A 144179-nucleotide genomic window follows, 5' to 3' on the forward strand; every position below is an offset into this window, starting at 1 on the left:
GACACTACTAACAGGCGGCACAGGAGGTCCCCTACCAAAAGAAAGTGCACTTCTTAATGTTTTGGGTGGCAAAATATCAGTTCTAGATTGGGAGAAATCCTTTCACCTCATGTGTGTTCTCTCAGTGCTTTTCTTCTAGACAGTCGGGCCGTTTCGCCCTTCAGGCCCATGTCATGCATGTCACTTTGAGCGTCGCAATCTATTTTGGGGCAAATTTTTAAATGTTAGAAACAAAACTACAAGTCCCAGAATGCAATGGTCTGGTGGCTTAAAATGCACAAGCTTCAGAAAGAGGCAGATGACATATAGCCAGTTAGCAGCACTGCTAATAAGGCGTCACGGTTGTTTCCCAGCACTAGCAGGACTGCTCAAAAGTGTAGCATCGTACCACAAGAAGTACTTAAGTAACAGAAAGTGTATGGACAAAAAGTGTCTGTAGGGTGAGTTTTGAGATGATTTTTGTTTTTCATTACGAGATCAGTGTCACTTTTCTTGCTAGATTTTTGGGGTAACCGTTAATACCCGCCATGTTATGCGCAGTGTATGCAAACCTAAAACGAAATAAGGTACAGCAAAATATGTACTCACAACATTGTACAGCAATGCATAGTGCGACCAGCAAAATCATGGCCAGCTGTACAAAAGGCAGCAAGCTGAACATTTTTCTACTCTCACAATTAGGCTATTCCATCCAGTCATATACTACAAGACTGGTCAATGATACGAGGCGGCCACAAGGCAACGCATTAGTACTTTTTAAAATTAGCAATGCTTGTACGGAAACAGATATTAACCTCTGGGGAACGACCAATAGAGAGAACAATAATAGCTGGAGATATGAATCAGGAGCTGAGAAAGGAATACAAATATATGTAGTCGTATAAAAGGATATACCTATTTGAGCAGCAAGAAACTCTAGAGATCCTGAAACTGCTGCAGAACACCGAATGGAAGGGCACCAACTTCGCAGGAGGACCTCCTCATTATAAATGAATGCCAAACTGCTGGTAAAGTTTAGCCCATTTTGAAGTAAAAGAGCTTGTGAAGACGTGGACCACAGCTGCAGATCTCGGACTCAAACTAACTAATAGCCAAAGTTCTAGAATGCTGAGCACAGTCTGGTACATAGGAAAATACAGTGATATTTAAGTTAGGACTTTCTGCCGGCTGTATAATACATAGCTAAATCAGCATAGCCTAACTTGTACCAAGAGCTGGCTTTTAACTTTGCTTGTAACACTTACGTCTTAAAACCTGAGCATTGAGGTTATACCTAGAATGGAGAGACAGAAAAGAAAACTGGTGGTAATGAGGCGTACCAGGGGACTTAGACTGGCCGTACAGCGGTGTCACTCCAGGCGGAGCTTTAGGATGCTGGACCACACCAAAGTGCAAAGGGGAAAGAGACGTCACCAGCACAGCCGACCAGGAGATCGAAGCGCGTCAAATGCGCTTTGGTGGGAGAGAAATAGGAAGTCCTTCTTTCATGTCTGTTTCTTTGTGCTGCATTTCCTCTTCTGTCTTTCACCTCAATATCCTCGTAATTGTACATTGTTTAGACCCTATGGGGCATATGTATGAAAATACTTTTTTGCGAATCGCTATTAAGGACTCGCAAACTGCTATGTAGGTAGGAATCGCAATAATAATTGCGATTCCTACGCATTCCTTAATTGCGACTCGCAATTAAGGAATCCCTTCCCATTCATCCCTATGGGCCAATAGGTACTCGCAAATTGCGCACGTAATTTCAAGGGTTCCAAAACGACACCCTGTTGCCCCCCGTGAAATGTGCATGTGTGGACATGTGGCGCACATACATGCCCTAAGGGCATTTATGTGCCACATGGCACTTTGAAAAAAGCATAAAAAGTGCTTTTTTCAAAGAATTCGCAAATTTAGGTGCTTTCTACATCACATTTAAGGAATCGCAATTTGTGATTCCTTAAATGCAAATCGCAAAATAGGGAATCGCAAATTTTGCGATTACCTATTTTGCGATGGCCTTTTAGGATGATACATCCCAAAAGGCCTTTTCCCGTTCACAAACAGGCCGAGTTTGCAAACGGGAATTGGGCTTCATACATTTGCCCTCTAGCGCCCATTACACAGAGGCTGCTAGAAAGTCAATTGTGCAGGTATAGCTTGGTGTTAAAGGTAGCCCACAGCTTTAACGCAGTATCTCACATTTTAAAGTAAAATTGCACATTTCTTAAAATTGTAATTGTAGTTATATACCTTTTACTACCACTGACGAGGAGTTCAATCGCAACATTTAATGCTGATCATTCAGTAAGCTCCCGCCGTGATTCCCTTTCGCTGCTCAAGCTTTTAAACTCTGTTCTGTTGGAAACTTACCGCGAGGCGTAGCGTCTAGATTTTGCGCAGATAAATTTATGTTCTTAAATTGCGTGCTCTAGAAGTTAACTCTGATGATTGTTTCTTCGAGGCAGCCGGCACGGCGGTATGCATATTTAAGCACAGAATAGCTACAAATGCAATGAGGCCGGTGTAAAGAAAACAGTAAACACCCAGGCACAACACTTTCCGGAAACAGGCAATGTGATTGTGGCACAGACAGTAAGAAGACTATATACAGTTAGAGAATCGCTGTATGTAAATGTAAAAGACAGTGCAAGTGAATCGGAACAGTCGGCAGTAATAATGCACCAGACTGTCCATAGGGACTGCATGCGCGTCCCTGCTCGTTCCAGTAGCAACACTCCTTGGGAGTGAACTTGCCAGAAAAAGTGGGACATGCATCCACCAGTAGCCATTTGCAGGCTACAATTTTTAAAGGACAGGACGTCCACGAAAGCCAATCCAAAGTGTGGGAGGAGTCAGACCGCACAAACTACAGACAACAGATCGCCTAACGGCGCAAGCGCTGTAGGCTCGACCTAAAAAGTGCTGGTTACCCCCGCCTGTGCCATATACTGTTTTTATCTTTCAACTCATCAGGAAGACAAAAAACCCTGTATTTAGCACCGGCGAGGGCTATACGTGCTTGCTAATTTCGTACCTCGGCGCCACGGCCACAGACCATGGGCCTTCCTACTGTGTTGGCTCCAGAGATGCAGCCTAGTAACCCTCGAATAAGATTTCAAGCCCAGGCCAGGTATCCAACCAGTGGTTGTGTTCCAACAACACACAGTGTGACTCTAGGCACTTCACTGTGAGTCTCGTTCCTAAACTATGCAATGCACATTTGAACAGAGCAACTGCACTGTATTCTGTCCCAGTTACATGCCCCCTCCTTTACGCCCTGATTTCTCTAATCCTGTCTCAACTATATCCACACCCACCACAAAAACATATTGTTTCTGTCTCCTGTTTGCAAAGCCCTTGCTACAATAAAAATTTTCTTTTTAAAATACTTTGTTAATCTTTGAGATAGGTTGTAGCTATATAAAATACACTGAACTAAAGACATGCCCCCTGGCTTAATAATACCAGTCTTTTCAGTGAAGAGGGGCCTTATGACAAATCTTCATCCTGTCACATAGTAGACTGCAGGCAAAAGGAGTCTTAATGTGTGTGTAAGTAAGTTGAGCATGTCTTCAAAAGTGCATTTCTAAGTCAGCAAATCCAGTTCTGACTGGCTCAGTGAGCTGACTGCACACTCCTGAAACAGGTCAACCTTTCATTCTTCTGAGGTCAGTACCTCTAAATAGGGTAATATGTATCACCTATTGTTTACAGTGCTTAGAAACATTGGAAGTTTGATAGAAAGCGCCATATCAAACAACAACTTCTGACTACAGGAGTCATTAAAGAGAAATCATTAAAGAGAAATCAATGTTGGTTAGTACTTGCAATTTTTTTAAGTTATTTTCATCATACACTACACACTGGCAATGCAGGGAATGAAACCCAGACTTTAATGTTCAAGCCATTGAGAGGTTTGCAGCTATTAAATACAGACATGCTGATTTTGTCTACAAAAAGTGAACAATGTTTTAATTCTAACATTTCTTGAATGCTGCTAGTTTGTGACCTGCTCAGGTATCCCTCATCTACTGTACAGATATTTGAGACTCAGAAATCACTGGTGTATGCCTGACATCTGTCTAATGTTTACTTTAGGTTGGTTGCTCTCAATGAGACGTACAGTGCCTTGTAGGGCGCCCTAACACCTTTTAATGTATATTCCTTGCTGTCTTACTGCATCCTGTCCAACAAATCACAATAGCTTGTATTTCCTCAGTAGGTTTAATTTCTAAAGGTATATCAATAGATAAAGAAATCTGTGAGGTACTCAGCATTGTTATTTTGACGTCTGTTATAAAGTTCTATGGTTATACTGAATAAGCAGCTCCCTACGTCATTATCATATGAAATTTCTCTATTGATGTCATAATTACCCTTTCACAATTGCTTTATTCACCTTATTTTTTACCCAAATTAACTTGAAAATGCATAATTTGCTGATTCTTTTGTCACAATATTCTCTGGGTGAGGGTGGGGTGGGCGGTAACACACCCGAGTCCCCCTTATGCCCGTCAGGCGTGCAAGCTACGCTTGCTTGCCACAGTGCACTCTACTGCAACTTTGACAACTCACCACTTTCAAATGTCACCAGCCACCACTGTGCTTATCTGACCGAACTGGGCATGTACTGAATTTAAAGGACAGGCTCATTAGAAATAGATACTAGGGCAGAAGTTTTCATCACATGCAGTACTCTCTCCGTGATTGCCTCAAAGCTGATTGTGATACTGTTTCCTCAAGCCAAGGAGTGTGAGTAGGCGCGTGCAGTCATTTTCAAAAAGGAAAAGCTCATAGCAAAGGAGAGACACTGTCAACAGCACAGTACTATGTAAATCACCACCAGAGCATTGATTGACATGGCACTGTGATTCAGGTTATTCTCTAATAGCGGTATTTATGAAGCTGGTAGCTTTTGTGGAGAGTGGTCCCAACAGATGTAGAGTATACTCCCAAGGTCTGAGACTGAGCTAGCACAAAGTTGCATTCAGTTGTTCTTGCGTAGCTGAAAGATTAAACCAACAGTGAATTCCTGTCAGGTATGACAGATAAAAGGTCCTGCAGAATTAGAATCACCGAAATCACTACAAGCACTGTAGGTAAATCTCCACACTAGGGACCTCATTCATGGGGTTTTAGTGTTGCTGTGCTGCCCTACGTCAAAGTGAAAGGCCAGGAATGCACTGCATTTATCGAAAAAGGTGCATTCCTGTCCTTTCCTCCTACACTGGTGCCACTTTGGCAGCCTAGCACCAGTACAGGCACCCTTGCCCATGGCCCAAGGGTGCCTTTCTTGTCAGCAAGCTAATTTTTGTGCAGAACGGTGCACCTTCACGCACAAAAACAATCATGGGAGGGTTTTTCCTCTTTCTATGTGTGCTGCAGAATCCTCTCCCCTGGGAAAGCATAAGGTTATTGTGCATCCTCAGATTTACTTTGGTGTTGCATGAGATCACCCACCGCAACGCCCATGGAATGCCTCCCTAGCACAAACTAAGGCAATGCAGCGATTTGTGCTGCCTTTCCTTACCCCATATCTATGAGGCAATTCAAAGACAAGCAAAGTGGCTTTGCGTAAACTCATAAATATGATTTTGTAGTTTGCACTGCCAGAGCATCACAAACATTTACGCTCCGTGGTGCAAGGGCCTCATAAATATCCCCTGGGGTGAATAAAGAATGTGTTTTTTTTCAAGGCAAAATGGGTTATTTTTTATTATTAGGGGCACACTAGTGCACATAAAAACTCCTGATTTTTGACCAGGGATTCAGTGAGCCTTTCTCCAAAAATGCTACAATGTTGCTATTTGCTCCTTGTACTTTATATGGGAAACCACTGTGTATGTACCGATGTTGATTGAATGCATAAACTTTCTCTGTGTTTGCCTTTAAATCCTATTACTCTAATTGTTTGTGAATCTTAAAGGTTGAAGCACGTTTTGCTGTCTGTGAGTTTGCTGCTAGGTGCAGGTGGCAGTGTGCCAAGAAGTGAATCCATCATTTGTCACATGTCACAGTGACTGCTTCAAAATTTGGTTTGCATCCAAAATGTGTTTTTACTCAATTATAATGATTTCATACTTCTGTCGCCTGAAAGCATTAGCATGTTTTGCTTTGTATTAACATTATAGAAGCATTAGGGTGAATACCGGAAATTTGTCAACATGAGCAGGACAGGGCAACTATAATAGGAGTAAACTACAGTAATACAAGAATTCATAACCTGCAGTCTCGACTAAATCAGCATCGCTCAATTTGCTTGATAGTTTGTTGTCACCAACAGTTAAAGTATCTGCCAGAGAAGCTGCTCTTCTAGAACTGAATCAAAGGGAGATAAGCATTCCAAAGGTCATTTAGGTGAATTGAGACTGTTAGGTAATTCTATAAAGACTACTAAAAATTCATCAGTTTTCCAATAAAACATCTGTCCAAATTACTGTAGCATGGCCCTTCAAATGTCAAATTAGTTCATAAGTAATCATCTGCTTAATTTCTCCATAATATTAAGAAAAGGCGCTATTGAATGCGAATTTGAATTAAAGGTTTAGAAAGATGGTGAGAAAATTAAACACAAATTATACTAATGTATGTGTTATAGTTAATCAAACAGAATATTAGATGAATTCATATGTGCATGTTCCAACACCATCATGGGTTATAATAAACAATCCAAAACCAGGAATTATCGGCATTTCAACCAAATTGGCAATAACTTGGAAAAGTCTTCATAAGCTCAGATGCCAAAGAAATTCCAGTATTGTAATTCTAGCAAAACGGTAATAGATCTGCTTGTGAAGCTTTTGACATAATGTAATTTAAGAAGTCACATAGGGACATATTTACAAGGAGTTAACGCCGCTGCAGCGCCACTTTTTTGATACTGCAGCGTTTTTTTAAAATTCATATTTACAAAGTGGCACTAGAGCCCTTTAGCTTCACTTTCCCACTTCTGGCCCCCGTATTTTTTCAACAGCAGTTCTGCTAGCAGCATTTTCCAGTAGGTGTGCCCTCGGAAAAATGCTTCCAAAACTGACGTCACCATATGTACAAGGGTTTTCAGAGGCGCCGTTACTGTTCCAAAAATGCAGCTAAGTCCCTTTAGCTGCAGTTTTTTTTTACCACTAAGAAAAAGCTGATCTTAAAAAAGATGCTAGCACACGGGTAGAAAATAAGAACAGGCCCAAAGCAAATTGTCAAGCTTAACTGTGCCATGAAGCTACTGCTATTGCAGCTAAGAGCACCAAGGAGACCACCACTACCATCAAGACAGCATAGGAGAAGGGAGTGGACATATCGCCAGAGGATAACCCTCATTGACTTCAGGAAGGAGGAGGTCATTGCCCATTACAGGCTCAGGAGGGAGGCCATTGCTGGTCTCCTGTATCACATTGCTCCTAAGGCTGCAGCAAAGATCACAGCGCTGCACCAACATATCTCCACAGGCCAAGCTGCTGGCTGTACTGCACATGCAGGCATGTGGAACTTTTCAACCTGCTAGTGTGGCAGGATACCTGGGAGAGTATTCAAGGCACCCTTCTCCAGGTTCCTCCCCACCATCTTGGATACCATAATAAGCCTCAAGGCTCAGTACCTTTACTTCCCCAAAAGAGCACAACAACAACAGAACAACAAGCAAGGCTTTTATGCCATTACAGGATTCCCACTTGTGTTTAGGGCAATGGACTGCACACATATGCAACTTGTGCCTCCTGCGGCTGCATCTCATATCTACTGCAACAGGAAGCACACACATTCCATGAACGTGCAGGCAATTTTGGACCATCTGGGCCTTTTCGTCAACATCCTTGCAAAGTACCCAGGCAGTGCACATGACTCATTCATCTTCCGGCTTTCTGCAGTTAACGAGCTTTTCCAGATTGGGACCTAGGGGATTAACCTACTTGTTGGTAAGTACATCTCAAGCACACAACAGACCACAATGCACTGAATGAAACAGTGCATACGTATTTGGTATGGGCCTGTATACTTGTGCCATACCACATGGCATACAGGGTTACTCCTCCATTAGGGTGGAGGAGCGTCGCCCCACTGCTTTCTCGCAGTGCAAGAAGCAGAAACATAAAACAGTATTTTAAATACCATTTTATGTTTCTGCTTCTCGCACTGCGAGAAAGCAGAAGGCAGAGTATGCCTGGTGGGGGGCAGAGGGAAGGGTATGCCTGGATGGTGTCGGGAAGTAGTTGCTTGCACACTGTTTTGGGCCCTGTCTGTTTGGTTTGTCTGACTGATGGCATATGCGCAACACAACCGTACAAGTCACACATGTCATCACCGCTTACACCACTGTGGGCCACAAGTATAAGAGAACTGTGCTGATAGACTATCACTATTTATGGTGGTCTGATGGAGCAGCTTCCCAAATCACATCAATGTGGTAATGCAAAGTCTGCCAGCATGACATTGTACGGTCTCATTGTTAAGCAGTAAAGCCAGCCACACCAAAGTGCAGCATTAAGTAGCCCTACGTTAAGGATATCTACTATGGGCCTTATGTTGGCCTCTTCCATCCAACACCAATGATTAACTCACACATTTACACATAACCCTGGGACAGTGTGCAAATAGTGTGCTTCCCAAGGGGAAGTGAAATGAGGATACAGAATCACAAGCTTTTCTATCATGTCCAATAACCATGTGTCCAGCATTCCTCATGACACATAAAAGGAGAGAATAGCATAGTTGGTGTGTCATTGGTGCTGGAATGTGTTCCTTAAAGCATTACCTCATGTGAAGGGACTAAGCTCACACACATGCACTATGGTGCAAGGGGGGCTGGTGGTAGCAGTAGTCACTATCATGTGACGTTGCAGATGTGGAAAAACTGTGGATGCGCTGTATGTCAACTGAAAGGCACAATCCACAAATTCACTTTGGACACAGGTCAGTTCAGCCAGTTCACATGCATTGCTACCCAGTGGCAACAAATGCTACATGAGGGCCGAGTGTGCATTCTTTATTTATTTTATTTTATTTTGACGGTTTTGTATAGCGCGAACCCTTTGCGGGTATCAGAGCGCTTTACAGGGCAAATACAGGTGATTGACATATACTTATAGATTACAATGATTTATGTGAATACAGTACTGGTAACTATTAGAGACTAGCACATATCTACAAGAGTGTATAAGAAAGTTCAGGTAAATTTGGACAAGAGAATCGATTTCACTTCTTTTAAAAAAAAAGCAGCGGACAGATTAAGTCTCGTTTCTGGGGGCAAGACGTTCCAAATCCTGGGAGCCATTCCTGAGAAGGTATGATTGTATGTTTAGTTTCTTCTTGGAGAAACGTTGTGGTTTAGTTAGAAGATTATCAGAACTCCTAGTAGATCTGTTACCACCCAATAGTACTAGTTTCTCCGCTAGGTATCTCAGGGTTTTGTGGTGCAATGCCTTATGTGTCATACAGGCAATTTTCAAATGGATTCTGGCTTCAAAAGGTAACCAGTTGAGGGCACGAAGGTGAGGGGAATTGTGGCAGTTTCTTTTGGAGCCTATGATGAGTCTAGCGGCTGTATTGATTGAGTCTCTTGGCGGAGCGGTCATTGATCTGGGAAGGCCGCCAAGAGCAACACTTCCATAGTCCACTCTGGGAATTACTAGAATTTGAACTGCCTGTTTAAAGTCATTTGCGGGTATGAAGGGTTTCAGTTTTCTCAGGGTGTTCATCTGAAAATGTGCTCCTTCAGTTGCAGCGCTGATATGCTTCTGCATATATAGCTTATTGTCCAGGGTTATTCCTAGAGATTTAGCGGAATCAATGATGAGAGGTTGACTGTCGAGTGTAGTTAGGTACCTCATCCACTTGCGGATGATGGTTGTTTGGTTGGGGGGAGCGATTAAGAGGAATTCTGTTTTTAGTGTGTTTAGTTTTAAATTATTCTTTGCCAGCCAGGTCTGTGTTTTTGGGAGCGTTGAGTTAAGGGACTTGATGTCTTCAAGAGAGTGGACCTTAATGTAGAGTTGTCAGTCGTCAGCGTACATGTGATATTGGATATTTGAAGAGTTGAGAAGCTCAGTGAGTGGTTCCATAAATAGATTGAAGAGTGTTGGGGAGAGGGAAGATCCCTGGGGTACTCCCAAAGTGCCAGTTTAACACCGTTCCAGATATACCCATTCTATGTTTCAAGAGGTCTAGTAGGTTGTCGTGCTTGACTGTATCAAAGGCTGAGGATAAGTCAAGTAGGATTAGCAAACATGCTTTGTTTTGTAGTGCGTCATCTATTATGTGTGTCATGGCTGATTCTGTACTGTGCCCTGATCTAAAGCCTGATTGGAATTGATCGAGCAGGTTGAAGTGGTCTATGTGGTTACTAAGCTGCATGTGGACACATTTTTTGAATAGTTTGGCCAGGGTCGAGATGTTGGATATTGGGTAATAGTTATTCAGGTCTGACGGGTCTGCTGATGCTTTCTTTAGGTTGGGGGATGCCTGATCAGCTTTGAGGGTGTCCGGGATGGTTCCTTGCAGAAGAGAGGTATTTATAATCCTGGACCATAGGGTCACTAGCAGTGGAATGAAGGCCTTTAAAGGGGTTGCTGAGAGAGGGTCTGTGAAATGATTGGGGGGATTCAGAGCCGTGAGTGTGTTTAAGATAGTTTCTTCGCTGTAGAAGTTGAAGGCAGGTCGAGGAGGCGTTGTTCTTGAGGTCGAGCTTTGCAGAGCAGTTAAGCAGGGTCCCTTTTGTGGTCAGTGAAGAGTTCATGTGTGGGTCGGTATGGAATAATAGGTCGTTAAGTAGGTCTGTCTTTAAGTTTTCAGTCTTTGTTGTGAAAAAGGAGGCAAGTTCCTCGCAATTGGGGCGTGTTTCAGGATTAGCTTGGGGGGAGTGGGAGACACCCTTAGATTGAGCTTTGATTATTTCGAATAGCTTTTTGGGGTGATTCTTAAGTTGGTCTAATTGTTTACATATGAAGTCAGGTTTTGAACGTCTAATCTTTCTGTAATAGGAATTTCTGGTGCTTCTTAGCAATTTGAGGTGGGCAGCGGATGGAGCGGCTCTCCATTGTCTTTCAATTGCTCTCAATGATGTTCTGTCTTCATTTAGCCTACCATCATACCAGGGGTTTGAGTCTTTTGTGGTGACTCTTTTCAATTGTAGGGCAGCTAAGTTGTTAAGTACCCTGCTCATAGAGTGGAAGTAGTGATTGGTCAGATCATGTATATCCTTTAATCCATCTTGTGGGGGCGTGCGGATGTGGCTAGCGTTTGCGAGTGCGGCTGGATTGACGTTTTCTAGGTTCCGCTCCCAGATTTCCGTTCTCGTAGGTTGGACAGAGAGTAGTTTAACTGCTTCCTTGATATGGAAAGTGATTATGTGATGGTTGGACCAGTCGCAAGGGAGAATCGATTCCAGTTGGGTAGAGTCTGCTTTGGAAATTACTAGATCAAGGGTTGAGCCTTTTTCGTGGGTGGGGCTATCACAGATTTGGGCCAAGTTGAGGTTGGACAGGAAAGCTTTGAGGCTATTGACCTCTGGGTCATCAGGATTGTTCCATTGGAGGTTGAAGTCCCCCAGGAAGATCTGAGTATTCTGTTGACCGACATTTGTGGCTAGAATATCCATTATGTGTTCGATGAAGGTAAAGTTGTTACCAGGAGGATGGCAAAATGAATGAAGTGAGCAAATTGGCTTGTTATTCCTCGTGATGTCTAGGCAAAGGTATTCACAGGAAGACAACACCGGGGAGTTGGAGCGGTTCAAAGAGAGGTTGTTCCTATGAATGCAGGCAATACCACCCCCTAGCCTATCGAGTCTATATAGTCTTGTGATGTAATAGTTTCGGGGAACTAATATGTCTAAGATGTGCGTGGATGATTTGTTTAGCCAAGTTTCAGTTAAAATTATAAGGTCGGGTTCATTGGTTATAATGAGGTCAGCTATATCAGCGGCATGACGTGCTGCTGATCCACAGTTTAGTAGGATATATTTTAGCTGGGCCTTGGTTGGAGTGGTGTTCTAGTCGTGGGAGATGGGTACTCTCTTGAGGTTATTTTCAACAATACCTCTGGGAGTGTGCCTTGTAATTCTAGAGGCATTGGAATGGATGGGTTGGATTAAGGACAGTTTCTGTGTGTCACCCCTGTGCGCAGGTTTAGCGGGTAGGGAAGGGAGTTCGTTGGAATGAAGTAGGAAAGTAAGATCATTCGGTGATAGGGTTTTCTATTCCCTGATCGGACGGAATGAGGAATTGGGGTAAGGTACTGTTTTCCATCTGCGGAGCAACTGAGGCGGGGACTAGTGCATGGCCGATTATTGGGTTTCGCTTGTGGCTTGGGTTGTTGCCGGATCAGGTCATGAAGAGTTTGGATGTCCTCTTTTAGTTGTTGCAAGGATAGTAGTATCTCAATGAGTCTGGGGTTAGGTGTAGGAGTTATCATATTGATAGCCTGGACTGTGGTTAAGTGAGGATTCTGTACTGTCAAACATCCTGATAAATGCAATAAATATTAAAAAGTTGCTTCCAAATACCCAGTTGAAGCAAGTCAATCCCTGTGTCTAGTCTTATTTTCACATGTAAATCCCATGGTCAGGATGCAAGAAGTTGTATCCCACACCTGTGAAAGTGCGATATATGGTCATATATGAACCTCACAGGATCACCTCTAGCATGCAACATCATAGCACTCATCATATACACACATCACATACTATGTGCACCAGATATTTATTTTTGCAGAATACACTACAGCCTAATTACGCAGCACGGTGCAGCCTCCTGCACAATATACATCTCCCATGATAGCCAACAAAAAAGCAGTTCTCATGGAAATATTTTTTACTGTCTTGGAGCAATGCTGCACTGGTTGTGCCTTCGTAGGCACACAACCCTGGACACAGAATCATGTTGATAGAGCCTACACTGTTCACATGACATCCACCAGTTGCACTGTACAGTGAGAAATCGACTCTTATCCATAACCCATTGTTTACTTTCAGCAACATGGACACTGCGCACTGCCATGTGCATACCACTAAGTCCCACATATACATCCACACACTATCCTTCCCATGGCGGAGTACATTGAACAATAATTACTCCTATTCGTAATGCAGCATATGTGTCTAAAATAAAACACATCACCTGCTACATGTTGTCATACAGACAAATATCTGTTCAGGAATTACATTAATAGCCATTAATAGACACACTTGATGAATGTGAGACGTGTCTACTCAATGGCATAATGACCCTTCTTACTGGAAAGAATTCATCATTTGCATGGCTTTTGCACTCATCAGATTGCCAAATAGCAAGTGAATCACAGAGGGCAGCACATCTGTATGTGTAGCTCATTGTCACCCATTTCCAATTCCTACTTGCGTGTTTGTCATTCTATATTATAGCAAATCAATTACTGTAACCAAGATGTATGAGTCAAGCAGGACACAGAACACATTGGAAACTAATGTCAGCCTATCCCTTGTCATGACTCTTGACTAATAAGACACCTCTTTTCTTTGTTGCTGACCAAGGTTACACTCTGATGCCGTGGGTCATTACTGTAGTAAGGATCCCACAAACTGAAGCACACCAAACATACAACCATACCCGATGCCGCACCAGGTCACTTACCTGAAAGCTGCTTTCAGGTAAGTGTATCTTTTGTTTTCTTCACTTAGCGGTACACAAAAGTGATGCTAGGCCAGCTAGCGTGTTATTTTTCGTTGTTAATTGTCCGAACCTCACTTTTTGTACTGTAGCGTGTTGTTTAGGTCAAGCCTAGGTAGCGCGCAAGCGCTGTCGGCAAGACCTGTAGTATTGAGTAAACAAGGTAGCTCCCGCCTGTTGCTCACCATTTGTTAAGTGCAGTGACGGTCTTCTTTGCTGCCCTGTAATTGGTTTAGGCAGCCAACGTCACTTGCATTTTTTTCTCAGTGTAGCACCGACCAACTACAGGTTTATTACGCTTAGATATCGTAACTGTTATTTGGGGAACTCTTTTTTGCTTCATTCTTGTGTCAGTGCTCCATGCATGTGTGTGTATGTGTCATCCCCCCACCGCCACCTACCCTCGGTGTCATCACCCCTCACCACCACCTGCCTCTCGCTCCTTGTTTGTTCTTCGAATGGTGTTTACTTACCTTTCTCAGAACGCATGTCTCGCAGCTCCTCGTCCAAGTCCCGCCCCCGGGGGCTGTGCTTAATATTGCAGCTCAAGCCCGCTTTTACTTTTAAAACACGGGCACGCACATTTAACAATGGCGCCCATGGCTTGCAGTAATTTGTGTGGCAAGAAAAAGCAAATAATGCTGATAATGCTGCACATTTTAGAATATTACTCTATTATTTTGTGATTTTCAAACATTCTCTCGGATCCCGTCATCCCCAGCTACAGTCGCTTTGCTTTACACCATCGAGGTTAGTGAAATATGATATTTTTTTACAAACCTATCCTATTGCGGGGAGGGGCGTTGTTGCTTCATGTGCATTCCTGCTGTTGCAGCTGGAATGAGTGAAGTGGCAGCTGTACAGCCACTGAACTCGCTGCTCTCTTGTTTAGATTGAATACTACGAAGAATGCATGCATGATTTTACGTAACCGTTGCAAAGTGTTTTTTTTATTTTGGGGCAGCGCGGTGGGAAAGATAAAGAATGCTGCTCAAATGATTCGTAATAAAATGGGGGGTGCCGGACTTCAGCTGCAGCGCTTTGCTTTATGCCCGTTGTAGTCAGTGTAATCCGATTATTTTTTTTGATAACCAATGTTATTGCTTTTTGGAGAAAAAACAACCAAAAAGGAAATAGAAGACCAGCAGCAAGGAAAGACATCAGCGCACAGCAGAAACGTGGTATCGTTATGGCATTGAATACGTCTTGGATAGTCATAGAACATGAAGGAGAACAGAGTAATGCCCACCGCGTAGCCTCAGCTGCCCAAGAGGGGTGTCAGTCTTCTATCACCCCCACCCATTTGCCCCACATTTTGCGATACTTCTTTGGGCATCCCCTGGCTTCGTACAAGGGCTTTTCCCGTGACACGCACCAACCCACCCCCCTGTGGCATCGTGCCATGGTTGGCACTGCCCGCTTCAGCCAGTTTGCCTCAATGTCCCTCTTGGCCACCATCATGGCTGTGTTCAGTAAGAGTTTGTCCACTCTGGATCCCTCCAACCCCTCGGTAACCCCCAGGACTACATAAAGTGGGTCAAGGGGAACCTCACAGCCCAGGACCTCAGTGAGTTTCCCCACCACAGATTCCCAAAAGCGTGTAACCACCTGGCAAAGCCATACCATGTGGAAAAAATCAGCTTGTGGTTGGCTACAACGGAAGCATGAACCGTCAGGCCCCACCGACACCGCTGCACGCAACTTCAGACAGTGGATTGACGACTGCGCCAACACCCTCGTCCCGATCAAGAAACCCTCCAACAGACGCACCAACAAGAATGCCAGCTGGTTCACCGCGGACATCCAGGCCTCCAAGCAATCCGGCCAAAAACTAGAGGAGAAATGGCACCGCGAACAGACACCGGACAGCTACGCAGCCCACAAGAATGTCATCCGCAGACACCATCGCCTCATCGGATCCGCCAAAAGGGCCTTCTTCAAGGGCCGCCTAGAGAACAACGCGCACAACAGCAAAGAGCTCTTCAACATCGTGAAGGAACTCTCCAACCCCAGCTCCAACATCAACGACATCCCACCATCACAAGACCTGTGCAACTCCCTTGCCACCTTCTTCCATCGCAAGATCGCAGACATCCACGACAGCTTCAACAACCTGACCGCCCCGACAGCCACCGAGACCTCTGACCCCACGGCCACCACCCACATCGACCCCCTGCTCACCTAGACCAACATAAATGACGATGACACCATCAAAATCATGAACACCATCCACTTCGGCTCTCTGTCAGACCCATGCCCACACCACATCTTCAACAAAGCCAGCACCACCATTGCACCCCATCTCCGCAAGGCCACCAACATCTCCTTCGAGACCGCAACTTGCCCGGAGAGCTGGAAGCACACCGAGATCAACGCCTTACTCCAAAAACCCAAAGCAGATCCGAGGGACCTCAAGAACTTCCGGGCCATCTCCCTGCTCCCGTTCCTGGCGAAGGTCATCGAGAAGACTGTCAATAGACAACTGACCCGCTACTCTGAGGAGAACAGCATCTTGGACCCATCCCAGTCCGGGTTCCGCAGCAACCACAGTACCTAAACTGCCCTCATCGCCGCCACCAATGACATCAGGGCCCTGCTGGACAACGTGAAACCGCGGCCCTCATCCTCCTTGACCTATCAGCCGCCTTCGACACTGCCTGCCACAGCACCCTATGCACGCGCCTCCACAACACAGGGATCTGAGAAAAGGCTCTGGAATGGACCACCTCCTTCCTCTCCGGCAGAACCCAGAGCGTCTGCCTCCCCCCTTTCCATTCCGAAGCCACCGAGATCATCTGCGGCGTACCCCAAGGATCATCCCTCAGCCTGAGATTGTTCAACGTCTACATAGCACCGCTCGCCCACATCGTCCAACTGCACAACCTCAACATCATTTCTTACACCGATGACACCCAGCTGATCCTCTCCCTCACTAAGGACCCCCTCACCGCCAAAACCAAACTCCACGAAGGAATAAAAGCCATCACTGAGTGGATGAACAACAGCCACCTGAAGCTGAACTCGGACAAGACGGACGTCTTCATCCATGGCTCCATCCCCTCGGCCTGGGATGACTCATGGTGGTCCCAGCCGCACTGGGAGCAGCACCAACACCCACCGACCACGCACGCAACCTGGGGTTCATCTTCGACTCAACACTCTCCATGACCAAGCAAGCCAACGCCGTCTCATCCTCCTGCTTCAACACCCTCCGCATGCTCCGCAAGATCTACAGGTGGATCCCCACCGAAACAAGAAGAACAGTCACCCAGGCCCTCGTAAGCAGCAGGCTAGACTACGGAAACGCCCTCTACTCAGGAGCCTCGGCCACACTCCTAAAACGACTACAACGCATACAGAGCGCCTCTTCATGCTTGATCCTTGACATCCCTCGCCACAGCCACATCACACCTCACCTGAGAGACCTGCACTGGCTTCCCGTCAACAAGAGGATCACCTTCAAGCTCCTCACCCACGCACGCAAGGCACTCCACAACACCGGACCGGCATACCTCAACAGACGACTCACCTTCTACACCCCGAACCGCCAGCTCTGCTCCACCGACCTCGCCCTCGCCACCGTCCCCTGCATCCAAAGAGCGACCACCGGCGGAAGATTGCTCTCCCACCTCGCTGCTACAACATGGAACACCATCCCCATCCTCCTACAGCAGACCCAGGACCTACTAACCTTCAGGAGGCTACTCAAGACCTGGCTATTCGAGCAGTAGCAGAACCCCTCCCCCCCCAGCGCCTTGAGACCCTCACGGGTGAGTAGTGGGCTTTACAAATGTTCTGTTTGATTGAGTGGTCAGGTCAGAGCCCTGCGTGGTGGAGGCGCAGTGGTGTAAGGTAGGCGACATGTAGGTAGTATATTTGGACTAAACAGAGCCTCGCAGAGGCTGTGATTGTTTTGGGTGTCATTAGTGCATCTTTCCAATCGTCATCCTCCAGGGCCAGAGCCTTCCCTTCCATTGGTCTCTAAGCCGGTGTAGTGTGGTGGGGGTGTTGTTCGTGAGGGAGCAATAGACGCGGGAAATCCCCCCTTTTTCCCAGGTTGCCGGTCATGATTTGAGCTTCGGGTTGGCTGTATTCAGGTAAAGAGATGCCCTCTGAGATGTGGGAACAGAGGGCATGACGCAATTGCAAGTAACAGTAAAACTGTGAAGGGTGCAGGGAATACAGGGTTTGTAGGTCCTGAAAGGTACGTAGATGGTCACCTCCCCATATTTCTCCCAACTGCAAGATACCAATGAGATCCCACGCTCTAAAGCCAGATAAGTTGGCGACCTCCTGGAGTCAGGTGTCCTGTCAAAGTGGGGTATATTGAGTCAGGTTGCCCGATCAGTGGGTGTGGTGCAGAGAGGCCCTCCAGGCCAGAAGCACTTCCCGAGTGACTGCGGGTAGGGTTCTGGGAATGGTGTCTCTGTACAGCATCCCCTGGATGCTAGACAAGCCCAAGCCATGTAGTTCCACTCTGTATGCTGGGTCTGACCAACCGCCTTTGAACCAGTCGTGTATAGTGAGAAGCTGGGTTGCTAAATAAGGTACAGGTTTGTCATTCCCAAACCTCCATCGAAGGGTGGGATCTGGCATTGGGTGAGGGCCAAACGGGGTCTTCGACCCCCCCAAAGGAACTTGGTGGCTAGAATGTGAATTTCCTTGAACCACGTCCGCGAGAAGAATAAGGGTATATTCTGAAGTACATATAAGAACCTGGGTAAAATCATCATTTTGAAAAAGGCTATTCTGCCCATGGGGTTCAGCGGCAATGCTTGCCATCGGAGGAGGTCACTGCGGCCTCTCTTCACTTATGGGGTTACATTAAGCGACCAGGTAAGGTCTGGGAGGAGGGCGATCCAGATCCCAAGGTACTTGAAGGACTGTCTCCGGAGAGGTATCGTGGTCTGACAGTCAAAGCAATCTCTCGAGATATGAAGGGGGACCAGGACAGACGTAGCGGAGTTCAGTCGGAGGCCGGATGCCTGCTCAAAGTGACTCAACGCTCGAAGACACCGGGGTCCTGACTGCGCTGGCTTGGCCAGAGAGAGCAGACTATCGTCTGCGTAGAGAGCAATTTTGTCCTCTCCCAGCCCAGTCTATTCCCACCCCTAATTTGGTTATCCGACCGTATGAGGCAAGCAAAGGGTTTCCTTGCCAAAGCAAAGAGGAGGGGCGAGAGGGGACATCTCTGCCTCGTACCACTCCTGATGGGGAAGTTCTGAGACAGTGCTCCATTTACCACCACTCGAGCCCGCGGCCTACTGTATCGAATCTTATCCAGGTTACAGAAGTATTTCCCAAATCCCAGTTCCGCCAACACCTCCTCAAGGTACCGAGAGTCTACGGAATCAAAGGCTTTCTCGAAGTGAACGAGAAGGAGCGACAAGTATGGGGTCAACAGCTGGCAGTTTGCTAGAGCGAGGTGGAGGCACCTGAGGCAGTTTCTGGTGCCCCAAGAGGGCATGAAGCCGCACTGGTCGGGATGGACCAGCTTGGTCAAATGCGGTCACAGGCGGTTGGCTAAGATGGAGGTGAACACCTTAACTTCTGAGTTAATGAGAGAGATGGGGCAGTAGTCTGAGCAGTGCTTCAAGGGGGGCTGAGACTTAGGAATCACCACGATGGTGGCAATATCGGTTTCCGTGCGGAACGAGTCCCTGTCAGCTGCCTCAGCGTACACCTCCAGAAGGTGGGGAACAAGTGTGTCTCGATAGGCCGCATAAAACTCCTGCAGGAATCCGTCCGGACCCGGGATCTTGCCAGAGGCCATGTGAAATATAGCATTATTGACCTCCTTCAAAGTAATAGGGAGGTCCAGCGCCTCCGCCTCAGGCTCACTGAGCCACGGAAGGGAGATCTGCTCCCAATGAAGCAGCTCCAAGAGTGAAAGACTGTGAGGTTGTGCGGAGTAGAATGCAGCATAGTAAGTGGCAAAACATTGGGCCATCGCCACTGAAGAGTGCTGGGCTGTGCTGTCCAAAGCTATCATTTCGGAAATATGTGGTTGGCCATTGGGTACGTGGCCAGTTGATGAAGGAGCTTCCCATTTTTGTCTCCCCATCTATAAACTCTGGCTACCAAGGACCTCCACAACAGCTTGGCGGCCTCCAAGGAAGTCTGCCTAATCTGAGCCCTCAGAAATGGCAATCTTCTGTCTTGGGACTTGGATCTCTTCTCAGGCGATTTAATTTCGATGATGGTGGCTTCAGCTTCCAGGAGTGTAATCCGGCAATCTTGTGCAAGTCATTTGAGCTTGAGCTGGCCCTTAGCGAAGCCACGAATGGTGGCTTTACCAGCTTCCCACAGGGTACCAGGGGAGGAGATAGCGTCTCGATTGGTGGTGTTTGACCTCATCGTCTACCGATTTCCTAAAGTCCTTATCTTAGAGAAACCAGGCGTTCAGTCTCCGAACCGGACATAAAGATTTCAAGAGGTCGCCCAACTCCATCGCTATAGGTGAGTGGTCGGATATACCTCTGGGGAGAATGCAATGTCTTTAATTACCCGACAGTCCATGGCCGGCATAAAAATGTAGTCCAGTCGCGCGTTCGTGTGGTGGGACGCCGAGGTGTGTGTGTGTGTGTGTACTGTCGGACCAGTGGATGCCAGAGTCTCCAGGCGTCGCAGACCCCAGGTTGGCCACCCAGTTCGTCAAAAGATTAGCGTGGGTGATTCTGGTAGTCGAAGGGGCCCTGGCGGTGTCAAAGGCTGGATTCATGACTGCATTAAAATCCCCCCAATGTTCGTCATCCCAGAGGGCAAAGCGGCAACCAGTTCACATTAGGGTGGAGGCCAGCGATGGTGGGGAGTAAATGGACAGTAAGCTAAGGGCCCGATCCCCTATGGTCCCTTCCAAGGCCACAAAGCTACCCAGAGGATCATTAGTAACTTTGCGTAGCACGAACTGAAAAGCGCAACACACGAGAACAGCTACGCCTCTCGACCCTCGATTAAAGCCGGAGTGCCAGACCCTGGCATAGCTGTACCTTGCCAGGAAGGGGCAGTTGTTGCCTACGAGGTGGGTTTCTTGGGCCAGCAGTATGTCAACTGCGTGGCATTGTGCATACCGCAGGATCGCTGTTCGCTTGACTCTGTCTAGCAGCCCATTAACATTCCAGAACACTATGTGAAGCTTCCCCCTACCACTATGATTGTCAGTCATGGGGGATATTAGTGCGTGAGAAGACTCGTGGAATGGATGTCAAACACGGGTGGAGTTCTCTGCTGGCATGAATTGGTGCACCACTGTGTTGCGGGTTTTGCATGCGCTCGCCGTGCTGCTGATTAGAGATGCTGGTGTAATGAACAAGGTGTGTTAACGAAAAACTGGGACAACGGTCACTTTCTCCTACCCTATCCCCTCCCCCCTCCCTATACGTCGGGAACAGAAGCATCTGTCGAGCCTAACAGGTGAAAGCTGAAAGAGAAACTAAACTGAAACGCTTGGTAATGGGGATTCGTGGAGGACCCCTCCTCATAGCAGGATGTTCTGTGGTAATATCCACAGAGAGAGATAAGTGGCAGCAAGCATGATTTCTGTATCATGGGCAGCAGAGCTGCTTGTGGCCAGCAGTCTATTGTGGACTTAGGGTAGCACCTTGAGGAGGGCTGGACTCCGGGAGAGATCTGTGTTAGATCAAGTAGAAAAGGACGAGGCGGAGTTCCTCCTGGATCCGAGTGGTTTGAGGAGCCAGTGCGTCGTAATGTTAGGAGGTCGCTCAGGGGTTCTCCGGGCGCATGACGCGGACAGGGACCCATCGGAGATTCTGATCTGGCTCATCTCGGGCCCCGCCTCCTGCGCAAGTGAGTGTGTTTAGGGCATGGTTCAGGTAAACCCCCTTGGGCACCCTCAGTGCGGCTCTTGAGGGACTGGCTCCGGGTGCTGATTCTTAAAGGGAGTTCCTCCGTCAGCCACGTCGAGGCTTCTTCAGGGAAGTCAAAGAAGAGGGTTCTGTTTTGGAACTCCACACGGAGGCGGGCCGAAAAAGAGAAGCTTACACTGTATGTTTAAGGTGCAAAGCTTTTGCTTAACTTGTCCGAAGGAGCGTCTTTGGCATTGAACCTCCCGTGTATAGTCGGGAAAAATCATGATCGTCTGGCCTTGATATTTGAGCTGTTGTTGCTTGCGAGCTTCAGCCCGGATGGAGTCCCGGTGCTTGAAGATAAGGATCCGCACTATTATTGGCCGGAGAGGTGCTCCCGGTGGCGGCTTTGGGGCGAGAGAGCGGTGAGCCCACTCAATTGCAAACCATGGGGAGAGGGAGCCCTAAGGCAGCCACGGGCACAGCAACATTCAATGAAGGCAAATGTTTGTCCCTGTTCCGAGCCCTCCGGAAACCCCACCAGGCGGAGGTTGTTTCGTCTTGACCTGTTCTCGTCGTCCTCAGTACGCCTGTGTAATTCTTGAGTTTGAGTATGGAGGCGGGCGAGCTGGGTTTTGAGCTGTTGGACGTCGTCCTCCACCATGGAGATGCGGGACTCTGTTTGTTTGATCCAGGCTGTGGAATTGCGAATGTCTTTTTTTTTTTTTTTTTTTTTTTTGGAAAACCTTTATTTAACAGTATGTGCAGACAAATACGGGCCTACAACCCTCAGGCCGGCCTCGACAATAAAGGGCACATCAGCAAGCAATTATACAACTCAGCAGCATATCAGTACAAGCACGAATAGACCCGGTCACGTTACACACAATTGTGCCGCCGAGCGCCAGGATGATGAGGTTTAATTTTTATAAAGTTTTGAAATAAGTCCATAGCAACTGGTCTGGAAGGATCCGAATCAAAGCAATGCAGTTAGGACTATAGTGGGCAACGATCATCAGAAGAGTCAGCAAGCATTATCCGTAAGGTAATCAATCGCACTCAATGAAATCAGGATAGAAAAGAAACATATCACATGACGATCCCCAAGCACTACCCACGCGTTCCCAATCCTCCCATCGACCCAAGAAAGAAGAAAGGAAAGAGCAAGCGAGAAAGGTAAAGAGTAGAAAGGGAGAAGAGAAAAAGAGAAAAGAAAGAAAGAAAAAGGAGGCCCATAGAAAAAAAACCCAACAAGGAACTATACCCCCCACCCTACACGCATGCAGAGGCTACGGCCTACCCCCCCTAGCAGTGTGTCTGTCGCCCCGAAAGAGTACCCGAAATGTAGGAGAAGAGAAAGAGAAGAAAAAGAAAAAGAATGTCACGGTTGATCGGAGGAGGGCCAAGGATCTATTCAATGCAAGCAAAATCGATTATCCGCGGTCACCCAACCCCAGGCCCCGACCTGACACCCATGCTACATGTACCTCCAACAGTCACAAGTCCCAGTCCCAGCCATATACGTATCAATGTGCAACAAGAAAAACCCCCTTCCTCAGCCTTGGCCCCTTCGAATCTGCAGTCCAACAGAATCCAATTGCAGTACAGCCAACCTGGACGGGATGGGCCACCATGGAGTCCGTTGCAGAAGTCGAGGTGTAAAAGACAAGTCAAACTGGAGTGAAGCTCGATAGTAAAGGACCACAGAATGCGCCACTGCCATGCCGTGGCTAGTACAACAGGGAGCAGGACGATGCATAAGTTCCAGAGTAGCGGCCGGCCGATGTACAGGAAGCAAGTCCAGGAGGACGCTCAGAGACGTGGCACCAAAGGACAAAAGAGATGGGCAAAACGGCGTCTGAGACACAAGCTCCGGCCATACCAAGGGAGCAGTATTGTCAGACTCCTCCAGGGCAGAGCCGAAGAGTACCGCAGCGGGCACTGGGACACGTCCCCCCGTCACTGCCACATACCTCAACTCGGGTGATCCACCGACAGTCGACTGAAGATGTGGCTTAGCATGCCGCACTGGAGAATCCTCATGGCCAGCTGAAAAAGTCCAATCAAACCGGTCCTCCAAACCAGTGGCAGAGTCGTGGAAGGCCAACCGCAGGTCCTCCAGTGCTGCCATGATGTCGCGAAGCCCCAGCGGTGGATCAAGGATGGAGGGTGCTGTTGCGTCCGCCATCTTAGGCAAGCAACCATCGAGCGCCCCGGGAAGCAAGCCCCCTTCACCAGCCATCGGTATCTGGAAAGTGATGAGCTCTCTGCGGGGCCCTGGTGGTGCCGGAAACGTGGAGGCAGCCGGTCGTGGAGAGGCTTCAAGGACAGGGGAATCTGTGGTGCAGGGAAACCCACCGGCAAGACCAGGGTTTCCGATACGGAAGATGGCGTCCGCTGCTGTAGGCTGCAACAAAGAAGCGATCCCGGCCCTCTCCCAGCTGGGCCGGGATACAGTATACGAGAGCCGGATACAATGTTGCGAGCGGGGCGCGCTGGGCAGCCGAGCCTGGAAAAGGCTGCTGTGAGAATCCCAGCGCCGCGCTCCAGGTCCGGTGCACTGGCTCCTCCCTCTCCACAGCGGCCGCTGCTATCGTTGTCGCCGCCGGCCGTCCCCACTAAACAATGGCCCGGCTGCGACCGCTTGGAAGGCCGGAATGGAAACCGGGGCTCAACTCCGCCGGGGCAGCTCCGTTCTCGACCGGAGTCACAGTAACGTGGTCAGGAACGTGGCGCAGGTAAGCGTAGGGCTCGGAGGCGCAGGATTCTTGCCAGGATATCGACGAAGGGCGCAAGGGTCGGCGGAGCCGAAGAGCTAGGCAGCCATCTCGGCTGCAGGCTAGGCTCCTCCCCCCAATTGCGAATGTCTTGACTGTCTAGTCATGTCAATCCGGACTTCTTCGATCTTGCCCTCCACCGAGGATTGGGAGGTGCGAATGGCTTGGAGGATAGTGGTGAGGTCCGTTGCGGCGGGGGCATTTTTCTCCATGGGACCCCCTATTGCCCCGGACTGTGTGGTTGTATATTGATCCATCTTGGTCTGTGTGGCGGGAGGTTTCAGTCCCCGGTCTCTACCCATGATCACTGCCCAACAGGTGGAACCGGGACTCCAAGTACATCCAGTGCGGACAGGGAGGAAAGGGGGAGTGTTCGGATCAGCAGCCTCAAGATCTCCCCTACATGGCTCCAAGTGGTGGGGGGGTACGCAGGCTGCAGGTAGATGCTCCCGTCCGCAGCTCAGGGACAGCTCCAATAGGTCCCACCAAGTCAGATCACCGAGCAGTTAAGTGGTCGAATCTCGAGGCGCCTGCAGCAGATCCTGTTGAGAGGGCGCGGGTTGGGAGGTGGGGACCAGTCAGCCAGCACCCATTCTCATGTTATGACTCACCACCGCTGAACCAGGAGAGTACCAAGGATCAAGGGAGTTTCTGGGGCAGAAACAGTATCAGGGCGTGCTCCGTTGGCACCAGCTCTCAGGAGCGGGAGAGGGGGATGGATCTCCGTCGATCAGAAGGGCAGGTGACCCTTTGGTGCGGCTGCCACCAGCCTCCGAAGGCAAGAGTGAGACCAGGTGGGCAGTCCAGGAGGTCCAGTGGTCAGGCGCTCAGTTCTAAGCGGCAGGGAGGGAGGTGGGGGGCCCAGCGAGGAACCCCTACTGTCCTAAAGACAGCTGATCCGCTCCATTGCGGTCAAGCCCTCTCAGGGGGCACTCACCAGATCAGGCACACCGCTGCGGGCTGTTATATCATGCGCCTCGAGTTAGCAGGAGGCCACAAGGAGGACCGTCGAGCCTGCCTGCAGCCCCTTAGGATGTGGTCTGGTGCCCAGATATTCATGCAGGTCAGTTGAGGGAGGAGGACGAGTCCAAGCAAGCTTCCCTCCCACTGCCCAGGGCGAAAGCCGGCCCCCTGTGCTCCTTCTCCACAGCTCAGGGCTCCAGGTTAGGTGGGCATCAGCCAGGCAGGGGAAGGGGAAGGAAGAAAAGGCCCTTGAGGTCTAGGAGCGTCTCTGTGCCCACAACAGTGTGGCGGGGGGGAAGAGGAAAGCGGATCAGCAAACGCCCCGCTGACCGGAATGTCAGCCGATACACCCCCAGCATCCCTCATCACACTTCCAGCTGGTCCAGGGCCAAAACATGCAGGTCGAGCTTCGCCGTGGGCACAGGCATAGGGCCTAGAGTACAAGGCCCAGTTCCCAGTTAAGCCGGAGGATGCCACACCAGTGTGCGATGGCAGGGTTCAGGTCCGCAGAGGCCGAGCGCGGCCTCCAGGGTCATGGCAATGTGGCGGGGGGAAGAAACACAGTTCATCAGATCCCCACTGCCTAAACTGACAGCCGATGCCCCCTTGATGCCTTGCTGCCGCAGGCCCACCAGGTCCAGGAATGAGGTGGATAGGACTCGAAGTGGGCACTGGGGCTGTCTCAAAGCATAGGTCCCGCTCCTCAAGCAGGGCTAAGGGTGCAGCACTCGTGGGCAATGTCGAGGCCCAGGCCACCAGAGGGAGGGGGGAGGAAGGGAGACCCCAGTCTCCTCGCCGGCCGAAATTACGGCAGGACTCCTCCGCAGCCCGCCCGCCCGCTCTGCAACCCACTGCCGAGAACGACTGACGGGCCCCACCTCGGGCGTTCCTGGCGTCTCTCACCTCTGTATTGAGAGCAGCTGCAGATGTATGAGCAATCCTCTGCTCTGGGCACCAGACGACCCAGACAGCTCCACAGGGCTCCCTTGCTCCACGCAGCAGACGGGGCGACAGGAGATCACAGCACAGCTGTGGGGAGTCAGATGCTTTCACCGGTGGGGCCCACCATTTTGGGCCAGATCGGCCCGGAGTATCACAGCAGGGCTAGATTCGGGTCCCAGAGAGTGCTGAGTCCGCACCTCAGCGCAGGTCCTGAGTTAAGGGCAGCTTCGGCAGCAGGATAGCGGGCCGAGCAGTCTCTGATGGTGGCGGATGAAGGAGCGGATGACGGAGGGGTCCGGAGCACTACTAAAGTGCAACTGCCATCTTGACGTTCCTGGCCACACCCACATCAGATTTTTTTTACAAACCTTTTCTATCGCGGGGAGGGACGCGGCTGCTTCGTGTGCATTGCTCCTCCTGCTGCTGCGAGGTGGAGTGGGTGAAGCAGCAGCTCCGCCATGCGCTGCTCTGTTGTTTAGATGGCAAATAATGCATTCTTTCACGGTAACCGTTGCAAAGTAGTGATGTCTTTTGGGGCGGCATAGTGGGAAAGGCAAAGAATGCCACTCAACTGATTTGTTATACAGTAGTGATGAAATAGAGGGTGCGACAGCAAAACCAGTGGCGTAACGAAACTTGAGGGGGCCCCCCTGCAAAGAATATGGAGGGGGCCCCCCACGCTCACGGATTCAGTCAGGAGCTCTCAGGTCAGGGGCCTGCTGCGCATGCACCAGTGGCGGCTGGTGAATCCTAAAAGTGGTGTAACGAAAAGCTGAGAACCAAGTTGAAGGAGCAAGTGAGTACAGCAAGCACACCAAAGTGAAAGAGGTGTGTTCGGGGTTGGCCTTCCCAAGTGGGCCCTTTAACCACTCAAATTTCAGCTTTAAATAAATTCAGTCATTTGTCTCCAAAATATCAGCTTGTCAGTTTATGAAAGCAGACTCGTTTTGCTATTAAATACCAGCTTTGCCTTGAAAAATAAAGAAGTTATCTTTTTTGTGAAAACGTTCAATTATTGTCATGAACCACTAAAACACATGATAGATTCCGCCTTGAATATCTATGTGTCATAGTTGCATGTCATATGCGCCAATCTTATGCCAAGAATTACCGCCATTATGCCGAAGCAAGCATGAGGGCTGTGCACCATGCAATCAGACAGGAATTACCACTATTATGCCAGTGCCCGCATTTTACTCGGTTTGGGCTCCATTATACCATGGGTGAGCACATTGGGGTTGGCATTCCCAAGTGGGCCCTTTAACCACTCAAATTTCAGCTTTAAATAAATTCAGTCATTTGTCTCCAAAATATCAGCTTGTCAGTTTATGAAAGCAGACTCGTTTTGCTATTAAATACCAGCTTTGCCTTGAAAAATAATTAAAATTCCCTAAATAAAGAAGTTATCTTTTTTGTGAAAACGTTCAATTATTGTCATGAACCACTAAAACACATGATAGATTCCGCCTTGAATATCTATGTGTCATAGTTGCATGTCATATGCGCCAATCTTATGCCAAGAATTACCGCCATTATGCCGAAGCAAGCATGAGGGCTGTGCACCATGCAATCAGACAGGAATTACCACTATTATGCCAGTGCCCGCATTTTACTCGGTTTGGGCTCCATTATACCATGGGTGAGCACATTGGGCCAATATGTGCCACCATTATAGCAGGGCCAACATTATGTCAGGTTATTTTATTTATTAAGTACACAATCATGGAACATTGTTGGTGTTGAAATGGGGTAGCTCTGTAGAATCTCACTAGTGGCCGTGACAAGCTCCCCTCTTTACCTAGTGATTGTTTTTTCTACACAAAGGCAACTATGGAAAAGAGAGAACAAGATATGAACGGCTTCCTTGTTTGTCTCTTTAACAGTCCACCCACTCTCGTCACAGCCTTTCCCACAGTACACAAGGACACCCATCTGTCCCGTGTACCCTTCCACAGGTCAAATGCATATCAACCATCCTGGAATGGTTACTTATTTAGGAAAGTATGGGGAGAAATTTTAGAGAATAAAAATAGCTTGACCTTTATGCGTGATGCGGGGTCTGTAATTGGCTATGGGGCACTGGCGTACAGTTCTCTGCAGGACAGCTGCGGGTCACGACTTCAGAGCCCACTGTGTTTACTCCCTGCTCTGTCTTCATTCATGGTCTATGTCGTGCAACATTATTTACACCCTGTAGTATTTCATTGTCTCTCATTCACCACTGTCCCCCTACTGTATTTACACCCTATAGTATTTCATTGTCTCTCATACACAACTGTCCACCCGCTGTATTTACACCCTTTCGTATTTCATTGTCTCTCATTCACCACTGTCCACCTACTGTATTTACGCCCTGTAGTATTTCATTGTCTTATTCACCACTGTCCACCTTCTGTATTTACACCCAGTATTTCATTGTCTCTTATTCACCGCTGTCCAGCTACTGTATTTACACCCTGTAGTATTTCATTGTCTCTCATTCACCACTGTCCACCTACTGTATTTACACCCTTTAGTATTTATTTGTCTCTCATTCACCACTGTCCACCTACTGTATTTACACCCTGTAGTATTTCATTGTCTCTCATTCACCACTGTCCACCTACTGTATTTACACCCTGTAGAATTTCATTGTCTCTCATACACAACTGTCCACCCGCTGTATTTACACCCTTTCGTATTTCATTGTCTCTCATTCACCACTGTCCACCTACCTACTGTATTTACGCCCTGTAGTATTCCATTGTCTTATTCACCACTGTCCACCTTCTGTATTTACACCCAGTATTTCATTGTCTCTTATTCACCGCTGTCCAGCTACTGTATTTACACCCTGTAGTATTTCATTCTCTCATTCACCACTGTCCACCCACTGTATTTACATCCTTTAGTATTTCATTGTCTCTCATACACCACTGTCCACCTGCAGTATTTACACCCTGTATTTCATTGTCTCTCATACACCGCTGTCCACCCACTGTATTTACACCCTGTAGTATTTCATTGTCTCTCATACACCACTGTCCACCTGCAGTATTTACACCCTGTATTTCATTGTCTCTCATACACCACTGTCCACCCACTGTATTTACACCCTTTCGTATTTCAATGATTTCTTCATGTCTTTCTTCTCTCAGCATCCATTAGCCATCTTGGAACAATAAAGTCATAATAAACTACAGCAAAAGAAACATACATTGGTACAGCCAATAGTCCTGCAACCAACGTCAGACCTATTGGCTTTGCCAATACTTATTAGATATGACATCTGACATGGATTCTCCCCTTCCGACCCATAATGTCCTTCCCTTCTTATGTGTGTCCTACTCTCTCCCATATGACTGGTGATTGTTTGCTACACTCCAGACCCATTTATTTACCCGAATATATCTCTATTATTTTTAGCATTTCGTTGCTGTTTGGGCTCTTTCTATGTTTCATTAGACTTTAAGTACCAATTTATAACCTGCTATTTATTGGATTCTTCAATAAAAAATATTACCAATGTGAATAGCAAGAAATAGAATTCATAGGAAAACAAACCTAAAATAAAAAGTGCACAGCATGGGCGGAAACTGAATACCTAAAATGTATTTAAAAAAAAGAAAATGAAGGGTCTGTGCTGTGGAACCTGGGAATGACTTTCCCCAACTCTATAGTACTCCGGAGGCCCCTAAAATGTGAGTTTTTCAGTGAAGCTGGAGTCAGTGGCGTAGCACGAGCCTCACGCGCCCTCATTTAAGGAGGTGAAAATGCCCCCTGGCTCCTGGTTGGGTAGTGAATGACAGCTGTAGTCAGTGTGCCCCTCCCATTCCTAGGCCCGATGCCACTGCACATGCGGCACCATTGCTACGTACGCCCATGGCCAGAGTCTAAAAGTAAATAAAGGGCTGATGATAAAGCGAGTCAATAATACTAGGCAGGTGCCGAGGGTGCCAGCACCAGACAGTGCAAAATTGACACCAAAAGCATCAAATATTACCAGTTTGTTCCAAGGAGGGAGCAAAAAATAAAAAATAGAATTTTGCTGAAGGCTCCAGATAGTTTTGCACTTGGTCTCAAATGTCGCTCAAAAATGTGCAACAACCACAGACATGTTCTCCCTTCCTTTGCAACTGGGAAGACCACTGATACAAATGAAATGTGGCATAACAGCCAGAGATGCTGGCTTTGGAACTGGGGGATCATGCTTGAGTCTCAGCGTTGGTTCAACATCCTGTGATTCTGGGCAAATCACTTAATATCCCCGTGCTTAAAAATAAGTGTGGCCTTGTGTAATATAACTGGTGCTCGTGTAAAGCGCTCCAATACCTTGGGGGCGAGCTGGCGCTATATTGAACTATTAAAAAAAGTACTCTCTGTCATTTTGTACATGTACATCCATTTACAAACATTCTTGAGCCATTTTTTTTAATCTCTTCTGTGGAGATCTGGGAACGTTTCCATGTTCACTATCAGCATCGGGGACACTGCAGGCCACCGAGGAAACACTCCGTGCCATCCAGGGAGACAACGAAGCCAATTGCATTTCCAGTGCTTGCTTACCTTCCAATGCGTCCCAGCAGAGTCCTGTTCCTGGAGCTGCAGTCCTTCTCCTGCCCCTGTCAGCTCTGTGCTGCCTCCTCCCTTCTCAGAGGCTGTGCCAGTGGGGAATGCTCTCTCTGGGGCCCCCACCCCCATCCCTTTTCCGGCCGGGCTCTGGCTGAAGAGAAACAATGTAACTTGTTACTTTGTTTCTCTTCAGTTCAGTCCTGCCCTGGGTCAATGGAGGAGCTAAGAGCCGGCTGCAGACTGCACCTGCTTTCTACAGCAAGTCTTTCTCTCCCAGCTCTTTACCGAAGGCTGGGGGCCCCCCGCACCGCGGGGCCTGCGGGGGTGTTTGTTACGCCCCTGAGCAAAACATTTCACAGGCAGAATAAACAAATGTGCATCTGAAGTGTTTTTCTTCTTGCTGCATTTGGCGTATTTATGTTGAAAGGACAATATATTACACAATTTCTTGTTTCAGTGATCTGCTGCTAATTATTTTTACTCCGCCCAATCTTATTATTGCTGTGATAACAAAGTGAGTGTGAAGGGAGAAGACATACATCGAGATAGACTTCTAAACACTTACAGAAAAAGCTTTACAAGTATTTTCAAACTCTGCTTCACGTTCCTTTTAAATTGTTTTCACTTCGCTCGCCGTAAATGCTTTCATGTTACTCAAACAAAAAAAGGAAATACCGTCCATGTCCTTGCATGGGTATGCACATGTATAGTGGTGATGCATACATGCGCTTCTGAGATAACACAAATCAGGAATTTATCAATAGATTGCTTCACACTAATCTTGGACTAGTTGTACTGGGCTTTCACTTTCCATGGTAGGTCTCCGCACTAGTCGTTTCATTGATTTGGATCAGACACCATGGGGTGATGTCCAGGTTTTCTTGTCTCTCTCTCTTACGTGGCCCTGAGTATGCAGTGATCTCTGATTAACCCTCCTCGTCCCAGTTCTTACTGACCACCTTCTCTCCATGATGGAGACTTCGATTCCTAATGCTTTGGGATTACAGGAAGATCCCGGTTAATGTTTAACATGAACATCCCTTGCCAAAAGACAGAGGCATGCTAAAACAGACATTCTTTAAATAAACAATGCACAGCTGTATCCTTCTGAAGAAACAATGAGAAAGGAAAATCATTTGCAGGTATATATGTTTTGTACAGCTGGTATTCTATCTAAACTCACATTTTTTAAGTACTTTTATGCGCAAATATCAAGAAAAGATTTTCATTTGCAGCTTGTATACAGCAGTTAACTCGACTGGAAGCTATAGGAGTGCTTTAGATAAACACCAGTTACATCACATGCAGGTTTTATTTGTTAAACACTCACTCCACTGCAAACCCCAAAATATAAATAAGCATTTTAATTTATAACCCCAATAGCTTTAACTTTTACAAATGCAAGACCTATTGCATTGCAAATGCTTGTTTTTTTTACGACTTGACACAGATTCAACGTCAGTTTTTTCAAATACTAAATCTTATAGCACCGTATTGTAAATACGACGCTGACATGGCATTAGGAAGTGTTGTACCATAGCAGTAAAACTTTTGATGCCCTGCTGGCAGGCAGCTAATTGGCATATTTAATTTACTCATAATGTTAAAGATAGAAGGAATTGCTGTTAGCATGAGCTAAAAGCCATTGTGTTCCTGGCAGCCATTTTAGTTAGCCATGTGCTTTCTCCCTCTTTCAGAGCCTTGCACATGCTCAGAAAGATTTAGCTGATAGAATGCACCTGCTGCTAGTATAGAACTGTCAGGCTATTCTTACTGATGTAAGCAGTTTAGTCTCCCCTTCCACTTTGTTGAGCAAGCAAATTTTGTATACCCATATTAGTCAATAAGCATGCTTGTATGTGCCAGGACCTCCCCTTGGTTTTATGCTGACTATGTAACCTATGCATATATAAGGCCCTTGTTTTCTGTACTCCTTAGAATGCCTCCTGCAGTGGCCTGAGGGTACTGTGTGACGCAATCTCCCTCATGTGAGGTTAATAAAAATGTTTTCTTGATATTACAGCTTCCATGCCAATCTCTTCTTTGTTGGTTTTAAGGACCAGGTGTATCAGTGAACCCCTTAAAAGGTTTTTATTTCTTCAGTAAGTCCATGGTAAAGTTGTACTACATTTACCTCGGGCCTGTGTATTAAATGCTACAATTGTGCTGCAGCACTCATTGATCAGCCCTCTGCAGTGCACTATAATACGTGCCTCCAAGCCTGCCTCCGTGGCCTATGTGTACATTTTTTTTTTTTTTTTTTTTTGAAACCGTTTATTACAATCTCAAATAATTACAAGTATGGGCCTACAACCGTCTGGCCGGCCGCTAGAGTGGCAGAAGCATACGACGTACATACAGAAAAATCTCTTGGCGGTGCAAAAAGGGTAAATCAGGAGATATCAGTAGTGCAGGCCACATAACTCCAAACCCACAATACGGTTTCCTTTTGTCGAAACACAACAACACAAAAACAACCACACCCGCAAGGCAACCCGCAATCCCAAGTGACAGCACGCGCTCCTTAAGTGGGGGACCCCAACCAGTCGCCAAACTCTGAAGAGGGGAATGAGAACAGATCAGGGACTGGGGAACCACGTGCCCATGGCTGGGGGAGGGGGCCGGCTAGGGGGACGGGGCTGGTGAGGCAGCCGGCAGCAGCGGCGGCTCGCAAATACCCCCGCGATAGGCGTTCCAGGGGCCCCAGATTTTCACCCACGCCCCAGGCTTACCCCTCGCAACATACACCACCTTTTCACGAAACATACACCAGTCCATGTGTTCTTTCCAGGCCGACACTGCCGGAGGCCTCTGGGATCCCCACAATTGAGCAATGTCACGCTTAGCTATCATGTATCCCAGGGTCACCCACCGCGTCTGCGGAACCGAGTAGTCAGTGGGCTCCCACACATTCAGCAAGCATCTCCTCGCTTCAGGCAACAGCACGACAGTCGTAACCACTCGCAGGACCTCGTGCACACCACGCCAGAATCGCTCCACCTTTGGGCATTCCCACAGAATATGCAGGAAAGTTGCCAAAGCACCACAGCCACGCTTACACAGTCCATCCTCAGCAAAGCCCATACGTAGAAGCCTTGGCCCCGTCACGTAAACCCGGAGGAGGATCTTAAGCTGGACGAAGCGAAGGCGAGCCGGGATGGCCACCTCCTTCGGAGAGGCCACCGCGGACATCCAGTCCTCGTCGTCCAACTCCAGCCCATCGGCAACCCAGGCCTCGCGGAGGCCAGTCAGCAGGCCCGATCGGTCGTTGATCAGTTTTTTATATATAAGGGAGATCGTGCTGTCTGGGACATGGCCATCCAGCACTCTGTCCTCCAGGGGGGAAGACTCCGGAATGGACGCGACATCCGGGAAGACAGAGCCCAGCGCGTGGCGGACTTGTAAATATGTGTACATTTTTAAATTGCCATATCAACCTTCCAAAATAAACGTTTTGCAAGGCCCAACACATTCCTTTTCAGGACCTCTAAGTCACCCTTGAGGTAGGTCCGAAATGTGTGTATACTTAATTGTTCTATTTTCTAAAATTGAAAAACCGCTGAAGTCGTTTTTCACTGTAGCAAGGTTAGCCAACCCATGGGAAAACGTAGGGTTACATTATAACACTTTGCAATGCTTAATTCCGGTTTGTTAATGTAAGAAATAGGGTTATTGGTTGAGGGGTTTGCACTGCACCAGCAACCACAATCCTTGACACAAACACAAAAGTCACTAAATTAACCGGTGGGTAACCCTCTGGTAGCTTAGTCAGGCTTAACCTACAGGTAAGGTGTAAAGAATTTATGCAGCACACAAACAGTAAGAAAATGAAAACCCAACACAAGTAAGATCAAGAACTAATTTAGCCCAACAAAGTACATTTTAATAAATACAATTATAGCAGAACAACAAATATCTGGATGGTAGAACCAGGGATATCTCATTTTAAAGTTTTTAGTAAAAATAGCACCAAAAGGCACCCAATCTGGCTGTGCTGGACCAAGGTAAATTCCCAAGTTCAGGCTGAATGAGATGGAGCGGAGGCCAGGGACAGGACTGGGTTTGGCCTGCTAAGAGTATTGTATGTCCTTGGTGTGGAATTTGTGCTGCGTAGCTTTGCGAAGCGTCGCGCTGCTCTGTGTTGGTCCCGAAGAAGCTCTCAACTGCGTGGCGTGGCTTTGCACGGCGTCTGATCACTCAGTGTCGATTCCGGTAAAGCTTTCTGCTGGGTGCATAGGCTTTGCGTGGCTTTGTGTTTCTCGGCGTATGTTATGATGAAGCTCCAATCTTGGTGGCAAAGCTTTGCATCACTCTGCATTTGAACCAACAAAGCTTTCAGATGGGATCTGCATGGCAGGTCCCTGCAAGGCTTGATGTGGCTCAGCATCTGTTCAGGTGAAGCCTTCGGATTGGAGCGGCGCGGTTTTGCATGGCACTGCACTGCTTTACACCCGATCTGATGAAACCTTCAGTTAGGCAGGGAGGAGTACTCTCTGACACCAGCCAAGGGTCCAGGACCTTGAGTGCAACTGTTGGGGACCAGGACTCACTCAGGCACATGCCCGCAGTTGGGCCCAGGTGGGTCCAGTTGGTGCTCTCCAGCTGAGAAGTTTCAGGGCAGGCCTCTGGAACCCTGTTGTTTCCCTGTAGCTCAAACAGTAGGCCTGCCAGTTGGCCTCTGGAGTCACTTTGGGTAGCCTCTGAATCCTGGAAAGAAGGTAAAATGTTCCTTTTTCAGACAGCAAGACAGCCCTTCACGCAGCAGGGCTGTCTTCTGGCATCAGAGCAGTCTTCCACCAGTCCAGGAGGTCTAATAGTTATGCTTGGTGTCAGCATTTGAGTGGAGGATATCCCTGTCCTACCTCCAACACTGGTTCTGGAAAGTCCTTTCCCTTCACCTGGTCTGAGCGCCAAACTGTCTAGGTTGACAAAAGGCAGCGCAGGTCCTTTGGGTGTGCTGTAGGCATAACCCTTTGAAGTGTAAATGAAGCTAGGTGCTTTGTACACTACCTCCCCAGCCATTCTGGCAGTCCTGAAGCCAACAAAAACGATTTCAGAAGGAAGGGTGAAGGCAAATGGTTTGGGGGAATACCGCACCAAGGATGTCATGTGTAACAGGAAGCAGCTTGAAAAATGATTCCAGGTCTTTTTTTTTTTTGATAACCAAATTTTTATTGTTTTCTCAAGAAACAATGCCAGCCATTCATCAAGAAACAGTGAAATCAAGAAGTTACAGTCAGCAGCACGACTCTACCCCAGTTCGGGGTCGGCAAGGTACAAGAATAAAAGGAATGGAACAGTTCCTGCATGTCTTGTACAACCCCCCAACCACTTCCCCCACACCGATGATATTTTTTAGGACACCCGTGTGCTTCGTATATGGTTTTCTCTTGTGTGGCACACCAGTCAACCCCTCTCCGCCATTTCCCAATGCACGGGGGGTCAGGGCCTTTCCAGGATGCTGCTTTGTCCCTCTTGGCCACTACCATCGCCGTAGTAAGATACAGCTTTTCAGTTCTGGACCCATCCTGCCCATCTGTAATACCCAGGAGTGCATGCCGTGGGTCGTGAGGGACCTCCCACCCCAGTACCTCCGTGAGCTCTCCCTCGATGTCACCCCAGATCCGCGACAAGCGGGGACATGTCCATACCATGTGAAAGAAATCAGCAGGTTCATGAGCGCACCTGATGCAGGCGGGGGTCGGGCAAAAACCTGCTCAGTGGAGGCGCATCGGGGTCAGGTAGGCTGCGTGCAAATATAGCTGGACCATACGGAGCCTGGCGGATGCGGTAACCGTCTTGGGAGCCATGAGAGCATTGCATCACCATTGGTGTCGGAGTTGATCAAGCGAGGTCGGCATTTTATTGATCAGTGTTCGATAGATGTGGGAGATGCCCCCCTTCACCAGGTCCCCAAACATAATCTGCGCCTCTGGAGGGCTGTGATCATAGATCCGTGTGTCCTCCGGGAGGTGTACGTGGAGGGCATGGCGCAGCTGAAGATATTTATAAAATTGTGTCTGATGCAGGGAGTATCGGGTGCAGAGGTCCTTGAAGGAGCGCATGTGCCAGCTTACCCACACATCACCCAATTGTGAAATCCCTATGAGCTCCCAGGATCTAAAACCATGTAGCCCACTAAGCTCTTTGAGCCAGGTGCCTTGCCAAAGAGGCGTGCACTGGGTCAGTTTTTGTGTCCGCTTAGTGTGTCGCAGTGAAGCTCGCCAGGCCATCAACGTGGAGCGCGTCACCTCAGGTAGCCGGGACGGAATGGGTTCCCCATATAACACAGAGTGGATTTTGGTCAGACCTTACTCGCCCAGCTCGAGCCTGTAGGCCGGGTTGGACCAGCCCCTGTTAAACCAGTCATGTATGGAAAGCAAGCACGTGGCCAGATAATACAGATACAAATGGGTCATCCCCAGGCCCCCCTCGAATGAGGGGATCCTACATATGCTCAGAGCCAAACGAGCCCTCCCCTTCCCCCTGAGGAACCTAGAGCCAGGCCACCCAACTCACAAAACCAGGCCCTCAGAAAGCAGAATGGGGTGTTTTTGAGAACATGTAGGAACCTGACGATTCTCCCCATGGGGTTCAGAGGTAACATTTGCCACTTCTGGAGTTCTGCTCTGGCCCTTTTCACCAAAGGGGTAACGTTGATAGACCAACCTAGCTCAGGGAGCAGAGTCACCCATATTCCCAGGTATTTGAATGACTGGCGTCAGAGCGGTATGTTAGACTGCCAGTCATAGCACTCTCTAGACAGGTGGAGAGGGACCAGGACCGACTTGTCAGGGTTCAGCCGGAGGCCCGCTCAAAGGAGTGTAGAATCCTGAGGCATTGGGGACCGGATCGGGCGGGATCTGCTAGATATATAAGGACGTTGTCCGGATAGAGTGCGATTTTATCGGCCTCTGCGTTGGGCCATTCCCATCCCCGCAGATGCCCCTTGAACCGTATCAGGGCCGCCAGGGGTTCCATTGCTAAGGCGAAGAGCAGGGGAGAAAGGGGACCTCCATGCCTTGTTCCCCTGTGGACAGAGAAGGGTTTCGACAAGACCCCATCAACTAAAACGCGCGCCCTCGGGCGGGCATACAAGACACGTACCAGACCCCGGAAATGGGGACCAAAACCCATCTCGGCGAGGACGGCATCTAAGAACCCCCAGTCCACCGAATCGAAGGCATTCTCGAAGTCCACAAGGAGGACCGCAAAGTAGGGGGTGAGCAAGTGGCGGTGAGCCAGGGCCAGATGCAATCGTCGGATGCAATGCTGAGGGCATGAACCCGCACTGGTCCATGTGTACCAATATGGGTAGGTAGGGTTTAAACCGCTGGACAAGGATCGTGGCAAAAAGTTTCATCTCTGTATTGATGAGGGAGATGGGGCGGTAATCCGCAGACCGCGGGGAAGGTGGCTGAGATTTGGGAAGAACCACGATGGTGGCCATGTCTGTCTCGGGAGGGAATGAACCCTTTTCAGCCACCACTTCAAACAGGTTAGCGAGGTGCAGAACGAGGGTCTCGCGGTATAGAGTGAAGTATTCCAGGGGAGGCCGTCTGGACCCAGCGTCTTGCCCGAGGACGTAAGGGTTACAGCATCACCTATCTCCTCGTGGGTGATAGGGCGGTCTAGGTCTGCCTGGACAGTGTGGTCCAGGTGGGGAAGGCTGGCGCCCCAAGTCTCCAGCAAGCCCGAAAGGGAAAGCGTCGGGGACCTAGCTGTGTAGAGCTGGTGGTAGTAGGAGGCAAAGGTGCAAGCCATATCCAGTGGGGATCGGAGCACCGACCCATCCAGGTCTAATATTTCGGGGATAATGCGGTTCGCCCTGGAGTAGTTAGCAAATCTATGGAGAATTGAGCCATTCTTATCACCCCAGCCATATATTCTGGCCTCCAACAATCCAAGGAGTTTAGCTGCCTCCAGGGAAAGCTGCTTAATCTCCGCGCGTAGGTGTACGAGGAGTCTCTCCTTGGAAGTGTCAGCAACCGCGGATAGGGACTGTTCGAGGCGCAGCACTTGTGCCTCTTGAGAGGTGATCTGCTGCAGCTGTGCTTGCTGTTGGTGCTTAAGCTGGCCCTTAGCGACGCCCTGGATCGTGACCTTCCTTGCCTCCCAGAGGGTGCCTGGAGAGGACACCGACCCGTCATTGGCCAGGAAATACTGCTTGAGCTCCTTCCCACTACCGTCCGGAACTCCTTATCCTGACGGAACCACACTTTCATCCTCCACATCGGACGCACTGAGGGGGGAGGGGCCCCCGTGCTAAGTAGCACCAGAGTGTGGTCAGATATACCCCGGTGGAGGGTACAGTCATCCTGGACCACGATGCAGTCCGTTGAGGGGACGAAGATCGCATTGATACGTGCCTGTGTGTGGTGGGCTGCAGAGGTGTAAGTGAATTGTTTAGTGTGGGGGTGCCAGGTGCGCCATATGTCACCGAGGCCCAATGACTAAGACCAGTTTGTTAATTATTTTGCCTGTGCGAGTCTACTGTGGGAGGGAGGGCCCGTCGTGTCCAGGTCCGGGAAGGAAACCGCGTTAATGTCACCCCCGACGAAAGTGGAACCCAAGGGCAGGAAGGTCATCAGCTCGGTGGATTTTTCCAGGGTTGCCGTGAGCATTGAAGGCGGTGAGTAGATGGATATTAAGTTAATGGGGTTGCCATTCAACGAGCCACAAAGGGCTACCGAAGTACCCTGAGAGTCGTGGATGACCCGTGTAGTCACAAAGGGAAGGGAACTCTTCAGCAGGATCGCCACCCCGCGGGAGCCCCAGGAGAAGCCCGAATGCCATACCCTGTCATATTCATAGCATGCCAGGAAGGGGCAGTGATTACCCATCAGGTGTGTCTCCTGATGTAGGAGAACCTCCACCCCCAGGTATTGTGCATATCATAGTACCACCATGCACTTGAAGCGGTCCAGGAGGCCATTGACGTTCCAAGATAGAACATGCAGGGAAGCCCCCGGGAAGGGAGTGTCAGTCATGGTGGCAGATAGTTATAGTGGCAGAGCAAAGCTGTGTCGAGAGTCTTGGCTGTGAGAGGGAGTGCCTGAAGGATTGACAGATTGCCTGTGTGAGGCCTTACGTATCTCATGAAGAAGTGAGACAGAGTGTCTTGTGATTGCTGGTACAACAAAACCATAAATAACAACAACAAATGTTGGGAAATAACAGTTCTAACCCCCCCTGCCCCTCCCCCACCCTATACTTCGAGAACAGAAGCATCTGTCGGCCGCCTTAGTAGAACCAAAACCAAACTAAAACACTCGGGGTGAGTTGCGTGGAGGACCCCTCCATGTGGACTGATATGAAGTGTCTCAGCAGAAAGACGAAAGTTCAGAGCAAAAAGTCTGCCAGAATCCCGGGATCCCATGAGGCCGAAGCGTGCCCTTGGAGAATGCACATTATCAACAGACACTAACAGGGTTGTCAGAGGGCTGGGCTGCACAAGTGATCGGTGTCCGCCCTCGGAGAGTCACGTTGGGCCGACAGTGGGGGAGCCACGTGTGGGTCGCAAGATGAATGGTGCCTGAAGCGGGGAGGGGAGTCCGAAGAGCTGGAAGAGTCTTGGATTCTTTGGACAGCCAGGCTCGAGGGTCTTTGGGATGCTGCCTGTGACTGGCGCCTCCTGTGGGATTGTGTATGCCACCTGCGTTGACGCCCAGGCAATCGAGGTTGTGTGGACTGGGCACCCAATGGCCTGGGGGACAGGCTTCGTTGGTGTTTGAGGGGCCGGTCTTCTGTGAGCCATGTCCATGCTGCTTGAGGAGAATCGAAAAAATGCGCAGTGTTCTGAAAGATGACCTGCAGGCGCGCTGGGAACTGAAGCAGGTATTGAAGGCGCAGAGTTCGCAATTTCTTCTTCACTTCCATTTATGAGCGGCGTTGATCTTGTACCTCCTTGGTGTAGTCCGGGAACACCATAATGGTGTGATTTCGGAATCTGAGGGGACCCTGAGATCGCGCTTCAAGGAGAATAGCATCCCTGTCTTTGAAATTAAGGATTTTCAGGATGATAGTGCGGGGAGCGGCCCCCGATTGGCGGTTTGGGCACGAGAGACCGTTGAGCCCTCTCCACCACAAACCAAGCAGAGAGGGAGCCTTTAGGTATCCATGAAGTGAACCAGTCCTCCACAAAGGCTGCAGCTTGGGTCTTTTCGGCTCCCTCGGGGAACCCCACCAGTCGGAGGTTGTTGCGGTGTGTGCAGTTTTCAGCTTCTTCAGCACGCTGGTGGAGCTCGTTGGTGTGTGATCGTAGGCCGGCCACCTGTTCCTTCAGTTGGTGGATATCGTCCTCCGCTGTTGAGATTCGAGGTTCGACTTCCGTTATGCGGGCTGTAGCATTTCAGAGGTCCACCTTAACTTCTCCACAGACGCCTGCAAGGCACTGATTGCCTGCAGGTTGCCAAGTCTTTGCCCGGGACGGGGGCGCCCCCCATCGACTTGCCCGGGCGGCTCATGCTCCGAAGTGGTGAACCGGTCCATCTTTGTTTGTGTGGGGGCAGCTGTGGACTTCGAGGCCTTTTCTCGTCCCATGGTCGGTGATCAGTCAGGGATCCGCATGGACTGCAGGGGCCAGACAAGGGAGAATGGGCCCGGAGCACATGCCTAAGCTGGGGTCGCTCGCCTCTTCAGATTCCAGTGCCACAGGACCAGGGAGGTGCCGCCACTCAGGAGAACAGTGGGGGAGTGAGCCACAGCCTCTCCAGTCCCACACACCAGTGGAGCCCTGCGGTCCTCACATAAACGTATACCTCTACCCCCTGATTTTTGGACAACAACAATGGGAGCCATCCAGAGTGAGCTTTCAATAGGTTTGATGATACCCTGACTTATGAGGATGTCCAACTCTTTCTCCAGGGGTTCTCTCATTAAGTTAGGAATGGGGCAGGCCTTCTGCACCACAGGTGCAGCATTCTCTTTAAGTTTTATTTTGTGTTGGAAATTTCTCATTAGGCCCAACCTTTCTGAAAATACTTCTGGAAATTTGTCAGCAATTCTGCACTGGCCCCTTGGTTCAACAGCTAGCACAGGTTAGCTTCTATTTGGATCTAGTTTGATGCCTAAGTCCCTTTGGTGTTTCCATCCCAGTAAGTTGGAACCTTTCTTCGCCACATGAACCACCACTTGGGTAGTTCTGTCTTTAAAATCAATAAGCATGTCAATCATCCCTACCAAGGGAATGGGATCTTCATTGTACCCACCTGGATTGATATCAGCACTCTATTTAAATTTGTCCACAAAAGTATCAAAATTGATAATGATAAAAGGTGAACGTGAGTCAGCATATACCATCATCCCTACACCATCCAAAAGAATCTTACAAGTGAGATGATTATTACTCGAATTCACACCCATGGGTAAGACTTGGAACACAAATTTGTTGATACTTGAACCCATCTCTTCAACCATATCTAAGGGTTTGTGATCCGATTCCCCCAATCTGCATGTGCAGGTGTAGTTTCCTCTTTTTTTGTATTTCTTACAAACAATTGACTTATCAGGACAGAATGAGCTATTAGCCAAATGGCTGTAGCTAACACAGTAGAAGCACCTAAACCTTTCTTTCTCCTTGCTACTCTCTGCACTACACTTGACTTGAATGGCTGGGTTCTTTCTCACTGAGTCAGCTTCCTTGCATTTTCCTTCTACACCAGAAGACTTTTTCACCACATTCACAGTTTCAAAGAGGCTGCTTTTCCTCATTTCCCTAATACATTCATCAGTGTGCTCTATGCCTTTAGCTAGGTCAATAGCTTCCTTCAAGTCTAGATAGTGCGCAAGTAGTTTCTCTTGCACATGATGATTGTTTGTGCACCCTACCAACTGATCCCTGATCAGAGAGTCACACAACTCACCAAAATCACACAAACTGGCCAACCCTCTTAAGCAAGCAACGTAACTAGTGATTTTTCCTCCTTCCCTTGTACTCGACAGAAGAACTTATATCTCTAGAGTACTATGTTAACTCTTTTGCCAAAGTGCTCTTAAGTCTCTGAAAAGTCATAAGATACACATCATTTTGGCCATCCTCATTACCATCACTATTGGAAGAAGGAGATACTAAATTTTCATAAATCCTTCTATCTTGAACAACTTGGTTATGAAACAATATGTACTGCTTCCTTAGTGGGGAAATGTTTTCACCCCCAATAGTTATCAGGTATGACTGAAACAATTTCTCTCATAAGGTAGGCTCTCCTTCCTCATCTAAGAAAGGAGGTGGTTGAGACATATTAGCTATAGCAATGACCAGAGGTGAACAGAACAATTACAACAAAATTAGGAAGAATACTGGATGCGAAGCACTTTGTCAAAGCAGAGACATAGAACTAAAGGTTAACTATAATTCCATTTTCCGTGTATGCTAGCTCATTCTCAGACAACTGTGGAAAGAGAAAAATTAGAATTGGGAGGAAAAGTCACAACCAAGGCTTGGTTGCGCAGCAGATAAACTGTTGAACGTAGCACCTCCAAAGGAAGTTCACAGGCCGAGAAATAGTAGGAGAAAAAAAGTCACAGTGAAGATTTGGCAAAAGGGGGTTAATGTTTCGTGAGGGTTAAACCCTCCACAGGGTGTGTCAATGAAGGCTCACCACAGAATTAAATACAGAAATATAACTTGACTTCTCCTCAGAGACGTGACACAGGAAACTCCCAATGTTTCTTGAAGGATAGCCCCTCCTCAGGGCGTGTTAATGGAGTCCAACCACCCTACTGAATCTTGGCCCCTCCTCAGGGGCGTGTCTCAGTAAGGCTTCCTCCGTAGATGCTGCACCAGGAAGCCGGAACTGTGAGGAAAACACCAGAGCTCTGTTAATGAGGGGTGGATCGGTAAGGGGAAAATCGGTGAGAAAACACATGTTCTTCTTTTATCTTCGCTTTACATTGTTGAGTGAAATTCTCTTGAGCGGCGTTACAATGCATACTCCAAACAAGGCGGATGCATGCTGAAGAACGCAATGCACTGCCTTTGCTTAATATCCAGACAGTGTTCCTTACTACACGGCAGTTCCCAAGCACAGTCAGTCAGGTGGGGACTTAAAATCGCCACAAATTCCTGAGAACAACAACTTGGTGGTACGCACAATGCCGAAGCTGTACTTAGCTAGTGGGCCATTAAAAACGAATAGGTGCTCTGCAATCTGCCTCAGTCGTGCCGAGATAGGTGGCATGCTTCACCTCACCTGCGGTTTCACAGCAACAACCTCTTCACAAGGAGAATAATCCTTTCTACTCCGGCGAATCAGTGAGGAAATGCTGTTGCAGTATTTCAACACCGCGGGTGCATTACTTTCACTCCGACACGTAGCTAAATTGACATACCACAGATAACACTGAGTGTGCTTGCTTATGCTGCTGCTGCGCCTGAATGCACTGTTCGACTGCTTGAGCTCCAGAATAGTATCTTTTATCTCCTCCAACTTGCCAGTGTTACAATTATGAAGAAACAAATTTCTTGAGGCAGAGTCTTTATTCACTTCATTACACAACCTCAAACCAGCCCTGTCCAACTGTCAAAACACCAGACAGCTTGGAAAATGGCTTGGAATGTTCCATAGGTAAATAAGCTCAGGGGGCAAAAGGGAAAGGAACAAAGGATGAATGATAACATAGGGAAAACCCATCTATGTATTTTCTTTACAACATAAAGGAATATACATTTCTTTACCACATCAGGTAACCCAAGTGTGAGAATTACATAAATCACAACACTACCCTGTCACTGGCACATGTGGCTCACACCTAGGCTTCCCTCCCTTGGTCCTCCTAGTACGCTTGGTTTCAAACCCAGAGGGGGATGGGGGGAGGCTGCCCCATAACTTATCTAGAGTGCCTATTATTGACACACCTTTGGGTAGACAGAGGGAGCTCTGACCTGGGAAGAAAGGTTTGCCATGTTAGAATACCACTAAGCAAGACAAAGTTATGTTTTGGATTGCTTGCAAAACTAACTAGCAACTAGCAAGAAGCAGTTTATCCACCCAAGGATAGACGGAGAATTTTAACTGTCTGTTCCACTTGGTATGGTACCATCTGTGTATAAGAGTGTGCTACTTCGGGAATTATATTTGTTAATGTTTACATAGCTCTACATGGCGGGTGCAGTCTCATGCTCATTTTGTATAAAACAAATACAGAATGAGAAGAGATATAAATGATAAAAGGGGTGTGGACACCTATATGTGCTACTGCTACTGTCAAATCCAGATGATCATGAACAGTATTAGTAGCATTAAAAATTTGCGCAACAGATAAATATATTGCATTATGAATTTCATACAGTTCATACATAGCATGATGAAGTGGTGTTTACATATAACATTTCATACATTTTTACTCAATTTAATGAAATGTTTTCGAAGCTTATGCGAGGACACACCATTGAACTTCATATTGGATCAACAGTGGCCCAGCCAAAAGGTGTTTTGCCCCCTTGGAGGTTCCACGCCTGGAGCTTTTTCAATGCATCTGGTGAACAGGTCCAGGCCGGGCACCACTTCATCACTTAATGCTATTAATACTGTTCCTGTTATTCTGGTTTTGACAGGTGTTAGCACATCAAGCAGAAAAGATCACGTCATGCAGGATCTGCGCGTTTGGACAACATACACTGCAGGATTGATGTCGGACTGATTCTAGACACCCCCACCACCCGGGTATGTTGGCCTGTGTACCAGCTAGCTCACAGTGCCACTAGAAACCCTCTTACCAAGGAGAGAATAGTTCTTGGCAACAATCAAACATGACAACCCTGATCCCTCAGGACTATGGAAACAGTGTACTACTTTTCGCTCAGTCACTTGTGCTCGCTTAGTCTCAGAAAGATTCACAAAATAAACAGTAGGGGCGTTTTTAATAAGTATTTATTGAACAGTCGTCATGCTAGTGTAAAATAGGTGTGCTTAAACAATCATTAGGCGGTAACAGATATAAATTTGCTAGAACCATGAATACAGATAGCTACATCAAATACATGATAGTAAAATGCGTACTCCTACGATGAAACCCTACCTAGATGTGCCTGAGTGTGCGTAGCATGTATGTAGGTGTTAAGCCAAGAATCCCTCTAGGATTGAGTCAACCCCATTACCTGTAGTGAGAAACTGTGGAACCCCGTCCTGGTTTCAGGTTGGACACCCCGCAAGGGATGTCAGACCACTGCGAGCTGGAGTATCTGCATGCATGGGCTTCATCGTCTCGCCTCAGTGTGTCGGCATAGAAGTCCTGATCTCCTCTCCCTATCTCGGCAAGATGTGATGTTTTTATACCCAAAGGTCTCTCCAGGGGTTCTACCTTGCTGTGTCACTGTTGGACAAAGGATGACGTCGAGAATGATCCTTGTACATAGTTATTATGCAGGAGATGGTAGCCCTGCTGAGATTCCAAGAATCCAAGGATCCTAATGCATAATGTATGAGGCTATTTGGTCAGGGAAAACCCCACATTCTGTAAGCACTACCGTAACTAGGTAAAGAGTCAGTCCTAGCAGCCCGTTATGTATGTAGTGTAGGGATGAATATATAGGTGAACGGTTGGGATGCTACCCGAGCCTATATTTGGGTTCCTATATGGAATATAACACCCACTCCTCATCCGACTGGACACCATAATCTAATTCTAATGTACTACCTGTCTAGGTGCTGGTACGCAAATATATGTAGTAAATCCCATAGTTCTGCTAAAAAATATCTAAAAATGGCTAAAAAACTCTAAAAAGTGCTAAACAGAAACACTGTCACTCAAGCCATAGCTCTAATATGACCGCATATATGTAGTTCAAACAAATATAAGCATCGGAAAACCATGCAGGTCATAAAAAGTGTCAATTTGTTTTGGACTTCCACATGTAGTTCTTGTTTTGTTTTTTTTAAAACATAATTTTTCCCAGCACACGATGAGGCAAATGTTTATGTGTCCTGGCTGGCAGACGCAACATTGCTGTTGCCTGCCCCCACAGGCGACGATCCCTGTAACACCTCACAGAGTACGTCAGTCGAGCACAGATGATCTTCTGTACTTCCTGCAGCCGATGCTGGGGCAGCCTGTGCTCCATCCAAGGCCTTGGTGTCAATGGAGGAGCCGGTATCCATTCCTACAGGAGCAAAACCTTCCTGTGGAGGCTCTAAGAATGCCACCGTCAACAATGGAATATGCTGAGTACACTGCAGAACATGGGCAGTTATCGGGTCCAGTAGTGCATCAACGTCCAGTTGCGTAATCAATGGAAGTGTCAGACAGAGATCCAGCATGCATTCTTCTCCGCAGAACAGGCATCGGAGAACAGGTAAGATGCAGTCCATCCAGACTGGCCTAAATGACAGGAACCAAGAAACACTCAGTTCCCGTAGGCGAGGTGTGCCCAGATGTTGTTCTATGCGATCACGGTATGTGCGCTCCAGGAGCACTGTTTCCATCTCTTTGGTGACTGGAACGTCCATTGTGTAGCAGAAAAATACAATCAGGATACCTGCTATTAAAAACAGGATCAGCGAAAGTCCTCCAAAAATGCTTCCGAATACGAAGTGTATAAGTTTGGTACAACTCCGAGGAAGGTGCTTAACAGTACCGAACCTATGGTCTTAAATAGGTGTACTATACCCGTCGTATCAGACATGTTAAATATACGATTCACCATTTCTGTGTAATGGAAGAGGCAGTTTGTACATATGAGTGCCTGTATCTCGTCCGAAGCCCTTGCGATCTGGAGATCAAAAGTCTCCTGGGCGGAGGTTAAGGGCACAGTTTTCTGTAGAAACATGGTTTTTATTCTGCTCAGAGTATCAAACCATATAAGAGAAACATTTAGGGAAGCACATAACGGCGCCTCCCTGAATGCATGTGTCGGTGGAAACAATACTTGCATACAGCAAGTAACCCTGGAGCTCACAGTTACCAGATATGTGATGCCTGGAAGCATGCCACAACAACCTTGATCGTTCACCATCAAGTAATTCCCATTTGAAATTAGTCTGAATAACAGAGTAATCACAGCTTCTGGGGTACCCCTCAAGTGGCAGGATAGGTTTGCTACCGAACTATTGCAGGCCCCGTGCAACATAATATCCTGGCATGTGACAGAACCACTCAAAGCACTCTCGTAGTTTGTACCACTTAGAAATACTTCTGGATCCCCACACCTGCATCGAAATCTGTACGGTAATTCCCAAGATTCCTTGATATATTCCCTACCCATTTCTTCATACCTGCCTGCCTGTTGTTGTGCTAGGCTGTTCTGAAACTGGAAAGTTGTGACTGGTAATGTTAAGTGGCTGTGCCTATTCATTCTGTGGACGGTGATTCTGCCACAGCAAAAGGTAATCTATTCAGTTTTTCAATACGCAGTATTGTATATTTTACTCCTCGCTGTACCATTTTTATCTGTTTTTCCATTAGATTGTATGCGGAAAACAGTGACGTACTGTTGATAAAACGCCAAGGCACAGAACCTGCGCGCAATGTTTGCAGCGTCCAGCTCAATAACATAATAGAACGTAATTGTGACAGTCCGTGCTGTAGTATGGACAAATCTTGTTCTAGTATATCAATAGCAGAAGATAAACTTTTGCCCAGTGAATAAATCCTGGATGTTAAAGTAGTCATACCATTGTCAACTATGGCTAACGCCTTTTCTAAATTGATCCTATCTATTTCTGCTAGTCTCTCCGCTGCTTCTAGTTGGGAGATTTTCCAAATTTCCTTATAGACAGCATAATAGAAATGTTTCTGACGTGGCTTTCTGGGACCTAGTAACAAATGCCTTAGGTCCACATGGTCTGTTAGTAAAGATAAGTGTTGTTTCACCTATGTTAGTGTTGACGTTCCCAGCCAATCGAGGCATAACTTCCCAACACTGTATGATGTCACCACCCCCAGATATTCTCTTTGTACGTAGCATGGGTCCGGCCAATGGACACTGAACCCTTCGGTGGTACCCCTGAATCTTTCCTGACATCTATTAGTGTCTGTGGGCCAAACCAACCATCCCTTTCAATTGGGGTCTGATCTATTGTATTGTAAGATGTCATTGAATGTAGCCCCCTTTTAGTGATGTAAAATTCCCCTTGGCCTGTTTAATCATGTTGGAATTTGAGGTGTATTTAAATCCTTGTTCTTGGCTATTCCAAGGCAGGAAGTCTGTTGCACAGTTTCATTTAGAAATATCATCTGCTGAGGAATGAGGCATGCTCTAAATAGTGCTTCAGTTCCCTAGACTTGCCAATTTCTAGAACCCCAGACTGATTTTAAGTCTATGGTGTCTTTCCATAAGCCCATAAGTCGAAACCTTGTTCAGACAATGGGTAATAAAGGAAGGAGTAAATCTGTATCGTGTTAGTCAACATATTTCTCTGTGCAGGTGTAGGTGCAACCTTATAGTAATATGAAGTTGGGTCTGAAATTTTAAACCCTGAAATATATGAACATTTTTGTGCAAATGTTTTAGTGCTACTTTTAGGCGGTGTTGGGCAATGATCCCATTGGTGAGATGTGACAACATTTCTAGGGTTACTTGATTTGTGTAAAAAAGGATGACCATAATGTTGATAACAATACATTGTGTTAAAAGTCTAATGGGTCTTCTAACATTTCATTGCTCGAAAATGCGGCAGATTGTTTTAAATCAGACAACATATTATTCAAAGTTTCAAAATCACAATCATAGGAAAATGTACTAGAGGTAAGGATATCATTCAATGAAATTTTAAATAAATGTTGTATTTCTAAAAGTTCTGTCGGTCCAAATACATCATAATCAACCTTGTCCCATACTATACCATCCAGTATAGGAACTGCTGTAATGTTCACTGATGACAAGTCTCTTTGTTCACAATGTGAGGAAACATGAGGTTTCCTGAGTAAGTTCACTTTCGATGCTGCGGCGCTTTAGCGAAGGTAAGTTCCATTACCAAGTAAGCAGAAGACAGCTACTAAGCCTATCTAGAAGAGAAAGAAAAGTACCCCGGTGCTTATCCAAAGATCTATCCAAGGTGACACCAGGTAACTCTTTTTAAGTAAAATGTAGAAGTGTTTGATTTGTTGTTTATGAGAAATTGGGGCTGGCCTTGTTTCAGGTTTACTTGGATCCAAAGAAAAGGTATCAAAGTCGATGAAATGGCCAGATGCAGTTTGATCTATTTTAGGTAGCTCAGCAGGTTTTGTTGAACCTGTAGATGGTGCTTGTTGAGGCATATTTATAGACATCAGTGTTAGGTCGAATTGAAAGTTGTCTTCTTGATTTTGTATTCCTTGTTCAAGAGGAACAAGTTCCATTGCATTGTTGCTTAGTCCATAATTCCATATGGGTGGCTCTTCGAAGGTGATGAGCCTTTCACTTTGAACTTCCTGTATGGTACTGAGAGGAGGGCGTCAGCTACCCAGGAGCCCACGAGGCCTACTATTCAATATTGGCCACATAGTGTGGTTTTATCAGATCAATGGAGATGAATCTTTTCTCCTTTTTCCCGGCAAGAGGCGGCAGAAGTACAGTTCTTGTTCCTTCGATGGCCAGGACAGGCTTTCTGTATGATGGCCCAAATTCGTTTGTGTCTGTTATTTTCTCTCTGACCAGATCTCCAACCTTAGGGACCCAGACAGGTATTGCCATGACTGAGTTGACTTCCCCAGTGGCAAACCTTTTCTCTTGGACATTGCTTTGTAGTACTTGTGATTCATTTAGATCCTGTAAAACAACCAAACGTGTATGGATGTCAAAAGGTTTATCATTCACCACTGTTACTTCACAATCAAGATCAGGTACCCACATTCTCGTCCCAAATAGGACCTCGTAAGCAGTGACACTCCCTAGAGAGCTTCTTGATCCTAGAACTGAATGCGGGATCACAGTCAGAATGTAATGTGCCAACAGCGTATATGTCCCTATAAAGACTCTCAAATCTTTGATAACAGTAGGAGCGTCCGCCAAGCGCTGCGGCCATACCCATAGGAATCTCGAGCAGGAATCCACTGCAACCATTATGCATTTGTAGACCTCATGTGTATCATTATTAGGGGCCACAGTGGTCCAAATGGACACACGCAAGAGGTCTGTCTGATATTAGCAATGGTGTCTGCGCTGGACGTGTTATGGTGGAGCCCTTCATCTGTTGACAGATGTCGCACTTTAAGACATAGTCTTTGGTCTGTTTTGTTAACCTTGGCTACCAATAGTGTTGTTTCAACAAAGAAACAGTTGCCGTAACTCATGCGTGTGCAGAACCCAAACCCTCTTGTGCAGCTAATATTAAGCCTGATCTGCGATCCATGTATGGTATTACTCTATCCTCCATTCCAGGAATCTGAGCTAATGGAACGTTGTTTGCATCTAACCTGTAGGAGTACTTGATTGGAAAACCTTTCAGAAGTGCTTTGTTGTTTTTGCGTGAAGCAATGACAGCTACCATTATCTGTCTGTCTATTCTTGTTTTTGAATGAGTGATTGCAGCTACGTACGCAGGTCGTTCTGCCCCCCTTCGCTGCTTTATCAGCCAATGAATTCCCTTCAACTTGAACGCCGTCACGTTGATGACTCAGCGTGTGTATCACGTGAGCTCTTGGTAGTTCGTTTTTCAACTTTGCTACCTGTTCCCGTAGCATTTTGTGCTTGATTGTGCCACCTTTTGAGTCTTTAAACCCATTTTGTCCCCAATAGTGTAGATATTCATTGTATGACTAGACACATTAAAAGGAATGGCACACAATTAGTGTGGAGAATTCTCGATCCATATTAATCAGTGCCAGCAAAAGAGCTTTTAGTTCTGCTAACTGAGCTGTGCAGTCTCCTAGAGACTGAGTCTTTGTAAATCTTGGATGGAACTTATCATCTTACATACGATCTTTTGTGATCGGACATGCGGCGCTGTATTTTTGTTTACTTCCTATGGCTGGTTGTGCAGATCCGTCAGTGTAATTTATGTATTCATACTGATCTAGAGGCATTATTTCATTCGGGAGATAATGTTTTTGTTCATATTACAGAAATGCTTGTGTTTTCAGATTTGGATCATATCTGTATTCTACATCTGATGCAGTGAGAGAATTAGCCCATTGTATCCATCTGGGATGTAACGCCTTAGCGTTAGGAACAATTGCCTTTGTAGCACCCTCTAAGGCTGGTACCGGAGTCACGACAATTATTTGTTTCCCCTCAGCCAGTACTCTTTCTCTCACTACTAGTGAAAACAAGGAAGGCTTGGGTCCTGTACTCCCCAGACTGGACCACCCAAATATTGAAATCACAGAAAGGTGTCAAGGAAGGTTTATTTTAATTATTCCCGATAAAACTCAGACCACTAATTCTGAGGTTTGTGAGCATTTACTCTGCTTAGTTTTGATAATTCAAAAAGACATTCATAAATCAATTGACATGTCTTTTAAAAGAAAACACCACATTAGTAAATCACACAATTGCAACACATTTGTATGCGTGATTTAGAACAATTTCTTTTGTGAGACAATATATACAACACGTACATAATACCAAACGTTATTTGTGACAAAAATATATACAACAAACCAATGATCACAAGACAAACATCGATACATTATGTGTGCCAGCCTGAAATTAAACCAGTCCTGCATTTGCACTGAAAACACAAGGTGGACATTTTTTTATTCAAAGACACATGTCTACTGTCCTGCCTGTGGGAGGGTGGGGATGCATATCCTACTTGAGGGTGTTGACAACCTAGAACAAGGGGGAAATAATTTCTATTCAGTCCCCTCGTGGCACACCCTGTTCTACCGTCCGCCACACTCAACAGCCAACGCGCTTCAAATCCCCAACAATTCCAGGATTCTCTTCAGGACTCTGACTTGGTTTGGTTTGGGCTCTCAATTGTGCTGCAGACAAATGTCCATTATCTGTTCTTCAATTCATAGTGTTAATCGAGGCTTACATTTTCTGGGCGTGTGGAAGCTCTTGATAATGATTTAAAAACGGTCTAGGATCATGAGACTCGTGAAATACAGTTAGAGCACCTGGGCGCATCGCCATGAATTTCTTCTGCAATAATCCTGACTGTTTCCTTTCATTTCAGCCATGCAAAGGCAGTTAGAAAATCATCTGGCTCCTCTCATTCAAACCAGCAGCCTTTCTCTTACTACAGCAGTCAGTACTGCTGTCAGAATTGTTTCTGTGGCTGCGAAACGCATCTCAGCATTTGTGTATAAGTGTGATTTGTAAGCAATGTGTACTGTCTCGCCTTATTATATGTGAGGTATGTGTACTCAGATTGACCTGCAACTAGATGGACTTTTTTGCGTGTCTCTGAGTGTTTTGACGCTATCATGTCAGCCTGGAGTGAACAAAGTGTATCTGTATGTTCTTGTGTCCATTGCCTAACTAAAAAGTCAGGTCTTATGAGGTTGTAGAAAGGTGTAACCCTTTCTGCGTAATCCAAAACGTATGTTCTGCCTAAATTTAGGAAACCCAGTATTGAATGTGAATTTTTCAATGATTTTGGAGGTTGGAGCAGCACGCACTTTTCAATAAAGTTGGCTGCCAAGCTTTTCCCTTCACTTGAAAGCTCATATCCCAAAAATAGGATGCTGAGGTGGTCTATTTTTGATTTATTTACATCCAATTTGTAACCCTCTGAGGCGAATCCCAAAATGATGGTGCTCACTCCCGTCAAGTGTTCCTCTAGGTCATCATCCATCAGATAAATATCATCTACATAGGACAATGCCTCTTCGTCCAGATTTTGAAGTAATTCAGTTACTCTGGCAGAAAACTGCCCAAGGCTGTTTTTATACCCCTGGGCTAGTCGACAAAATTGTCGCTGGGAACCTGGTGCTGAGAATGTTGTCAATTATCTGCTCTCAGGCGCTATATTCCTGCAAAAAAATCCATTTGAGATATCTGGTGTTGTTTTGTATTTTCTGGGTACAATGTTGTTCATTAATGTGGCACTGTGTGCGTTTTGTACTGCAAATGTTTTTGTGCATGAGTTTAGATATCTGTTATCTAAAACTAGATGATATGTATTGTCAGGTTTCATTACGGGAAACAACGGATTATTCATTGAGGAGGTGCAATTATTACTCCCCCCCCCCCTTAGATATCCCTGACCTGTGTTTTAGCTTCTTGCTTTATTGGATACTGTCTCTGTGGAGTTGGAGTAGATTTTAAATGTATCACGTGGTGGGTCGACTCTTCATCCCATCCAACATGATTTGCTGGAGCAAGGGCTACTGCCCACTCCCGTGCATATGTTTGCTTTAAATATTGGGGAACAAGGTCGGAAAAAGCTGGCATAATTACCATTTCCCCTTTTGGGCAATCCATAACACTAGCAGGAGACCAATCTCTTTCAGCTAATAAAATGTCATAGCCAAAAGATAGGTTCTCTCAAAAGAGACCTTTAATTTTCCTGGGGTTGTCCCCCTGCATCTTTAGTGTTATCTCATGTGACCTATGTGGGATGCCTACCCTGGTATCAGTTGTTTCCACCATGATGTGTTCACTCAACTCCGTTGTCACCAGAAATTTCATCAGCTGTTGTTACTTCTGCTGCGCTGTCTAGCATTGTCAGAGCCCTTTCCCTGGTCAGTAGTTGAGTCTTCAGAATTCTTGGCATGTCTGATCTTGAGACCTGCTACTTTCTTCTTTTTGATTGAGGTTTATGTTTTTGTTGTTCTTTCTTAGGTGTGTCGTCCGCAGCGGGTTCCATGTCTCTGGACTTTGTACACTCCTCCTGTTCCGACTGTCCTTCTCTCTCTGAATTTTTTATAGAGCCCTGAAAGGAATGAGAGGAACGTGTATCAGTGTCCTGATACCTGTCAGGTTTTCTAATGTTGTCCCTATTCCTAAGGTTATACCTCCTTTTCGGAGGGCTCCTGTTGAGGGGCTTTACCTCTGGATTGAGATCTATTGTCTTTATTCTTTTGTTGTTTTTTATTGTCCCATTTCTTTTTTGAAGAAGCAGGTGCTTGCTTAAAAGTATCCTTTTCAGGATTCCCCATCAGTGAAGTTTTTAATGGTCTAGCTCCTGTTGGAAAGTGGAGGGGCAAATGTAGGTCAGCCACTGGCAATAAGGCCACTAACACAGTATATCTGATATCACCTCTTTCAGAAAACACACTCTGGTGAACACACCAAGCAGTGCTCTAGCCACTGCAGGAGCACCAATGGGTCTAAGAGAGATTGCTTCAGGGTACCTAGTTGCATGGTCCACTACCATTAAGATATACCTATTCCCTGATGCAGTAGGACAACAATGTCCATCCCCACCCTTTCAAAAGGAACCCCAACCACTGGCAGTGGTATTGGGGGAGTCTTTGTCTTGCCCCCCTCCTTGCCACTGGCCTGACAGGTGACACAGGAGCTGCAAAACTCCTTTACCTTTTCAGACATATGGGGCCAGTAGAAAGGGTTCACTAACCGGTTCCATGTCTTTGTCTGTCCCAAATGTCCTGCCAAGGGGATATCATGACCCAAAGTCAGGATGAACACTCTGTACTTTTGGGGCACCACCGACCTCCTGGTGGCCCCCTCATTGAGGTTTCTGGCCTCAGTATAAACAGTCCATCTTCCCAGTAGAGTTTGTGAAACCCACTGTCATCCCCCTCTACTTGCTTAGAAGCAATCCGCCTCAAGCTCTCAAGGGTGGGACAGTCTCGCTGTCCCTTACGGAACTCCTCTCTGGAGGGTCCACCTGCTCCTGTCAGTACTGCCAAATCTGACAGCTCTGGCAGGGATGGAGTCCCTCCCTCAGAGGCCAAATCTTTCCCATCAGGTTTAGATTCTTCCTGCACCTCTGAAGTTCCCTGGGCTGGCTCACCAGGCCTAGTACCCTTGTCCTTGGATGCTTGGCCCTTTATTACAGGGTGCAAGTATCCAGTCCCTCCCTTGTGGCTAGCCTGTGACCTAGTTACAGCACATACCCACTCAGGGAGCTCCAATATGTTCATATGGAGTCCTCTCTCCACCTCTGACCACTCAGAGGCTTTAAGATCATTGCCCAGTAAACACAGGACTGGGAGCACCTTTGACACGGCAACCTTTAAAGGGCCTTGCCATTCTAAATCCACCACAGCCATAGGATGGAGTTTGGTAGTGCTGTTTGCATAGGTCACCTGGAGAAACTCACCAGGTATGAACCTCCCTGGAGGCACCAGCTCCTCCAGGACCATAGTTATACTAGCCCCTGTCTCTGATAGCCTCATCATCAGTCCCATTTACTTTAGGCCTCTGCCTGTACCTGTCATGTTTGGAGGTAAGGCAGCAAGGGTTGCACTATTCACCCCAGCCATGGACACTAAGGTTGCTTCCACCACCTGAGTACCCCTCTTTGGGGCACCACTCTCCACCCTTACACTTAGACTGGCAATCCCTGTGGATGGCCCCTTGGGGGGAGCTTCTTGGCGCAGATAGCATCTCCCTGTTTGTGCCCTTGCTGGTTACAGTTAAAGCACTTACCCACCTTTGAGGGATCAAATAACCTACCATTCTTTCCCTGAAACCCCCTCTGTTTGACTTTGGATTGGCTCGGGCCCTCTCTCCTTGTGCAGGTTTTTGTGAGTCTTTGGAGGACTCCTTCTGTTTTTGACCTTTTTTTCCCTGGGCTTTCGCCTGGGGAGGGACCTGTCCTTCTTTCTTCTGATCACCCCCCTAGTGTTAAATGGAAACCTGGGTTCTCACCCACTCATCAGCTGCTTCTCCCAGATCTCTGGGGTCTGTCAGCTTAGAGTCCACTAGATACAGGTGTGACTTCTCTTCTGCACAATGAGTCAAAATATGTTCTTTCAAAAACAAACTATACAATCCCTCATATGTGTCAACAGTGTTACCAACAATCCAGCCTTCTATTGCCTTCACTGAAACGTCCACAAAGTCTACCCAAGACTTTGAACTCAATTTATGGGTGCCTCTAAACTTCACCCTGTACTGCTCTGGAGTCAGACCAAATCTTTTGACTAAGCATGCCTTCATCTGCTGGTATGATTCTGCATTCTCCCTCTTCAGGGTCAGGAGCCTATCCCTCCCAGCTACTGGAATCAACTCCCACAGGAGTGCACCCCAATACTTAGAGTGGACCCTACTCATTCTAAGGGCCCTCTCAAAAGCTGCTAGTTACTTGTCAAAGTCGTCCCCTTCAGTGTACTTGGGTATTATAACCTTGGAAAGTTTGTGATCAAGACCACCACCCCTGGACATTTCAAAATCTTCATAATTTCCTCTGTCACCATTTATTTTCTCCTCATCCCTCTCCCATTTCTTCTTAGCTAATTCCAATTTCTCCTGCTACAAAGCTATCAAAGCTAATTGAACCTTAAGCTGTCTCTCTGCAAGGGACAGTGGTGGTTCCTAGGCAGGGGACCCTGCCCTCCATCCACCATTTGGAATTGCAGGGCTAACAACAAAAGAAATGGAAGAGGCAACATCCTCACCCCCCTCACGGGTGAGGGTGGGGGGAACACTACCTACTCCCCCTGTATCTTCACAGCTACCCCAGCCCAGGCATTTAGGGACTTAAACAACCCTGCCTTCCTAATCTTGTTAGAAGTAGGCAGCCCACTCAGCCTACACTGTACCCTAAGACCAGCCATCCTGAACTGGGACAGTTTAGCCAAGTCCAGCTCGATGATTCCCTAGTTTTGGGTCACAACAACTAGGCACAACAGACTTGGAACAATTTGGAAAAATCAAAACAATGCATTTAAAACTCTTTAGTCCAAATTCCAAAAATCAAACCACAAGTTTTGTTCTAATGCAATTTAGAGGATTTTTAAAATCTTAAATCACTTTACTGAAAGGTGTACTCTTTAAACGCAAGTCCTCATCCACAACGCTGAGCACCAAATGTTGGAAAGTGGATTATTGGTAGGGGCAAATGTAGGTCTGTCACTGGCAATAAGGCCACTAACACAGTATAGGGCTCAGAATAGGTCTTAGAACATTATTCCTATACTCACCCCTGGGTAACATGGCTGCGAGCAGGCAGGCTTAACTTCAAAGACAGGTATGTAAAGCATTTTAAAACACCAATTTAGTAAATATTTAAGACACAAGACAAAATAAAATTCCAACACCAATTTATAAAGATAGGTGATATTTATATATTTTAAATGACACCAAAACGAAACAAATCCACTGTAGGGAACCAGAGATATGAATTTTTAAAGATTAGTGACTTTCTAGTGTTTAGAAACCAACAGTGCCCCTTTTAGTCATTTCGTTTGCTCTGATAGGGACACATTCACCTTTAGCATTTGTTCTGGAGGATCTCTCACCACTCTTGTGCAGCCTCCTCCAGCGGGCCTGGTCCAGTTAGAACTCCTTTCTGAAGTTCTTTTTGCGGGTCCCAAAGTATCCAACACACAATCCAAGGTTGTGGAATCTCCGAGAGAGTCCTTGAAAGTGTGAGACGTCAATTCCCGCAATCCACTTTAACAAAACCCTTACACATCCACTGGTATTACTCCAGTCTGAGGGTTCTTTGTGGTGATGTCCAGGTGAGCTCTGTTAACCTGTAGCTTGCAGGGAGTCCACTCATTAGTTCTTTTGAAGCATGTTTGATCCACATGGCTGTAGTTTCAAATGGTGCAAAAAGGCGCAATCTTCAGCGTTCAGGCCTTTGGAAATGCACATCAAACTCTTCAGCCCAGACCCTTCTGATTCTCTTAAGTTTCAAGCAGCAGATTTGAGAGGCACCGCCCCTCTCAGATACTTATTCACTGTTCTCTGGGGTCAAGCAGGAGGGCACTCCTGTCCAATGAGCTGCAGAGTTCCACCAAAACCTCTGACCACTTCCTGAGTGTGGCAAAATGCTAACCCAGAAACCACTATTCTTCCAAGATTCACTACGTCAGATTTTCAGCAGGGAGATAAGGCCTGGCTAGACACACCCCTAGGATGGCTATTCTCCCTAGTCTCTCTCCCTTGCATCTGCTCATTCCTTCCTTAATCCTAGCATCTGGCAAGAGGTGAACAGGGGTCCTCCCCTTCGCTTGAAGTCCATGGTTTACGACTCCTCTCCCTGCTCTGGCATTCCAATGCCCATCAACCTCTCCTCCCCAAGAGGCTTCCTAACCCCAGGGGTCATTTATCACCTCTTCAAAGCAGCCAGGTTCACCCACTTATCTCTAACTAACCAAGGCAGAGCAGTACAAGCTTGAATTTTGGCTTAAAGACAAAAGAAGTCTTATAACTTCTTGTCTGTACATTTTACAATAAATTCAACAATACCATATTGTTGTATTTATCATTACCATTCTGCTGAGTCCTTAAATCCTAGTTTTGTGGCATTTCTTTCTCCGGTTAGTCACTAATAACCTTTTCCAATGTTAATCTACGGCATGGGCTTTGCAATGGGAACAGTGACTTGGGCCATTTTTCCATATTTTATAAGTACGCTACGTATATCTACAGGACCCCCACTCCAGGTACACCTAGGTGAGACTTTAGGGGTTCTGAATATGTAAACATATTGCAGATCCTCTCTCCTTAGTGCTCCTACCACCAAAGTCCATTATGGGCAGCACTTATCACAATATGGGGAGTGAAATGTGCAATTTCACTTTACCCAGGTCACATAAACCTCATTTTATAAGGTTCTACCTTATAGATACCTGACCCCCCACCCATGAGACACCTAGGGGAGACCCTGGGGTACCTAATATGCCCAGATATTGTAGGGTACCATTGATTTTTAAGTACCCCAAACACAAAAGTCGAGTTTGGGCACAATTTACTTTTTAAAGGCAGTCCTGCCACACTGAGCCAATTTTAAAAATACATAAGGCTTAAGCAGTGCACATATGCAAGTGCAAAAAGGTCTGCTGGCCTTTAAACCGCCATGCCCTATTATATACTAGGGACTGACAGGTAGTTACAATCCCCCTGCCCTACTATAGACTAGGGCCCTATGGGGTAGGACACGCCAATTACAGGGATACCCAAACCCTTAGTGTACCCTAGTGTATGTAGGTGTTTTCACTGTATTCTAAGTGTGTTCAGCATAGCACTGGCCCTGGGCCTGGTTAGGCAGAGCCCGGGGTCAGTCAGAGTCAGGTACCACCAGTACCACTCAGCAAAAATTTGGGGAGTGCACACGGCACAGGATGACTTAGCAACACTCCCAAACTATCTTTACCTAATTCTGCATGGCCAGTTTCAATTATTTTAGGTAATTCTGTCTCCTGTTGTAAAGGAGTAAAATCTCTCAGTCGTTGGTGTATTGCCAATGATGCTGCTTCTAATTTTATAGCTGATACCTGGGCGAAGTTATTTAATAACTTCGGGCCCGATTCACAGAACTAACTTAAGACAAAATCCTAAACTTACTCCCATTTTCGTATTTGGTATTCACAGAAGACACTTACTCACTTCGGTATTCACAGAAGTTAGGAGTCCTAACTTTAGGACTCCTAAATGCCTTCTGTGAATACCGAAAGTCTTAAAATTAGGATTTTTCTCAGTTTAGGAGTCCTAAAGTTAGGACTCCAAACTTTACTTCTACTAAACTGAGAAAAATCCTAATTTCAAGACTTTCGGTATTCACAGAAGGCATTTAGGAGTCCTAAAGTTAGGTGTCCTAACCTTACTACTACTAAATTGAGAAATATCCTTATTTTAATACTTTCGGTATTCACAGAAGGCATTTAGGTGTCCTAAAGTTAGGAGTCCTAACTATACTACTACTAAACTGAGACAAATCCTAATTTTAAGGCTTTTGGTATCCACAGAAGGCATTTAGGAGTCCTAAAGTTAGGATTCCTAACTTCTGTGAATACTGAAATGAGTAAGTTCCTTCTGTGAATACCAAAATGAGTAAGTGCCTTCTGTGAATACAAAAATGGTAGTAAGTTTAGGATTTTGTCTTAAATTAGTTCTGTGAATCGGGCCCTTCATCCCTAAATTCACAGCAAGTTCTGCTCCACACTCATTCTGTATTTGTCTTAATACGTTTGGTATCACTGCTAATGAAGGGATACCATGAGTCCTGGTATATATTCAAGCAAAGCCTGTTCCCCAAGAAGTTCAATCCTCTATCAGGGGAGCTACCCCAATTGGCAAGCAGATTGTTAGCATTCTATGCTTTTCGTGTAGACCAGTTTGTGCAAACACTGCCTCTAGCTGTGTTATTTTTTTGGCTATCCAAAAAGACATTTGCTCATGTTTAGTGGGTAATTTACCCATCACTGTGGGTAATGATTGTGGTGTAATTTAGTTGTACAAGCTTGGACTGGTCCAGCTTCTGTAGCCGGTGTCAGCTGAATTGTGAGTGCTCTCATCACAAACTGTGTCGTGTTTCTGTAAAGTTTTATTAATTCTTTATGCTGTGTTAGCAAGTCTACTCCTGGCATTGTGTCAATGTCAGGGTGTGGTGTGTAGGCCGCTAGTACTGGCCATGTTGCTCCATCTCTTCCGAGCTGATCGTGTCTTACTCTATTTCTTGAATGGGGTAGGGCGCCTTTAAACCAGTATAAATGTTTGTGGTAAGTGAGTGGAATTTCAATGCCTTCGTACGGACAATATTCGTTAGGTATTTCATCTTCTGTGTAGTAATGAAATGTCTTTGTTAATGCATTTGCCTTTGGGAATGTAACCCATGAATAGAATACCTCTGTTCTAAATAATTTGTGTACCTCATTCACGAATGTTACCTGCCCACCTCTATATGTTAGACCGTATGCTGCCTATTTTAGGGTGATGGCAGTTCTAATATTTTCTGAAATGTGTATTGCATATCCATCTTCTTCATCTCCTGAGAGATTAATTTGAACCACAGTATCTTCCTGTACAGTCATTTTTTTTTTTTTAATAAAAAGAGCCTTGCAAGGGAACTTTTGATAAGGTGTACACAGAAATAGAAACAATGTTTCCTTCAAGCTTGATTAACCAACAGCCAATTCATAGGATTTTGCCCAGTCAGCTGTGGCAGAATTTGAACCCTTCCACTACAGACGTCTCTGGGGAAATGTGAGTAGGGGTCTCTGAGAATAGTACAACTGAACTACTCAGATTTGACAGTTAAATAAGTACCCAACCAACATTGGCGGCACCATGTCATGTAGTTCCTATGAAACCTTTACAGGATCTGCGCATTTCAACAACATACACTGCAGGATTGGTGTCAGACTGATTCTAGACACCCCCACTGGGTATGTTGGCCTGTTTACTAGCCAAATCACAGTGCCACTAGAAACCCCTCTTACCAAGGGGAGAATAGTTCTTGGCAACTATCGAACATGACAACCCTGATCCCTGAGGACCATGGAAACAGTGTACTACTTTTCGCTCAGTCACTTGTGCTCGCTTAGTCACAGAGAGATTCACAGAATAAAGAGTAGGGACTTTTTCAATAAGCATTTATTGAATTTATTGAACAGTGTAAAATAGGTGTGCCAAAACAATCATTAGACAGTAACAGATATAAATGATTAGAAGCACTAGGAAAGTAAAAGGATGGTAGATTTCTACCATTTTGCTATAACCATGAATACAGGTAAGTACATAAAATACATGATAGTAAAATGCGTACTTCTACGATGCAACCCTAACTAGATGTACCTGAGTGTACCTAGCATGTATGTAGGTGTTAAGCCAAGACCCCTCTAGGATAGAGTCAACCCCCATTACCTGAAGTGAGAAACTATGGGACCCCTTCCTGGTTTCGGGTTGGACACCCCGCAAGGGATGTCAGACCACTGTGAGCTGGAGTATCTCCATGCAGGGGCTTTAGCGTCTCGCGCCAGTGTGTCGCCATGGAAGTCCTGATCTCCTCTCCCTGTCTCGGCAAGATGTGATGTTTATATACCCGAAAGGTATCCCCAGGGGTTCTACCTTGCTGTGGCACTGTCGGACTAAGGATGACGTCGGGAATGAACCTTGTACATAGTTATTATGCAGGAGATGGTACTCGAGCTGAGATTCCAAGAATCCAAGTATCCTCATGCATAATGTATGAGGCTATTTGGTCTGGGAAAACTCCACGTTCTGTAAGCAGTACCGTAACTAGGTAAAGGGTCAGTCCTAGCAGCCCGTTATGTATGTATATAGGTGAAAGGTTGGTATGCTACCCGAGCCTATTTTGGGGTACCTATATAAAATATAACAATCAAGGACAAGATTAAATGTTATGTTATGTTAACAGTTTTTTAAAGCGCTCGATTGCTCTGAGGTGTCTTGGAGCTAGTGGATGAAACACAACTGAAGGAACCCTAAAATCTGTGTTTTTAATTGCTTTCTGAAAGCCAGCACTGTAAGAGCAGATTTGATATGGAGTGGAAGTGAGTTCCAGCATCTCGTGGCTTGAAGGATGAAACTGCATCCTTCCCACTTTGCTTTCTTCAATCTGGGTACTGCAACATTCTTGGCTCCCTGAGATCGCAAACTACTGTTAGGCTGATACCACTTAATGGATTGCCTCAAAAAAAGAGGACCAGTATCATGAAGTGCCTTGAAAACCAGGCAAAGTGCCTTACATTTTTTAAGGTTTCGGACCGTCAATCAGTGAAGATCTTTAATGACCAGCGAGGTGGATTGAAAGTTGGAATACCCAGGAGAAGCCTGGCAGCCCCGTTCTGCAAAGTGTGCAGTCTATTCAGATATTGCTATTTTGAGTTTAGGTACAAACCATTACAATAGGCAATTTTTGATAAAAACCGATGTGTTATTGACTGTTTTTATTGCACTGGTGGGAATAAAAGGTAATATATTCATAATAAGTTTTAGGGTCTAGAAGGAAGATGAAATCACTGAGTTTATTTGGCTAAAATAGTTCAGTTTGTCATCAACTATGATTCCCAAGTTATTTGCCTTTTTGACTGGCACTGGGAGTGCTCCCATCTCCTACGGCCAGTTGAAGGGTGTCCAGATCAGGGATTTATTCTCGAACAAGATGACCTTGGTTTTACCCGAGTTCAATTTTAAGCAGTGACTACAGAGGCTAATTCCATGCATACAGTCATGAAAGTTTGCTCTGATCGAGTCGTTTTTGGTTGAATGCTGATAGCACAATTTCAATAAGGCTAAAGCCTTGCTCGTTATACCAATATTCTCTAACCGGTCAATTAAGACAGAGTGGTCGACTATATCAAAAGCCACCGACAGATAGAGGTGGACAAATGCCACAGTTCCTCCGCTATCCAGCCCTGATCTCAGTGGATGTGATTAATGGCGTCTCAGTGCTATGGCCGGGTGTGAAACTAAATTGTGTTGGTTCCAGAAGGTTGGTATTTTGGAGATAGGCCATAAGTTGTTGGTACATAATTTTTTCTATTATATTTGTGCTGGAAACGGTAATCTGGATCTGGTTCTATAATTTATTGGATCTTCAGGCCTAAGACAAGGCTTTTTTAAAAGGGGAAGGACTGAAGCCTTCTTCCATTGTGATGGAAACAGTCCAGTTTTGAACAATGAATTAAAAATAGCAGTAAGATTGCTAGCAATAAGATCATGTATCATTTTTATCACTAGTGGTGGGCAAGAATCTGTGTGTGACCCAGATTTGGTGGACCTAATTAACTGCGCTACCTGATCAGACGTTACTGATGCAAACTCCAAAAGTGATGACTGTTGGAGGTCTGCATGGAGGTTTCCTACCGTGGGGTTGCATGAGTTGGTAATATTAGCCCTAGAGTTTACATTGCTGCTGGTGACAAATTCTGTATAAATTAGGTCTACTTTCTCCCTAAAATAGTGGGCCAGTGAATCACAAAAGGCTTTACTACTGTTACCTCCTTTGTTGTCAAGTATGTGGTCAGCTTGGGTATTACCTGAAACCGTTCTCTGGAGGAATTTTTAGCATTGTCTAAAATAGGAAGTTTCTTTTTTATGAGTACTTTTTATATTGAGACATTAAGCATTTGTAGATTTCTTTGTCTAGATCACTATACCTCCAGTTTTTCTCAAGTTTCCTGCAATTTAGTTTTTCCTGCTGAAGTGCCTCCAAGAACCATGACCTCTTTAGATTTGCAGGATGGTTATTTCTACATTCCCATACATCCCAAGCAGCACAAATATCTCAGCTTTACTGTACCTTTACTGTACCTTGTACCCATTACCAGCCCAGACTCCTCCCCTTCAACCGCAAGCCAGCTCCTTGGATATTCAACAAATGTCTCGCCCCGGTGGCAGCCTCACTTAGAAAACAGGGTCATCAGGGATTCCCCTACCTAGAAAACTAGCTTCTAAAAGCATCAACAACATTGAAAGCTGCCAAATTTACCCAGGCTTGCCTCTCACTGTTTCGCAGACTGGGCCTTACAGTGAATTATCTGAATTCTTTGACTATCCCAAGTCAAAGGATGTTTGTGGGAGCCAACCTGGATACAATCAAAAACATCTATCGCAAGACAGGCAACGAAGATTGGCAAACTAATCTCGAAGGATTTCCAAAAGAGTCAGTTTCAGTGCGGCTATTGCAAGTTACTTCTGCAATAAAGTGGTCCTGCTGGATTGGCTGAAGATGCGCTCCAAATGCAGTGGATCCAATCAGAAAGGCTCATTCGAAGACTTGATCAGCATTACCAAAAGGATGCTACATATGTTCGCATTTTTGGTCTCAAGAGTCTCATCCCTCACAGGGCCTCACATTCCTGACTTCAGTACCAGATTTCATCATCATGACCGATGCCTCCTTGGAGGGCTGGGGAAGCCATTTGCTTGACCTGCTTGATAGTCCACACTTCAAAAATCAATGCACATCAATTGTCCGGAACTAAAAGCAATATCTTGCAGTCTACAAGTTTTTCTGTCACGAATAGCAGGAGCCTCCGTGCTGGTTCATACAGATAATATGACCAGCTTGTATTACATCAACAAGCAAAGGGGTACAAGGTCGCCAACTCTGTCTCAGGAAGCCCAAGACCTTTGGAACTGGCTCATAGCACACAAAATATCTCTGAAGGCCAAGCACGTGTCAGGATTGAACAACACCTTAGGAGTTCCAGAGACAGTTGCCAAGAGTGGGAACTGGATCAAAAGGCTGGACAAGATATTCTCACACTGAGGCAAATCAGCATTGGATCTTTTTGCGATAGAGAAAAATGCCAAATGCCAGTTATGCATCAGTCAAAATCTGCTCCCAGGTTCATGGGGAAATGCCCTTGCAATGAGATTTATGCATACGCTTTTCCTCCCTTCCCTCTCATACTAAGAATTCTCAACAAGAAGAAAATGGAGCACTGTTGCCTCATTCTAATAGCTCCCAAATGGCCCAGGCAGTCCAACCCCGTCCGCCTAATGAAAATCCAAGCCCTTTGACGAGGAACAACAGCCAGATCCTAAACCTGGAACCAGCCTCTCCAATTGCACACATGGCTCTAGAATTCAACTATTTCTTAGACATCCCTTTGGATTGTAGGGAGATTTTATCCGAGGCAAGAGCGGAGGCTACCAGCAAGTGGTACAAATTGAAATGGAAGTGATCCTGTTCATGGTGCAAGCAATCTAGCCTGCGCCCATTGGGAGCAACTCCTGAACAGATTGGGACATGCATCTGTGAAGGCTCATCTAGCCACAATTTCAAGTTACAGATGCTGTGCACATTCTCTCTCTCTGTTCCAATGAGAATAGTCAAAAAATTAATCAGAAGGATTTTCAGAGCTTTTCCACTAGTACAAATCCCTCCCCCATAATGGCATCTCAATGTTTATGTTTAGGAATTTATAGCGTGCACAGCTACTCAAAGAGTGTCCCGGCGCAAACCTGGAGGTAGGAAGGCATAAAAATATTTAGATAAAGAGACAAGTCTTGAGCCTTTTTCTAAAGAGCATGGGACCCTGAACGCTATGGAGCTCAAAGGGGAGAAAGTTCCAGACTGAGGCTGCCCTGAAGGCGAGAGAGGTCCCTCCAACTCTCTTAAGGAGAATTCTTGGAACGTGGGTGAGAAGTTGCGAGGCTGAACGCAGCCGCCTGGTGGGGACATAAAACCTGAAGTGATTTCTCAGGTAAGCAGGACCATGTCCATAAAGGGCAGAATGTGCCAGGACAAGGGATTTAATCTTTACCCTCTCAGTTACAGGTAGCCAATGTAGATCGTGCAAGTGTTGTCTTACGCTGGTCTTTATGGGAATGCTAAGGAGAGTTCTGGCAGCGGCATTCTGTACCACCTGTAGTTTGTTAAAAAAATAGCTGGGTAGGCCTACGTTCAAGGCGTTAACATAATCGAGCCATGATAACACCAGCGTGCGGGTAACAGTTTCCCTAGTCGCCCTAGGGAGGAACTTTAATTAGAAATTTAAGTGTGCCAAAGCATATGCTCTAAAAGCTTCTTGATCTGAGTAGAGAAGTTCAACTTCTCATCAAACCAAATTCCTAAATTTTTCATGTGTTCAATTCTTGCAGTTTATGAAGCCACCTTTTGAGCCTATTCACAAGGTGGATTTGAAATTTCTCACAAGGAAGGTCACTTTGCTGTCCACTTCAACTAAAAGAGTCAACAAAATACCAGTTTTCACAACACAGGAACCATTCTTGCATTTCGCTGCTGATTATGTGCTTCTCAGAACGAACACAAAGTTCATCACTAAGGTTCAATCACAATTTAATCTCAATTAACATGTCATACTTTCTACTCTGTTTCCCAATTCTGGCATCTCCAGCTGAAAGATCTCTCCACAGCTTGGACAATAAACGATGTCATAAATTCTATCTCCATCGTACCAACTAACTGCAGAAAATTGATTTCTGCCACCATAGAATTTTGCTACGCCAAGGCTGGCAAACCACTCTCAACTAGGGTGAAAGCGCACTCAAAGAGGGCAGTGCCTACCTCGGCTGCTCTGTTTGCAGGCATCCCGCTGAAGAAGATATGTCGTGCTGCAATGTGGAAGAACATCCACACTTTCACCCAGCATTACTGCATAGAATCGGCACAGAAGAGTGATGCAGCCATAGAACAGGCAGTTTTACCACTATATATGTAAAGTTATGTTTGCATATTTATATATATTTGCTGAAAAAAACAAAGGTTGCAGGGAAATTATAGTTAGAAAATGGAATAAAAGAACCCTTAGTAATTCACTGAAAAAAACAAAGGTAACACGGACGTTATAGTTACGCTCAGGTTTCATTTGTCCAAAACCAGTGAAATTCAGTAACAAACAAACAAACAAAATAAGCTTTATTCGAAATCACAAAGTGAATCATAAAAGCTACAACAATGCATCCATGACGGAGTTTAAAAATCAGAGTGTAAATTTAAAACCGAGTGAAATTCAGCAGTTATAGTTAGCTGAGGTTACTATAACTCAGGCCTCTGCAATTCACTGCTTATTACTTCACATATTACATTACCCATGACATGGTTTGCCAGTAAAGATCCTACCAAACCATAGCAACAGCTATGTCACAGGGGTGGGCACCCCGGGACATAGCAGGAGCTGGCACTGGAGGGCAGCGTTCTCAAGGGCCATGTATGACTCCGGGAGGGGGCGCCGCGTGGCTCCCCTCTATTGCTGGACACAGGTCCGGAAAGGTGGTGGTTCTCGGGACAGTGGGGGGGAGGCTACAAGACTCCCCACTTTAATTATTTACATTTGCACTGGGGAGGGGCTGGTCCCCGGGGGTTGCCCGGGGCAACCCCACATAGTTTGTGAAGAATGCCCCGGGGAGGTGGCGGTCCCCATGGTTGAGTGGGAGCCCACTAGTCTTACACATAGCCCCGGGGAGGTAGCAGTCCCCGGGGCTGCTGGGGGCAGTGTGGGCCCCCCTTCATCATTCATTTCATTGTTTGCCCCGGGGAGGTGGTGGTCCCTAGGGCCCAGGGATTTGGCCCACCCTGGGGCTTCGTAAAAAAGACACTCAGGAGTCCATGTGTCTTTTTGTTTTTGCCATGGGTCCACCTGCAAATGTGCAGCAAGTTTAAATAAAAAAAAAAAATTAACACATTCTAGGAGTCCCTGTGGGACTCCCCCACCATATCTTGGGTGTCAAGGTATTTCTACTATGCCCCCTTTTCTTTGTTTTTGACTTTTTTTTCTGTAGGAATTTACTTCAATCCAAGTCCTAAAATGGCTATCATCACTTGCTGGTTGAAGAGGGCACTAGGGAGGGGTGGGTGGAGGGGGAGTTTTCAAGTTTAAGGTTTGCTGAAAGTAGGTTGTAAGTTCTGTAGGTAGTTAGGGGAGCAGAGGGACAGCGATCAAAAGCGGGCAGCGGGGTTCTTCACCGGAAGTATGCTCCTGACAGTTTCGTATTAATGTGCCATGTTTCTATATGACGCCGCCCGGCCTCTGGGATGTGGGCAGTACGGCTGTGTATACTACACGGATTAATGATTAAGGGGAGGATGGGAAACCTGCATTATTGACATGCATCCTGGTTGCTGTAAGCTGTACTTGGTCCTGCAATAAAAATGGTTTGACAAAAAAAATCACTTGCTGGTTGAAGTGTTGGCAGCCAATCAAATTTTTGTAGGATCTGCAAGTCCACTGCAAGGACTCGCGTCCCCAGATATCTATATTTTTCAATCTTGAATAGCTCTGAAACTACTGAACGGATTTACACAAATCAAAAAAGCATTATTTCTGTACCAATATCTAGCTTTCTACCAAATTTTGTGTAGTTCCTTTCAGCAGTTCGGGCTGTAGTCATGTTAAAAAAATGAAAATCCCCATAAACTTAACATGGGGAAAAAGCGTTTTGGGACCACTCCTTTTTCTCGGCCCCTGCTTGACAGCTCACCCCGAAACTTTCAAAACAACAGCTGAACCAGAAAGAGGAAGCTTTTAAAGAATTCTGTGAAGTTTCATCAAGTGGCGCAAAAGCTATTGGCAAAACAAAAAACGCTTTTCTATGGAAACTTTGGTACTAACTATATCTACCTACTGGCAACCCCAGTAGTTGAGCTAACTATAACTCGCGCCCCCGCAATGCACTGCTGATGACGTCACATATTACAACATTCATGACATGGTCAGTGACATCACTGATGACATCACAAATGACATCACTGATGACATCATCCAGTGAATGTGTTTTTCTTTAAAATTTAAATATGTATTATAGAAATACAAAGCTTTATTGAAGAATGAGTGGATGTATAAGTGTTTGGATGGAGGATTTTGTAGGTGTGTGACTTAGTGTTTAAGTGAGTGATTAAATGTGTCTTATTGAATACATAGGTCAGGGACTAAACTGTGTGAATGTCTGTATCAGTCTGTCTGTTGTTGTATAACCTGTATTTGTTGGTCAGTAGCTCCATGGGTATCTATATGGGCTATTGATTAGTTGCCTGAGTAATTGTATGGGAGACTGAGTGTGTGTGGTTGGATGGGGGTGCGTGACTCTGTGCATAGATGTGTGAGTGGTTAATTGACTGGATGTCTCAGTGGTAGATGTCCAAGTAAGTACAAAAGTAAAAGGCAGTGTATGTGAGAGTTGGGGTATATAAATGACTATATGTGAGAGTCAGTTATTGTGAGAGTGGCTGTATGGATGAGTGTATACTTGTATTAGTGATTATATAAGAGAGTAAGTATGCGTTAGTATCTGTATGAATAAATGCGGTGGTGTGTGTATGACTGTATAGGTGAGTAAATGGAACTGTGATTGATTCTTTGCATTACTGACTAGGAAGAGTCCATGACTGACTAGGATGAGTGGTGGTGTGTGAGTGTCTGTATAGGTGTATGAGTGCATATGATAGTGTTGTATTGATCAGTGACTACATGTTTTGAATGGTTGTATGGGTGAATGAGTGGATGTGTGTGTAGACTTAGGAATCAGTGAGTGCGTTTGTTGTAACTGGTATTAGTGTGTCGATGGTTTTGAAAATGGTAGTCTGTATTTTACAGGGGGTGTATCAAAGGTTATATTAGGGTGTGAGGAGGTGCATCAGATTGTCACATGGATGATGTCATCAGTGATGCCATCAGTGATGTATTTGAGATGTCATCAGTGATGTCACTGACCATGTAATGAATGATGTAATATGTGATGTCATCAGCAGTGCATTGTTTTTTTCAGTGAATTTCAAAGGTGTTTTAAATGCAAATTTGTAACTATAACGTCCCTGAAATCTATGGTTTTTTCAGTGAATTTCAAAGTTTTTTTAAATGTTAATTTCTAACTATAACGTACCTGAAACCTACAGTTTTTTCAGTGAATTTCAAAGGTTTTTTAAATGCTAATTTCTAATTATTTTCTTCTTTAAACCTATAGTTTTTTCAGTGATTTTAAATTATCATTTCATTGTTAACTTAGTGAAAACAGCCAATATCTCCAGTTTTCCAGCAATAGCTTTCACCCCAAAATGTTTGGGAGAACAACAACTAACGGTAATAATATACAGAGTAGACGTCCCCGTGCAAAAATTAACACAAAAGCACCAGTTCCCGATATTTTCAATGAGCAGCCAAATCTGGGGTGCGATCCAAAAACAAGGAATAAGCCACGTTTGCAGTAGGTATCTAACATCTGCATTTTACTGGTGTAAACCAGTACGACTACCTACAAAGTGAAAGGGATCGCAGCCCAGAATCACATCTGAAGCGCAACATAACATAGAGTTACTGATCACGCATGAAGGCCACAACACTCACTGCCACCAGCCTCAGGGCGTCACCCCCGGACCACCCCCCTCCCTACTACCACCGAGGCAGCGCAGAACAGGACAGCGGAACTTCCAAAAATGGCATGGTCCCTCAGCCACACAATACTTGAATGTTGACAGATATGGCAAGCACATATGTGTGAAGGACGCAACTCATCCATCAATAATAATAATGCACACAATACCACGTGTAGCGGTGATCTGCTGGACAGACCTCACTATACAGATCATAAACCTATTCATCTGTACATATACTGCTGGTGCTTGTACTGTTGCGGACAGTGGACGCAACCATGTTACCTCAGACCAGTGGGGAAGATCTCAGTCATGTATATGTGTTGTCGTCCCCTGTAAGCGGAAGCGCAGTGGGCTGGTCCAACGTACGCCACTCTAGTGTAGGAGTATGTATAAATAAGCCGGGGCTCTGGGGGTGGTTCACATGTGAACTGTGAAGACCAACGAGTGTGCCAGAGCGGCGGGCCTCACCCTGCCACGAGGCTGCCGCCATGACCACGGGTCTCGTCGACACAGGCCCCCTGCGAACCCAGCGGCACAGCATCGCAGTCTTATGTCTGTACAGATTACTGCCTTCAATCTACACTGCGGACAGCAGGCATCACAATTTAGATGGAGTAGCGATTGCAGATGACTCAGTCCAGTACGCAAGATACATTGCTCCCAGTGCGGCCCTCTCGGACCACGCATCATCGCATGGTGCGCACACGATGAGTGTTTCAGGTGCCACTAACTAAGTGCCCCACAAGTCATCGACATGTGGCCTTACTGAGGCAGAATTCAATAGACAAAAGACATTGCTCCGAGTGCGGACCCCCCGGACCACGCATCATCACAGGGTACGTACATGCTGAGCGCCAAAGGTACTAATAACTCAGTGCACCATAAGTCATCACCACGTGGCATAATTGAGGCAGAATTCAATAGACAAAAGACATTGGTCCGAGTGTGGACCACGCATCATTGCAGGGTACGTACACGCTCAGTGCCAAAGGTACTACTAACTCAGTGCACCACAAGTCATCGCCACGTGGCCTTATTGAGGCAGAATTCAATAGACAAAAGACATTGCTCCGAGTGCGGCCCCCCCGGACCACACATCATCGCAGGGTACATACACGCTGAGCCCAAAGGTACTACTAACTCAGTGCACCATAAGTCATCGCAAGGAAGAGTGAACAGTTTTATGTCAGCAGTGAGGCATACTATCACTCGAAAATCACCCAAAAATACTTATAAATATAAAAAGAACAGAAGAATCAAAGTACATGAATGATTACAATCCGGTGCTTTCGAAGATGTGGAATGCAAATATGGACATACAATATGTTGCAGATAACTCAATTGCTGTTACTTGCATACTATACAAATAGAAGTCCATACCTGGAAATCATATGTCTATATGAAATACTGCAACATTATAGTTAAAAAAAAAATTTACAGAAAAAAAAATGAAGGGAAATATGCTGTCATTGGGTCTGATGGATGTTTGTTAAGCATGCCAAAGGAAATTTGATTAATCACAGGAATTTAAGTTGTGATACTCCAGATAAGAGAGAGTTTTTCTATTTAGCTCTTCTGCAACTCTTCAAACCTTGGCGGACTGAAATGGAATTACTTGGAGATTTTGACTGCTATGAAGATTCTTTCAATGCATGTAAAGACATTTTTACCAGTGCAGCCCGCCGGACAACGCATCATCGCAGGGTGCGCACACGCTGAGTGCTTTTGGTGCCACTAACTCACTGCACCACTTATCATTGCTGGCTGCACACACGCTGAATTGCCAATAACTGTGCAGCTCTACTGAACGCCACGTGGCTGTGGGCCCTTGCTGACCGCTGCCTCTGGCCTACACTGCGGTCAGCCCTGCTCACAATTAAAATGGAATGTTTATTCATTAATTACAGAATCCAGTAGGCAACTAACTACAACGTCTTCGAAACAAACCTAAATAATGTCCTTTTAGTGTCCATAATTCAAGAACATTTTTGATATCAATTATAGCTTTAGTACAATCACGGAATTCATCTTGCAAGTCCAAAGGAACATTGAATGGCAGTCTACACTCCAGCCAGCAGAGCTCACAGTTCAAATTTAGTCTTGATTCATGAATTTCAGAGTCCAGTAGGCAACTAACTATAAGGTCCCCGAAACCTACACATTTCGACAATGTATTCTATACATAGTTCATCTTTTGTTACCTACACTGCGGTCAGCAGAGCTCACAATTTACATTGAGACATGATTTATTAATTGAAGACAGAATTGTACTCTATGTCCTCGGATTTTGTCAAGAGGAAGTGACAAAACCATTCCTAGATGTCTGTGCTGACTACTGCCTTCCATCTACATTGCAGATAGCAGGGCTCACAATTCACATCGAGTCGCAATTGCAGATGACGCAGTCCAGTAGGCAAGAGACATTGCTCCCAGTGCGGCCCACCCGGACCACGCATCATCGCTGGCTGCACACACGCTAAATGCTTCTGATGCCCCTATCTCAGTGCAGCACAACTCATGCACCCTTTCTGATGCAATATTTTGTGTATCATTTCACATCTGCTGTCCTACCTCAGTGTATCACAAGTCATGAACCCTTTACGATAGAATCTTTTCTGTATGAATTCATATCTGGTACCTTACTACAACACAAATCATTGACCCTTTATGATTGAATCTGTGTCTGATCCAATGATTACTGTTGTACTTGTTGCCAGCACCAACCATTCCCGGAGGGTTGGCTTACAATCACCCCACACGCACCCACCACAGAGGCCACTGGACATGTGACCTTGGTAATAAAAAGGAGTTGAGCGCACGTGCCCGTACCCAGTTCCACTATCTATCTGTGTCCGTGTATTCATTATGTATGCAACATGCTGCCTCTAGGCCCTACCACATTACATAGTGCTCTGGACAGCTTATGCAACCATCTTACCTTTGACAGTGGGGAAAACTTTAGTTATGTAACTTTGACTTGGTCATTGTACAAGTACGTACGTAGAGACTGCATCATTAGAGTACTGCAAGCAGAGTGTATAGTGAATTTATAAGTGCGTGAGGATCATCGCAGTGATTGTATAAGTACATATGTTGGCGCAGCCTAACTCCGACAACGAGATTGTCCCTAATTGACTGCCCTCCCTGTGGCAAAAACTGAAACTTCAACTTTCCATGGCCCTGTATTGCTACAGCTGCAACACTCCACTGAACACATTCATATCCACACAGATGTCTCATGTCCATCATTTTTCTTGTGTGGAACTATGGATGAATATTGGGTCAGTAATTCCCCGTACCTTCCATGTTGGCCATATTGTGGGACTTGGCTCACAGAGTGACACTTTGGCTTTTGCAACCCGGGTGACGGCAGCACTCCAACACGGACACCCACATCCAGTGTTATCAAATTTTTCAAGATTTGTAAGCTTTCTATAGCCCAAAGCCAACCAAAAAGTAGCCCAATATTGCTACTTCAGGGCAGGAGGGGCAGGGACAGCGTCAAGCAGGCGGTGAATGCATTGAAATTGATGTTGCAGCAGTATGCCAAGTAAATATATGTCTAATACAGTGCTTTAACATACTACTTTGCTGGAGCGGTGTATATATATTTATAATCTGGCAACTAGCACAAACCAAAATTTTACCACACAACCGGAAAAATATAGCCCAATTGTGCGTGATCTAGCCCAATCTGGCAACACTGATGCCACAGCCACTCCCTCACAGCTGGTATATGCCCACACCACACCCATCCAGCACAGGCATCACAGGACACGTGACCCTGCTAATATAAAAGACCGGCCCACTTGTCCTACGCCATTTTACAGTTTAGAGTACATGGCCTCACTTCTCACTGAGTTAGTAGCACCGCAAGCACTGAGTGGGTGTACAACCTGCGATGATGATAGGTGCACTAGTATGTCCTCTGCCATGGCCATATCAAGACTCAGTACCCAATGTGAGACCTATTACCTTCCAGAACGGAGCTGCATGATGTGGATGGTGCTGTGACCACGAAAAGGTGAGCAGTGAGGCCTGGGTGCGCAGTGGCGGGCAGATACCTCTGGGCGACGGGAGTGGATGGAGTGCAGCAGCCTGGATGCAGAAAGGCTGCACAGCGATTTAGACGTATGCCGTCGTATAAACCCTGCCATTACCCTTTCTTATTTCCAATAGTAGGACAGTTTTTACAGTCGGCCAAATGTCCGTCGCTCCCACATCTGTAGCAAAGTAGTTGAGTATTTCTTTTTTCATGCTTTGTACCCTTAAATTTATCATCAAATTTTGACGAACTTTCCTTTCTCTGACACAAGCGTTACATTCCTCTCACAGCTCGTGGCTGCCTCGCATCACTTTGGGAATGTTATGTTTTGAATGTGAGAAGGTTGGGAGGTAGAAGTTAACGGGGGTTCAGTCATTCTTGCTTTATACTTGCTGCTTACAAAATATGTTCTGAGGATTAAACCACATCAAGAGAATTACCATGTCTGTCTTTTCATTCCTGCATACTGGAATTTCCTACAATTACTAATTCTGTACTATCTTTCAGATGTGGGAGCTTGAAGGTGCACTATGTCCCGGCACGTGGTTGGAGACACACTGGTGACACAAAGGTGAGCTGCGAAGATTTTCTCCACTGTCACTCTCTCACTCTTTCTCTCTCTTCCTCTCTCCTTTGATGGACGCCTGACGCACAATCTTATCTTGCTTTTTATCTAACAGATTCTGATTCACAAATTGACGTCCCGCCCAACACCACCATAGCTGAACACGTGTAGAACCTGCGATGATGCGTGGCCATCCTGGCAATCAACACCCATTTTGAATTGTGAGCTCCGTTGACCACGTGTACTGAGGCTGAGGAGGTTCCTTTGGCATGTGGTCGACTCTCTTCGACACACGCCGGTGGCGGAAGGTGAGCAGAGAGGCTTGTTTGCACAGCAGCGGGCACTAACCTCCAGCCAGTGGGAGTGGATGGGGTGCAGCAGCCTGGATGCACAGCGGCAGGCAGCCAGCTCCGGATAGTGTAAGTGCAAGGGGTGCAGCAGACTGGGTGCGCAGCGACTGTTATTCACCTCTGGGCAGTGAAAGTTAATGGGCTACAGCAGACTGGGGACCATAATGTCAAGAACGGCGATAACATTATCACTGCTTTAGCAGCAGGCTTGATAATATGCCCTTGAGAATTCCCATAGAAGCCCAGGTTCTGGTTTGAAGGACATCAAACCTGGGCTTTTGTGGGAATTCACATGTGCATATTACCAAGCCCCTTATCGCCGCTTATGCAGCAGTTTCCTGCCGCTAAAGCGGCGATAATGTTATTGCCGTTCTTGATAATATGGCCCTGGGTGCGCAGCGGCTGTTAGACACCTCTGGGCAGTGGAAGTGGATCGGATGCAGCAGCCTGGGTGCGCAGAGCCAAAACATAGAATTACGCGTGTGCAGTTGTATATAGTCTGCAATTACTAATTCTATACTATCTTTCAGATAACTAAACTTGAGGGTGCAGTATGTCAGGGCACGTGGTTGGAGACACACCTGTGACACAAAGGTGAGCTGCAAAGATTTTCTCCAGTGTCAACACTCCCTCTCCCTCTCTTCCTTTCTCCTCTCTCACACTTTCTCTCTTTCTTTGTCTCTTCCTCTCTCTCTCTCATTCTTGCTTTCTCTCACTTCCTCTCTCTCTCTCTCTTCCTCTCTCTCACACTGTTTTTCTCTTTTCCTCTCTCTCACACTGTTTCTTTCTCTCTTCCTTGTATCTCACTCTTTCCATCTTTCTTTCTTAATATTTCTATCTTCCTTTCTCTCACTCTTTGTCTCTCTCTCTCTTCCTCTCGCTCATTCTTTCTCCATCTCTCTTCCTCTCTCTCTTCCTCTCTCTCACACTGTTCACTCTTTCTCTGTTCCTCTCTCTCACTCTCTCTCTCTCTCCTCTCTTTCTCTCGCTGTCTTCCTCTTTCTCTCTCTCTCTTTCTCTCTCTCTCTTCTCTCTCACACTGTTTCTCTCTTTCTCTCTTCCTTGTATCTCTCTCTTTCTCTCTCTTTTTCTCTTTCTATGTCTTCCTCTCTTTCTATGTCTTCCTCTCTGTCTTCCTCTTTCTTTCTGCCTACCTCTATCTCTTTCTCTTTTGCTCTCTCTCTTCCTCCCTCCCTCTCTCACTCTTTCTCTCTCTTCCTCGCTCTCACACTGTTTCTCTCTTTCTATCTTCCGTGTATCACTCTCTTCCTCTCTCTCTCACTCTTTCTCTCTCTTCCTCTCTCTCACACTGTTTCTCTCTTTCTATCTTCCTTTGTATCTCACTCTTCCTCTCTTTCTCTCTCCTTTGCTGGATGCAAAAGGCACCATCTTATTTTTCTTTTTGTCTTGCAAGCTGTGATTCACAAATTGTCGAGGGATGACACGCCATGGCTGTACATAGTTTTATTTCTTGTTGTTTTCTTTTAATACAATATTTTACACACATAGTTTTATTTGTTGTTTTGTTTTAATAAAATGTTTTATATGTAAATCCATACATGACTAAGATTCTCATTTGTCCAACCTCACAAGCATCTTTTTTATTAAAACTGCAACACCAGCCGATTTGTTAGGCTCCACATTTAAAAATGTTCCTGTCACATTTTTTTGTGGGGGGTGAGCGGGGATGGCGGACAAGCAGCTGCTGCTGGGGGATGTCGGAGTACTGTTGGGTGTCTGACCTGCATCATCGTTGCCTCCATTGCATCTATTCTCAGAGACCTGCAAACTGGTGGCCTGGCTTGTAAAGGTGCGGGCCCGAGAAGTCGCACCGGAATAGCTGTGAGCCCACCAGTGGTTCGCAGGGGGAGACTTGCGGGCGCAAGAAGGTTGTTGACGGTATGCTAGTGATGTGGGAAGAGGGTGCGTTACCAGCTGATGTGGGGAGAGGCAGAGTGAAAGGAGTATTTCTCACAAACGGAGCTCCGGTATGTTTTCAGAAAGGCCTTGGACAGATGCCAGCTGACGGACTGAATCACAAAATGGCTTTTCAATGCTCATATAGTAAGACATATGAACAGTTCGTACCCAGGCTCGCAGAGGGACAACTGAGGCCCGTCTGCTCGACTCACAGAGGCAGAACTACGAGCCGTCCGCTACCAAAGGAACAGCAGCGTAGTAGCTCGCAAAGGTAGACAACTGCGAACCGACGGACTGGCTTCGAAAGGCATACCTCCGAAGTGGTGAGGTTGGGCACGGAGAGAATGAAAGGGTTATCTTCCTACTAGTGTCCTGGAGTGGAAGTTGTGCTGCCTGGCGCTCACCTGTTTCTCCTTTATTGTTAATAAATCTTAAACCTTCACTGCGTCCAAATCATCATTACACAGAGCTCCACTGTATTAAATTGCCCCCGGAACCTTCTGTTATATTTTCACTCGATGCAAGGCACAAGATGGCTGCTAACACTTTCTGGTTTCGAGTGTTAGCAGCCAATCAGAGGACACTTCCTGCTTTGAAGACTTAGCAGCCAATCAGAGGCAAGCTCGTGCTCTGGAGTAAGGCACCAGATATATATCTATTTTCTCCCTTTAATATCTCAAAAACTACAGAACTGATTTACACTATTTCAACAAAACCCCGCTTTCTGTACTAAGACCTTTGTCCCTGCCAAATTTGGTGTAATTCCGTTCAGCAGTTTGACCTGTAGCCGTGTCTAAAGTTTCCTATGGAAACTCCATTGAGAAAACACATTTTCACACCCACCTTATTACTCAGCCCCCTTGACCAATCACCCCTAAACTTTCAAGATAGGAGCTGATCAAAAAATAGAAACATTTTGGAACATTTCGTAAAGAATCGTCAAACGACACCAAAGTTATAAGCAGATGGAGAGCTCCAGGAGAGGGGCCGCGCAACACCCCTCCCAACATGAGTGAAGCCCCGAGACTACGGGGACCCCAGCGGGCACTCGCAGCCCCAGCGAGCCCCCGCTATTATTTTTTAAGAAATGCCCCTGGGACCTACCCACCACGGGGTCTCATTAAAATAAAACACGGCAACCTGCGACCCCAGCGCGAATTACGCTGATTTTCCCTAGGGGGTCAGGGCGTTTCTACTCTGCCCCCTTCTCTTGTTTTCTACCTTTGTTTCTCTGTTTTCTACCAACTTGCTTCTACCGAGCCACAAGATGGCTGCCAATACTTCCTGGTTTGGAGTGTTGGCAGCCAATCACAGTGAAGCTCGTGCACAGGACTTAGGCTCTGCCCAGATATGGAAACTTTAATTTTTCTAATTTCTCAGCAACTACTGAATGGATTTACACCATTTAAAACAAGTTCGCTTTCTGACCCACGCACTACCTTTGTGCCAAATTTGTGGTAATTCCGTTCAGTAGTTTTAGCTGTAGCCTTGCACAGAGTTTTCTATGGGAAATTGATTTTTTCATTGTTTCACTCTTATTTTTTGAATTTCTCAAAAACTGCAGAACAGATTTACACCATTTAAAAAAAGGTAGCTTTCTGAACCAAGCTCTACTTTTCTGCCAAATTTCGGGTAATTCCGTTCAGCAGTTTGGGCTGTAGCTCGTCGCAAAATTTCCTATTGAAATGAACATGGGGAAAACGCATTTTGGGACCCCTCTTTTTTCTCCGCCCCACTTAACGAATCACCCTCAAACTCTCAAGATAGGAGCTGACCTAAAAAGTGCAACTTTTTGGAAAATGTCATAACGATTCGTTAAACGACGCCAAAGATATTAGCAAATCAAAAAATGCTTTTCCTATGGAAACTGGGTTGTAACTATAACTACCTACTGACGACCGCCAGTATATATACATATCTATATATATATATGTATAGATGTATATAGATATATATATATATTTCTATAACCTACTGGCAGTCTCCAGTAACTAGTCAGAGGTAGGACCTAGTTTCCATATGGAAAGTGTTTTTTAGCTTGCCTATATCTTTGGCGTCGTTTGACGCATCTTCACAAAATCTTTTCAAGAAAGTGTCAGAGTAAGTCTTGTGCATGGGAAGTTTCGGGGTGATCCGCAAAGTGGGGCCAAGAAAAAGGGGACTAAAAAAAGTGTGTTTCCCATTTCAATTCCCTTAGGATGTGTAGTCGAACCTACAGCCCGAGCCGCTGGACGGAATTACACCAAATGTGGCAGAAAAGCCGATGATATGATGCAGATTGTTCTTTCTGTTATGTGGTGCAAATCCATTCAATAGTTCCATGAGTAATTCATGTCCAAAAATATAGTGATATCTATGGCTGTGGATATTTCACAGTGATTTCGCGGTTGATCGTGAATGTGTGCACCAACAGGAATGCTGTCATTGGCTGGACGCCACCTGGACAGAAAGTTGTGTGCACCATTTTATTGATCGGGAACTGCTGAAAATTTCTGTTAAAGCTCATATAAGGGGTCAGGGTGGAGGTACTTTGACCCCAGGTTTGAGAAATGGGGCAACAAGTTATGTGTTCAATTTTTCTAATCATGCACAATATTTGTGTCGATGTCACGACCGTCAGTGATACCTCTCCATGTACCATCACGGGTACGTTGCGACTATCAATGTCTTTGTGGATATCGGTGAAATTAAAAAAAAATATATGTATATATGCGCACACTTGCCAACAGTTTTACTTATAGACACACACACCCACAGATACACACTCCTGTAACTAGTGACACACCCATTCAGAAACTCATGCACCCACTGATATACAGACATAGTCAGAGTCACACACCCAGTTACAGCCCCAACTCGAGACTTATGAGCTCAGCTACAGATGCACACACTCACTTACAAACTCAGAGAGACAGTGAAGTAGCCACTGAGATACTCGGGGTATATTTAAAAGAATTGCCGCTAATCAGTGTTTGCGTTAGTTAGCAGCAATTTTCTTAACGCTGCCTATCGCCAAAAACTATTGCCCTGTTACCGACGTATGTACAATACGCTACATGCTAGTCTAGCCAGGGGAATGACATTCAAGTTTAATAATGTCGGGATCAGGGAGGAAGTGTGAAGCAGGGAGAGACATGTTCTCACAGAGCTACCACTTGAGAATGTTCAGTCAGAGAGGGTCTCAGCAGGGAGAGTGCTTTATCAGTGGTTGACCGCATCAAAAGCCGCTGATAGTTCTAGAAGGATCAGGGCAGCACTCCTTCCTCCATCCAAGGTTTGTTTGAGCTCTTCAGTAGCAGTAATTAGAGCAAGCTCTGTGCTATAGTAAGCGCAGAATCCAAATTGAGATGAATCAAGGATGTTGTTATTATTAATAAAGGTAGATAGTTCTGAGTTGATGACTTTTTCAATTACCTTAGAGGGGAAAGGAAATCTTGATATTGGTCTGTAGTTGAGGACTTTTTCAATAATTGTAGTATGGAAGCTTTTTTCCATTCAGTGGGAAAGCGCCCTATAGTAACCATTGAATTGAATATGGATGTGAGGGGAATAGCTATGATTTCTGGGGACATATGTGGAATTCTAGGAGGACACGGATCAGAAGGGGATCCTGATTTGATGGAAGTAATCATTTTTTTAGTCTGATCTATAGTGAGAGTAGAGAAAGACAAAAGCATAGTGAGATATTACAGAGCCTGATGAAGGTTGTACTTTATTCTCTTGAGTTGGTGTTTGAGCCAAGCGCTTGTCCTGAAACATAAAAGTGTCATAACCCGACTTTACCTCATGCTGAAATGATTCAGCTAAAGAATTTCAGAAATGTTGACTGGTTCCGGTGTTCCTGTGGTACTGGGAGTTTGGACAGGCTTTTAAGAATAGCAAATAAAACTTTTGCACATCCGGTGGCTGCTTTAATTTTTTTCAGTAACATAGGAGGCCTTTTCCTTCAGGGTAAGGTTCTTATACACTTGAAGAGACGCATTGTATTCTGATTTAGTGTTGAAATTGTCATCTAATCTGCATTTTCTCTCTGATCTACGACATACTTGTTTCTGGGCTCTAAGTGTGTTGTTAAATCAGGGTTCTGTTGGAGAGGACCTGGGTCTTTGATGGTTACTGGGAGGGGCCAGATGCAGTATTACAGAGTCAAAACAAGAGGGTTGTAGTTTGCAGCTGCTAAGTCAAGATCAAGGGGATTGTCTAGCAGGGTCTGATTAAGAAGGAAGCTAAGTTGCTTGGCTTCTCATTTGTTCCAGGGGCGACTCGTAAATGGCTTTCCAGGTTCCTTAACAGCCGATTTTCGAGGCAGTGAGATTTCAAACAAGACTGCCTTGTGATCAGACCATGTGAGAGGTCCATCTTAAGTGAAGGTTGTCCGAAAAAAATTCCATCCAAACAGTGTCCAGCAATATGTGTTGGACTGTTGACTAATTGACATAAACCTGCTCGGGCCATTTGGTCAAGGAGCATTTCAGAATCATTGTCCAGAATATTCTCCATATGAAAGTTGAATTCTCCTAAGATGGAGAAATTTGAGAAATCAGCCTTACATTCTAAGAGATATCCTAAATTGTCGATAAATGATATTTTAGTGCTTGGAGGGCAATAAAGTCAAATTCCGTTAAACTAATATTCACAGCTTCACAGCCTGAATTATCCAGAAGGGCTTTGAAACAAGATATGAGATCAGTTTTAAGAAGTACGGCCATTCCCCGCCTAATTTTCCCAATTCTGTCCACTCTGTGAATTTTGAAACCTACAGGTAAAGCCAGGAGCAAGTCCAGGTCGGATGAGGCGTCAGCCCATAACTCGGTGACAAAAGTGAGTTCAATTTGATGGGTTTCTAGAAATTCGCAAAATGCAATAGCATTTTTTACCAGAGATCTTGCATTAAAGTGTGTACAAGGGATTTGAGAGCTTGTCCCCCCATTAGATATCGAGGTGGAGGTATAAGGTGGTGGATAGTGAGTTCACAGTGGGGGCAGTCTGATATACCAAGAGCCAGTTGGGGGTCATAACATGGGCCAGGGCAATTCTTACCTGATGTTTTGAATCTCAGCAGGTCTTCTCTAGAGTAGTGAAGTTTCGACATTGATATTGAGAAATCTGGGTTTGTCCTGGCAGAGTGGTTGGTGCTGAGCGCGATCCAGGCGTGGACGGGCACAGTCAGGTTTGTTGTCCAGTTCCTAAGCCCGGCTTCTGAGGGAGGATTGGGGGCGTGAGGGGGCATGGCCAGAGACGCAGCTACGCGCTAAGGCCAGAAAAAGAGCAATCAAACAGTGAGGGCAAATAAAAATTAAAACTGGGTTCCTGCTACCCCTGCTACGCTCACAATCTCCCTTGTGAATTTAAATCAAGTTGAATGAAAGTGAGAAAGCAAAAACATAATACCATCAGAAAACCGCCTCTCCAAGATGGCGGCTGCAGTCAGGAGCCAGGCAGCTCCCCTGCACTCTAGTACCTACAAGGAAAGAAACAGACAACATGCAGGTGTGTGGATTCCACGCTGTTGCTGAAGGTTGGTCAGACATGCTTGTGATCTGTGTTTAAAGCCCGGCATCTGAGGGTGGCTTAGGTACGTCAGGGGGCATGGCCAGAGGTGCAGGTATGCGCTAGGGCCATAAATAGAGCAATCAAACAGTGAGGGCAAATAAAAATTAAAACTGGGTTCCAGCTACCCAGCATACGCTCATAAGCTCCTTTGTGAGGAATAGCTACTGTGAATTAATATCAAGTTACATGAAATGTGAGAAAGTAAAAACAGAAAACCATCAGAAAACCTTATCTGCAAGATGGCGGCTGCAGTCAGGAGCCAGGCAACTCCCCGAGACTCTAGTGCCTATAAGGAAAGAAATAGACAAAACGTAGGTGCGTGGAGTCCACGTGGCGCTTGTGGTCCAGTTTCAAAGCCCAGCATCTAAGGGTGGATTGGGGGTTTGAGGTGGCGTGGCCAGAGGCGCATACCCCTGAAACTCACACAACTTTCAAATCTACTGTCAACGCACACCCCCTCTTCATGAAAACCACTAAGAAGATGGCCCTCTATGACAGAAACAACGCCAACGCACACAACAGCAAGGAACTCTTCGGCAACATTAAGGAGTTCGCCAGGCCCAACAGCGAGACCACAGACGTTCCCACTCCCAAGACCTTTGCAAACACTCAGCACCTTCTTCCACCACAAGATTAGGACGATCTACAACAGTTTCAACACCCCAAATCCAGCCACCATGCCCGCCACCATCATATACAACCAAGCCGCACCCCCACACAGACAATGCTCTGCTGGACCCTGATCACAACAGAGGACACACTCAAGGCCATGAAGAACATTCATTCAGTTGCCCTGATGGGTGCCGGCCTGTACCATATCTGCCACAGAGCAGCCACCGACATCACCCCTTCCTGCTTTGCCACACCATAATATGCTCCATCAAAATCGCCTCCTTCCCCAACGACTGGAAACATGCCGAGATCAACCCTCTCCTGAAGAAGCCACCATCAGACCCCACAGACCTCAAGAACTTCAGATCGATCTCACTCCTTCCCTTCCCATCCAAGGTCAAAGAGAAGGCCTTCAAAGCCCAACTCTCTGAGTTCATCAAAGTGAACTATGTCCTGGACACCTCCCAATCCGGCTTCCGAAGCAACCACAGCACAGAGACTGCACTCCTCGCCCCACAGATGACGTTCGCTCCCTCCTCGACCGGGGTGAGATCGCAGCCCTCTTCTTAATAGACCTCTTGGCCTCCTTCGATACCATCTCGCAACACACCCTAATCACAAGACTCCACGAGGCCAGCATCGGCAACAAGGCTTTGCACTGGATGAAATGAAATGAAAGACTAGTTTTTGTAAAGCACACAGCTACCTCCAAAGCAGTGTCCCGGCGCTGGGGGCCGTTGGAAAAATTAAGTGGGCTATTGCCCAGAGTCACATGGTGCTGGGCTAACCTGCCGCCGGCACCGGGGTTCGAACCGTGAACCCCGTAGTCCGGAGTCAGGCACCCTTGCCGCTGCGCCACACCTCTTCCACTCCTTCCTCACCGGCCAGACACAGCGAGTAAGACAACCTCTGTTGCTCTCAGAACCCCTCGGAGATAAGCTGTGGAGTACTCCAGGGCTCCTCCCAGAGCCCCACCCTCTTCAACGTCTGCATGTCCCCTCTCGCATCCATCGTCAGAAGCTAGCACACCGAGGAAGAGGAAATATCGTTGACTGATAGGTTTTGTGCGGGGAAGTGTCCCTTCCTGCGCAACATCAATCAACTTTGCAACACAGACACCTTTGCACCATGGCGCAAGGGTGCTTGTGTTAGTAAATAGCAGCCAATGTGCGTCCATTTAGGGGAAAAATACAGGGAGGCTTATTTATGAGCCCCTTCCAACAGTTTAAAGCTGCCGTTCTTGATATACTTGCAGTGTGAATTTTGTATCACCTTGCACCATATTTACAAAATGACGCATCTAGGCATATGCATGATCTTGTGAAGCCCTGTGCCACATTATTCCTGCGTCAGGTATGCTGTATGGAGGATGGGTGTTCCCACGCAACAAAGCCTCGTAGGAGTGGCGCAGTGAAATCTATTGGATTTCACTGCACCACTTCTAGGTCGCCACTCCGTCAAAACCTCATGTCTGCCTCATGGCAATCGTAAGCGTGATGCAGTGCCATAAAGATAGGCTGGTCCCATGCATTGCTGGGGTTGCGTCATGCTTGTGACACAACTGCAGCAATGGGTGCCTTTAGCGCTGACAGATAGGTGAGGATTCTAGACGTATATGTCAGTGATTGAGACATGGAGTGCGTACAGTAAATACTTCACATCCATGATGACGCAAGGAGGGCGCAATGAAAAGTGTTGCAATGCTGTTTTGTCGCAGCAATGCAACACTTTTTATGAATGAGGACCAGGAATGCACCCTATCTTAGTGATAAGGTGCATTCCTGACCTTTTTTGGGGGGCGCAGGGCAGCACAGCAATATTCCTTGCAGCATTGTCCAGCACCCAAACATCTTATATATGGCTCTAATTATTTGGACCAGCTTTTTTTTGGTCTGAAGCAACTGCCTCTAACTTGACTTAGCAGCAGTCTTTTTGCTTTTCACCATACAAGGAAATCCTTGTAAATATCGCTTAGTGTATTTAGCAGCAGTTTTTTCACAGGAACCCCTACCTTGCATCACATTTTCGTTAGGTCCCGCTAACAGAAGTGGTGATTTTGAAAATTCACGTTTATGGTGGAAAAGTGATGCTAACTGCAGTTAGCATCAACTTGTAAATAAGGCAATCAAAAAAGCAGCTGTATCATAAAAAAAATTGGCGCTATGGCAGTGTTAAGTTCTTGTAAACATGCCCCTCAGTGAGATACTCAGACAACCACTCTTAGAATGACTCAAACACTGACGCATACACTCAGAGACTCACTTAGACACTGATGCACTGACTCACAGATCGACTCAGACTGATGCACCCACTGAGAGACTCACTAAGACATTGATAGATCCACTCAGAGACCCACTCAGACACTGATCTACCTAGTCATAGGCCCACTCAGACACTGATGCCCCAACTCACAGATCCACTTAGGCAGTGACACATCAAGTCACAGATCTACTTAGACACTCATACATCCACTTGCAGATCTATTCAGACAGAGTTGTACCCTCTGAAAGAACAAGGCACAGATTCATGCCCCCCTCTCACAAACCCATTTAGACACTCATGCATCCAGTCGCAGACCCTCTCAGACACTGATACACTTACGCAGGGCCCCACTGACACAGCTATGCAACTACTCAGTCACTCAGTTAAGTGCTGATTCACCCAGTCACAGAACTACTCAGACACTTTTACACTAAATGTCTCATCTACTCACAAGCTTGTGCACCCACTTACAGGCCCACTCAGAGACTCATGCACCCACTCAGAAGTGCAGTCAAAGACTCATGCACCCACTGTCACACCCACTGAGACATTCATGTACCCCCTCAGTCACCTAATGAAATGGTTATTTACCTACTTACAGGCCTAGTCAGACACATGCGTTCTCTCACAGACCCTGTCAGAGATTGAGACAGCTCCTTACAGACCAATTCAGACACTGACACACCCAGTCACTGACCCACTCAGAGTGTCATGCATCCAGTGACATCCTCACTCAGAGACCAACACACTCATTAACATACCCACTGGTAGAGTCTCGCACCCAGTAAAATACCCACTCAGAAAGTCATGTGCCCACTTATAGATCCAGTCAGTGATGCAGCCAGTCACGTAGGTACTGAGTGATTTATATACCCATTCTCAGACCCATAGAGAAACTGATTGTTAGACCCGGCCCTCGTAACATAGCTAGACCTGACCCCTGCACCTCACACCAGCCCCCGACCTGCCGGCCTCCCCGAGGGCTGGGTCCACGCCTGCTGGGTGTCTGGGACTCCTCCCGACCTGGCCCTGGAAGGATCAAAGGACAATGGCAGGAAACCCCAACAAGCGACCCCCAGGGGACAAGACCCCTGCCTGCACCGACTCCGGACATCAAAGAGGAGTCGCCCTATAACAAGGGGTGCTCTGGGACTGCCCGGCAGATTCGCCTTGGAAACACCTGAGCCCTGCTGAGTGACTCGCGGCTCCCCGAAGATCGTAAGACCTCCGAACTTGTGCTTGAGCCCTGCTGAGTGACTCGCGGCTCACTGAAGATCGCAAGATCTCCGAACTTGTGCTTGAGCCCTGCTGAGTGACTCGCGGCTCACTGAAGATCGTAAGACCTCCGAACTTGTGCTTGAGCCCTGCTGAGTGACTCGCGGCTCCCTGAAGATCGTAAGACCTCCGAACTTGTGCTTGAGCCCTGCAGAGTGACTCGCGGCTCCCTGAAGATCGTAAGACCTCCGAACTTGTGCTTGAGCCCTGCTGAGTGACTCGCAGCTCCCACAGACTCTCGTGGTCCCGCCGGACCCCACGACGACAAGCGTATCCCCCAGCTCGAGGATTGTGAGCTGTGCGCCGGGTACGCTCCTGCATTTGATTCCTAACCCCAAAGACTGTCCCACTACCTCCTAATCCCCTCCAAGACCTTGGGAGCCTGCGCTCTACTTGTATATATTTGGCCTTGCTGATCGTAAAGATCCTACTCCTCGACCTGATAAAGATTTGCTCTTAAGAACTCCTCGTGTGGTGTCTCTCTGTCGTGTGGTGCCGAGTGTACGCTCCTAGAAGCGTGGTTCCTCCCCTGAGGAGTCTCCCGCCAGTGCCCGGCTACGATACTTCGAGGGTGGGCCTCAGGGCAGTCAGGGCCCCCTACGGGCCCCTCTGAGGTCGCCTTCTAACATTGGTGGCAAGCGACGGGATTCGGGCTCATCATCTAGAGATCGTACCGTGAACGGCTGACGCACTACCGACAAAGATGGCAGAAGGAAACGCCGTGGTTCTCACAGAAAACGACACCAGTGCCGGGTTCCAGGTGGAACAGCTGGAAGAGTACACTCACAAAGAACTAAAACAATTCTGTAAGGAACTCAAAATCGCTACCACTGGTCTCAACACCAAAGAAGATACGCAAAAGGCACTGAAAGCTTGGGTGGATTCTGGGGCCTCCCGCCCAGAAGGAGCAGGGGAGCCCCACGACGAAACTGGACCCTCCCAAGGAGAACGCAACAGCAACCAGGTGCGAAGCTTCGTACCAGACGGGGGCCCATCCCCGGAGGAACTCGCAGACAGAGAAAAAAGTCGCCATCACGAGCTCGAATTAGCCAAACTCAAAATTGAGGGCGAGTTGAAATTAGCCGAGAAAAAGCTAGCAGTAGAACAGTTGCGAGTACAAGGAGAACTAGAAGAGAAGAAACTCCAACGAGAACACAAGGGAAGGAGACTTCAACTGGAGCATGAACGCAGCTTGAAGGAAATAGAACTGAAAGCAAGAAGCGAAGAAGCGCGGCCCCCGGGGAGCCGGGAGGCGGCCGCCCCGGCGGAGCAGAAGGTCCACATCCCCAAGGATGTGGTCAAAGAATATTACAAAAATGATGACATTCAGCAGTGGTTCCGGGCCTACGAGGTCGCCATGACCTCCCATCGGGTCCCGCAGAAGGATTGGGGGGCTGGGTTGTGGGGACGATTCCTGAGCGAAGGGAGAGACACCCTGCTCGACCTACCCACCTCCATGCAGACCTCTTATGACCACATGAAAGCGGCCCTCCTCACGAGGTACGGCCTCACCCCGGAGATGTACCGCCAGCGGTTCCGGGACTGCCGGAAGATCCCAGGTACCACCTGGGTGGAATATGTGAATTTCTTCAGCCGCGCCTTCGATGGGTGGATCAAAGGCAGAGAGAGTCCCAGGCTAGTCCCCCGAAGTCCCAACCTCCACCTTTCCCGGCACCCCCACCAGCCGTATCCGGCCCGCCCCTGAGACGGGGGCACCGGGTAACCATCACTTGTTTTCGTTGCCAGAAGCCCGGGCATTACGCCAACGACCCTGAATGCCCCATGGCCCCACGCACCACCCAGGCAGCACCCCTCGCTAGACAGATAGCCAATGTAGCACTGGGGGAGGAGGTTGAGGAGGCCGAGGAGTGGGGACCCGCCGCTATGGCCCTAGTATCCTTAGGAGATAGAGAGATGGTCCCTGGGAGCCTCCTGCCCCCTAACACAAAGAAATATGGGCAGCTCGTAACGATCAATGGCCACCAAGTAGAAGCCCTCCGTGACACCGGGGCCAGCATCACCGGTGTCCTCAGCCATTTAGTCCACGAAGACCAGGTCCTCCCCAACGTATTTTGCCCTGTCATTTCAGCCGACAACACAGAAAGCCTATGTAAGGTAGCCCTGGTGCCCTTTGAGTGGGGAGGGGTGGTCGGTAAACTGAAGGTCGCGGTAAGAACCTCCCAGCCTGTCGACTGTCTCCTGGGGAACGACCTGGAAAGTTCCCCCTGGAGACAAGTCGAGCGCAAGACCCACCTAGGGATGATGGGCCTCCCTGAGTGGGTGTGCGCCACCACTCGATCCATGGCGGCTCGACTGACCCCCCTGAGGGAAGTCGACGACGCCCCGACCCCTGAAGATAGGATGGTCCCGGCCGAGGGTCCCCACATTCCCCCACCAGAAGAGTCGATCGCCAGCGACGAACCCCCGCCTTCCGACTCCCCCCCAAGTCACCGAGTTAGGCGATCTGCCCGAATTAGCCCAGTGGCACCACGAAGGGGGCCCCTCCCGAGAGGAGTTCTGCCGAGAGCAGGCTACCTGTCCTTCCCTGGTCGGGCCCCGGCAACAGGCAGAGGCCCAGGCCACCGGCGACCAGACGGGGACGCACCGGGTGTATTGGGAGAACGACCTTTTGTACAGCGAACAGAATTCGGTGGAGCTAGGGTCCGGCCGGGTGCTGGTGGTACCCCTACGCTTCCGAAACCTCCTCCTGGGTTTGGCTCACGACGTCCCCCTCGCAGGCCACTTGGGCCAGGACAAAACGTACAGTCGCCTCGTGACTCACTTCTACTGGCCCAGAATGAAAGCAGATGTAGAAGCCCACTGCAAGTCCTGCCCCACGTGCCAGGCCAGTGGGAAGAGCGGAGGAAGGTGCAAGGCTCCCCTCCAACCCTTCCCTGTCGTCAGTACCCCTTTTGAGCGGGTCGGTATCAACATTGTAGGACCTCTGGACCCCCCAACTTCCCAAGGGCACCGGTTCATCCTCGTCCTGGTGCACCATGCCACCCGTTACCCTGAGGCCATCCCCCTGCGCACCGTCACAGCCCCCGTGGTGGGCCGGGCGTTGATGGGAATCTTCTCCCACATGGGTTTTCCCCGCGAGGTCGTGAGCGATCGCGGTACCAACTTTATCTCCTGATACATGAAGTCCTTATGGCAACAATGCGGGGTGTCCTATAAGTTCACCACCCCGTACCACCCCCAAGGAAACGGCCTGGTCGAGCGGTTCAACCGGACTCTGAAGGGGATGATCGCGGGCCTGGAAGAGCCCCTCCGGCGTAAGTGGGACATCCTGCTCCCCTGCCTCCTGTTCGCATACCGAGAAGTTCCCCAGAAATCCTTGGGGTTCAGCCCCTTTGAGTTACTCTACGGGCACCCCGTCAGGGGGCCCCTCAGCCTGGTCAAGGAAGGCTGGGAGGCGGCGCCCCGAGGCCCCCCCCCGAGATGTGCTCCGTTACGTCCTGACCCTCCGAAATCAGACTAGGAGGTTCCGAGAGATGGCCGAGGCCAACCTGGAGGCGAGTCAGGAGGAAATGAAGCGCTGGTACGACCAGAACGCCACTCTGGTCGAGTTTCAGCCGGGCCAGCAGGTATGGGTCATGGCCCCCGTGAAACCCTGCGCCCTCCAGGATAAATGGACCGGGCCCTTCAAAGTGGTTGAGCGGAAGAGCCAGGTCACGTACTTGGTGGACGTCCAGTCCCCCCGGGACCCCCTTCGGGTCCTCCGCGTGAACCGCCTCAAGCCCCACTTTGTGCGGACGGAGCTGAGCCTTCTACTGGCCACTGATGACGGGTCCGAGGAGGAGTCAGATCCTCTCCCTGATCTCCTGTGCACCAAAGAGAAGGACGGCTCCGTAGAGGGAGTGAACCTCTCCCCGTCTCTCACTCCCCAGCAACGTGAGGATTGCCGCCAGCTCCTAGGGCAGTTTCCGGACCTCTTCTCCCTGGTCCCTAAGGTCACCGACTGGTGTGTCCACGATGTGGATACTGGGGACAGCCCGCCAGTGAGACACCGGGCCTACCGGGTCCCTGATCGGGTCCGGTCCTGTATCCAAGCCGAAGTCTCGAAAATGTTGACCCTAGGCGTGATCGAACCCCCAGACAGCCCCTGGGCCAGCCCCGTGGTCCTGGTCCCAAAAGCAGTTGCCCCCGGGGTCGCACCGGAACTCCACTTCTGCGTGGACTACCGGGGACTCAATGAAGTCACCCGAGCCGATGCCCACCCCATTCCCCGAGCCGACGAGCTCATTGAGCGGCCCGGGGCTGCTCGGTTCCTCAGCACCTTCGACCTCACCTGCAGCTACTGGCAAATTGCGCTCACAGAGGGAGCCAAGGAGCGGTCCGCCTTCTCCACCCCGGATGGGCACTATCGCTTTCGTGTGATGCCCTTCGGGATGAAAAATGCCCCGGCCACCTTCCAGTGACTGGTAAATAGAGTCCTGGCCGGGCTGGAAAAATTCAGTGCGGCATATCTCGACGATATCGCAGTTTTTAGCTCCGAATGGAGTGAGCACCTCCAGCACCTCCGGAGGGTGCTGACCGCCCTGCACCAGGCAGGCCTCACCGTGAAAGCCAGCAAGTGCCAGATTGGGCAAGGTTCGGTAACCTACCTGGGGCACCAGGTCGGAAGCGGGCAGGTCGCCCCCCTACAGCCCAAAATCGATGCCATCCTAGCCTGGGAACCCCCCACGACCCAAACGGAGGTCCGAGCCTTTCTGGGCCTCACGGGCTACTACCGGAGATTCATCCGGAATTACGGCAGCCTGGTCGGTCCCCTCACGGGACTCACGTCCAAAAAGCAGCCCAAGAAGGTACAGTGGTCCCCTGCCTGCCAAGAGGCGTTCGAGGCCCTGAAAGCAGCCATGTGTACTGCCCCCGTCCTCCAGGCCCCCGACTACTCCAAAGAGTTTGTAGTACAAACTGATGCCTCCGAGCATGGCATCGGGGCAGTCCTCTCCCAGGTAAATGACCAAGGCCTCGACCAGCCCGTAGCCTTCCTCAGCCGAAGGCTATTGCCCAGGGAACAGAGATGAAGCACCATCGAGCGCGAGGCGTTCGCCGTAGTCTGGGCCCTCAATAAACTACGCCCTTACCTGTTCGGCACCCATTTCAAGGTCCAGACCGACCATCGCCCCTTGCGATGGCTCATGCAGATGCGAGGAGAAAACCCCAAGCTACTGCGGTGGTCAATCTCCCTCCAGGGGATGGATTTCACCGTGGAACACCGCCCTGGGACTGACCACACCAACGCCGATGGCCTCTCCCGGTTCTTCCGCCTCAGCGAAGAGAACCCCCAAGAGGATGGGTAGTTCTCTCCGGCTTTCAGCTGGGGGGGACGCGTGTTAGACCCGGCCCTCGTAACATAGCTAGACCTGACCCCTGCACCTCACACCAGCCCCCAAACCCACGGCCTAGCCGATTCTTCCCACCAGAACTCACACGCACCCAACCCGGACTTCCCGTCCGTGGCCTTCCTCCTTTCGGCCACACCGCGCCCGCGTGCCCCCTTCATGCAACAAGATGGCCGCCCAGCCCCAGCGCGACCCTGGCCTAGAGGCGCCACTCCGGCTGGAGAGCATCCCGCTCCCCCTGGGATGAGAGAGGGAGGAGCAGTTTCTATCACACCTCTGCGCTTCCCTGGGAAGGTGGGTTTCGATCGACCTGCCGGCCTCCCCGAGGGCTGGCTCCACGCCTGCTGGGTGTCTGGGACTCCTCCCGACCCGGCCCTGGAAGGATCAAAGGACAATGGCAGGAAACCCCAACAAGCGACCCCCAGGGGACAAGACCCCTGCTTCACCGACTCCGGACATCAAAGAGGAGTCGCCCTATAACAAGGGGTGCTCTGGGACTGCCCGGCAGATTCGCCTTGGAAACACCTGAGCCCTGCTGAGTGACTCGCGGCTCCCCGAAGATCGCAAGACCTCCGAACTTGTGCTTGAGCCCTGCTGAGTGACTCGCGGCTCACTGAAGATCGTAAGACCTCCGAACTTGTGCTTGAGCCGTGCTGAGTGACTCGCGGCTCACTGAAGATCGTAAGACCTCCGAACTTGTGCTTGAGCCCTGCTGAGTGACTCACGGCTCCCTGAAGATCGTAAGACCTCCGAACTTGTGCTTGAGCCCTGCTGAGTGACTCGCGGCTCCCTGAAGATCGTAAGACCTCCGAACTTGTGCTTGAGCCCTGCTGAGTGACTCGCGGCTCCCTGAAGATCGTAAGACCTCCGAACTTGTGCTTGAGCCCTGCTGAGTGACTCGCGGCTCCCTGAAGATCGTAAGACCTCCGAACTTGTGCTTGAGCCCTGCTGAGTGACTCGCAGCTCCCACAGACTCTCGTGGTCCCGCCGGACCCCACGACGACAAGCGTATCCCCCAGCTCGAGGATTGTGAGCTGTGCGCCGGGTACGCTCCTGCATTTGATTCCTAACCCCAAAGACTGTCCCGCTACCTCCTAACCCCCCTCCAAGACCTTGGGAGCCCGCGCTCTACTTGTATATATTTGGCCTTGCTGATCGTAAAGATCCTACTCCTCGACCTGATAAAGATTTGCTCTTAAGAACTCCTCGTGTGGTGTCTCTCTGTCGTGTGGTGCCGAGTGTACGCTCCTAGAAGCGAGGTTCCTCCCCTGAGGAGTCTCCCGCCAGTGCCCGGCTACGATACTTCGAGGGTGGGCCTCAGGGCAGTCAGGGCCCCCTCCGGGCCCCTCTGAGGTCGCCTTCTAACACTGATGCATTCACGTACGGATTCACTGAGTCTCATGGAATCACTCAGACACCCAGTCACATTGTTGTGCACTCACTGGGACACCAATACAGACATTTACGCACTTACTAACACACCCATTGTTATTCTCACCCACTAAGAGACACACTGCCAGACTTGTGCATCCACTGACAGACCCTATCATAGATTGATACATTTACTCACAGACCCACAGAGACACTGACACATACAGTGATAGGCCCACTCAGAGACTCATGCATCCAGTGACACACCCACTCAAAGACAAATGTACCTACTCACAGAGCCAATAAGAGACTCGTAGAGCCACTTAGAGACTCAAATACCCACTGATAGACCTAGTCAGACATTCATATATTGATTCACAGTTCACACTGAGACCGTAATGCACCCACTCAAAGATTCCCTGGGAGTCTGAAGCAACCAGTCAGAGACCCACTCAGATACTTATACATCCACTGACAAATCCACTGAGACACTTACGCATCCAGTCACAGACCCATTTGACCCTTATAAATACACTCAGAAACTCAGTGACATGTTCACACAGCCAATCATTAATATACACACAGCACACAGTGACAGAGACATTCAGAGATGGATATTTGTTTTTATAGAGTTATTTAGATAGTGACGTATCTAGAGTGATGGTTAAAATTAATTAAATAGATTTGTGTTTTTATGACGTATTCACGCAATTTACAGTTAACAACGTTATTGTGACTTCCGGCGTCACTGCTAAAATGGGAAACAGATTTTAAACTGCAGTCTTTGACAAATGAATACAAAAAGATAAGTTTAACCAATATCTTACTAAACACCTAGAGACAAACTTTACCTAAAATATGTCTATGTATGTCTTTTTCACTTTGTGAAAAGCACGCGCTCTTCACCTCTAGAAAGGTAGATTTGGTTACGCAGATCAAGCTTATTGTAAGTTTGTGTAAATCAGTTCAGTAGTTTCTGAGATATTCTAGTTTTAAAAATATAGATATATTGGGATGTGAATCCTTCGCGTATTCCCTGGTAATCAATCTGTGGAGCCACACGCCAAAGTAAAAACCTGGTTGGCTGGTGCAGCTTCACAGAAAAATTGCGCCCACCATTTTCTTTTATCAGGAAATGGTTCCCATGGCTCACATTTGGGTTGTAATGTTTATAAAAGGTGAGGGTAGAGATTCTCTGACTACATGGGGACAATATAAGTAGGCTGTAAACATAAGTTGTTAAGTTAAAATACATGTATATATATTGTTTTGACTTTTCCCATATTTGCGGATCCACCCGCGGGGTCACCCCTGCCCCCTGTGTACATTTGTGGGCAACTACACAGGTCTCGGAAACCATACAAATACATAATCACACACCCACTCAAACAGGCAGCCAAATATTCTCACAGTGACCCTCACACCCAGGGAAACACTGTGATACCTGTTCTCACAGCCAGCCAGATAGACACCCTTACACCAACTGTGACAGACAGAGACATCCTTCCACACCCAGTGTCACACTCTGACAGATACTCTCACACACACATACCCACCCAGTCACTGTCACACCCATTCACGAATCAATGCGCTGTTACACTCATTCACATGCCCTAGAGACACCATTACACACATTTGAAACCCTAAATAGAGGCTCTTACAGCCAGTTATATGTATACACATACTGTGACACCCACTTATATACTGATGCAGACACTATCACCACGATTCACATAGTCTACAGGCACTGTTACACCCATTCACAAACCCATACAAAGACCCTCACACCCACACTAACACCCATATAAACACAGTCGCATCCAGTGACTTACCCATACAGACACTGCCACATCCATTCAGAAACCCATACAGACACTGTCACACTCATACTTACAACCATATGCTCTCTCACAAACTTACATACCCATAGAGGCACTGTCACACCCATACTTACACCCATATACACAATCTCACACCCATACATATACCCATACAGACACGCTTACACCCACTCACATATGTTTAGAGACACTTACACACCGAAAATTATACCCATGTAGAGACTTGACCTGTTCAGAACTGTATACTAGAACTATTAAATGTGCTCTTTTGCATTGAAACTGTGCTTTTGGTTTGTGGATCCCCGATGTAGCAACAGATTTGATACATTTTTTAAAAGAAGCATTTACAGTTAAAAATAACTGTTTGGGAAATAGGGTGGCTCTGAGAAGAGCCATTGTGTTGATTGTGTGTATATGATGACTACATATGCAGATTTTGAAATTTTTCAGAAACACCCCGTTGCCTTCGTCCGTGAAGTGTACACCATGTCTTCTATATATTCCTTGCATATTGAAACACAGGTTAATATTGTAGATAGAGCTCATATTATGGACTCTGATAAGTGCTGAAACAGTTTTTATTAACATGCTTCCTGGTTTTGTCTATTTGAGGACAAAATTGAGATGGCCAGTTCCATTTCTGCCTTGGGCATGTGCTAGAGAGCATCAAGGCAGTGTGAGGGAAACATTTCATTATTTGTAAGGTATCTTTCATTAGGATTTCCAGTCCTACCCCAGTCAGTGTGCCCAGGTCATTGGAAGCAATGTCATCAGTAATGTCATCAGTGATGTCACTGACCATGTCATGGATGATGTAATATGTGACGTCATCAGCAGTGCATTGCGGGGGCGCAAGTTATAGTTAGCTGAACTAACTATAACGGGGGAATTTCTAGGGTTTTGTACGAGGGAAATGTCCAGCTAACTATAACGCCCCTGAAACCTGTGTTTTTTACAGTGAATATATATATATATATATAGGATTTCTGAGAACATTGGGATGGAGCAGTAGTGTCTCTGTAAAGCTTGTGATGGTGCATTATTGTCTCTAGGAAGCTTTTGATGGTGCAGTAGTATCTGAGAAGCTTGGGATGGCGCAGTAGGGTCTCCATGAAACTTGTGATTGTGCAATATTGACTCTAGGAAGCTTGCAATGGCGTAGTAGTGTCTCTGGGAAGCTTGTGATTGTGCAGTATTGTTTCTGTGAAGCTTGGGATGGTGCAGTACTGTTTCTAGGAAGCTTGAGATGGCGCAGTAGTGTCTCTGAGAAGCTTGGGATGGTGCGGTAGTGCCTCTAGGAAGCTTGGAATGGCACATTAGTGCCTCCAGGCGCTTGTGATGGGGCTGTAGTGTCTCTGGGAAGCTTGCGATGACACAGTAGTGTCTCTGAGAAGCTTTGGATGCCAAAATAGTGTATTTGTGAAGCTTGGGATAGTGCATTAGGGCCTCCAGGACGCTTGTGATGGGACAGTAGCGTCTCTGTGAAGCTTTGGATGGTGCAGTAGTGTCTCTAGGAAGCTTGGGATGGCGCAGAAGTTTCTTCATTAGGCTTCGGATCTCGCCAAATTGTCTCCAGGAAGCTTGGAATGGCACATTAGTGCCTCCAGGATGCTTTTGATTGGGCAGTAGAGTCTCTGGGCCACGCGCCGCCTTTGGGACGCTTGATGGCGCAGTGTCTCCGGGACACTCGCCTCTCTGTTGCTTCCGGGGTCCTCTCTATTAGAGCCACCAGCAGACATGAATTGATTTTTATTAAAAGCCGGCCCAGCGCAGCGGCTGGCATGCTCGGCGCCAGGCTATGAGTGATGCCACCAGAGCTGAGCAGCCTTGCCGTGCCCCCCTTCATCTCCACCAAATGAGGCAGGCAGAGGAATCACTTTATGGAATTACCCCCGGTCTGCTGCATGGAGAAAAATACCTTAACAAGGACAAATCAAGCGGAATCGATAGCTGTGTGTGTGATCCGGTGATCAGGCGCCCAAGCCCATGTCAATTGTTTGCAATCCGCGTTATATCTCTGAAGTCCGGCCCCATCCCCAAAGGGGCTCATTGAGCCTGGCTTGTGCTTACAAGAAGTGGGGATTACAGGGCAACAGCAGATGGAGGGGGGCGGGGATGGGGCTAGGAGGAGAGGCGGGGCTGAGAGGAAACCACAGAAAGGTGTGAAAGGGGAGAGCAGGAAAAGAAAGCGGTGCGAGTGGGAAGAAGGAGAGAGAAGGAGTAAAGGAGGAACAGAAAAGAGGAATGGTTTAGGGGTTAGATGACAGCTAGCATCGAAGGTAATTATGTACAAAATGCCGTTCTGAAAAGCAAGAATGCATCTAGGGCCAGGACTCGGAGTCTGCGCCGACAGGATTCTGTTTAAATGACACTCACAGTCTCACAGAGCCCAGCAGTGAATCTATGGCCAGTAGATGGCTGTTATGTTGGGCCCTAGGCCCTCATGCTATGCTAAATGACTGACGCTGACGCTTAGTTGGGTAGTGGGTTACTGGCCACGAGCACGTGCGCTCGGCCCTTTTATTATCCTAGTCACCTGACCCAGTGACGTAGGTGGTGGGTGGGTGTATAGTAGGATACACACATATCAGAACACTAGAACGTGTCCCTGCTAGGACACTACATTCCTCCCAATTTTTAATGACGAAAACCCAAGGTCAAAGTTCAACCTGGGGGAGAAAGAAATATATACACATATACAATACAGTGACCAAACTTCTGCAGAGTCTCTTACGCCTCAGCTGCTTGGAATCGCAGACGACGTTCTTCCTGTCGTGGAGGCCAACAGTTCACTGTGGCACCAGCCATGGGTGCTTGATGGATCCAGTCTGTTGACGGCTCTGCCTTGAAGTTGTCCTCACAGTCTTTTCTTCACCCTACTTCCGTGGCGACAAACGTAGTTGAAGTTCTTGTGGTTCACCTCTAGCTGTTGCCGTTCATCTTTCCGTCCGGTCCTCATTTTCATCTGTGGCGTGTATTCTGTTTTGGCAAAAGACAGATTGGTTGCAAGACAACCCTCTCACCAAGATGCCTCTCTCACAGGTGTTCCCCTGCCACGGGATATCCCTGAGGCCCTCTTCATCAGATCTGTCCTGGGTTGAGTGTCCTGTATCGTGTTACTCCCATGCCGATAAGTGCGGGTGCGGAGGAGACGACCAGTCTCACCTCAGATTCCGCAGTCAGACCTGGAGGGTAGCTGTTGGCTCCTGTATTTGCGCGCGATGTCTTCATCCTCCTGGGACCTTTGCTGAAGGGCTACTGATGACCATCTCTCGTCGCGGGGATGCTCTCTCTCACTGGCATCCCTGAGGCCTTTGCCCCTGAGTCACCACGGCTGGCATTGACCAGTGTCCGTGTGACCCCAAAGGTGGATGTTCCGAACGGTCCGGCCTGCTCACCTCTGCAGATCCCAGGTGTGCTGAAGGCATCGTCAAGCAGATGGTGTTCTCTCCGTGCAACTTTCCCGCGGATTTCAGAGATAGGATCTGGCCCCCTGACCTTTCCCCCCCCTCCTCTAAGGGGAGCTCCGTAAAAAATCTTGGAGTGTGGTTCGAGGACAATCTGTCTTTTGCGACCCAGGTGAAGAAGGTCTCGGGTGGATGTTTTGGCCTTCTTAAGGTCCTCAGGAGTTTTCTCCCACTTCTCCCTAGACCGGCGAAGGAAACGGTTGTTCGGGCTTTGGTTCTGTCCCGCTTGGACTACGCCAATGCCCTCTATGTTGGCCTGCCTGGCTATTCCTTGAACAAACTTCAAGTGATCCAGAATGCGGCCGCTAGGCTCATTCTTGGTATTACTCGAAGGTGCAGTGTCCGCTCTCATCTTCAGGCCTTGCACTGGCTGCCCCTGATTGAGAGGGTTAAGTTCAAGGCTCTGGTCATTGCCCACAAAGCCCTTCATAACTTGGGGCCCATCTATCTTCAGAGGCGGTTCGCCTTTTATGTGCCGGCCAGAACCCTCCGGTCATCAGCTCTTTTACTTGCGAGGGTTCCACGCTTTTCCCGGTCTAGGATTGGGGGCAGCTCTCTTGCTGTCAAAGCTGCCGCTGCTTGGAACTCTCTCCCTTTTTTCTTGCGCAATACCCAGGACCCTGACGGTTTTAAGTGCCTCCTTAAAACTTATTTGTTTCCATAAACTCATCTGTTTTTGCTCCTACCTAGGCTCTTCCTCCTCTTGGGCTCGCGCTGGGACACTCTTCGGAGTAACTATTGCGCGCTATAAAAATATTTTAACATAACATAACATAACATAACGGGTGTTCTCAGGACTTGCTCTCCATGTTCTGGCACTTGTCGCCTTCCTTATCTTCAGGGTGTGAGTAGTCTTTCCACACTCCTCTCACTTTCCTCGATTCTTTTCTCCGTGAGGGTGTCGAGTCACTCTGACTTCTTCTCCTTCTTCTTGCAGTGGCAACCGTGCCACTCAGATCTTTCTTTCCCCTTTTCCTTTTAGTGGCAGACGTGCCACTCCGATGTTATCTTCCTTCTTTTCTTGTAGTGGCAAACGTGCCACTCCGATATCTTCATTCTTCTTTCGCTTCACGACCCACTCTGGACCGTTTCTGTTCTCCACTTGGTCTGGCCATGCTTCTCCATGCAGCGCGCGCACTCTGCACGTGTTCCCCCTGGTCTTGTCCTCGTCCGAGGGCACTCTCTCCATCTTCCTCAGCATTCCGAGTTAGGGTCGTGACCTTCTCTTTGTCTTCTCCTTTTCACCAGTTACTTTGGTTGTTGAAGTTCGTGGGGCCATACTCTTGGTCCTCTTCGTTCTTCTTGAGCTTCTCGGACCACTTGACGGTCCACGCTGCCGATCACTGGCAGGATACCTTCGGTCTTGTCGCCAGACCTCTTGTTCTGTATCTTCACTGACCCATGCGTCGGTCACCTCCTTGTGCAACCCCTGGCGGGTTGGCTTTTGTGGTGCGACCATTTGGCTGGTTGGCTTCGCCTTTGTGGTGCAATTATTTGGCTGGTCGGCTTAGCCTTTGTGGTGCGACCCTTTGACAGGTCGACTTCACGAGGTGCGTCACGTCGTGCGACTACTTGTGTTTTCTGCCTTATCAGGCGCTGGTGCGTGCTTCTCTTCATACCGTCGTGGTACCTCTTCAGTGTAGCGTTGCACCCTGTACCGTGTACTCTCTTGTCGTGGTGGCTTCTTGGCACCACTGGGTGTGCTTCTGCATCCTTGCCCGTCAGTATCGGATACTGGTTGCTCCCATCCTCTTCAATGGGTTCCTCTCCTGTAGGCGCTACTGCGTACCTTCCGCGTCCGGGGTACATCTGCGCTGAGTGTGCTTGCTCGAGGGTTCGCTCCACTTGATGCGGCGACAGTGCAGTCCTCGCTGGGGTGGATGAGGCTTGACCCTTTTTCTTCTTCCTTGTCCTGCGGGTTCCTGATGCTGTATCCCGTCACCTGCGGGTCACTTAATTCCTGCGCTTCTGTCACGTTCCTGCGCTTCTGGCGCATTCCTGCGCCGTGCCTCTTCCGTGCTGTATCGCCACCGTCGTCTAGCCGCGTTCCAGTGCGCTCACCATCGCGCATCAGTCAGACCTTGCGGTACGTGCCTCGCTGCCTCTTCTCCAGTCCTTCTATTCTTCTTCCAGCAGCTGGTGCAATACTGCCCTCCGGCCACTAGATGGCAGTGCAAGTTATGCTCTTCCCTCCATTCAGCAGCAACCTTCTCTGCTGCACATGTTTTCTTCATTGTTCTTTCTCTTTTCCAGGCTTCGGCAGAGTGCAGACGGGCCGGAGCTACAGCAGAGCAGTGGAGGGCAGGACACGGGGCTGGACAGCAGGTACGTTTTTTTCATTTATTTATTGAGAGGCAGGGGGGGCACAGGCTCTGTCAGTGGGCTTTTCAGAAGGCGAGGCATCCCTCTGCATGTGCGCGAGTTGGGGGGGGTGAATGCTCCTTCCTCACGCTGGGTTTCCCAGCCCGCTCAGGACCTCAGTGGGCCTCTTGGCAGTCCGTGCCATCACGCACCCCGTTGAGGTTCATTTCGGCGGCTGGCCGCTTACCGGCATCTCTCATGCCACCGGGGTCCCGCAGGGTGTAGGCATTTTCCAATGGCCGGTGGCGGCCATTGCTTATTTGTTGATCGCCCTCCCTGCCCGCGGCAGCTTCCAACAGTCTTCGCGCGGCAGGGAGGGGGGGGGTTTTCCAACACGTCTGTCCCTATGCGGGGTAGGCACCCGCTGTTCTCACTAGTTGTTTTTACGGCCTGGGCCGCGCGCTGTCTCCTCTCGCCTTCCCCTGCCCCCGCAGCCTCACTCGGCTTGCTTTCTTTGCAGGGAGCGGGCGGAGGGTTGTCGCTGCTGCCGGAGCCTGCCCGCTCCTTTCGGCAAAGTCAGTGGCTCCTCACGGGACAGGGGAATGGACCGCTAGTCCCTTTCGCCGCAGGCTCACCTGCGGCCCGGCTGGGCTTCCCTTCATCGCGGGTGGGCTCCGCTTGCCTCCTCGACACTCGGGGCACTTCACCGCAGCCGATGCGGGTGGGCTCCGCTTGGCTCCTCGACACTCGGGGCACTTCACCGCGGCCGAAGCGGGTGGGCTCCGCTTGGCTCGCTCTGCTTCTTCTCTATCGCGGCGGGGTAGGCTCCCGTCCGCTTCACTCGCACGGAGCTCCTCTACCCTCTCGGACACGGGGTGGGCTCCCGCGGACCGTGGCTGTCTCTTCTCATGCGGCTCCTCACCTTTTGGCCGGCGGGCCTCTTTTCCCCCGTGGGTGGGCTCCGCGTGGTTTGCGCCACTTGCCGGGTCGCGGCCGATGCGGGTGGGCTCCGCACGGCTTGCGCATCATCTCCGGGCATGACGGCAGGCTCGACGGGGTCGGGTTGGGCACCCGACTTCGTCGCTTACACTCTGGGGCACAGCGACCGCCCGCAGGTCTTCGTGGCGGTGCAGGGTGGGCTCCCGGTCACCGCTCGTGCCCAGGGCTCTTCGCACGCCCGGCGGGCGATCAGGTGCTGTCCTCGCCTGCAGGGGGGTTACACGCGGCACTTCTCTCCCCCACATCGATCAGCTGGGCTGCTGCACGCTGGGGCTTCGAACCCTCATCGCCATTGTTATGTTGGGCCCTAGGCCCTCATGCTATGCTAAATGACTGACGCTGATGCTGATGCTTAGTTGGGTAGTGGGTTACTGGCCACGAGCACGTGCACTCGGCCCTTTAATTATCCTAGTCACCTGACCCAGTGACGTAGGTGGTGGGTGGGTGTATAGTAGGATACACACATATCAGAACACTAGAACGTGTCCCTGCTAGGACACTACAGATGGCAGCAGACAGCATGTTTTCGTGTGTGTCCTTGAAGTGCTATCGGAAAGGGGAAGGGATCATAAATATATGCTATGCTTTTTGAAATGAACAAAACACATTCTCATTTTACCACATAATCTCCTTAATTGGTGCACTATGTCGGATTTATAAATGAAAACATTGAAGGTTATTTTCTTTCTTACCAGATGTGTTCAGTCCGCACCGAGTCAGAAGGAGGTTAAGAAAAGTACCCCAAGTCTCCCGAAACGATATCTCCCAAACAAGTGTATATGTGTTATTTTTGTTCTTCATATGCTCAGACACGCACACTGATTACCTTCCCAGGAACATTTGAAAGACCTTGGCTATGTTTGTTACGTCAAACAGCAGTCACACGCACAGGCACCACAATCATGTTTTGAGCACCGTGTGCATCAATCAACACACCAACATAGACCCTGCCGACCAACCAGGGATTATACACTCAGCAAATTGTACATTAAAGCGTTCTGTGATTTCGGCATTATTTCAAATACATAGATTCAGATTGTATTCTGTTGTGCACACGCTTTGTGATCAGCGGCTTGAAGGCTTAATGAGATAAGAAATGCAGATGGCGGCTGCGCATGTTCACGCGCACATGCACGCCAGCTTTAGGCCAGGAAAAGCTTGTGGGTAGCACTTTGTTTTACCCCCTACTAAAAGTCGAGCAAGCAACGCATGAGCTGCTCTAGGCTCGACCTAAAAAAGGATGTCATTTGCCCCTCCTGAGACAAATCACCAATGACCTGCAGACCCAGCCGCTACCATCTGAAAATTACCTGGTCCTGAAAAATCGGTGGGAGGATTCCAGCAGCCCTGAACGGCGTATGAGTGTTAATATTTGGAATTTTCCATTTACGGTGAATTTTCCGCCAAATCGAATACGCAGCACCAATTACTTTGAACCTCGTCTTTTTAACCCCTTCAGCGCGGCGCGGATTTCCGCTCTGTGCTGAAGGTTCGGTGCGCGGACGGGGCCATGATGGAGCGGTTCCATCATGCGCACAGCGCAACCGACGTGCATGATGGAACCGCTCCTTCATGAGCATCGAAAGGGTTAAAATAACTGGGTGCTAGTTTCCAAACTAGAATGCCCTTTGCCGCCTCCCCCAGACCTATTTCATAAATAGTTGGTCTATTGGCTAACAGAACCTCAGCCCTGTCCCCTACTAAAAGTACTCTGAAATGTTGCACCATGGATGACCAATAACACAATTAAATATTGGGAACTGCCCATCCCCCACGGTCCCTAGGGAGACACATCCATTTGGCAGCCCTGCGCGATTGGCGATAGCCCCAAAGAAATCTAGAACAAATCCTCTCAGCCCTAACTAAGCATACTTGAGAGAACTCTAAGGGGACAGTTCTAAATAAATACATAAACTTTGGAAGAACCAGCATTTTAAGTATATTGCAGCGGCCATATAACGAAAGATGCAGATGGTCTAATCTTTCTAGTTTGGTGTTTATAGATTCGATCACTGGCAAGATATTCAGGTCAGGAATACTCCCCCCAGATATGTTGCTTCAGTAACAACAGGGACATCGGGAGGACACAAACAAGCTGAGTGTAAAATCTGCGTCTTCTCGATATTCAATTTATAGCCTGATGTTAAGCCAAATTGCTCTGCGAGAGTCTTTAAGGTCGAAAAGGCCATAGCAACATCCCTAGTTAAGACCACAATGTCGTCCTCATAGGCTAGCGTCTTATAATCTGCATCCTTGACCTTAATCGGCAAAATATTTTGATTCCCTTCAATTTTGCTAAGGAAAGGGCCAATGTACAGAGCAAATAGCAAAGGTGAGCACGGCCAGCCTTGTCTGGTGCCCCTGCTAATATTAAATATCCCTGTTTCCTGCCCTGAGATACGGAGTGTCGCATCTGGAGAAATATACAATGCTTGCAGTGCATGTATAAATTAGGTACTGAACCCTTTCCAGCGAAGCACTGCCCACAAAAATCGCCAGGAGACCCTGTCGAACGCCTTCTCAGCGTCCAAAAGGATCACCCCCAAGGGCGACCATGTGGCCTGCGCCCAATCCGGTAAAGCAATGACCCGTCTAACATGGTCATCCGTATCCCTTCCAGGAATGAACCCATGTTGCCGTATGGAAACTAATGGAGTGATAACTTCCGCGAGTCTAGAGGTTAGTATTTTTTAATAAACCTTGCTATCTGTATTAATAAGCGAGATAAGGGGATAAGATGAGGGATTTAGCTCAGGCTTATCTTTTTTCTTAAAGAGAACAATGGTTGTTCGCCTCCAGGATTCGGGTATGACACCCCTTTGCGCCTCCCGAAAAACCGACAAAGCACCCTGTCGGATTTCTTGAGAAAAAGCCCTATAAAATTCTAGCTGGATAGTATCAGGGCCAGCGGCCTTTCCATTGGCCAGAGATTTTGTGGCCGTTTCAACCTCCTCCCATGTAATTGGTGCTGAGAGAGCATCATTTTGTTCTGCTGTAATTTTAGGAGTATCAATTTCTTGCAGGAACCCCACCGCCGAAGACTCACTAGATAGCATAGTCCTCTCTTCCGTATATAACAGAGTGTAACATTTTTCAAACACCTCCATGACCCCCTCCTGTTTATCCTGAATCTGGCCATGCTGATCTTGAACTCTAAGAATTCTGTTTGCTATATTTCTCTGCTGTAGCCGTTTCATACATCATAGTACTATATTGAATATACTTTGCGGCCAAGTCTTCCCCAAAATATTCTAATAATTTTGATTTAATAATAGCCACCGCTTGTTGACTTTGATCAGTATTATGGCCAGCCTTGATATTCTGCGTTAGCTCCAACTCTGCTACCCGTAGTTGCTCATGACAGAGTGGTTCCGTCATGAGCAGGGAAGGGGTTAATAGCCATTGGGGGGTTGAAATTCAGCCCTAAAAGGAAACAACATATATTGCTTCACAACCTTGGTACCCATGCCAGGAAAATGTTTGACACTTCACCAGTCCCCATACAAGGTCGCAATACTGATGATGATGATGACGACATATATGAAGTCTCCCTACAAAAATGAAAAATACACTTTGGAGACAAGATTAATATAGTCCTGGAATGCCATACGTGTTTTGGTACGATCCAGGGAAAACAAGAAAGTATTACTAGTTATGTAGCCTTTTTAAGAGGTTTAAGTGAACTGTGTGAGTTTTTTTAACTCATAGATTCCCTCATAAGAAATCAACTAGTATGATGCACTAACAACTCCAAAATACTAGAAAAATTATTACAAAAACAGCCAAATCTTCGTGATGCTATTGAATTAGCGAAATCCATCCAGCATACCACCATGTTTATCAAAGAAATGAACACCCCTTCCAATACAGATTCTGAGCAGGTGTCAGATATTGCCAACTTATCTATTGAAGACATCGTATGTAAAATAAAAACAGATAAGAATGCCAGCCACGTTCGGCATGCAGAAGTCACTTAGATGTTACCGCCGTGGTAGTAGTAACCACTTAGCCAACCACCCAAGTTGTCAAGCGAGGTCCTCTACTTGCAGGAAGTGTAACAAAGAAGGACACTTCAATCAATCAAGGATTTTTTTAAGCATGCTACTCACCCTGAGGGTTTCAAGGTGCTGGGGGGGGGGGGGTTCTTGTTAGAGTAACTCTGTGGTCATCTGAAGAGCCAGGTCCTAAGATCCATTCTGAATAAGTGCAGTGTCAGGCTTCATATGATGCGGAGGGGGAGTTTGTTCTAGGCGTTGGCTGCGATGTAAAAGAAGAGGCTGCCACCCACACTGCCCTGTGGATGCGGGGGACTGTGGCTATGGCTAGGTCAGCAGAGCTGAGGGTTCTCTTAGGGGCATGGAAGGAGATTCTTTCATTGAGGTATTGGGATACGGTGTTATGGAGGGCTTTGTAGGTGTGTGTGAGCTGTTGGAAGGTTATTCTTTTTTCAACTGGTGGCCAGTGAAGGTGTTGGGTGATGTGGTCATGTTGTGGGATGTTGAGGACGAGTCCGGCTGTGACTTTCTGGATGCTATGGAGTTTTGCGGATGAGAGTTTTGTTGATTCCGGTGTAGAGTACATTTCCATAGTTCAGTACGCTGGTGATGAGTGCGTGGGTGAGGGTCTTCCTGGAGTCGGGGAGATCCATTTGAAGGTCTTGGGGAGTATGCGAAAGGTGTTAAAGCATTGTTATGTTATGTTATTTTAACTTAGGTGAGTCTTAAGTGCCTTCCTAAAAAGAAAATGGTTTTCACAGAGACGGAGTTGTGTGGGCAGGTTATTCCAAAGATGAGGGGCAAGGTACGGGAAAGATCTGCAGCCAGTCCTGGCCTCCTTAAACCTGGGGACTGTAAGCAGAGCTTTATCACTGGATCTAAGGAGTCTCACTGTATTGTAGGGCAGAATCTTAGCAGCTAGAAAGGAAGGCCCTTGGCCGGGAAAGGCACAGTGGGTTAGGCAACATAGTTCAAAAATGATTCTTTTTTTCACTGATAGCGAATGTAGGGACCGCAGAAGAGGGGCTGAGATAGAGCGCGGAGGGAGGTTGTAGACAAGGCGTGCAGCAGTATTTTGTACCACCTGAAGTTTAGACAGTAGACTCTCTTTGATGGATGCCAAAAGTGAGTTGCCGTAATCAAGGCAGCTGATTACCAGGGCTTGAACCAAGGTTTTCTTTGAGGAAAGAGGTAATGGGGGAAAACTCATTGCAACAGGTGTAGCATATGAAAGCAGGAGGTAGTGGTGGAAGCAATGTGTTCTTTCATAGAAAGGGATTGATCTAAGCGGACACCAATATTTTTTACTACCAATTTGGGTGAAGGGCTGGGCCAAGTACAGCTGGCCACCATTCTGTGGCCCAAAAATGTTGGGCTTGTCAGAATAGCGTAATGACGGGTTTTGTAGGATTGAGTTGCAGTCGGTTATCAAACATCCAGGTGACTATGGCCTTCATCCCATAGGATAACAGGGCTTTGGATTTGGATAGGTCAGAGCCAAAAGAGAAAAGTAGCTGCGTATCATCAGCGTATGAGAATCTCAAATCCAAAACTTCTGGCTATCTAAGCGAGAGGGGCCATGTAAATATTAAAAAGCGTCAGGCTCAAACAGGAGCCCTGCGGCACTCCATAGGTCAGAGGCTTCGTTCTAGACCTGTAGGGGCCGTGGATGATAGTTTGGGTCTTTGTGACAGGAAATCCGCTAACCACTTAAGGGCCATTCCTTGAATCCCTGGGTCATGGAGTCTGTCGAGAAGTCGAGGTGATACACCGTGTAAAATGCCACTGACAGATCTAATAAAACCAAAATTGTCGGGACGTTAGCGTCAAGCGAGCATTTAATATGGTCAGTGACAGCTAGCCAGGCTGTCTTGGTACTGTGAAGGGGTCTAAAACCAGACTGAGAACCATCTAATAATCGGTTAGTCTCAAGGTAAATTGTCAATTGATAGCTAATATATTTTTACAATAGCTTCGCCAACGAAAGGAGGAGGGAAATAGTGCGGTAGTTAGCCAAATCTGTGGGAGCAGAGTTTTTTTATTTTTTTATTGGCCTGATCAAGGCCGCCTTCCAGTCTAAGGGAATTATCCTAGAAGTGATTGATAGGTTGATTAGGGAACAGGTTTGCGGTGGTAGTTCAGAAGGAAGATTCAACAAGACTGTATTAGGGCAGATATCTGAAGGAAAGCCAGACTTCACAGAGCTTAGAAGGTTAGCGGTGGTTTCTGTGAAAATTACCGTAAAATTACAGAGACTGATGGGAAAGTTGTTGCATGAAGAAAGGAAGTAAGGATTCTCATAAGACTCAGGGAAGATAGGCGGGAAGTTTAGGTAAACCTCCTTTATTTTGCCCTTGATCTGGCAGTTCATGGTGAGTGAAGAGTCGAGTATGATGCTGAGGTTGCGAGTGTGGTTTAGGGGTGGGTGGGTTTCCTAGGGCGGGGAGCCACCAGGTGTTGTCCCTTGCGGAGGGGGTGGATCCGAGGATGAGGACTTCAATTTTCTCCAAGTTGAGCTTCAGGCAGCTGCTGCTCATCCCTTCTTTGAAACTGTGCCTGGTGATGTCAGGTTCCTTAATGAAGGAGAGGATGAGCTGGGTGTTGTCGGCCTATGAGACTATGTTGAGTCTGTGTTTTCTGACGATGGTTGCTAGGGGGGCCATGTAGACATTGAAGAGCGTGGGGCTGAGGGAGGATCCCTGGGATACTCCGTATCTGATCTGTGTAGGTTCGGAGAGGAAGGGTCGGAGTCTTATTCTTTGTGTTCTGCCTGAGAGGAAAGATCGATTCCAGTCTAAGGCAGTTCCTTGGATGCCGAGGTCGTGGAGTCTGGTGGCTAGTGTGTGGTGGGAGACGGTGTCGAAAGCTGCTGAGATGTCTAGGAGGATGAGGGCTGCAGTGTGGCCTTGGTCATCGAGGGTGCAGATGTCGTCAGTGGCGGCTATGAAGGCGGTCTCGGTGCTCTGATTGCTGCAGAATCGGATTGGAAGGAGTCAAGAATGTTGTTAGATTCTCTGAAGTGCGCTAGCTGGGTGTTGACGACTTTCTCAATGACTTTGGCGGTGAGGGGAGAAAAGAGATGAGCCTAAAGTTCTTGAGGTCTGTCGGGTATGCGGAGGGCTTCTTGAGTAGGGTATGACTTTGGTGCATTTCCAGTTGTCGGGGAATGTGGCTGTTTTGAAGGAGCAGTTGATAATTCATCGTAGTACGGGTGCGATGGCGGTGGCAGCCTTGTGGAAGATGAGCGGTGGGCACGGGTCAGTGGGTGCTCCAAAGTAGTTGCTTTTCATAGTTTTGCGGTGTCTTTTGTGGTGAGAGGGGTCCAGGTGAGGAGGGTTGGCTGGATAGCATAGCTGGTAGGGGGTTTAGGCCGGTGCAGTGGTCTTGGTTGTCGAAGTTGTCATAGAGTATCTTGATCTTGTGGTGCAAGAAGGAGCTGAGTTTGTTGCAGAGGTCTTGGGAGGAATGGACATCGATAGTTTCGCTGTTGGTTCTGGTGAATTCTTGTATGCTGGCGAAGAGTTCCTTGGAATTGTGGGCGTTGGAGAGGATTCTGTCATGGATGAAGTTGATTTAATGAGTTGGTGGTGTGCAGTGGTTGCGGCCTTGTAGGCGGAGCGTGCTTCCGGGGTTTTGTTCTTTCTCCATGTTTTCTCCAGTCGTCCGCAAGAGCGCTTGGATTCTCAGAGGTTCGTGGTGAACCAGGTGGCTTTTGCATTGTGTTGGCTTGCGGTGTTCTGGAGGAGGGCGAGTGTGTTGGCGCAGTTGCCGATCCATTGCTGAAGGTTGTTTGCTGTTGTGTTGGCGTTTGTCGTAGTAGGGGAAGGAGTGCAGCTCAGGGCAGAGGTGAGGTGTTCTTTGGTGATTTTGTTCCAGCTTCTGTATGGGAGGCGTGGCGTTCTCTTGTGTGGGGTGAGTTTTGAGACAGAGAAATGGACGCAGTGGTGGTCCATCCAGAGTGGTTCCATGGTGTGACTGAAGCGAATGTTGTTTCCTATGGCGAAGATGGGCTCGAGAGTGTGTCCTGCCGTATGAGTGGAGTTGGAGACAAGTTACTTCATTCCAATGTTGGTGAGGTTCACTAGGAGGACGGTGGTGTTGGGGTCGCTGAGGTTGTCTAGGTCGAAGTTCATGTCTCTGAGCAGTAGGTAGCTTGTGGAGGGGAGGGCGTGGGGAGTGATGTAGTCTGCAAAGGCATTGGTGAACGGAGAGTGGGGTGCGCACAGTCTGTAGGCGAGTGTTCTGCGGAGCCTCATTCTGGGGTTGGCCTGGGTCTGGAAGTAGATGTGTTCCATGGGGGGCGAGGTTTCGTCCAAGTTGGTGGTAGTCAGTCGGAAGGAACTTTTGTGGCCGATGGCGAGGCCTCCTCCAGAGCATCTTGAGCAGTCTTTGCTCAGGCTCTTGTATCTGTCAGGGATGGCAGTTGCGTTGTCGGGTGCAGAGCTGGCATTAGTCCCGGCCACTGTGAGGAAGGCGACATCGGACGAGTGAGTGTTGAGGAGGTCCTAAACTTCTACTGCGTGTCTGTGCAGGGAGCTCATGTTGAGGAAGATGCAGCTCAGGGGCTTGTGTACGTTGGTGTCCGGTGGGTTTGGGGTGGCTGTGTGGGTCCGGAGGTGGGTTAAGGTGAGGCGGTAGTGTCGGCAGGAGAACGGGCCTTTGGAGTTGATTGGCGTCAAGAGCTGGCAGTTAATGTTGCGTCCAGGGATGAGTGCGTGGAGACTGACGGGGTCATAGCGTCGGGGGACCTGGGTCCCTGGTGCTGGTCACGGTCAGGTCACGGACGGGCGCAGACGGGCTTGCCTTTGGCGCGGCCTTGTAGAAGTCGCCATTAAGTAGGGGTCGGGGGGAATGTGAGCAGCTGGGATTCAGGATCAGTAACACTCTGGGGGGAAGGGGCCACAGGGGCAGCAGTCGCCGGGAAAAGGTAAACGCAACACAGGAAAAACAAAGAGAAAATACAGAAAGAAGGAAAAAAGAAGAGAAAGCAGGCAACAGGCAGAACAGGTAAAAAATAGGAGGGACAGAGAGAGGCAAAGACAGAAAGAGGAAGACACAGATAGAGTGGACTAGCAGAAGAGCAGGCTCTTCCACTAGACCACCAGGGATGAGGCGCAGGCAGGAGCCTGGGGGTGGAGGAGGGCCATGACCACGTACCGGCACACCAGAAGGCCATGAGGGCAGTGTCTCGGACAGTGGAGCTGCACGAGGGTAGAGCAATTACTCTGACCAGGAGGTCAGAGGTCTTGCTCTCCTTGGCGCACAGTGGCCGCTATTAAGTAGGGGTCGGGGAGGGTGAGCAGCTGGGAACACGCTGGGGGAAAGGGCTGAGGGGGTAACAGCGGCGGGGAAAAGGCAAACGCAACACAGGAAAAACAAAGAGAAAAGACTGAAAGAAGGCAAATAGAAGAGAACTCTCCCGCACTTGGCTCGCTCATCACCCACCACATAACACACAGCTTCAACGCATTCATTCATGTTCTATGGTTTAGGGGCATTGAGGAGAGGAGAGGAGGGGATATGTTGGGCTAAGATACTACTCGATGATAAAGTTGACTTAATGGTAGTGCTTTTTTGGATTTCATGTTTTTCAACGAAGATACCACCATTATGGTTGAAACTGTGTGTAACAATAGCCTTCTGGGTGTATATATCTGGTGACATTTGCATGTATTGCTGTCTCTGTATGGAAATATGCCCTATACAAAATCGATAAAGAAAGTTTGGAAAAACAAATAGGACACTGAAAAAAGCAGAGTGTTAAAATCATCATATAGCATAAAATATGTTAATATCCTATTTGGATTTTAAAAATTAATATAGCAAGAATTTTTATAAAACCATAACCAATTAATCCTAATTAATTTCATACATCACTTCTAATAATTATTGATACATAATATTTTTTAGGTGAGAATCTATTTTTTTTAAACTTCAGAAAAATAATTTAAATTTAATATATTTGCATTAATTAAAAATATATTTCAAAATGTACAAAGAGTTTACGCACCACAGGGCAGCAAGCAAAGCTGCTGCATTGTGTTACATGGACTGTTGAGATCAGAACTGTGCCATATTTACAAAGAAGCTGTAGAGTTTTGCTCTAAGCTTGCGCTGCCTGCACAGAATTCCTGCACCCTTGTGCCATAGTGAACGGATTTCGCTGTCAGCATACAAGTTGGTGAAAATCCATGGCTACAATCCTTTGTAGATATGGATTTGTCTGAAAATCCATGGGTGGCTGCATGGGACCCGCCATGCACCATCCATGGCGCAAAGCAACGCATGGCAGTGTATTGTGCTGTGTTGCGTTACTTTAGTTACAAACCAATGCAAATCGACATTTGCCTTGTGTTGTAAATGCCAACCTAGATTTTGTGTTGGGTCTGTGTTAAACAGCAATGCAAACCCAATGCAAGATCTTTGTAAATATGGGCCTCAGTGTAGGTTAACAAGTACAGTATGCATGCCCCGTGCTTTTTGTCCCACAATATTTTCTTTATAAAAATGTGCTAAATGAAAAGCTTTCCATGTTTTTTAAAGTTGTAGTTTTTTCTAAGCAGTGTTTTAAATGTGAGATTCCTCTGCATCTTAGGTTACACAAATAGGATAATGTAAACATGCAGTTTGGCAGCATTCTTGGTCAACAATTATGCAATGTATGGCAAGCTGGCAATTAGGGGAAGGACAGCTCCGGGGCTGCTTTTGTAAGTCAACCTTCTGGCGGTCTCCACAGCTATGCTTCAGTGGCACGCAAGCTAATGTACTATATGTTGTGGTAAGGTCAGGATTTCTCATCTGAGAAAGATAGGGGACAATTGGGAGACGTGTCAGATGTGAACAATATGAAGAGAACTATAGGGTAGAGCAGCTTGGTACTGGGTCGTGGAAACTATCCCTATTACATAATCCACTGAAGGGGCTGTAATCAGGGCCTATGTAATTATGAAGCAGGACAGGAAAAATATGCAGCAGTGTTGACCAAATTCTACGTCAAGAAAAAAGGCCAATTATGTGGCATATTGTGGCACATTTTGTGGTAGTTACCTCAATATATTTGAATTCTTATGCATTAAAATTGGGCAAATGTTTCACCTCATTAGTATTAGTGTGACACCCAAATACAGGAGTAAGAAACAGAGAGGTGACTTTTTGTAACCTTTTATTTGTTTAAGGAAGAAACAAAATATGTTTTTTAATTGAAACCTGCACATTTTACAGCAAGCAGATGATAGTTGTGTCAATGAGCCAAATCCTTAATTTTTCGGAAGACGCCATAATCATTTCTGTGGCCCTGATTTTCATCTACTAACGCATTGGCTATATCCTACAAACTGAAAATGTCCTGATTTCACCCAAGTTCCAAAGAAGTCTTAATATTTTGTGTAGAACAGGATGGATGTGAAAAATCAAAGCATTTTCTAAAATACAACAAGTATGATTTCAGTATTGTGCATGATATATATTCAAAAGTGCTGAAATATTGTTAATCATCTTATTATATATTGCACACATATGAGAAATTGGGTTACTGGTTGAGGGAGCTGGAAGCCTACTCAAGCAATTCTTGCCAGGTTAAAACTTAGAGGCAATGTGTGAAGTATTCATGCAGCAGTCAGTAATAAAATGAAAACACTGCACTAGAAAAATTCCATACCAATTTAGAAAAATAGAGTACATTTTAATAAATTATTTGTAAACAAAACAACAAAAATCAAATCAGTAGAACCGGACAAGTGCAATTCTAAAGGTTTTGAAGAAATCAAGCGCTAAGACGCAAAAAGCCGCAACATGGTTTTTGGACCAGGTCCAAGTCACAAGTTCAGGCCGACAGTGATGGAGAGCAGGAAGGATACAGGACTGAGTTCAGTCTGCTGACAAAGTTCCATGTGGCCTGGGCATCAAGGCGTGTAGCCCTTGTATCGAGCTCCATAGGCTAGCGCCGAAATGAAATCAACAGGGAATTTGTGATGCAAGGTCAAGCATCGATATGCATTGCACAGAGGCAGGGTCGACAAAGACATCAATGGGATTTGCGCTGGACGGCGTCAGCACTGAGGACGAGATGCGTCATGCTGGGCTGGTGCCGGCATCAAGCTGTGTCGTCGTTGACCCTGTCCATGTGTCTTTGAACAAGGGGCCAGCCAACTGACTGGATATTTCTTGGAGTACTGGGTCCAAACAGGCATGCTGTTTTCAGCAGCGTACATCACAGCAGCAGCAACAGCAGGCCTTGGAGAGCAAAGCAGTTCTTGGTCAGCACGCAGGGCTTGGGTATCAGGGCCTGTTTCACAGCTGGGCAGTCCTTCTCCCTGGCAGAGTCTACAAGTTCAGAAGTGATCTGAAGAGTTGGGTCTGAGGGTTCACTTAGTGCCCACTTTGAAGTGGGAGAAACTTCTAGAGTCCTCCCTCCTGCAGAAGAGTCAGTAAATTCATTCCTACCTGCCCTGGCCCCAGCTTTTCTGAGGTCACAAAAGACTAGTGTGAAACCTTTTGTGATGTGTAAGTATGACAGGTGACATCTCCGCTACCTCATCCTAACAGAGATGGCCCAACCTGACAACACATATTTCCTCTTCTTCTCACTGTCCGGGAGTAATACATAAAGACCAACAGCCAGCTACACCTAGTCATGTAAACGATGATACAGGCACAAAATGGTTAGGATAAGAAAATGCCTACTTTCTAAAAGTATTATTTTCAGAATTGTGACTTCAATTAAATTCAAAGATCTTTATATGGTTAAAATAAAAGATAACCATAAAAGCACAGTACATTTTGCAATTAATAAAATAATTTCAGTGCCAATTAAGTTCATGATTAAGAATCACATTATAATGGATTTCCGATAATTAAAAATACTTTTAAAAAAAGCAATAACAGAGGCAATAACAACTTCATTATCTAAGAATTGCAGTGCTAAAAATGCGGGGCGACATTGTCTCAGTCCAAAGTTCTTTAAAACATGGATAATCCATCTCCTTCTTGGTGTAACACAAAATTTACAAAAGTACAGAAACATCATCGCATGGACATTTACTCTTGACCAGACGTTTAAAATGGGAAAACTTAGGGATCTATATAAAATATTCAGTCTAAAACGTGGCAACAGGAAACGGCATTGATTAGAAGCATATATGGTTGTGTAGTTGGGGTCAGCAGAGTTGAATGATTGGCTTGGACCGTAGATTTTCTCATTTCCGTGGTGGCTCTAATTTCGGCCAAGAGACACATACAGCTGGTTTTAAGATCTATCCTGGACACATTACACATAGAAAGAGGCTCAGTGAAATAATCCAAATGTCCTCATTTTAAAAAAACATTTTCACATATTCCAGCCATCTTATTTGTTTGACACCATCAGACCCCAGCGCATCTGTCAGTATATGACGATTAAAACCAGTTTTGTCTGCCGTCCAGATTCTATGCCATAAGAGGACAGGCTTAATCGCGTCCTCTAGTTATGGCATACCCATTTCCAAGTGACGGATATAATTTGATGTACTATCTGGTAAAGCCAGGAGAAACCTAAAAAACTTATTGTCCGCGATCTGCAGTGTATTTACATCTGCATAGCCCCAAATGCCCGCTCCGTAGGTAGCTATTGCCACACATTTAGCCCTATAAATGTGTAGCAGTTCCGTCCGTGGGCGTCTGCCTAGTTTACAGCTGAAATTTAATAGGGCCATTAGCGACTTAACAAACAACAACCTTCCGGCTTTAACTACCTCAGACCATGTTCCTGACCTATCAAATATTATCCCTAAGTATGAAAACGTTTTAGTACACTCTATCGGCCTCGAGTCTATAAAGAGAGATGTAGTCCTCTTATTTGACCCAACCCTGCATTGTAAACATTTTAGAACAATTGATCCTAAGCCCCAAATTCAACATAAAATTTGAAAAAGAGTTAACGACCCTTTGGAGACCGAGCGGCGTACGGGCCATTAAAACCGCATCGTCTGCTTACAGGAGTGCAGGAATGGGGCACGTCGCTGCTGTCGGTAGATCCCTACACTCCTTTGCTAAAATATTTTCTAAGCTATTTATATATAGTGTAAAAAGTGATGGGGCAAGGACACAGCCTTGCCTCACACCTCTCATCACTCTGAAGTGACTAGTGCATTCTCCGCCCAACCCGTGTCGGACTTTTGCCTTTGCCCCTGAATAAAGCTGCCTTAAGAATGCGATTATTAAAACGTCCACATCCAAGCCCTCTAAAATTGACCACAGTTTATCATGAATAACACAGTTGAATGCCACCGTTAAATCAACAAGAGTCAAAAATAATCTTCCCTTTTTTGCCCTTGTATATTAACCCAATAAAATGTGTAAATTAAGACCCTGTTCGACTGTACCCAGGCCCTTATGGAATCCATATTGTAGATCACTTATAACGGCCTGTTCCTCCGCCCATACCTGCAAACTCTCTTTTCTAAAGTCAAGGAACTGGCTGGCGCACACACTACAGCTGCTGCACCACCATTAAACACACAACAATGCCAGGCGTTAGCATGCTTTTTTATTGAGAAAATCGACAAAATCATCTCAGACATTAAGGCAAAAAATTCTGTTTCAGAACCTTCCCCTCTTTCTGACTCAATACCCACTTTTTTGGGTGAAAATTTACTGGAATCCTGGCCTGCTCTTTCAATAGATAAACTGAAAGGAATCCTTAAAACTATTAAATCCGGCTCCCCCAGGGACCCCATCCCTATCAAAATCATTAAAAAACTGGATGACCACTCATTGGAGATCATTGCTAATCTCCTAAACTCATCCCTTGACCTAGCTACTGTCCCAGCCTTATGGAAGCATGCCATGGTGACACCCCTTCTGAAAAAGCCAACTGCAAACCCAGAAATACTGGCCAATTATAGACCTATATCTCTGCTCCCAGCTTTTTCTAAATGTCTAGAGAGACACGTACACTCTGCTTTAGCCACTTTTGCAGAAGAAAATTCTCTACTCCACTCTTCGCAATCTGGCTTCAGGGCTGGCTTCTCCACAGAAACCGCCCTGCTTGGTGTCACTGAACACATCAGAAAGCTTCTCGACCAAGGTCAGACGGTCGCGCTCGTGTTATTGGACTTAAGTGCGGCGTTCGACACCATCTCCCATGAAACTCTTATTAAAGAGCTATATACAAATGGTGTACGAGGAAAGGCTTTGGATTGGATCAGATCTTTCCTGGCTAATCGAACTTTCCAGATCGCATCTACACAAGCCGTCTCAGACACCCTACCTGCATCGCATGGAGTGCCTCAGGGTTCCATCCTAAGCCCTTTATTTTTCAATATGTATCTAAAACCTCTGGCCGACCTTGTTGAAAAATCAGGTCTAACGCTTATGAACTACGCTGACGACTCCCAAATCATCTTCTCCCTATCTGAATCTTGTCCTCACTCCCCTTCGTTACTTAAGGAAGGACTATTAAAAATCTTGAACTGGATGACAAAAAACCAGTTAAAGCTAAACGGCGACAAGACGGAAATACTGATTTTGGGAAAAGATCAAGATCTCTGGAATCCCGTACATTGGCCTGATCAGATGGGCGCCTTTCCTACCCCGGTGACCCACGCCCGTAACTTGGGCTTTATACTGGACAATTCCCTATCCATGAACAAACAGGTCAGTAAAGTAACCAGCCTATGTCTCACCATAGTTAAATGGTTGAGGAAGATCCTCTGGATGCTGCCTGTGTCAACGCAAAAGACCGTAGTCAATGCCCTTATCACATCTAGGCTTGACTACGGCAACATTCTGTACCTGGGCGCAAACAAATCTGTGATCGGACGACTACAGGTAGTGCAAAATGCAGCGGTCAGGCTACTCTGCAATATTCCGAAGAACTCCGGAGTTTCGAACCATCGTAGGAATCTTCATTGGCTTAGGATCGGAAGCAGAATCCGCTTCAAAGCCCTGAACTATATGTTCAGAATTAAAGCAGGTACAGCACCAAAATATCTCCAAACTCTTGCCTACCTCTATACGCCCAAGAGAAACCTCCGGTCGCAGACGGCAGCCTGTTTCTGCATACCAAGGTTCAAACGAGCAAGAACAGGTGGCAGATCCTTTGCCTATCTGGGACCCTCCCTTTGGAACACGCTCCCCCCCTGTATCCGAAAGGAAGGAAATTATCTTAGGTTCAGAAAGCTTGTTAAGACCTGGCTGTTTGAACAATAAACACTCAACAGCCACCTCCCTCTTTCTGCCCTCAAACTAGCTGTGTCTAGGCGCCGGGAAACCCTTTTTGGGTAGCTGTTGCGCCCTATAAATTGATAAAATAAATAAATAAAAATCTATCTAATAAAACCTGCCCAATAATCTTAATTGTTGAGTCCAGAAATGAGATTGGGCGGTAACAGGCTGCATTCATCCTGTCACCCTTTTTAAAAATCGGCACAATAATAGACTTAAAATACAACTTTTGATTCAATTATATGTGTGTGTATACTGCACACTTGTCTTCTCAATGTTATCTAAACTACTGATAATTCCTATCAGTTGCGTGCTTGACTGAATTTATGCTGCCTGTCATGAGTGTGTCAAAATACCTAGACTACTTAGGAACTACTAGTCCTGGTCTCAGTCAGCACTGCTGAAGGTCTTTATCATTCAGTTTAATGCAATCAACTTAATGATCAAATACATACTTTTATTTAATTGTTCATGATAACATTTTTTAACCTTGTTTCTAAACATAATAATGCACAGTTCCTACTCTAATACAGAGATCAAATCTGTTTCTTTTTATATGACTACCATTACAAAACTTGTTTCCAGAAAATTATATGCAGAGCACAACGTAAAAAATATTTTTGTTTCCAGTTTAAAGGAAATCATCTTTGATGCCAATCTGCCTTGCCCAATGCATTTCGGGAATTGATCGCTTCTTTAGGGGCTATCTATACATATGCTGCTGAGAATTAGATGGTCAGCAATAGAATCGTCATATGTTGGTGTTGACTAATATGAAATGAATGATGCAAAATAGCTTAAGTGAAAGAGAAAAACAGACAGACTGACATGATCCTAAATTCCACATGTGAACCACGATATAATTTGCCTCTTGCAATACCAAATAAACATGCCAAATGCCTCATAGTAAAACCAGGACATTAGTGCCTCAATAGGCCAGGCAAAAAGGTTTATTTTGCCAGGTCGAAGTTGCAGTTTAAAACTGCACATGGAGGCTGCAATGGCAGGCCTGAAACATGTTTGAAAGTCTTCTTTTGTGGGTGGCACAATCTGTGCTGCAGGCCCATTAGTAGCATTTAATTTACAGGCCCTGGGTACATATAGTACCATTTTACTAGGGACTTACAGGTAAGGTAAGTATGCCAATTGGATGAAAGTCAATTTCACTTTGTTAAAGACAAGAAGCACAAACACTTTAGCACTGGTCAGCAGTGGTAAAGTGTACAGTCCTAAGGCCAACACAAATTTCAGGAAGACCAGGAGGAGCAAGGCAAACTCTCTAACTGTTGGGCAAGTGGAAAAGGCACTTGCGTTCAACAGGTCACGACCGCAGAAACTGTCCCCAGATTTTTGTATTTTCAGTTTCATCCCACAGCAACCTTGATCATTCAACATCAGGTAGCTTCCATTTGAAAGCAACCTGAATGCCAGATAAATTACAGCAGCTGGGAAACCTTTCAGATAACAGGGCACGTTTTCCTTGACCGCATTACAGGCATAGGGAAGTGTGACTTCCCTGTAAACTAGAGAATGCCCCAAAGTGTTCTTACAGTCAGTACCACTAAAAAATCCCTCTGTTGCACCATTTCTACAACGATAAGTAAAAGGTAGAGTCCATGCGTCATCTTTCTCCTTATGCCTCATACTTGCCTACCTGATAGTGTTGGAAGCAGTTTTTGAAGTGAAAAGTTGAAATTGACAAAGAAATAAACCAGTGTATTCTCCAATCTGCTTATGGTACCTCTGCTAAAGTAAATGGTAAGTTCTCCAACTTTTCTATATATGACATAGTGTAAGGTGATTCTTTCTGGCCACAGTTGTCTGTTATTTTGTTAAATTGTATGGTAAAAACAAACTTGTCACATTTAAATGCTTTTATGGAAAGCAACCATTTCACAAAGTCTGTAAAGTCCAGCTTAGTAGCATGATAGACCTAAGCTGTGATTGCCCATGTTGCAAACACTACATGTGACTCTGTATGGTGTCAATAGCAGACAAAACAATGTTACCAAGAGAAAATATCTTAGTGGTTAATGTAGTCATACCATTGTCGACCCCTGCTAGAGCCTTTTCCAAATTTGCTTTGTCACTTTCACATATTCTCTCAGCAGCTTTCTGTTGTGAAACTTTCCATACTTCATTGGATATTATATACAAAAAGTGCTTTTGACATGACTTACTAGGACCCAGCCAAAAATCCTGTAAATCCATATCATCAGAAAGGAGAGACAAGTGTTTTGTCACCTCATTCAACGTTGAATGTTTTAGCCAATCTTGGCACAACTTTCCAAGGCTGCATTGGAGTGTTGAGTCTGCACATAACGTTGTTCTGACCTATTTATGTTGAACCCTGTTGTATTATTAAGAAAATGTCAACAATCATAAGAAAGACCTTGAACACATTGCACATCTAGTATAGAACTCTTAGGTTCCCTATTTCTCAAATTACAGACAGGAAAAAGGTCCTAGTATGTATCTATGTACCCCTTATCTGGTGTGTTAACATAAAAGCATATCTAGTGCCCCACAGTGGAAACATCAAGTTAGAAAAATGTGAAAATATAGGAAGTAAGCAGGCACCAATGAGCGGTTGGCAGGATCTCACCAACTTTCTCACTCTTTCATCATCTGAAACTCTTCCTACAGTCAGGCAGGACAGGCATAGGCGCTCTGCAAGATTGCCCGAACTCCTTTCTGTCCTCACTGAATCATCGATTTTCGGAATCCAACCAGGAGTTGCCTGTGCTTCCTTCACTTCACCAGTGGCAGAACTTTCCTGTTGGACATTGCTTTGAGCATCTCAAAAGTTATTCAGATCCTGTAAAACATCCAAACTTTCCCTGATATCAAAAGACGTTCCCGCCTTTTAACCTCAAACAGGACCTCATCGGGAGACTGACCACTCAAGGATCTTCTTGGCAGATTGTTTAATGCTCTCTCTTCCTCTATACAGGTGTTGAACCCAACAGTTACCTGAACCTAATTCTCTAGCTGTTAAAGACTGCTTTAAGTCACAATTGTTTCTCTCTTCAACCGCATTTTCCTCAGGATGGTAGGGGGAAGGACTAGTGCACAGTCATACCCTATTTTCCATGGTGTCTCTCTAAGCCTGAGAGGCAAATTCTTGACCCTGGCCAGAATGAAATGCGGCTTCTGCATATGTGCCGATGAAGACCTGCAAGTCCTTTATAACAGTTCAAGCATCAGCCGATTGCTGTGGCCAAACCCATAGGAATCAAGAGGAGTAATCAACTGCTAACATGATGTATTTATAAGACCCATCAGAATGTAATGGTCCACAGTGGTCCAAATAAACACAAGCCAGAGGCCTTATTGAGATCAATAGAAGTGTCTACAGTGGACGAGCTGTTACATTTAAGGACATAGGGCCAGATGTCCGAACATTTAATTTGCGAGTCTCATATTGCGTCAGATTGCGACTCGCAGTTTGAGACTCGCAAAAGTGAATGTACAACAGTGTCTCAGACACTGTTTGCGATTCCCAATGGGATCGCAAATTGCACGCCACATTAATAATAATGTTGCAGTCGCAAATTGCGACCCCATTGGGAATGGCTAGCACTCGCTGAGATGGTGGCCTGCTGGGGTCAGCAGACCACCATGTCTGTGACAGCTTTTTTAATAAAGCTGTTTTTTTTGTAATGCAGCCCGTTTTCCTGAAGGGAAAACAGGCTGCATTTAAAAAAAAAAAAAATGAAACTTTTCTGTTTCATTTTTTTAGGGCAGGCAGTGGTCCCTGTGACCACTACCTGCTCTTAAAAAATATTTTCGCACCCATTCACAAACAGGAAAGGGTCCCCTGGGGACCCCTTCCTGTTTGTGAGTGGCTTACCACTCTTTTGAAAAAGGTGGTAAACTACAAGTATTTTGCGACTGCAAATGCAGTTGCAAAACAATCATACATTGCAGTCAGACTCGCTATTAGGAAGGGACGCCCTTGGCACGCCCCTTCTTAATAGCAAGTCGCAAACCATATTTTGCAAGTCACTAATAGGTTAGCGACTCGTAACATATGGTTTGTACATAGGGCTGACCAATTTTGTGGTCGCAGTTGGGCAAAATTCCCTTTTGTGACCACTAAACACGGTCTAACATCTGCCCCATAGTCATTAGCTTGTTTCTATGGCTACCAATAGCGTTGCTGCAATTGTGCCACCCCTGCGTGAGCAGATGCTAGACTGTCATGTGCTGCGAGGTTCAGTCCTAACCTGATAACTGAATTACGTATTACTCTATCCCCCACTCCAGAAAGATGAGCAAATGGAATGTTGTGCACGTTTAACTGGTAGGAGTATTTTCCTGGGAAACCTTTCAGTTAGGAATACCACTGCACAAAGCTGTGGCAGACTTCATAATGTCTATTAACACACTAAAGAAACCCTGAGGAGATTTAGAGACCTGCAGGGACAACCTCTCTAAAACTAGAAGTGAAACACTGTAGGGCATCTGGTTGTAATAAAACATATATAAAGAGAAAGTAAATAAAGTGAAAGAGTACTGGAATATTCCTTTTATAGGACGATTGCCCTAACCCACCCATAGGTGGTATGCTTTATCACTGGGAAACCTCCTTGCATTGCGAACCTAGTTGCAATACTGGCTACAAACCCCTCTCAGAGAGGGAGGAGCTCAGGGATGTTTTTAATGTAACAGAAAAGGTCTCCTTAAACCAAAAGAGAAGCAGGGTGTGGTGAGAGGTAGAGTAAAGTGAGTGATGTGTGTGAAATAAAACTAATTATACGGTATGTCAAACAGTTTTATTGGGGCCCCCACAGGTTAGGTTCAAAACATGTGCTATGAGAGGAGGAAATTAAACCTTTCATTGAGCAGTGGCGGTCAGCATGTTTCTGCCTCATACCCTCAGTGGAGGTGTAACGGCATTCAGCAGGACCAAGAAAGGAAAATAGTGAGTAAAAACGGGAATTGGTTATTATGCTTAGTCGCATTAAACTGAATTGGCCTTAAAAATGGAATACTAAACTAATGGTTGCAGTGATTTTCTTAGCCGATGCAGTGTGTGACTACAGGGAGCAGACCTCACTCCCCCAACAGTTCGAACACGAGCAGCAAGTAAACTCGGAAAGGTACACCGAGTGCACACTATTGATGGATTACTCAATCAATCAATCAAGGGTTTGTTGAGCGCGACTACTCACCCGTGAGGGTCTCAAGGCGCTGGGGAGGGGAGGTGCAGGTTCCAGTCCATCAAAGAGGAGGTCTGTCGAAGAGCCATGTTTTGAGGTTTTTCGTGAAGATGGGAAGTGATGTTGTCTGTCAGAGGTGGAGCGGAAGGGTGTTCCAGGCTCTGGCCGTGAGGAAGGAGAAGGAGCGGCCTCCCAATCTGGACTTCCTGGTGCGGGGGACCACGGTGTGGGAGAGCTGGGCTGATCGTAGGGTCCTGTGGGGTGCGTGGAATTCGAGTTGGCTGTTCAGGTATACAGGTCCAGTGTTGTGGAGGGCTTTGTGTGCGTGGGTGAGGATCTTGATGGTGATTCTAGCCTTGATGGGGAGCCAATGAAGTGTGCGCAGGTGCTGGGAGATGTGGCAGTGTCTTGGCAGGTTGAGGACCAGTCTTGCGGTGGCGTTGTGGATGTTTTGTATCTTGCGGGAGAGTCTTTTGTTTATTCCGGCGTGGAGTGTGTTGCCGTAGTCAAGTGTGCTGACGAGAGAGTGAGTGACTGTCTTTCTGGGCTCGAGGGGATCCATGAAATCTTGCGTAGGAGGCGGAGGGTGTGGAAGCATGAGCATATGACAGAGTTGATCTGGAGGCCCATTTTGAGTTCAGAGTCCAGGATGATTCCGAGGTTGCGTGTGTACGTGGTCCATGGAGGATTTCCGAGGGCAGGGGGCCACCAGGTGTCGTTCCATGCGTCAGGGTGTGGGCCCATGACGGGTACTTCTGTTTTGCCAGTGTTGAGTTGTAGGCAGCTGCTCTTCATACATTTGGCGACTGCTTCCATGCCTTCTTTAAAGTTGTGCTTGGTGAGTCTGTGTGTTCTGACAATGGGGGCGAGCGGAGCCATGTAGACATTGAACAGCGTGGGGCTGAGTGAGGATTCCTGGGGGACTCCGCAGGTGGGTGGTGTAGGGTCTGAGAGGAAAGGAGGGAGTCTGACCCGCTGTGTTCTGCCGGTGAGGAAAGAGTGAATCCAGTCGAGGGCCTTCCCCCGGATCTCTGCGTCGTGAAGTCTGCGTGTTAGGGTGCGGTGAGAGACTGTGTCGAAGGCCGCTGAGAGGTTGAGGAAGATGAGGGCTTCTGTCTCTCCTCTGTCCAGAAGGGAGCAGATGTTGTCTGTAGCAGCAAGGAGGGCGGTTTCTGTGCTGTGTTTTTTCCTGAAGCTGGATTGGGAAGGGTCGAGGATGTTGTGCTCTTCGACAACGGTGGCGTGTTGGCTGTTGATGGCTTTCTCTGTGACTTTCGCTGGGAATGGGAGCAGGGAGATGGGTCTGTAGTTTTTTAGGTCGGTGGGGTCTGCTGAGGGCTCCTTCAGAAGGGGGTTGATCTTGGCGTGCTTCCAGTCGTCAGTAAAGGAGGCGTTTGCGAGGGAGCGGTTGATGGTGTGGCGAAGCATGGGTGTGATGCTGTTGGCGGAACTGTTGAAGCTGTGGTGGGGCAGGGGTCCATGGGGGCCCTGGAGTGGATTGACTTCATCGTCTTCAGCGTTTCATCAGTGGTGAGGGCTGTCCAGCTGTCAATCGTTGGCTTCAGGGTGGATGGTGAGTGTTTAGTGTGTTGGGTGTTTTCGTCGATGTAGTCGTAAATGTTCTTGATCTTGTGGTGGAAGAAGGTGCTGAGTTTGTCGCAGAGTTCTTGAGAGGGAGGGATGTCTGTAGACTCTCTGGTGGGTTAGGCGATCTCCTTGATGATGCTGAAGAGCTTTTTGCTGTTGTGAGCGTGTGTGGAGATTCTGTCTTTGATCGCTGTTTTTCTCGTATTTCTGATGAGTTGGTGGTGAGCGTAGGTGGCAGCTCTGAAGTTGTTGTAGGCTTCTGTGGATTTGGAGTTCATCCAGGTCTTTTTGATGTGGCGGCATGTGCGTCTGGACTCTCGAAGTTCGGTAGTATACCATCTGGCTTTCTTGGTGCGTGGGTTGTTGTTCTTCTTGAGGGGGCTATGGTGTTGGCGCTGTCGGAGATCCATCTGTGCAGAGTTCAGGCTGTGATGTTGGGGTCGTTGTTTTCCGCAATGGTTGGGGTGGGGTTGCCGAGTGAGGTGGTGAGCTGGTCGTCGGTGATTTTGGTCCAGTTTCTTCGTGGGAGTAGGTGCTGGGGTCTATGGATGGTGGGTGTTCTGAAGGAGAAGTGGACGCATCGATGGTCTGTCCACTGGAGTTCAGTGGTGTGGCTGAAAGTGATGGAGTTTCCTGTTGTGAAGCGGGGGTCGAGTGTGTGTCCTGCTGAGTCCATTGGTTCTGTCACGATCTGGCAGAGTTCAATGTTGTGGAGGTGGACCAGGAGGGATGTGGTGTTGGTGTCTAGTTGGTTGTCGAAGTGGAAGTTGAGGTCTCACAGCAAGGTGTAGTTGGCTTGAGGCGAGATGATGTCCGTGATGGAGTTGGTAAATGGTCCGCGGTGTCCGGGGGGTCTGTAGATGAGGGTTCCTCAGAGGGTGGTGGTGGGGCTGGACTGTATCCTGAAGTATAAGTGTTCCATCATTTCTGTGGGCTCATCGGGGAGTGTGCTCAGAGTGGACTTGTGGACGATGGCGATTCCTCCTCCAGGGTGGCTGGGGTGGTCCTTCTGGGAGATCTTGTATCCTTGGGTAATGGCGATGGCGATTTCTGGTCCCGAGGTGATGTTGGTCCAGATTTCGGTGAAGAATGCGACGTCCAGGGCGGTGCTATCGAGGAGGTCCCAGATTTTGGAGGCGTGTTTGTGGAGGGATCGTACGATGAGGAGGATGCATTGCAGGGTCTTCGGTGCGGTTGTGTTCTTGCGGGCGGGTTGTTCTGGATCTGTGATCTTGTCGGTGCTGCAGGTGTGCCAGCAGCGTTGACAGCTGAAGGGTCCATGGGTGTCGGCTGGTGAGGCTAGCTTGCAGTTGTTGCAACCTGGGTTGAGTGCGTGGAGTGCCGCTGGGTGGTAGCGTTGGCAGTGTGGAGGTCCAGGGTTCCTGGCGCCGGTCGCGTTTGGGTAACAGACAAGCGCAGACGGGCATGCCTTTGGCACGCCAGCGGCGTGGCCGCACAATGGCCGCCATTAAGTAGGGGTCGGGAAGGGCTGAACAGCTGGGAGCGAGGAGAGGAACTGGTTCGGGCTGGTCGCGCTGAGGGGGAGGGGCAGTGGGGGCATCAGCGGCAGAAAAAACAGGGGAAAGCAAGCAAAAAAGAAAAGGGAAAATGAGAGTAAAAAGGGTGAAGAGAAGAAAAGCAGAAGAAAAGTGCTACAAAGAGTGTAAAAAGTGAAAGGGTGAAACGGAGCAGAGAGCAGAAGAAAAGTGCTACAAAGAATGCGAAAAGTAAAAGGCTGAAATGGAGCAGAAAGTATAAGAAAAGTGCTACAACGAGTGAAAAAAGTTAAAGGGTGAAACGAGCAGAAATGAAAGGATGAAGGGGGCAGAAAGTGGGGCGAGAGAAGGGGTCAGGGATCCACTGGACCACCAGGGATGAGCCGCAGGTATAACATGCAGGTGGAGGAGGGCCTAGAACACCAAACACCACGGGAGTGCAGGGGCTCAAGAGGGCCTCACTTAATGGTGGACCTGCGAAGGTGAGAGAGCAGTTCCACTGACAGTGAGTCAGTGGTCTTGCTCGCCTGTCCCCACAGCGGCCACCATTAAGTAGGGGTCGGGGAGGGCTGGACTGACAGTGAGTCATGTGAGTTACTGAGTTATGAAAACCAGAGTTCTTTTTATCTTTTTATCTTAAGAGCGATGTTTCCACGCTCCGAGAGGACGTTTGGTCCTGGCTTTTAGATTTACATTAGCATAAGCTGGGGCGCATGTAAATAATTAAGAAGGATAAGACCACTTTTTCACTTCATAAATGTCTTTAACCATGCGCCACTAATGTCAGAGTATGTAATGTGTTTATTTGTTCATTTTTCATTGGTTGAAGGATATTTTAAATGAGTGAGTTATGTTAAAATATTTTTATAGCGCGCAGTAGTTACTCCGAAGAGTGTCCCAGCGCGAGCCCAAGAGGAGGAAGAGCCTAGGTAGGAGCAAAGACAGATGAGTTTATGGAAACAAATAAGTTTTAAGGAGGCGCTTAAAACCGCCAGGGTCCTGGGTATTGCGCAAGAAAAAAGGGAGAGAGTTCCAAGCAGCGGCAGCTTTGACAGCAAGAGAGCTGCCCCCAATCCTAGACCGGGAAAAGCGTGGAACCCTCGCAAGTAAAAGAGCTGATGACCGGAGGGTTCTGGCCGGCACATAAAAGGCGAACCGCCTCTGAAGATAGATGGGCCCCAAGTTATGAAGGGCGTTGTGGGCAATGACCAGAGCCTTGAACTTAACCCTCTCAATCAGGGGCAGCCAGTGCAAGGCCTGAAGATGAGAGCGGACACTGCACCTTCTAGAAATACCAAGAATGAGCCTAGCGACCGCATTCTGGTTCACTTGAAGTTTGTTCAAGGAGTAGCCAGGCAGGCCAACATAGAGGGCATTGGCGTAGTCCAAGCGGGACAGAACCAAAGCCCGAACAACCGTTTCCTTCGCCGGTCTAGGGAGAAGTGGGAGAAAACTCCTGAGGACCTTAAGAAGGCCAAAACAGCCACCCGAGACCTTCTTCACCTGGGTCGCAAAAGACAGATTGTCCTCGAACCACACTCCAAGATTTTTTACGGAGCTCCCCTTAGAGGAGGGGGGGGGAAAGGTCAGGGGGCCAGATCCTATCTCTGAAATCCGCGGGAAAGTTGCCAAAGAGAAGAATCTCCGATTTGTCCTCATTGCATTTGAGTTGAGCCCTGGCAAGCCAACCAAATACCGAGTACAAGCACTTCTGGACAGGCAGCACGGAATCATCCCCCTTGTTCCATGTGAAAAGAAGCTGGGTGTCGTCGGCATAGGCTATCACCTTAGCCCCCAGCTTCTCAGCCAAAAAGACCAGCGGTGTAACATAAATGTTAAAAAGAAGGGGGCTAAGTGAAGAGCCCTGGGGGACGCCGGTAGAGACCTCCTGTAGCAGAGAGGCAGTGGGAGGCAGCCAAACCTGTTGGAAACGGCCCTCCAGAAAGGACCTCAGCCAGGCTAAAGCCAGGCCAGAGACACCAATCTCGGAGAGGCGGGAAAGCAATCTGGCATGAGGCACCGTATCAAATGCGGCGGATAGATCAAGCATCACCAGAGCTGCTCTGCCGCCCGCATCTAAACAGTCCCGAATAGCCTCTGAGATCTCCACCAGTGCCGACTCCGTGCTATAAGCAGCGCGAAAGCCAGACTGGGCTGGGTGCAAGGCCTCAGAACTTTCCACAAACTCGGAAAGTTGCCTAGTCACTGCCTTCTCACATACCTTAGCAAGGCTAGGGAGAAGGGAGATAGGACGGTAGTTGCAAGGCAGAGAGGGGTCAAGGGTCGGTTTCTTCAATAAAGGAAGAATTTTGGCCTGCTTCCATTCCGGTGGAACCCAAGCGCCCTCAAGAGAGAGGTTGATAATGACATTAACCTCAGGATTAATGGTCTCTGCGACCGCTGCCAACAGCCTAGCTGGACAGCAATCAGTGGGGGAGCCGGACTTGAGGCCCTTAAGCAGTTTGAGAGTGCTGGCGGCATCAACTGGCGAGAAGAGAGACAGGACATGCTTGGAGGCGCCTTGAAGAGGCACCGTCTGTCCGTCATCCAGCCCTGGAGCCGCACAAGTCGTTAGGGACTGCTGTATCAACCGGATTTTATCCGCGAAGAAACCCGAAAGGGTGTTGCACCAATCCACAGAGACCGGGCCCGAACACTTGAGAGCGACAGGGGCAGTGAAGCTCTGGACTATATGGAAAATCTCCTTGGAGTTATTACCAGCCTGCTCGATGCGGTCGGTAAAGTATTGTTTTTTAGCCAGGAAGATGGCAGAGTAATAGGTCTTTTGCCTGGCCCTCAGAGTGGCCTTGGCAAAAGGACAGTACTTTGAACGACGCCACGTCCGCTCTAGCTTCTTGCACTCTTGTTTGAGTAGGTGTAAATCCTGCGAAAACCAGGGTTTAGATGGCGAAACTCTCGAAGACCGGTAGGAAGTGGGAGTAGCGAGTAAAGACATAGATTTGTCGATCCAATTAGTAAAGGTCGCCAAACTCTCTGCAAGATCACCCGTAAGGGACGGCCTAGAAGCCGCCAAGGCCCCGGCCAGAGAGGCGGGAACTACCCTTTTAAGGGTTGGTTTCCGCGAGATGGATTCTGCAGCAAGGGGAGGGCCAGCCTTCCAGGAGAAAAAAGTAATAAGATGGTCCGACCACACTAGGGGAAGGGGATTCTCTGCCAGAATGTTAAAGTTAGAGCAGATCGGATCGAGGATGTGTCCAGCCTGGTGGGTAGGGAGAAGAACCCATTGGGATAGCTGGGCTAGCTGCAGCATGTCTTTAAGAAGCATAGCATCAGTGTCCGACCCCTGATCCAAATGAATATTCAAGTCGCCGAGGAATAGAAAATGAGGAAAACGTAACGCCCTAGAGATTAGCTTATCTCCCCACTTCTGAATGGTGGCATTGGCCGGGCCAGGGGGGCGATAGACCAACGACCCCCCTAAAAGAAAGTGAGGGGACAGCCTGATGCTAAAGTCTAACGCTTCACCCGGCCCCCAATCATGAGATTCACCCCTAATAAGGTCCCATTCTTCTCTGAAAATAACAGCAACACCACCCCCCCTTCCCAATAGACGGTCGGCCCTAGCAACTTTGTACCCCGAAGGGATAGCCAGGGTAATAAAGGGATCAGCGTTGGAATCAAGCCAAGTTTCCGTAATAAACAGAAGATCAACAGAGTGATCAGAGAGGAGCTCAGAGATATCGGCATGATGTTTTTTCATAGAATGCACATTTATTAAGGCGGCAGAAATGTGAGGAGCCGTATCTTGCTTAAGGCGGCTGCCTGGGGCAGATAAGACAGTCGAGGCGGAGCCAGGGAGACAAAAGCCACATCTAGAGCAGACATGCTCCTGAACATCCGCCAAATCGAACTGAGAGTGAGAGGAGCAAGCAGATGGTAACAGATTACATAATTCCTCCCTACCATACATCAGGGCAGCGCGCATACAACCTGGCCGAGAAGCAGAGTGGGGGGCCACAGACACAGCCGGGACGCGGACGGGCGCAGACGAGCTTGCCTTAGGCGCGCCTTTGGCGCGCCAGCGGCGCGTTCGCGCAGCGCGCATGCTAAGTAGTGTGCTGCCAACAGACCACAGGTGTGACTGCTCACGCGTGCCTGACCCAAGATGGCGGCCGGCCGGGACAGAAAGCCTCGAGCTAGTGTGTGCTGAAGAGAGAGCGGGTAAGCGGAACCAATTCTACTTTAATTTAAAACATGATTAAACATGATTAAAAAAAGCTCCAGAAGTGCAAACCACACTGACAGAGGCAATGGAATAAAAAACAGTAGTAAAAACGATTTAAAACCAAGTATGCAAAATTAATGAGGAGCGAAAAAAAAAGCAAGTCAGTCGGTGCAGGACTAAAGATTCACAAGCCCAGGTGAGTTGAACCATAAGCTCTCCCCTCTACTTAGGCCGTTACGATACCTTCACAACTTGAGCATTTATACAGGCTGTGACAACGTTCTACTCCTTAGGGTAGGAGGTAGGGAGAGTTTCTAATGGATCTAGTCTTTAGTCCTGATGAAAGCCGGGGAAAATGCAGTACCCTGCAGAAACATGTCGACATTTTGCAGAGTGGAGGGGTGGTGGGCTCATTATTGACCAGTATACCACTATCCACGGGTTGATTAAAACCGTCTTAATCTAACCAGGGAGTCCACCAATAAAGGGAAGTTAGGAGATCCCTGTGTTAGTTTTAACATTGTTAATTCTGCACCTTTTCTTTGATCCTGCATTTTTCCTTTATGTTTGTCTTGTCTCCCCCACCCTATTGCTCCACCTCTGTCGTTTAATGTGTGGAGGTGTCGTAGCAGCCCTATGATGAAGCATGCCACACATTTTTGTGGGTGAGGGCAGTTTTAACATGTTATGTTATGTTATGTTACCTGTTTTGTAGAGCGCAAACAGCTGCCCCAGCGACGGGGCGTCCCGGCGCTAGAACCGTAACACAATCAGCTGGCAACGAAAGAGGGACCTACGGGGAGGGAAAGAGATGGGTTTTGATCGATCTGCGGAAAGCTAGCAGATTATCCATGCAACGGATGTGGAGAGGGAGGGAGTTCCACAACTTGGCCCCCAGTAGTTTGAAAGAGCGCCCTCCGATGCGACAGAACTTCGTATGGGGTATCAAGGCTAGATGTTGCCCCATCGACCGGAGATTCCGTTTGGGATTATAGGGGGTCAGCAATGAACGGAGGAGCTCTGGACCTTCGTTCTTCAAGATTTTAAAGGCAAATATGAGGGCCTTGAACTGGATGCGGGCTTCCATGGGCAGCCAATGTAATCTGTAAATGGTCGCTCTCACTGAGCACCTTCTTGGAAGACCTACTATAGCTCTTGCCGCCGAATTCTGGATTCGTTGGAATCTTTTTATCTCAGCTTTGTTTGCTCCTAGCAGCAGGACACTCGCGTAGTCCAGTCTGGACATGATGGTAGACTGTACGATGAGTTGTCGTGTCTTGGAGTCGAAGTAGCCTAAGATGGGGTAGAGACTTCTCAGTAGGCCAATGCAAGTTGCGGCAACTTTTTTGCTGTGCGACTGGAAGCTAAGGGTCGAGTCCAGCCAAACTCCTAGATTTTTTACTAAATTTTTTGGAGGGGGTGCTGGGCCCAGCGATTGGGGCCACCAGAGATCGTTCCAGTTGTTGCTGTTTTTCCCCATTATCAGCACCTCGGTTTTGCCACCGTTAAGTTGGAGGCAGTTTGCTGTCATCCATTTGGCGACAGCAGTCAGTCCATCCCTGAAGGTGGTGGCATCAGGAGAGGGGGCCTCACTAAGGCTGATGACCAACTGAGTGTCGTCAGCATACAACACCATTGTGAGGCCCCATGTCTTAGCAACCTCCGCCAAGGGTTGCATATATAGGTTAAACAGGGAGGGACTGAGAGCAGAGCCCTGTGGGACTCCTTGTCCTATATCTTGGGGTTGAGAGATAAACGGAGGGGCAGATACCCTGAATGATCTGTTGGTTAAAAATGAACGAAACCATTGAAGCGCCGAGTCTACGATTCCTATATTTTCCAAGCGTTTTAGAAGAATGGCATGGGAGACCGTATCAAAGGCCGCGCTAAGATCGAGCAGTATCAGCGTGGCACTTTTGCCGGTGTCCATAATTTCCCGTAAGCTTTCCGTGGAGGTGAGGAGCGCGGATTCCGTACTATGGCCCAGCCTGAACCCGTGCTGAGAGGGGTCCAGGATGTTATTTTTCGCCATATACTTACTGAGTATTTTATTCGTGTGCGCTTCCGCTAGTTTAGCGACCCATGGTAACAGTGAGACCGGCCGGTAATTCTCTGGTTTAGAGGGGTCTAGGGAGGGTTTTTTTATAATCGGAGTTACCCAGGCCTGTTTCCAGCAGGTGGGTACCGTGGCCGTAGCAAATGAGAGATTAAGGATTACGGTTAAGGATGGGAGGAAGAATTCCAAGGCTCCTAGAAAGTGAATTGGTCTCATCGGGTCTGTGGGTGCACCCGATTTCACCTTCCTACAGAGTTTGGTGAGTTCTTCACCGGAGATAGCGGGTAGGCATGTGAGCCTGACGTCTCCGAAGGTGGCGTTGGGGGGGCTGATGTCCTCTGGACTGTCCTGGGTGAAGGTGTTGTATATTTTCTTCACTTTATCCGTGAAGAAGGTAGCTAGGTCTTCACATTGTTGCGTGGAGGTGATGTGAGCAGCCGGCTTGCCCCCGTTTTGTAATTTTTGCACGATTTGGAAAATAGTTTTCGTGGGGTTTGAGCTGGCTTTTATTTCAGAAGCGTAGAAGGCAGCACGGGCTGTCCGATTTGCCTTGTGGTATGATTTCAGAATAGCCAAGTATGCGATTTTGGCCTCCTGCTTATATTCCTTCCTCCATTGCCGTTCCGTTTTTTTGCAGGCTTTCCTCATTATTTTGAGGTTCTCGTCATACCAGGGGTTGGAAGGAGTATTTCGCCCTTTAGTCCACTTGGCTGGTATGATAGCGTCCAGTCCCTTGGTGATCCAGTCCTGGAAAGACGCATACGATTTTTCTATGTCGTTTATGTTAATAATTTTTTTTTTTTTTTTTTTTTTTTTTGAAACCGTTTATTGCAGTTCGTAAAAGTTACAGGTATGGGCCTACAACCATCCGGCCGGCCGCTAGAATGACAAAAACATATTGCACACATACAGTAAAAGTCTCTAGGCAGTGTAGAGCAGTGAAACAGGAGTAATCAATGGTGCAGGCCACACAGCTCCAAGCCCACAGTACGGTTCCCTTTTCTTGAAACAAAACAACACCAAAAAACCACACCCGCAAGGCAACCCGCGATCCAAAATAACAGCACGTGCTCCATAAGTGGGGGATCCAAACCAGCAGCAGAACTCTGGAGAGGGGAATGGGAATAGATCAGGGACTGGGGGACCGCGCGCCCGCGGCTGAGGGAGGGGGGCCGTCTAGGGAGACGGAGCAGGCGAGGCCGCCTGTAGCAGTGGTGGCTCACAAATACCCCCGCGGTAGGCGTTCCAGGGGCCCCAGATTTTCACCCACGCCCCAGGCTTACCTCTCGCCACATACACCACCTTTTCACGAAACATACACCAATCCATATGCTCTTTCCAGGCCAACACCGCAGGGGGCCTCTGGGATCCCCACAATTGAGCAATGTCGCGCTTGGCTATCATGTATCCCAGAGTCACCCACCGCGTCTGCGGGACCGAATAGTCATTCGGTTCCCATACATTCAGCAAGCATCTCCTCGCTTCAGGCAGCAGCGCAACACGCGTCACCACACGCAGGACCTCATGCACACCACGCCAGAATCGCTCCACCTTCGGGCACTCCCACAGTATATGCATGAAAGTCGCCAACGCACCACAGCCACGCTTACACATTCCGTCACCAGCAAAACCCATACGCAGAAGCCTTGGCCCCGTCACGTAAACCCGGTGAAGGATCTTGAGCTGGACGAAACGAAGGCGAGCCGGGATGGCCACCTCTTTCGGAGAGGCCACCGCGGAAATCCAATCCTCATCGTCCAGCTCCAGCCCGTCGGCAACCCAAGCCTCGCGGAGACTAGTCAGCAGGCACGATCTATCGTTGATCAGTTTTTTGTATATGAGGGAGATCGTGCTGTCCGGGACATGGCCATCTAGGACTCTGTCCTCCAGGGGGGAAGACTCCGGAATGGATGCGACATCCGGGAAGACGGAGCCCAGCGCATGGCGGACCTGTAGGTACCGAAAGTACTCACTGCCCTGCAGCTGGAACTCCGCCTGCAGCGTCTCAAAAGTTTTGAATCCCCCCCCTCGTCCAGAGATCTCCCACCGTGCTGATTCCGATCGTGTCCCACTTCTCGAAGCCCTTCGACGTGCACAGGGAGCCCAACCTCTCAGACGCATACAGCGGTGACGCCCGGGTCAAACGGTCCTTCCACCCCATAGCTGCATTAGCCGCGTGCCAGACACGCACCATGACATGCGTCGGTCCCGTCAAACGGGAGTCGGGCGCGCCAGCGTAGAGCGCTCGATTGTAATCGCCACCGGGCAGGAGCATCTTATCCATCTCGAATGCCGGGTTCAAGGCGGGCCCGTAAAGGCCATGGTTAATTGCAGCTAGTTGGGAGGCCCAGTAATACCGTTTAATGTCAGGGAGGGCGACCCCCCCATCGTACCACGGGAGCGTCAATTTAGCCAGAGCAATGCGCGGCCTCCCGTCCCAGAACAGGCGCCGCTGGAGGCCCTCCACCTCACGGAAATAGCGTGCCGGGACCAAGTCCATAGTATTCTGGAGGGCGTAGAGGAAGCGTGGCAGGGACATCATTTTAAACAAGGCCGCTCGGCCGAGCGGCGAGAGCGGCAGACGCCGCCAGCGCACCACGTCCTCCCTCAAACGCCGAAGGGGGGGTAACAAATTCCGCTCGTAGCGGGCCTCCGGGTCAAGAGTGATATAGATACCCAGGTACCGAAAACCTTGGGAGGCAATCTGGATCGGACAGTCCCGTGGTAGGGCCGGAGCCTCCCCGGAAAGCACATATACACAGGATTTCGCCCAGTTGATGACCAGGCCTGAGTTGCGACCGAATGAACGCAAAACATCAACCAGGACGATCAGTGATTTACGCGGGGAGGCGAGATACAGAAGGATATCGTCAGCATAGAGGGACACACGGTCCTCATGCTCGGGGGTCCAGCGGAGACCACGGATAGAAGGGTGCCACCGCAGCCACTCCGCCAGGGGCTCCAGGGCCAGGGCAAACAGGAGAGGCGACAGGGGGCAGCCCTGTCGCGTACCCCTCCCCAGCGCGAATGGGGCCGAGACTCGCCCATTCACTACCACCTGCGCCAATGGGCCCGAATATAGCAATTTGACCCAGCTAATGAAACCCGGGCCAAACCCGAATTTTGCCAGCATCGCCCAGATGTATGGCCATTCAAGCGTATCAAACGCCATGGTGGCGTCCAAGGACGCCAAGATGGCCGGCTCCCGCACAAATGGGACACGCGCGAGCACCCCGTGCAAGCGCCGCAGATTGAGCGCCGTGTTGCGGTGCGGTATAAAGCCAGATTGGTCTTGGTGGACCAAATCGCCCACCACGCCAACCAACCTGTTGGCCAACACCTTGGCAAGGATTTTGGGCTCCGCGTTCAAAAGCGAAATCGGCCTATAGGATGTGACCCGTTCACGGGGCCTCCCCTCCTTGTGGATCACCACAATTGTGGCTAGACGCTGGTCCGGCGGGAGGGAACCCCGCGAGTGGGCCGCCAGGAACATCGCGCGCAGGTGGGGCGCCAACACATCCGGGCGTAGCTTGTAGAGCTCGATGGGAATACCATTGGGGCCCATGGCCTTGCCGGATGCAACCGAGCGAATAGCCAAGGCAATTTCGTCCGAGGTGGGAGGGGCGTCCAGCGAATCCCTGTCCTCCACCGTTAGGGAGGGCAGTGCGATGTCCCGAAGCAGGGCATGGGAGTCTGCCTCCGAGCAGGGAGAAACCGGGGAGTAGACTTCGCGGAAATAATCCGCGAAGCAGGAGACAATGGCTTCCGGCTCAGTGACACACGCACCATCAACACTCTCAATCAAAGGCACCACACGGCTCGCTCTCTCCCTCTTATCCAACCACGCAATCAATTTGCCAGCCTTATCACCCACATCATACAATCGCCCCTGCTGCTCTCTACTGAGGCCCCTGGCCGCCTCCGTGACGAGGGCCCGATAGGCCGCCTGCTTTAGGTGTAGAACATGCAACTTGTCGTCTGTTACCCCGCTTCCCAGGTCACCCTCCAGTTCTGCAATCTCGGCCTCTACCCGGGTCACCTCCTCCCGCTCGCGCCGCCGGGCATGGGAGATAAAGGAGAGGGCCTCCCCTCTAAGGACTACCTTGAAAGCCTCCCACAGGGAGATGGCCGAAGAGACCGACCCCACATTCTCATCGAAATATCGCTGTAGGGATTTGATCAAATCAGCACGAATGGTGGGGTCGCGCAAATACCATGCATTGATTGGGGCCACCCTGCCATCCCCCCTCGGGAAGACATCGAGATGCAACAACAATGGGGAGTGGTCTGAGATACCCCGCGCCAGATGGCGCACCTCCCCCACCCTCCCTGCGTGGGCCGCCGGGACAAGGATGTAATCAAGCCGCGAGAGGCTACCATGGGCGCCCGAGTGGAAGGTGTACTGTCGCAATGCAGGATGCTTTAATCGCCAGCAATCCACCAGGCCCAGCGTGTCCAGAAGGCCGGGCAGCCACGCCTGTGCCCGGGGGAGGTCCCTAGGGGGATGGCGATCCATAGACCCAGAGGCTACCGCATTAAAATCCCCTCCAACCACCAGCAGGCCACTCGGAAGGTCCAGAAGGAGGCGCCCCAGGTCCGCAAATGTGGTGGCTTGTAACCCAGGCGGGACGTACACTGATATAAAGACAAACACTCTACCCTCCATTCTTCCCACCAGAACCGTGTAACGTCCCCTCTCATCATGGCGCACCTCATCAATCTCCAACGGGAGCGAGTTCTTGATCATAATACCCACCCCCCGCGAGCCCGAGGTGAAGCCAGAATGGGCCGCCAAACGATATCCCCGCCGGTTCATTGCATGAAAGGAGTTACCTATAAGGTGCGTCTCCTGCAGGAAGACAACATCTGGTGAAATACGTTTTAAGTACTGCAGGACCACACCACGCTTAATCCTATCCCCCAGGCCATTAACATTCCATGACAACACAGCCAAATCCCTACCCCCCATCATACGTCGAAACAATCGGTCGTCCCCCATCGAGCATCATAAAAACAACAACATAGTAGCGGGTTTGCCCTGCGGTGCTAACAAACAACACACCCCCCCCACCCCCCGGTCCCAACAAAACTCCCCCCTCCCTGCACCCCTGCATGAGCCCAGACAGCCCCCCCAAAGTGCAGTGTGCCTGTCGCCCCATAGCTAAAATACTAACTAGTCCCCCAGAGGAGGAGGGAAGCCCCCAACAGACCCCGCACGACCTCCATAGGAGGGGAAAATACGCAATCAATAAATGGTGAAGGAACAACGTCCAGAGCACGGCCTATGCAGTCACCCCTCAATTCTGCTCCGGCGGGCCCTCCTCGCCAGCCGCGCCCCCCCTGCCCCCCCGGCCCCGATCTCCAGGCAGAGTGTCCAGCCAGTCCCCAGCCGCCTCGGGCCGGTCGAAGAAGTGCGTGCGACCATCCACCTCTACCCTCAGCTTAGCTGGAAAGAGCATTGAGTACTTGAGGTTCAGGTCCCTTAGGCGACGTTTAACACCAAGAAAGCTCTGCCGCTGCTTCTGGACCGCCGGGGTAAAGTCTGGGTAGAAATGTACCTCCATGTTGTCAAGCTTGACCGGTCCCTGTTGTCTGGAGGTCTGGAGGATAGCATCTCTGTCCCGGAAATTAAAAATCCGGGCAATGAGAGGCCGCGGCGGGGCACCAGTCTTAGGTCTGCCCCCGGGGACCCGGTGAGCGCGCTCCACCGCAAAAAACTTACTCAGCCCCCGGGGCTGGAGATGGGTCAGGATCAACTCTTCCACGAAAAGATCCGCCGCCTCCGCCTCTCGTCCCTCCGGCACCCCCACAATACGGACATTATTCCTCCGGGCCCGACCCTCGGAGTCCTCCAGTCGCCGGTCCATCAGGGCGCTCGCCTGGCCAAGCCGGCGCACCTCCTTCTGGAGGGCCACCACGTCTGTCGTGAGGCTCGTTGTGGTGTGGGCCAGGGAGTCGACTCGGTCGTTTGTTTTGGACAGGTCTGCCCTCACAAGGCTCACATCCACCAGGACCGAGTCTATTTTTTGCGCTAAGGTGTCGAAACGCTGGTCCACCGAGGCCTTCATCTCTGCGATGGCGCCCATGACGTCCCGGAGGGTCAGATCCACCGGATGAGCGGATGCCTCCGTCGGGCCCACCGGGGATGCACGCGATGTCTCCGGAGAACCCTTCTGGAGCGTGTAGCGGTCCATACTGTTGGCCTGGTGTGCCGTGCCACGGCGGGTCGTCTTCACCTTCGCCCGGTCGCCATCTTGTTTGGTGGACATGCTGGCTCTTCCACCGTCGTGCCAAGCACCCCAAACGGGCCGCTATACCAAGTCACGGGTGCCAGGGGGGGGGCAGGGGCGACCACCGAACCGCGGGTCAACCCACCGCCGGCGGGTCAGCCGGGCTCCTGGACAAGGCCACACCACCACACCCCGCTCCGCAGTCCGACCCCGCTTGAGAGCTAGGAGGGCGCAAAAGCGAAAGTGAAAGTGCGGGGTACGCCAGTCGCCCAGCCACGTTCGCCGCTGTTATTCACTTTGTCCCCGGATCGCCCCACTACTCCAATCCGGGGGGCCGGCGAGGAGAAGGCCACAACCTTCGATCGATGCTCCCACCGGCGTCCGGGGTCCGATTCGAGCCCAAAAAACGGGTGGCGCCTCAGCTCCGGTTCCCCAACACAGTCCCCTCAACAAGGACAGGATATCGCCAGGATTAATTCAGGAGGTCGCGGAGGTCCTCGGGAGCCTCGCACCTACGCGGCCATCTTGGTTGCGCGCTAGGCTCCTCCGTTTATGTTAATAATAATAATAATAATACTGATGCTTGTATAGCGCGAACAGCTACCTCGCAAGGAGGTGTCCCGGCGCTGAAAGAGTGCTGCAGCAGTAGGCTTGAAACCATAGAGAAATTCTAGGTTTTCTGCATAAAAAGCCAGGTCTTTAGGAGCTTCCTAAAACTAGCTTCTGTCGTAGCAGATTGAATGACAGATGGCAAAGCGTTCCAAAGTTTCGCCGTGCCCACAGAGAAGGACCGGCCCCCAAGTCTGGCTTTTTTAACTCGTGGGATGCTTAGCTGTAGCAGGGAGTTAGAGCGCAGGTGTCGCTCCTGGTGATAGCGGGGAAGTCTAAGTTTTAAGTAGTTGGGGCAGGTCCCTTTCAGTGCTCTGAACGCCAGGGTGAGAACTTTGAATTTTATTCTGTTCGCCACTGGGAGCCAGTGAAGTTCGTGCAGATAAGGAGAGACATGATGTCTAAAGGGAATATGCTTTATCAGTCTCGCAGCCGCATTCTGCACGATCTGCAGTCGTTGCACCAGATATTTAGGCAGACTGAGGTAGAGGCCGTTTGAGTAGTCTAATCTAGATGTGACTGTCGCATGGACTACCGTTTTTCGGCACTCAATAGGAAGAAGAGAAAGAAATTTGCGAAGGTTTCTGAGTTTGCGAAGACAGCAGGTAGTAGTCTGCTGTATATGAGAGGCGAAGGAAAGATTCTCATCCCATCTTACTCCTAAGTTCTTTGCATGGGTGCCGGGAGAAGGTGCTGGACCCATTTCAGGAGGCCACCACAGAACGGGGGAGGGATGTGTATTTTTACCAAAAAATAGCACCTCCGTTTTACTTGCATTCAATTTTAATTTGTTTGTATTCATCCAGCTAGCCACATCTCGAAGGCAGCCTCTTATTTTACTAAAAGCTGCCTCCGATACCTCTGTATAGGGGAAGACTAATTGCGTATCATCTGCATACGAAATCGCCTTGACCCCCCATTTGGCAATCAAGGTAAAAAGTGGGGCTAGATAGACATTGAAAAGCAGCGGGCTGAGCGCCGACCCCTGAGGGACACCGCACCAAAGGCGTTTAGGCTTAGAGGAGAAGGTGCCCAGCGCCACTTTCTGGGACCGATCTGTGAGGTAGGAGTGAAGCCAGCTTAGTGCCTTGTCTGCCAGACCTATGTCCTTCAATCGTAGCAGCAGTCTGTCGTGATCCACCGTATCAAATGCGGCTGATAGATCCAGGAGCACCAGCATAGCTGATGCCCCTGAATCTAGGGACCACCTGATTGATTCAGCAACCTCAATGAGGGCCGTCTCGGTACTGAAGCCGGTCCGGAAACCAGACTGTGTTTCATGTAAGGCTCCTTTTTCCTCGATAAAGCTGATCAGCTGACGCTGAATCAGCTTTTCGAGCATTTTTCCTGGGGCTGCTAACAAGGAAATGGGGCGGAGATTCTCAAATCATCCGAGGCACCATTGGGCTTTTTTTTCAACGGGAGAAGTGTAGCATGTTTCCAGCAGTCCGGGAACGTGCCAGTTTCGATGGACGTATTCCATATATGTAGTAGTGGGGCTGCAATTGCGTCTGACATCATCTTCCAGAGCTTCGGTGGACAGGGGTCATCAGGGGCTCCTGATTTACATTTTTGTATTTCTCTCAGTGCTTCTGCATAGATAATAGGATAGAATTGATTTAAGGGCGAGGAGGATAACTCACAAATTTCGAAGTCAGCCATAACTGTGGGCTCGGGGTCCGTAAAGGTGTCGTAGACTTTTGTTATTTTTGTATCAAAGAAATCTGAGATGTTTTCACAGAGTCTTGCTGACGGAATAATTTCAGTCTCGATCGCCTTTGGTTTAAAAAAAGATTGAACAATCTTAAAAACTTCTTTGCTAGATTGCTCCGCCTGCTGGATGGAGGTCGCAAAGAATGCTTTTTTAGCTTTTTTTATGGATAGGTGGAGACCGCGGATGGCTTGTTTGTAGCGGTTTTTTGCTAATTCACAGTAGTTGACCCGCCAGAGGCGTTCCAGCCTTTTACAGTTGCTTTTTTCGGTCATCAGCTCCAGGGAGAACCAGGGAGCAGAAGGAGATTCTCTGCGAGACGTGGCAGTTTTTGCAGGAGCGATGGAGTCCACTGAATTGCCTATCCAGCGATTCAGCAGTACTGCATCATAGTTTACATCTGAAGTCTGTAGTGGGGGGTCACCTGCAAGAGCAGAACAGAGGGTGCCAGCTGATATGTTGTCCCAATTTCTCCTCACATAAGTGCGTTTCCCAGTTATCTGACAATGGGGTGGGAATAAAATTGAGAAAGGAATTAAGAAATGATCTGTCCATGGCAATGGCAGCGGGGGTTTAGCTGTAGTGTCCAATATATTGGTAAAAATTAGGTCCAGCATGTGACCTGCCTGGTGCGTTGGACCAGAAATGACTTGAGTAAGGTTGGCCGCTTGTAGCGTTGAAATAAGATGAGTGGCCTGGGGGCAATCGGGCTTATCGACATGGATATTAAAATCACCAACTACTATGTAGTGTGGGTGGGCTAGAGAGCTTTGGACTATAAGGTCCATAAGTTCCCATGTGTGAGTCGATGGACAATCCGGGGGTCTATAGATGATTAGGCCTGTTAGAGACAATTGGGGATTAATTTGCAGGCAGAGGTGTAGCCCCTCTATCCCAGGAATGTTAGTGGGTGTAGAGGACGCCAATGTGTATTTATCTTTATAGATAATGGCTACTCCGCCACCCCTTCTGTCCTCTCCTCTATTTGAGAAGCTTATTTTAAAGCCCAGCGGGATAGCTGAAGAGATTGACGCCATATTGTCTTCATTAAGCCATGTCTCTGTGAGAAATAAGGCGTCCCACTCAGAGTCTTCTATGAGCATATAGATGTCATCGGCATGCTTGGAGAGGGATCTACAGTTCAGTAATCCAGCCCTAAAAGGAGTAGCTGAGATATGAGCTGTCTGTCGACTTGCTGTTTTGGAATGTACGTTAGTTTGAAGTGAATCAGCACAAAGTAATTGACAGCAGAGTGGGCATGCAGAAGGTAGATCAAGGAGCGTCAGATCGAGTCTAGGCGCCTGACATGGGGTGGCTGCTTTCAGCGCCAATAATTCTGCGCTAGACCAGACAATCCTTTTAGTATGCAGCCGATTACTGGCAGCATGGCTGGCGCTGGGCGCGGTCCGGTCGCGGACGGGCGCAGACGGGCTTGCCTTAGGCGCGCCTTCGGCGCGCAAACGGCGCGCCCGCTGCGCTCGTCCGCTGCGCTTCCGGGGGACGCACATATTTATGTTGTATATTGGGGCGTGGCTTGAGGGCGGTGGGCGTGGCCGCAGTCTTCCCCTCTGAATGGCGGCAGGTGAGGAGGAAGATTCCCTCGTGAGCGCTAGGGTCCGCTGCACGGGAAAAGCACACGTGGAAAGTGACAAGTTAGTTTTTAAAAGCACAGTAAATACACAACACTAGATTAAAAACCTTGCCTATTTCTCCCGGCTTTTCGCCTCAGGAGCTAGCAGTACTCTCTCTATTCGCGCTCGTTCTTCAGCGCGTTTTTAAGAGCTGGGCATTAGGGGGCGTGGCCTGAGGGCGGTGGGCGTGGCCGCAGTCTTCCCCTCTGAATGGCGG

This window comes from Triturus cristatus, chromosome 7 (genome assembly GCF_964204655.1).
Source record: "Triturus cristatus chromosome 7, aTriCri1.1, whole genome shotgun sequence".
Lineage (NCBI taxonomy): Eukaryota > Metazoa > Chordata > Amphibia > Caudata > Salamandridae > Triturus > Triturus cristatus.